General features: G+C 38.2%; 2 protein-coding genes across 4 annotated transcripts; both read right to left on the reverse strand.

The window, feature by feature from the left end:
- Positions 1-1,355: 1,355 nt before the first annotated feature.
- Positions 1,356-68,277, reverse strand: EXOC1 (exocyst complex component 1). 3 transcript variants are annotated; one of them, XM_028100688.2, is made up of 19 exons: positions 68,153-68,277; positions 63,775-63,908; positions 57,590-57,720; positions 47,044-47,203; positions 42,482-42,669; positions 40,183-40,410; positions 39,842-39,974; positions 39,088-39,197; positions 31,182-31,331; positions 25,015-25,120; positions 20,469-20,513; positions 19,050-19,213; positions 18,378-18,485; positions 16,839-16,915; positions 16,062-16,290; positions 9,298-9,481; positions 6,665-6,864; positions 3,225-3,419; positions 1,356-1,583 (listed from the first exon to the last, which is right to left on the reverse strand). In XM_028100688.2, the coding sequence occupies exons 2-19, from the start codon at positions 63,896-63,898 to the stop codon at positions 1,431-1,433; spliced, it is 2,685 nt and encodes an 894-aa protein (XP_027956489.1). In that variant the 5' UTR covers positions 63,899-63,908; positions 68,153-68,277; the 3' UTR covers positions 1,356-1,430. The 3 variants fall into 3 exon arrangements, with proteins under 3 accessions (XP_027956489.1, XP_027956490.1, XP_027956492.1); XM_028100689.2 differs by lacking the exon at positions 68,153-68,277 and adding an exon at positions 67,973-68,088; XM_028100691.2 differs by lacking the exon at positions 20,469-20,513.
- A 21,172-nt stretch (positions 68,278-89,449) lies between these two features.
- On the reverse strand, positions 89,450-104,765 carry EXOC1L (exocyst complex component 1 like). The gene is made up of 3 exons (XM_028100585.1): positions 104,645-104,765; positions 95,870-96,000; positions 89,450-89,716 (listed from the first exon to the last, which is right to left on the reverse strand). Exons 1-3 carry the CDS (start codon positions 104,763-104,765, stop codon positions 89,450-89,452), a joined length of 519 nt encoding a protein of 172 aa, XP_027956386.1.
- Between the last annotated feature and the right edge of the window lie 39,414 nt (positions 104,766-144,179).

Here is a 144,179-nt window from a genome sequence, read left to right on the forward strand (position 1 = left end):
CTAGCTAACAGAAATTTCTCAGTTTTGGAGGCTGGAAGTCCAAGATCAGGGTGCCACATGGTTGGATTCTAGTGAGCTCTCTTTCTGGTTTGCAAATGGCTGCCTTTTTGCTGTGTCCTCACATGGCAGACAAAGAGCTCTGGTGTCTTCTTAGAAGAGCACCAGTTCTGCTGGATCACGGCTCTATCCTTATCACCTCACTTAACCTTAATCACCCCCTTAAAGGCCTTCTCTCTAAAACAGTCACACTGTTGGGGGGGTGGTGGTTAGGGGTTCCAGGTATGAATTTTGAGAAGGCACAATTCAGTCCATAGTACAGTGTTCTGTGAGATTTAGTCCTAAATACTAAATATTCTTGATGCTATTATTTTTCTTATTATACTTTTAAGTGTTTTGTGGTAAATGAACATGTAATTAATTTTTGTATATTGAATTTGTAAGAATTTGCCTTTATAAAAAAATAGCATAGAACAGATCTAAGAATATCAAATTTTAACTTTCCTGAAAAAAATTTTTTTGAAAATTTCTTTATTTCAGATTCACTGCCACACAGAGTCACATAATTCTCAGAATCTAAGTTTACAACTGATCGTCACAAGATCCCTTATCCATATACACATTAGTTAGAGGGGAAAAAAATTTTGTACAATTATTTTAGTAGTTCCATGATTTGTAGGCAATAGTGAATTAGTGGAAACTGAAGAATTCCCAATGCCTTACACACAGGACAACCATTGACAAATACAAGAAAGTAGGCAATAAAAGAAAACTTTCTGTTCAGTCATAGAAAAATGCTAAAGGCATTTTGTGATGAGAGAAATGTTTTAAGTTAGTACACAACCTATTGGGCAAATAAAACTGCTACATAAATTGGTACTTTTGCTCTTGAATATTTGTAGTATGGTATTACCCATTTATCTGACATTTAATAATACATAATGTTCTAAGTCTGGGTTCTCAAAACAGTTACTTGATAATTTTGAATAATGTCTGGTGTACTCAGGGTGCTTTTTTCATTTATCTTTTCTTCTTTCAGAAGTTTTTAAAAAATTTTAAACATTTAATGATACATTTATTGGAGTTGTACCTTTTCTACCACAACGGATTAAATAAACTTGTCAAAAGTATGGTTTTGTCACTTTCTGGGACACTTAATTTGCTGTTCTTCCTTTCACATGCCTCTGTTAGCACATTTGGCCAAGTGACCACCTGCAACAGGTAGGTCTCATGTTATTAATCACACAGATAAGGCAAGTTGTATATAACCATTCCTCCTACCCAGTCTGTTGACTTAAAGCAACAAGGGCTCCCTAGCACCTAAATCTTTGTTTTTCTTTTCATATATATATATATATATATATATATATATATATATACACACATATATATATATATAATAGTAGACACTTCTTTCATTTATCTCTTCTTTTTTAGTGGGACTGTGCAATGCTGGAACAATAATCTAGAATGTCCTGAATAGTGAATTCCATTGTAACACCAGATCCAGGATAACAGCGAGCTATCAAACCTTCAAAGTGCTTGTATTGGCGTATAAATTCATCTTGCATAGAGTGCCACACCACCTATTATAAAAATGAAAATAAAAGTAAATTATGAATGGAAATATAAAATCAAGTACGTAGAAATAATGTCAAGATATAGTCTAAGATTTTAGCAGAGTGTAATGGTTAAGAACATGCATCTTTGCTCCTTCTACTTACAAGATATGTGACCTTGAGTATGTTACATCACTGCTCTGGGCCTCAAGTTCCTCATCTGTAAACCAGGGTAGTAACAATAATACCTTCCTCATAAGTTTCTTGTGAGGATTAAATGAGTGCATGTATATAAAGTGCTTAGAACAGTGTTTGACATGGTATGCACTCACTACATTTTAGCTATTATTATATCTACTACAATATCCAATAGAGATGTGAATATGCACAATTATACATAGAACTAAGACTAGTAATTAGATGAAATGCAACACTTACAGCTTAAATTTCATTCTAGATGAAAGTTTAAACATTTATCTAAAATTGATGATACAAAACACTGCTTGATAACGTAAGGGATACTCAAATGAGACAGATTATATATAATCCAATGATTTATGATTTAGCAGTGGAAACTACTATGTAGATAACTATCAAGGCAGAATCTGATATATACACTGACATATTAGCTAATACTAACAGGTGACATTTATTGATGCTTACTCTGTCTCAGCACAATACAAAGTACTTTATATATGTATTATTCTATTTAAGTCTCATGACTACCTGGTGAGGGTGGGTGCTATGACCGTCATCACTACCCAACAGATAAGGGAATGTATTCTTCCAGGATTTTTCCTTGTAAACCCTTAATCTCATAAATCCTAAATTCCTGTCACCTTAAGTCTACGTACTAAACATTATTACACTTTTTGCTTTACATCTTTTAGCTCATGGTGTTTCTTCTACCTGCGACTCCTCGCACTTTATCTGTAACTATCTGACTTTCAGAGGCAAACACAAATGCAATAAAGGCTTTGATGATGTTGAAGTCAGAATTATTCTCCCTCATCTTTGGGCCTTTCAGTATGGTTCATAAAGAAAAATAGCCCAATTTGGGGTTTAAATCTGGCTCTACCATCCATTCGCTGTGGGATCTTGGTCATGTTTCTCTACCTCTCTAAGCTCTGATTTTCTTACCTATAAAATGGGCAATACAATAATAGTAGTGTCCACTATACGAGAGAGGTATTATTTCCACTTTTCAAATAAGGAAGTTGAGGCTCACAGAGGTTAAGTGACTTGCTCAAAGTCATGCAGCTTAATCTTGAGCCAGATTATGAACCCATTTCTAACTCTGGCTCCCATGTTCAAAATTACTCCACTGTACTATACTCTATTCCATTTAGTTACTCCCCTCAAATCTAAAAAACAAACAAAAAGCCTAAAAAAACCCTGCCCCACCCCCAAACAAAAGAAAACAACTCATGCCTCAAAACAACAAAGCAGAAATATAAAATGAACAGGAATAGCCATATAAACATATTATAAATATTATTCCTTTTTTCCTCACAACTCATTAGTCTGGTCTGTACTTTATGGCACTTTATGGAAATTTCCTCCTGCACTAAAATTAGAAAATCTGTAGCCTTTCTAGAGGACTCATTTGAAGAAAAGCAAAACATTTTAAGATGTGCAATCTAGGATGGTTAACAGAATGAAGCATACCTGAAGTAAGTTTTCCTCTTCACATAAATGTTTATCAACCTTCTTGTAGAGGTTATCTAGACCTTTTTTCACTTCCTTTCCAGGATACTCTTTAATGACTTTACGAAGTTCTTGTTTGTTAAATGCAAGTTGATAGCTTACTTCCTCCTCTCTTATACCTTGTGCTACTCGAGCTTCAACGCCTTCAAAGAAATGCTTCAAGGAAATGAAAAAAGATGTGGAATACATATACAATTATGCAGTCATCAAAAAAAGAAATCTTGCCATTTGCAACAATGTGGATGAAGCTAGAGAGTATTATGCTAAGCGAAATAAGTCAGAGAAAGACAAATACCATATAATTTCACTCATATGTGGAATTTAAGAAATGAACAGAGGGGGCAAAAAGAGAGGCAAACCATAAGATACTTCTTTTTTTAAAGATTTTATTTATTTGACAGAGAGCAAGAGAGAGAGCACACAGTAGGGGGAGTGGCAGGCAGAGGGAGAGCGAGAAGCAGGCTCCCCACTGAGCAGGGGGTACAATGTGGGGCTCGATCCCAGTGTCCCAGGATCGTGACCTGAGCCAAAAGCAGACGCCTAACCGACTGAGCCGTGCAGGTGCCCCACCATAAGAGACTCTTAACTACAGAGAACACACTGAGGGTTGCTGGAAGGGAGGTGGATGGGGGGATGGGCTCAAAGGGTGATGGGTATTAAGGAGGGCATTTGCTGTGATAAACACTGGGTGTTGTATGTAAGTAATGCATCACTAAATTCTATACTTGAAACTAATATTACATTGTATGTTAACTGGAATTTAAACAAAAACTTGAAACTACAAAAAAAAAAGAAACTAAAATAAATAAAAATAAAAATGTAAAAAAAAAAGAAATAATGGCTAAGCACTGCCTTTATTACCAAATTAAAAAAACTCTCCTTATAAAACAGTGAAATTTATTCACTGTGTAAAACTCTAGAAAATATATAAAAGTATGAAGGATAAAATAACAATCAGCTATTATTCCACTACTCAGGATAACCAGTGTTAACATTTTAGATTTCCTTCTAGTCTTTTTTTTTTTTTAAAGATTCTATTTTTTAAGTAGTCTCTACACCCAAAGTGGGGCTTGAACTCACAACCCTGGGATCAAGAGTTATATGCTCTACCGACTGAGCCAGCCAGGTGCCCCTCCTTCTCATCTTTTGATATGAGTACATAAGTGAGATTATAATATTGTATGCTGTATTTTCTATGTAATATTTATATTTTTTTCCAAAGTATAAATTTGAATGGCTGCATAATATTCCATCTAATGACTGAACTATAATTTATACATTCATTCCTCATTGGATATTTTTTTCACTTTTTTTTTAAAGTTGTTAAAATCTACTCAGATTAAAAGAAATTTATTATAAACAAAATTGTCATAAATATCTTTCATACATAACTATTTACCCACATTACTGATTACTTTTCAGCACAAATTTCTATGACTACAATTCCTCAGTTGAGGAGAATAATGGTAAGTATTCTGAAGATTCTTCATACACATAAATTGCTTCCCAGGAAAGTTCAATCAATTTATATTTCTGTCAACAGTACATGAGACTGCTATTTACCATATTATCATCAGCATTACCACAATTTAAAGAAATCATTGCATTTTGATGAGTGAAAAAGATTTATTTGTTTTTTTATTTCACAATTCTTTTGGCTATAAATGAAGTTAACCTGCTTTCATATGTTACACAGTATATTCAGAACCCTTGCCCATTTATACATTGGGATCTTAGTGCTTTTCTTACTGATTTTAAAAAGGTATTTTATATTTTATATTACTGATTACTGGATTTTTATAAATATTCATCTCAAGGAGTCTTTGAAATATATTTGTCTTTTAAATATGTAGTTTTATTGATTGGCATGCCTGTATTTGAGCACTATACAGTATGATCTAATACTGAAAAGCCAATCCCCCTCTCATTTTTCTCTAAAATTTTCTTGGCAGTTACTATTTGTTTGTTCTTCATTAAATTATTATTATTATTATTATTGTTTTTGCTAATAATTGTTTTGACAAGTCTATTCCTGGTGCTTTTAAATTTTTGTTTCTACATAAACTTTTAATTGCTTATTATGACACACAGGAAATAAATTGTTTTTTTATATATTTATTTTGAATCCTGCTACATTATCATAGATCAGTAATTTCAAAGTATTATATTCAGGTAATTATAATCTTGACTCTTTTTCTTTAGAGTGAGAGAGGGAGAGAGTGCATGTGAGCAGGGTGGGGGGGGCAGGGGGAGAGGGAGAGAGAATCTTAAGTAGGCTCTACTCTCAGCATAGAACCTGATGTGGGTGCTTGAGCTCATGACCCTGAGCTCATGACTTGAGCTGAAATCAAGAGTCAGATGCTTAACTGACTGAGCCACTCAGGTGCCCCGTTAACTCTTCTTTTTATATCTTTTATTTATGTTTCAGTTCTTATTGCATTGGCTAGAGCTTCCATAACAATGTTAAATATTAAAGGATCTAGCAATGTTTCTGCTTTAAATTTGATTTCACAGGGAATGACTGATGTTGCAGTTAGGTATCACATAGGATTTAGGTCTGAGACAGACCTTTTACCCTAAAGGAGTATCTGTTCTTAAGTTTTAGAAGGAATTGTTTCTGTATTTGATTAAATATATTTTAAGCATTTGTTGTTGACAGCAGATAGATAAATAAAATCTTTTAAAAAATATATTTATATATTTAGACAGCATGCAAGCAGAGGGAAGGGCAGAGAGAGAGAATCCTCAAGCAGACTCCCGCTGAGTGCAGAGCCTGATGCGAGGCTTGACCTCACCCCTGAGATCATGACCTGAGCTGATACCAAGAATCAGAGGTTCAACCAACTGAGCCACCCAGGTGCTCCAAAACCATCCTCTCTTAATTTTAATGATCAAATATGCTGTGGGGAATGACTCTCAGTTCAGGAAAGGAAGGGAAAGAAAAAGGCAATGAAAAACACAATTTTTGGTTTTCCTTTTATCTTGATAAAAGTTTTCAAAATCTTCATCTGAACTAAGGTTAAAGATCAGCCATTTGTGAGGTATGAAATAAGAGAGTCTGGTATAACGGAAAAGCCTAATCTAGGGTTCATCCCCCAGCTTTGCTACTTGCCAGTTACTGTAACTTCAAGCAAGTTTATTTACTTTCAGTTTCTTCATCTGTAAAATGGGTTAACACTACCTTACCCCACATCATTGTTTACAGCAATTAAAATAAGAACATACAGAGCACCTAGCAGTATCTTAGTACACCGGAACCTTTGATAACTGGGTCCCTCCTTCATTATCCTTTGCATCAATGCATGAGCAAAATTAGGATGAATGTCTTATGTTTTTCATATATAAATATATGTATAGAGATTCAAAATCAGGAAAATAATACTGAATGAATATATACTTACATTTAGTTTTTCAAGAGGTTGCCCTAAAGAGTAAATGACATAAGACTGAAGGTGATCTGTGTATTTTTGTTTGGCTTCTTTTTTTTCAGCTTCTAGACATGAGATTTTCAAACGAGAAAGTGTTGCAAAAATATGGTGAAAATTTTCCATCATAACTACATCCCTGGGGGTCTTCTGGCTTTCGTTTGCTACTTTCTCCACTAAAATAAAAAAAGAAAAAACATAATAACATCCTGACATGAGTATTACCATATTTAGCTATAAAAATATTTATGTGATTTTTTTCATTTGTAAGTTTAAGAAGTAAGCACATTTCTGGACTTAAGATATTCTGAAGGTTCTTCATATCCACCTAGCCCTAATAAAAAAATCACTCTAAAATAGTCATATATACATATATATATATGGAAATGTAGTATATAATAAAGGTGGCTTTTCAAATCAGTGGGGGAAATGATGAATTATTCAAAATGTGTTAGGACAACCAGCTGGTCCTTTTGAATACACTAATAAATCTGGATTCCTATTTCCCATTTTCAGCCAAACAAATTCTAAATCGCTCAAGTACTTAAAAATGTAAAAAGCAAACAGGCAAATATAATCACAAGTACTAAGGAAAATAAAGCTAATTAAAAAAATAATTTTGGGGCGCCCTGGTGGCTTAGTCGGTTAAGCGTCTGCCTTCTGCTCAGGTCATGATCCCAGGGAACTGAAATCAAGTCCCCCATCGGGCTCCCTGCTCAGCGGGGAGCCTGCTTCTCCCTCTGCCTCCAGCTCCCCCTGTTTGTGCTCTCTCTCTCTCTGTGTCAAATAAATAAATAAATAAATAAATAAATAAAATCTTTAAAAAATTAATTTTGTGATAGCATGACTTTTTTACAGATGGTCCAAAAATCATAAAGGGAGATATGGATAAATCTGACATGGAATTTCAAAGCTCTTGCATAGTAAAAAAAAAAATACCATAAACAAAATCAATTTAAGTCTATTAAGTTGACAAAGAATAAAAAGACTGATATTCAGGGGCGCCTGAGTGGCTCAGTTGGTTAAGCGTCTGCCTTCAGCTCAGGTCATGGTCCCAGCGTCCTAGGATTGAGTCCTGCATCGGGCTCCCTGCTCTGCGGGAAGCCTGCTTCTCCCTCTCCCACTCCCCCTGCTTGTGTTCCCTCTCCCGCTGCGTCTCTCTCTCTGTCAAATAAATAAATAAATGAAATCTTTAAAAAAAAAAAAAGACTCATATTCAACATTAATGAGATGTGATGAAAACTTTCACCAACTGCTCAGAACACTAAACTGGTATGACCTTTCTGTGAGGCAGTTTGGCAAAGGCCTTGAGATCTATGTAAACCTTTTGACCTGGTAATTCCATTTCCAGTAATTCACGCCAAGGAAACTATTGGACAAGAATACAAAAATATACGCAAAAAACTGGAAACAAAGTAAATGCCTATTAATAGGAGATTTAATAAATAATGATACATGGAATACTATGCAATCATTAAAAATGACTAGTTACAATATAAATCGACAAAAAGAGGCATTAAAATTTATAGAGTAGCATGTTCCAAAACAGAGTGTAAGATATGATAAAAACTTTTACATTCAAGAACATACACACACATACACACACAATATGCACATATATATGAAGGAGAAATATTGAAAAATTTGGACGGATAAAAATTAAATGTTATCTTTCCTGATGAAATTACAAATTATTTTTATTTTTTTCTCTATTTTTAAAATGTGTTTTTTGATTTTTGGAGGTGTATAATGAGCATATATTACCTTACAGTCAGACAAAGCAAAGCTATTTTGAATTTCAATTTTTTTTTTTTTTTTTTTTTTTACCTAGGCTCCATACCCAGAGTGGAGCCCAACCTGGGGTTTGAGCTCATGACCTTGAGATGAAGACCTGAGCTGAGCTGAGATCAAGTATTGGATGCTTAAACAACTGAGCCACCCAGGCGCCCCAAGGTTACTTGGAATTTTAAAAGAAATATCTACCATACAAACATTCAATCATGTAATTTATCTATCTTTCCCCTAGACATGCTTCCACCAAAAATGTCATATGTAATTGGTAAGATGATTCTACTTCCTGTCAATTGTTTCAGCTTTTAAAATTCCTGAATATATGCAAGCAGATCATTTATTTCAAACTAAATGGCACATCATAAAGTTTCTGTAACTTAATTGTGGGATCTGCCACAGGAAGACAGCAGTTTAGCATTATTCTACCTTATGTGACAGATATGAAAACCGAGGCCTAAGAGGTAAATTGATTTGCTTAATGTTATACTGCCTATCATCTCCCAAGACTCTTGCTAAAATGCAAATGTAAAATCCCATTTTAAAATTTTTTAAAAAGGTTGTTTTTTTTGTGATTAAAAAAGGAATTCCAATTTTGCATAGCGATAATCCCATATGAACTAAAATAGAAGCGGTTCCTGATGAATATGAATGGGTTTTACATACTGCTTATTTTTTCAGGTTTAAGAAATACCTTTCAGAAAACTTAAATAAGACTATAGAATATGGAAAATAATGAACATATCTATCCCCCAACTTAAGTGACCATAAATAGTGAAAACAACGAACCAAAAAATTCTTTAGTACATAACAAAGCTTACCATTAACAAATACTCCTCTGATAAGTTTAGTATATGCTTTATCTAGATCTCCACGACGTTCAGCGTTTTTAAAGATCGATTCTGCGAGTCCAGCAAATTCTTCAAATTCAGCAACAAATGGAAGAATTCCTACTTTACTCTTCTTTGAGATTTTTACTTCTTCCATTTGCCTTATTTGGTTACTCTACAGTTAGGCAGAAAGCAAGGGAGAGAAATAGCCAAGCACGTTAGAAACAACATATAATCATAAGCAAATGTATATATCATAGGGGAAAGACATAATTTAGTATCTAGAACATTTTGGATGTTTACTAATTACAGATTAATACAACAGGGATAACCAAGAAACACTACTTTTATAGTTTAAAAAGTACATATTATTTAAAACAAGATACAATCAAACTTTGTGAAGCTCAAGTTTTTGTTCAAAGTGAAAACAAGCACTAAACAATTCTATCATTCATGAAAGATAAGTATAAGGTGATTGCTCATTTTGGGGCAGAGTAGATACCAGGGCAGGCACAGGATTTCTCTAGGTTATTTCTAGTTGGTGGCCATGTGGCCAAATTTGAGAATCATAGTCATTTCCAATTCTCATTAGCCTAAAATTTGTGTTTGGATAGACCAGTTCTTTTAATTTGTGGATATGAGAACAGAGAGGGAGAACAGGCATTTCTACAATGGATTTACACTACATAAGTTTGCCATGTATCTATTAGTTACTTATCCTATTTTTTCTCTATTTATTTCAGCAAAGTGCTTGTGTATGATGGCGACAAAGTACAAAAGGGATGTCTCATATAGACAAAACCTAGATATTTGGGTTCAAAAAGATCCATGAATTCAATTATGGTTCTGCGTACTTCTCAGAGCATCTAGATAAGAATTACACTGCCAAATACTGTTAGACATTTTTACTTCTACCTAAAATTTTATAAATGCTTTTAGGGGCATAACTTGAAAATCCTAGGACATGTGGCTTAGAAAAGTATTCTTTGTAGGCTATAGGCATTATTATTAGAAAGTCCTGTGGAATACTGTCAACCACTTGATACTGTCTTTAATGCTACAGCATACCCATTTTATTGCACTTTGCTTTATTGCACTTCACAGATACTGCATTTTTTTTTTTTTTTTAACAAATCGAAGGTCTGTGGCAACCCTGTATTGGGAAGTCTGTCAGTACTATTTTTCCAACAGCATTTGCTCATTTCACGCCTGTGTCACACTGTGGTAACTGTTTGGCAATATTTCAAACTTTTTCAGTATTCTTATATTTGTTATGGTGATCTATGATCAGTGATCTTTCATTTGGGGTGCCACAAACCATGCCCATATAAGATGGCAAACTTAATAAATGTATGTGTTCTGACTGTTCCATCAAGCAGCCATTCCCCCATCTCTCTCCCTCTTCTTAAGTCCAGACACAGTTTTATTCTCTGAGACACAATATTGACATGCGGACAATTAAGTGTTCAAGTGAAAGGAAGGGTCTCATGTCTCTCACTTTAAATCAATAGCTAAAAATGATCAAGTTTAGTGAGGAAGGCATGTCAAAAGCTGACAGGCCGAAAGCTAGGCCTCTTGTGCTAAACAGTCACGTTGTGAATGCACAGGAAAAGTTTTTTTTTAAGGAAATTAAAAGTGCCACTCCAGTGAACACACAAGCTGTAAGAAAGCAGAACAGCCTTCTTGCTGATATGGAGAAAGTTTTAGTGGTCAGGATAGAAGATCAAACCAGCCACAACATTCCCTTAAGCCAAAGCCTAATCCAGAGCAAGGCCCTAACTCTTATTCTGTGAAGGCTGAGAGAGGTGAGGAAGGTGTAGAAGTGTGAAGCTACCAACCTCTGTTGGTTCATGAAGTTTAAGGAAAGAAGCCATCTCCAAAACATAAAGTGCAAGGTGAAGCAGCAAGTGCTGACAGAGAAGCTGCAGCAAGTTCCCCAGAAGATCCAGCTAAGATAATTCATAAAGGTGGTCACACTAAACAACAGATTTTCAGTGTAGACAAAACAGCCTTCTATTGGAAGAAGATGCCATCTAGGGCTTTCCTAGCTAGAGAGATAGCAATGCCTGGCTTCAAAGCCTCAGGGGACAGACTGACTCACTTGTTATGGGCTAATGCATCTGGTGACTTTAAGTTGAAGCCAATGTTCATTTACCATCCCAAAAATCCTAGGGCTTTTAAGAATTATGCTAAATTTACTCTGTCTGTGCTCTATAAATAGAACAAAATCTGGATGACAGCTCATCTGTTTACAACACGATTTATTGACTATTTTAAGCCCACGGTTGAGACCTACTATTCTGAAAAAGAAGAGATTCCTTTCAAAATATGACTGCTCATTGACAATGCACCTAGTCACATAAGAGCTCTGATGGAGATGGACAATGAGATCAATGCTGTTTACGTGTTTGCTAACACAACATCCATCCTGTAGCCCATGGGCCGAGGAGTCATTTCAACTTTCAGGTCTTATTATTTAAGAAAAATATTTTGTAAGGCTAAGCTGCCATAAATAGTGATTCCTCTGATGTATCTGGGCAAAAAAAGTGAAAACCTTCTGGAAAGGATTCATTATTCTAGATGCCATTAGGAACACTTGTGCTTCATGGGAAGAGGACAAAAGTAAGCCATGAACAGGATTCTAACCCTCATGGAGGACTTTGAGGCGTTCAAGACTTCAACTGTAGCACATGCGGATATGGTAGAAATGGTGAAAGAACTAGAATTAGGAATGGAGCCTAAAGATGTGACTGAATTGCTACAATCTCATGATAAAACTTTAATAGATGAGGAGTTGCTTCTTATGGATGAGTCAGGAAGGTGGTTTCTTGAGATGGAACTGACGCCTGGTGAAGATGCTGTGAAGACTGTTGAAATGACAACAGATCGAGACTATTACATAAACTCAGTTGACAAAGCAGCAGCAGGGTTTGAGAGGACTGTCTCCAATTTTGTGAAAGAAGTTCCACTTCTTTCACAGTAGTATCAAATAGAGAAACTGTGAAAAGGAGAGTTGATTAATGGGGCAAACTTCACTGTTGTATTATTTTAAGAAACGGCCACAGCCACCCCAACCTTCAGCAACCACCACCCTGATCATCAGCAGCCATAAACATGGAGTCAAGACCCTCCATCAGCAAAAAGATTAGAACTCGCTGAAAGCACAGATGATGGTTAGCATTTCTTAGCAATAGTATTTTTAAATTAAGTTATGGACATTGTTTTTTAAATATAATGCTACTGAACACTAAAAGACTACAGTATAACATAGACATAACTTTTATACGTACTGGGAAACCAAAAAATTCATCTGAATTCACTTTATTTCAATAACTCACTTTATTGTGACACTCGCTTTATTGCAGGAGCCTGGACCAACCGAGCCTGCAGTAACTCGGAGGTATCCTTGTATTTCACTTCATCGGTATTGATCATTGCGAAAAGTAAAAATGGATGCAGTAGAGAGGGGAGCGTAAGGCTGCAGGTGTTGGAACCAGACTATCCGGGTATGAATACTAATTCCGTCACTTTTTACTGTCGACCCGGGCAAAGTAACATAATCTCTCAGAGAGTCTACCTTATGGAGGCAGGAGGAGGTTGTGAAGATTAGATGAGATAATGTGTGCAAGGTGCTTAGACCTGTGTCTGGTACACAGTAAGCACTAATTTATGAATGCTGGTCTACGGTGGTTATTAAGTTGCATGAAGATTTCTGTTCAGTGTGGCACATAAAGGCACAGGATATAATTATAGCCTGAATATACTTAAACATTAACAGGACATATTTTATTTATTTATTTATTTTAAAGATTTTTTTAAAATTTTATTTACTTATTTCAGAGAGAGAGAGAATGAGAGAGAGAAAGCACGAGAGGGAAGAGGGTCAGAGGGAGAAGCAGACTCCCCGCCGAGCAGGGAGCCCGATGTGGGACTAGATCCCGGGACTCCAGGATTATGACCTGAGCCGAAGGCAGTCGCTTAACCAACTGAGCCACCCAGGCGCCCTATTTTAAAGATTTTTTATTTATTTGACAGAGAGAGCACAAGCAGAGGGAGAGAGAGGGAGAAGCAGGCTCCTTGCTGAGCAAGGAGCCCGATGTGGGACTCGATTTCCAGACCCTGGGATCATGACCTGGGCCGAAGGCAGCCGCTTAACCGACTGAGCCACCCAGGCGTCCCAACAGGACATATTTTAAATGACAGTTGTCTTTTCTGGCGTTGTAACTGGTAGAATAGAAACAATGCATTCATTTAAGAAAAGAGCCATTAGGGGGCGCCTGGGTGGCTCAGTCGGTTAAACATCAGATTCTTGGTTTCCGCTCAGGTCATGATCTCAGGGTTGTGAGATTGAGCCCTGCATTGGCTCCGTGCTGGGTGTGGAGCCTAAGATTCTCTTCCTCTCCCTCTGCCCCTTCCCCCGCAGCTCACACGCATGTGTGCATGTGCACTGTCTCTCTCTCAAAAAAAAAAAAAGCCATCAATGAATTAAATCTTATAGAAATAAACTTTTTCTCAAGCTCAATGTATACATTATTTGCAGCTGATTGCTTGACATAGAGGTTATTCAATGACTAAAACTACAACTTTGATGTGAGGCACACACCACTATATTACTTATCCATCCTCTGTCCATGGCATTTTAACCAAATCATATCATTCTCAAAGGTTTAAGAGCGCAAATCTTTATCACTATAGTGTAAAGAGTCCTGAAAAGTAAATTAAGTGCAGATAAGAAATGTATGGGACTGCAGAGCCCAGCGTGGTAGTACCTGGTATGTCACTTACTTTCTAACTTCAGCTCTAGCTCAGGCTAGGCTAGCTTTCTTAGTCCCGTTCTTTGAAGAACAGCAGATACTCTGAGCTTGGCCACCAGCTGAAAGAGCCAAACTCAGGTGCTATCTGTTCCATTTTCTGCAGCCATCTGACATTCATGCTTTTGGCTCAATACAAACAGGCCCATTTATTACCTTTTCAAGGTATGTGTTAGGTCCTAATCTTGTCCCAAATACCAAAACATAACACGTACTGAGTACACACTATCCACCAGACACTGTGAGAAGACATCAGTTAAAATAAGATACAGAGGGATGCCCCTTTAGTGACAAAAGATAGAGCCTTCAGAAATATATGCAATTTTATGAGAAAATACTGAGTTTATACCTTTGTCTAAGTTCATTTTACTTTCTTTTTCCACTGTTCTGTCTTGAGAATAACATGAACATTGTTTAATGAACTATTATTAATTACTACCACCATTATGAGCCATCAGTTAGTAAGGCTTTTTTCTGTGCAAGGCAGTGTGCTAAGCACTCCATCTGAACCCACATCTTTATTTATCTGACACTACATCCTATGCTTTTAACAATTATGCTCTGTTGGATTGACAGGTGTTACATAGAGTTATATTTTACTGATAAAAGCAACAAAGCCTTCATAGTCTAGAAATGTAGTGTCCTCATGATTTAGTGTTCCTGCTATGTCATACAGGACTCATTATCTTAGCTGGTGGCAGCTCTTACTTTTCTCTTTGGCTCTCAGCTTGCAGTCAGACCCTCTAGGTTTAGCGTCACTGCAGGAGAAGGTGGGAAGGGAGGAGGGTAAGCCTTAAGCGGTCAAATTTCATAGTATTTCAAATACCAAGTGAAGTTATGTGGCAAGGAAAGAGGATTAACAAGCCTGTTGAGGCGACATTTAAGTTTCTATAGTGAACGTAGATTACCTTTATACTTTAAAAACTCAATAAATATTATTTTTCACAAGTACAAAAATGATGTGGATTTTAATTGCCCTTAATATTTTTATCTCCTATTATTTTATGGATATTCAAGAGCTGGTTATAACTTAGAAGTTACATAGTAGAAATATTCAAATGGTAGACATGCTAACTACATTAATAAAATGAAGCTTTTGTTTTAGAACCTGGCCCAGCCCAATTCATACCGACAAGCTTACCAAAACCTAGCAGACAAAAATAAAATTGTTAATGATTTTTCTTTCCTCTTAGAAGGAAGAACATAATGACTGCTGGAAGTTAACATAAGAATAATATATTCTCTATTTTTTTTTAAAGAATTTTTTAACAGGACACATTTTATTTATTCATTTATTTATTCAATTATTTATTCATTTATTTATTTGGGGGGCACACCGGGGGAGGGAGAGGGACAAACAGGCTCTCACTGAACACAGAGCCCGATGTGGGGCTCCATCTCAGGATCCTGAGATCATAACCTGAGCGGAAACCAAGAGTCAGACACTTAACCAACTGTGTCACCCAGGCGCCCCAAAGAATTAATTAAAGCTGTTAAACTAGTAAACTAATAAACCTAATTAAGTAATTTAAAGAATCAATTAAACTAATCCAATTATTAATTTTCTTATCGGAACATATTTTAAAAAGAACAACAATAAATCCAAATGACAGTTTCAATTGTTTTATGCGATCTATGGTCACTCATCAGTTAACTGAGATTTCAGTTACCTAGTGGATCTCTCAAGCAGCTGCCGCCTGTATGGCATTTACTCCAGAACTTGCCAAGATTCACACGCAGTATAGAAGGGAAACTAGCTGGCATAGTAGCATCCAGCGAACTCTGTGCCTATAAATTGAAGCCAACACTGCTTCGGGGCTTTGAGGGATGTGAATAGTAGATCACTCAAGGGAAAACTGGAAACCTCTTGATTTAAATACATTTACCTATTTTTTGCAATGATTAGAATTCTAAGTTATTAAAAAAAAAAAACCAACAACTTACAATGCATTTGTCAAAGTTCCTTTTGACAGTCACCAAAACATTTCCTAATGTAGTACTCAGAAAAGAAGCAGGGTCCACATTCTGGGCGGTCCACACATGATGACTCATTTTGACAAGCATGTAGAGGGAGTTAAAACTATCAATTTTGTCCCCTAATGCAATTAGGTTGTTCAGTTCTGGCTCAATGCAGCGAAATATTTTAATCATCATCTGACGAATCATATCTTTCCTGTTCAGAAAACATAAAAAATATAGGAATTTATTACAAGTTTCCTGTCTTGATCTTTAACTTTAATCCACTGCAAATATACAAAATGACTAAAATTTTACATTTCAATGAAAAATGTCCAAATATGATGACCTAATTATTCTACAGGAGTTTTCAACATAAAAATATTTTTTTCCAACATAAAAATATTTTCTGAAGTTAAGTTTTATTACTCAAAATACAACTTCATGTCATTTGTAAAGCTGGATCCTGAAATGTGCTTTTGTAATTTCTGAGAAATACCCTGCAATTCAAATGCTACTTCTTACCAGCAAACATTAAAACTGATTGCACCTTTCTGTGATTACTAGAGCCAAAAAGAGCAGAAGGGTCAGACAACAGGACCAATTTTAACTCAGTAAGATGTTTGAGAAGACACTGGGCACACAGGTCAGTGCTCTGAGTGCTGTCACATTACCAGAATCATCTGGCTCCTCACTGAACAACACTCCTTCAGGCTCAATTTTAAGTCCCCCCACCCCTGATAAATGACAGTAACAAACACATACTCAGAAGAGACAGGTGGTGGCACGCCAGCATTATGTTGCCGGGATAATGTTCCTCCATCTAGGTCCTCTGCTTCAGTCTGCAAAAATTATTCAGGTACTTTACATAATAAAAGACCAACAATTTGACTAGTTTATACAGCAAAAGCCTACTCAGTCTTAAAATTCCTAGCAGAGAATACATTATGAAGAATAATGATTTTTAAAGGTAGTACTATTGATAAAACTACATAATTTAGTATATTGTTTAAGAATGGTTATGAAATGTTTTGTTCTTAGATTTTATCTGAGAATTATTGTGGGCTGAGAAGATGTGCTTGTGTGTATGCACATGAGGGGAAAGCAGGGACAGAGAAGGTACAGGAGGCTCAGAGGGGGTGTGAGAATGGGGGAGGGCAGCTCAAAAAACCAGAAACGACTTTTAAGAGAGAATTTTAAAAATTAAAGAAATTTCATCAATGTTTAAATAAAACTCTGGCATTTAAAAAACGCTATTAAAAATTCTTAGAAAGGCTAACAAATAAGCAAATTTACTATCACCATCACTTATAACAACAAATTCATTTTATGATTGCTTTTTATATGTTGGTTCTGTTTTTTAAGATGACCTTATTTTTTTTTCAAGTAAGCTTTACGCCCAACATGGGGTTCAAACTCATGGTCCTGAGATCAAGAGACGCATACTCTACCAACTGAGCCAGCCAGGCGCCCAAGATGACCTTAATTTAAAAATCATTTTATTTGGGGGCGCCTGGGTGGCTCAGTTGTTAAGCATCTACCTTTGGCTTGGGTCCCAAGGTCCTGGGATCGAACCCCACATCGGGCTCTCTGCTCAGCAGGAAGCCTGCTTCTCCCTCTCCCATTCCCCCTGCTTGTGTTCCCCTCTCTCGCTGTATCTCTCTCTGTCAAATAAATGAATAAAATCTTAAAAAAAAAATCATTTTTATTTGCATTGTGCTTTTAACTTTTTCAAAATATTGCAGCAGCCTCTCATTTTATTTTCTTACATTTATGTCACCTGAGAGGCATGCTGAACAGGTATTAATATATTCAATGTACAGATAAGGAAAACTGGGGATTAAATACTTGGTTTAAGGTCTCAGAGCTAGTTAGTAACAAAGGCATAGGCAAGGTTCAGATTCGGGGCTTGTTTCTTTCTTTCTTCTTTTTTTTTTTTTTTGCTAGACCATGGTATACACACTCAAATATTTTTTTCTTTTGAAAATTGTATTTTTTCTTGGTGATTACTAAAATGCTAAAATTTATTTTTTAATAATATTTTTTACAAAGTAAATTCAGACATTTCCCCCTCACTAAGTTAGAGGATATTTAGGTCAAAGACAATCTGGAATATTAAATAAGATGCTCCAACTCCAACTATCACTGTTTTTATTATCTTGTGGTATGACAAAAATTACTGAAAAAAATCCTTACATCATAAATTTTTTCTTTTTCTATTCTGATACTGAAAGTGTGACAATTAATTAGGCTAATTATCCTACAGATTATCAATGTTAGCCAATAAATAAATATGAGCCATACCATGGTTCCAGGCATACTTTGATGTTGCTGCAGTTTGAAAAATTTACTTATGAAGTCCTGTTCTGCCAGACACAAGGGCTCTAGTTCACTTAGTACCTGTTCAAAGATCTGAAGAAAACAAAAATGAACTGCACCAAATGCTAAAAAAATCTTCTACATTTAATTCACTTTTCTGTAGGGATCATAGATGCTTTATGTATAATCTCAACAGAATCCCAAAAGAAACTATTCCAAGATTGATAGGACGATGCAGAACTATCAAGGCTTAACAGGGCCAGACATACCTAAAATAAAACTCACAATAATTATTCACTTGAAATCTGGAAAGAGGAACACAGAGACAAACTTTTTAAACTTAATGCATCGCAGACAACAGTTTAGCTTCATAAAAGCTGTTATTTCCTCTTTACTTTGTAATTGGCTCAAAGAACTTAGAGATACAAGCTCTTAATGATTTATAATAAATTTTAATTAAGCTGTTATGTCAATGAATTGATAATACACATTTCAGTTGCCATTTGGCTAGTATTTTTTACAAATTCAGAATTCAAAAGATATGGTTAATTTAGAGAGCCAACATAGCCCAAATCCTTGAACACACTTAAAGCAGTAATAAACTGCTATTAGAAAACTAATGTTAATGTTTAAGACATACTTGTTATATTATTTTACCTTATCAAATTTGGTCCTGTCGGCAACATCGAGATCAGAGGCAGACATGTTTCCCATATCCAACAAAGAAGATGACTGAGATCTGCGATTCCCTGAACTCTGAACGCTGAGTTTATTTAGACTAGAAGTAGATCCAGTTAATTTCCCAGAACTTCCATGAAGACCTAAGAAATAATAAAACTTTGACAGTTGTGACCTTCATGAATAAAAGACCCATAGCGTAAACGAGGGCTGTCTTCTACTGTCTTTGTCTTCAGTGCTCTTATCACCCAAGTCTACCGCATGGGGCGGGCTGTAGAGTGTCCTGCTCTCATTAACATTTGTGTCCTATTCTTGAGCATATTACAAAGAGTAGTGAAACTACAATCTACAGAATAGGACTGAAAGGGGTCTTAAAGATCACATAATCTATACCCTGCCCAGTACCACCAACGTTGCCATATTTCTAGACTAAAGTAGATGAAGATTTCCTTCCTACTCAAAAGACATAAGTATGGATGAAGGCCAATGACTCCTTAATGTACTAGCTAACATGACTTATTTATTTTTATTTTTTAATGACTTTTTTTGTTTCTGAAGAAAACGGCCATATCCCAATATTACTAGCCTCCACATTAAATGAAAATATTGGGGTGAACCATACGAATCTGCCAATACTCGATCATTCTTGCCTACAAAAAGTCAATTACATATGATTCAACTTAAAACATTCCTGAACCCAGAAACTCTGCTTTTACAATAAGTGATTAACTACAGCTCTTTAAAAACTATACAAAATGAAGAGGAAAAAACCACCCTGAAAACTTGTTATACTTAAAATACAACTAAAATATAATATATACATCATGAACTACATAATATGGGACATCTTTGAGGAGAAATGAGAACAATGTGGCTGGACAATATTCTACATCTATCAAGGAATTAAAGGCTTTCATTTTTACAAGAAAATGTAACATTTTTATTCAGAATTAAATATAAACAATAAATATTTTTTTAATCTTCTAAAATATTTCGGAATTAACCTATATTATTTGCTGATGGTCAGAAGGGACAGATGAAGACATAATAAGGACAATTAAAGATAAACTTTGGTTTCATTATGCAAAATCTGACCATATCTATAAGAATTTTCATAATTTCTTTTTTTTAAAGAATTTTTATAATTTCTAAACACAGCCTGAAAAGAAGTTTAATGGTTAAGCCTTTTCATAAATTTCTGACTACCCACCATAGATTTTGAATTACATTTCTTGAATGTAGTCATACCACAACCATGATGTTGGTTTTCTTTCATCGAACCTGGCAACTCAGAGCAATCAATATTTTTGGTGTAACTTTTTTCAAGACAAAAACTAATTTCTAGACATTAAACAAACATGCATTGAGAATACCTACTAATACACTAAGCATACTCACTCTCTGTTTCCTGTTTGACAGCACTTTCTTTTCGAGGCAGTGTAGCTGTGATGGATTAGGTTGCAAGCATCAAAGACAAAGACAAGTTAATAAACTGCAATTTGCACAAACCATGCACAAGAGGAAGTTAAAGCTCTAGTTTAAAAGACACATGCAAAGAACCATGAGCATCAAGTAACAAGAGGTGCAACATATGTTTAGTTGGTCAGCTACTGTTTGACAAATTCTGAGAGAAAAAACTTTACTAGTCTAATGTTTTGTTTTTAATCAAATATTCAGGTAAAAATATCTATATTTGTCAACCCCTTCCCCAATACTTTTAAACGATTTTTTTTTTTAAGTTTATGGAGCTAGCGTGCTTAAAATTTAAAAGACTACATTTGTAAGTTTTGGTTTCTGAAAAAAAAAAACAGTTCAAGTAAAAGTGTTTTTTACATTTTTTAAGTCATTTTATTTTATTTTATTTCGATCATAATAAGTGTACTCTTTAATCCCCATCCCCTCTTTAACCCATCCCTCCCTGCTCTCTGGTGACCCTCAGTTTGTTCTCTATAGTTTTAAAGTGTCTGTTTCTTGATTAGTCTCTCTCTCTCTCTTTTTGCCTTTGCTTGTTCATTTTGTTTCTTAAATTCCACATATGAATGAGATTATATGGTCAAGTAAAAATATAATAAAGTGGAAATTTATTAGAATGAAGTTGTAGACTTAGACATTAAGCGCATCAACATTCTCACTCCCTGAAAACTCCTGAGAGGAGTCTCCATTGTACTGAACAATGTTATACCATATCTGATAAAAAATTACATGAGTGGGGCTTTAAATTCATTTCAAAATATCAAGCTGAACTACTTAGTAACTGGCTTTATGAACACCTAGAATGGCAAGTATATATCAAAACACTAATTATCAGGAGATGGGTGGATGGGAGGCTAAAGCCAAAGGAATAGGCTTAATACAGGAATTTGAGCTCTTTTAGGGCCATTTGGCATTTCTTTTATTCTAAAACTTCTCTCTAATATTTATTAGATCAATTATAGAGATCATCTTGTGAAACATTCTGAACTCAAATTAGAAGTTAATGTGAAAGGCAAAGAAAGAAATTATAGAATTAAAGAGAAAAATAAAGAATATAACTATAACCCGGGAATATTTTAAAAACAGAACAATGTATCAATTTGTCACTATTCCTACCAAACTTTAAGGCAAAACCCAAGTAAAAGCTACTAACTTGTCATACCAGGGATATATCTATCTGTGCAGCCCTAGCTACATGAAGCTTAAGGGAGTATGAAACACCAAGGCTAGACATTAAAGTGGTAAGCAGGGATCATGCTGGAGCTACTAGCTGTCCAATCTGAACAGTACCTTCTGGAGGCCTTAAGGTGTCACTATACTAAATTCACCAGTTTCAGAGCAAAGCCTGACACTTCATACTTTTTTTTTTGTACCCAATGAAGAATACAGTTACTAGTAGTGCCAATTAATTATAATTTGGGGCTCATCAAAGCCTATATTATTTATCAGCAACAAGCAGTATTCAGATAACTTTTTTTTTTTTTTTAAAGTAGGGGCTTGAACTCACGACCCTGAGATCAAGACCTGAACTGAGATCAAGAGTTGAATGCCTAACCTACTGAGCCACCCAGGTGCCCCTTCAGGTAACCTTTTCCATATCTTTAAATAATCCCCATTAGACTGTATACTTCATGAGGTAGGGTCTTTGCTTATTGCTGCATTCTCAGTACCTAGCAGTGCTTATTATATAATAGGTAATTAATATTTATTAAATGAATTTTCTAGGAACCAACAAGATTCTTAGTTTAGTAGAGAAACATAGAATGCTTTTTTGTAACATTGTTACAAAATTACAAAATGTAATTTTGACATACCACTTTTAAGATTTGGAATATTAAATACAAGGGAAGCAGTAATTATATAAATGCATATGTTAAGGGACTAAAATAATTGTGTGTGTGTGTTATTTCAGCTGTAGAAAGAAAAAATTGGTGATTTTAAAAATAATTTCTAAATTTCGTTTGCCTGCTATTTCATTAAGTATATTTGTAGAACACAAGGGGAAGAAACCTCACCAAAATATCATTCTTGAGTGGAAAATTTCATGCCTCTGAGTTTATCAAAGTAAACCTATTAATTAAAAAAGGCAATTACCTATGTAAAGACCTTAACACAAAGAAAAGATATTTGCTGGTATTTTAACATTATTCTGAATTACGTGAATTAAAGTGATGTTAAAGTTGAGTCAAAAGTGGTTCAAAAAGGGGCACCTGGGTGGCTCAGTCGTTAAGAGTCGGCCTTAGGCTCAGGTCACGATCCCAGGGTCCTGGGATCAAGCCCGGTATCGGGCTCCCTGCTCCGCGGGAAGCCTGCTTCTCCCCTTCCCACTCCCCCTGCTTGTGTTCCCTCTCTCGCTGTGTCTCTCTCTGTCAAATAAATAAATAAAATCTTAAAAAAAAAAGTGGTTCAAAAAGAGAGTATTCCCCCGTATCTCTATGACTATATTGACTATACATTTCCTTTTGTAAAGTACATTCAATCTGACTTTCTATTCTTATTAGTATCTATGACCCAGAATTTTCAGAGCAAGTAAAAAACAAAAAAATTAAATTTTATTTATAATTACTTCATTTTGATTCATGGACAAGTTATCTTTCCAAAATTTCAGGTTTCTATTTTAATTATAATTACTATTAAAAGCTGATTTAAACACATTTTGAATCACTGAAAAGATATTTAAAAAAATTTCCATTCTACCTTATTTAGAATTTAAGTCATTTGTATTTAACTTTTCCTCTGAATTCTGTTTATTATTTAGTTTTTCTTCTCTTGTAGCTGATATCAAAATAACTGAAACTATGACTTTCTGGTGCCATCAACCACTACAAATTACTCTCCTGTTATTATTTGATACATAAGAAGAAATGTGATTTTAATGCTATTTTAAAACTAAAAAAGTGCCTTCTAAACTTCTAATTTAAAAATATTTTAAACAAAATAATTTAAGAACTTCCCAAGAGGAAGAAAAAGAAAAAATTTAATTTTCAGGTTAATGCAATGATACCATTAAGATACTATTGTACTTGTTTCAAATTACATTTTTGTTATGTCATTTATCTCAATGTGAACCTTAGGCCTGATAAATTATTATGATAATGGGATTAATGACCTCCTAAGGAGATAATTTTAGAAAGATTTCCCTTTTGCCTCCAGTTTTCATATACTGTAGAAGAGTTCTCTCAAAATACAATGGTTCACTAACAAGTGGTGACAAATATACTAAATGGAAACATTAAACATGTAACTGAATTAATATGCTGCTTACTTAAAAAAAAAAAAAGCATAACATACCCACAGTGAAACATTAACAAGGATATAAACACATTGCTGTTTAAGAACAATAACCTTTAGGATGAGTTAGCATTTCTGTTTCCAAAAGCCTATGGTCCCAAGATTCTTATCAGTATCTTTACCTAAGTGTAACATATTTGTACACAGATTCAAAACATTTCAAAAGTCCGGACTAGTATAATCAATATATTAGTGTTGAATTAAAAAACAACAACAACAGCAAATTACTAAATAATTACCCACTAAAGACAGTCTTCTCTGTCCTAAAGGATAAGAATGGAAAGATGTGCTATCAATTTCAATCCTGTTTCCTGATTACCAGAAGTTGCTTAGGGCATAGGCTCCTTTCAACAAGCAAATGCTAAACTCATTATTCTAAAGGGGAACTATGCAGACACACTGAGGAGTACACATTGTAGCCATTTAAGGCCAGGTTTTGACTTGAATAGGCACAGAACTCCATCCAAAAAGGAACTCCAGAGATGGGTACATGCAAGAGCAGAAAGTGGCCTCCGCAAATCACCTTCCTCGCAACTTGATACTTTCACTGGTTACCTTTTCAAATCATGTTTCCGTCTGTCCACTTAACATACTTAAAAGCAACAATTTTAGCATGCTTGAAAAATATCTCTTAGGAAAAATAACTATAATCACAGGAGAAATTTGGGTGACATTTTTACAGCTTGACCCGGGAGGAAACACAAACTTTCTTTTTGATTCAAAATAGCCAGTGAGAAGTAAGAAGCCAGGAATTACTTTCATTTCCCTATAAAGAGCAATGACTTAAGAGATCAATGACTTGCCACCAACTGCTAAAAAAGGCCTTTTAAGGAAGTTGGAAACTGAACTCTCAACATGTCTCTTAGCCTTGTACTTTCTCGACCAGACTGCAATTCATTTTCTGGTCAACTACTTTTCCCATGAATAGATGCTTTCAATTATGGCATGAATACACAATTGCTGTCAGATTCATCTACTACAGAATTTTAGTAAAAGCCATATTTACAGATACAAATATTTGTTCTGTGAAGTAACTATAAATCAAACCAACGCATCAGACTTACTTTTTCATCAATTCTACTGTATCTTCTTCCACCTTGCTCTGAAAAGTCTTAGAATTATCATAAATAAAACCACTTTTAATAGAATAAAAACAATGAACTGAGGTGTCTAAGCTTACCAAACTTCTTGCTTTCTTTAGTTGTGCCAGTCATCTTGATCTTTGCAACTTCAAAGAAATCTTTAATTTCTCTCTCATATAGTCGTGATAAATAATCCATGTAATTCTTAAAATAAAAGTAACAGGTACTTCTTATTAATAAAACAAATACAACAATTCAGTCCCCCCAAATCCTTTGTGCTTGCTTTAAACTTTCTGGTCTAAAATCCTGATGTATTTCATAGGATTTAAAAAGTTGGCTATTTTCTGTCTTAAAAAAAAACTGAACAGGCATCAAAACAGCAATTCACAAAAATATGAAGTTGAACATAATCTCACACTTATATTTTCATTTTTATGCATTATCTTTCATATATTTTAAATAGAGGTGCACTCATACTATATAAGATATTTGGGTCAGAGCAATCATGTTTCTCCAGTCTCACACTTTAATGACTATACAGTGTTATGCTTTGTTGATGTACCGCAATTCAGCAAATAATCCCCTAGCAGAGGCCACTTAAGTGGTTTCAATGTTTTGCTATGATAGACGATGTTACAACAACCTTTTCATCTTTAATGAATTGTTTTCTTGGAATCATATCCTAAGGGTGGAAATACAGGGCTAAAGAATATGGGAATTTTTATAGCCATTCCTCCATCCTGCCATGTTGCTTTTAAAAACAATCATACCGACGGACAGTCAACAGCAACAAAGGAGCACATTCAGTCAGTGTTGCCTGTCAACTTAAAGTATTAAGGTATATCAAAAACAGGCTATTTTCAGGGTACCTGGGTGGCTCAGTCATTAAGCGACTGCCTTCAGCTCAGGTCATGGTCCCAGGGTCCTGGGATCGAGCCCCACATCCGGCTCCCCGCTCAGCGGGAGGTCTGCTTCCCACTCCCCCTGCTTGTGTTTCCCTCTCTCGCTGTGTCTCTCTCTGTCAAATAAATAAAAATCTTTAAAAAAAATAGGCTATTTTCAATAAGCTTAGGGTATTTAGGTATACCAAAATAAGTTATTTTCAACAAGAATTTAATTATAATTAGCACATCTTACAGTTTTCACAATCATTTTTTAAAAACAAATTGGATTTATTCTAGCTCAAATGGAAACATCTATAATTTTGTTTGTATGCTTACAAACTTACTTCTTCATCATATCTGCTTACTATCACATAAAAATATTTTATGCTCTCAGGAAGGATTCTTCACCAGTGGGAGACCCTATATTTTACCAAGTCCCAAGTTAAATGCCATATAGAGACTAAATTTAAATAAATCCACAGGAGAAAAACTGTACTTGGTTATTCTTTTAAATTTATCATGGAATCTAAGCTTCAGCTTCCTTTATAATTTCAAATTAATATATTCAGTTTTTTTTAAGATTTATTTATTTATTTGACAGAGAGAGAGAGAGCACAAGCAGGGGGAGCGGCAGGCAGAGGGAGAGAGAAGCAGGCTCCCTGAGGAACAGGGAGCCCAATGTGGGGCTCAATCTCAGGACCCTGGGATCATGACCTGAGCTGAAGGCAGACACTTAACCAACTGAGCGACCCAGGCTCCCCAATACATTCAGCTCTAGAGCAGGTTTATGTTGCTTTAAACATCAGGTGCGCCTTTCAAAAGGTATATATTATGTGAATATTTGTATCCTGACTCATAGGTTACCACTGATTTTCTTAGTTTATAGATATATCCTTATAAAATAGTATTTGGATGAAACATAGTATATAAATCCTTGGTTTTTCAGTTTGTAGGCCATCCATATATATCTCCCACATTGTCTCTGTAAGGAAAACAGTCAAATGGGCAATTCTTTCCTATGATCTTTGCATAAATTTAAAAGCAAATATAAATTAAAATATACCCTAAAATTAATTCCTATTTCACTGGGCTGTCTCACTTTTTCAAGCTTAAATTCTCATAAAAATACTGATCACTGCAAATCAGTAAATAGTTGACAAACAGAAAATTAGTTTCACGTAATTTATGAAATCTTCATCTGTGGTTTCTACTCAAATCATTCAATGTAACAGATTGCATTCCAATACCCAAATTGTCTAAAGTGCACATTACTCCCCAAGCAATTTAAACAATTTCAAAACAGCTCTTTGGTATCTAGAAAACAGTGACATGAGCAGACTACTGAAAATCACCCCCTTTTCCACTGCAACTTGAATGACTGGATACCTTTTTTCCAGCTACATAACAGAACTCATTGGTGGGAAAGACCACAGACAGGTGTAACCATCAGTTCATTCATTTACCAAATTCTGAAGGATGTCTCTTATGAGGTGCCTCTTAGCACCTTGAATACAGCACCTTACATTTAACTATCATGAGTTAAATACTGTTGTTTCTGGCAGTCTTTTCAACTTTACATTGTGTTGACTGTGCAGTCTTACCAAGATCTCTATATTTTACTTTTTCTTTACACAAATGGGTAAATTCCACAAATGCAGAACTGAGGTTGAGAGAAGAAATCTGGGTAATCTTCAAGACTGACCATCAACCTCGGGAGATTACTAGGAGAGGAAAGCTCATTTCCTCCCCAAGCATGGATGGAACATCTCTATTATTAACTGCCCTACATGAATAACCCAGAGCCACATATAGGGGTTGTAGTCCTGGGGAAGAAGGAATCTGGGCAGTTGAACTATTTCCCTAAGCTCTAATTATGTACACTAAAACTCGATTCAGCCCTAAGCAGAGCTGGGGCAGTGCCTACTGATTCTTATCCCTTAAAGAACGGAAAAAGGCTTTTCTTTTTCCTGCCAGAAAGTATGAGAGCTGTGTACACCCAATCAAGTGCAAACAGTATCTGCATTTAATTATTATTTCTTACTAAAGAAGTACTGGTTTGTCTGTTTCCTTCTTTCTTTCTTTCTTTCTTTCCTTCTTTCATTCCTTTCTTCCTTCTTCCTTTTTAATAAAATTCCTGTTTTTGATAACTTCAGCAACCAAATTAGATTATGAGGTAAAATACATAGTCTGTCAAAAGTTCAAACCACAGGATCAAGTAACATTCCTGGGAAATAAGTTAATTTCATTTAAAAAGCTCATTAATATTGTCAATCAAAACTATACTGTGAGCAGAGAATGATTCCATAAATCATTGCTAGGTTGGCTATCGCCTTATTTCTTCACTTAAATTACATTCATGAATACTGCATTATATATAAAGATAGGGCAATAATACTCACTGAGAACACAATTAGGCAAAAAGCTTATTGATTACTTTACTTATTTGAATATTCACTAGGGGCAAAGCACTTGTTGGCACAAAACTCTTAAGGAGATATAATAATGTTTAATTATTCAAAATATTAATCCTCCTAAAACTTCAAAAGAAGAATTCCAGTACTGTAAATATTTTTCCTTAAGATATCTCCAAATCAGAATTCTGTTGAATGAAAACAAAACAAAACAAAACAAAATATAACACAACAGTAGAGTTGCAGAACACTTAAAAGACTAATTCTGCAAAACAAAAGTAGTCTTATCTAAAACAGCTGACAAGATATATATAAATACCCCAGGATACTTATATTCTTTTTGAAAAGCATTTTTTTAAAATTATACTTTGAAAATATTATTTATTTTACCAAGGTTTATGTCCTCTTTCTTATCTCAGTTTAGAAGTAAAGGGAGCCAGATCTTACTTTAAGGGGGCAAAGGCACTTTGAGGAGAAAACATAAAGACTGATATACAAGAATGTCCTCATGCCAAGTGTGTTCATACTGATACATTGATAGGAATGTACACCCTGCTTTTTTCTTATCATAGTGCTCATAAATTTCTACCTAATCCTCTGCCTTCTCATGAAGCATGAACCTAACACTAGAGGAAGTTGTAATAATTATTTCAGTAAGTATGAAGATAAAATGGGTTCATGTATAAACATTAGTTTCCTGAGAGAGAATAATCTTCATTATAAAACACTCTGAAAGATAACACCATTTTTTGAGTAATACTAGGAAAAACTTTGGCTAGCAAAACTAGCAAAAAATAAGATGATTTTGCTATCTAAATTCTGTTAGGAAATTTTCTGTCACAAGCACATGGGTTGAAGGGAAGAGCTTTTATATTAACAATCTCAATATTTTTGTTTTCACTCCAAGAAAAAAAACACATCACTCTTTCCAATTCGAGAACATTGTTTTCAGGTCATATTGTCCACATAATTAAATTATTACTAATTATTAAAATTAAGTTATGCATTACTTAATTTTTTAATTTTTAAACTCCAAATTTGTAAAAACTTAAAAGAGTTTACATGTTTTTCAGGGTATTTCAGAATTTTAAGCAAACTGCTCTTATGTCTGATATATAAATATAGCTATTTATATACTGGAATTAGGTAGCAATTCTTCAGCTCCCTAAGTGACATGGTCAATTCCAATACTAAAGGTCACAGCAGAAGTGCAAAAGTATTGTACCCATGGCTTCCCGCCACAATGGCCATTTATTAAAGCTAAATCAGATCATGTCATTCTACTGCTCAAAGCCTACCAAAACCCCCTCCCCCAGCTCCTTCACAGTAAAAGCCAAGTCCTTACCATGGCACACAGTCCCTTCCAGATCTGCCCCGCCCCACCCCCACTTTACCTCTCCTACCTTCCTTCTAAGGTCCAGGCCTTGGTGCTCTGGGCTCCAACCCCAGTGCTTCCTTGCTGCTCCCCCCAGGACACCAGGCATACTCTTGCCATAGACCACTTGTACTGTGCCTGGAAAGCTTTCCCCAAGAAACTCGCACTGCTCAGCCCTGTTTTTTTTTTTTTTTAAGATTTTATTTTTAAGTAATCTCTACACCCAACATGAGGCTCGAACTCACAACCCTGAGATCAAGAGTCGAATGTTCTACTGACTGAACCCGCCAGGCACCCCACATCCTTGCTCATTTTAAAAATCTATGCTCAGATGTTATCTTCTCATGATGCCTTATTTCAAACTATAGTCTTCCCCATTCCCAGCATTCCCTGCTTTATTTTCACCAGAGCACTCAGCAGTACCTTCTAACATACTACACAACTGACTTTTTTGTCAAGTCCTTCTCCACCAAAACATGAGCTTTGAGAAGGCAAGCATTTGCCCGTTTCCTTTGGTGCTGTATCTCTAGCACTTACGTAGAACATAACAGGTGCTCAATTCATATATGAACGAATGACTCATCTTCTGCAGTTGCTGGTGTTTCTGGCACTGCTCTTCTAATCTCCAAGCCTAGAAAGTTTGGCATCATCCTGTCCCTTCCTTGGAGTCTCTCTTTTGGTTCCTATTCCCTATTCCTACCACTATCTTCCTGGGTCAGATTTCATTTCATCTGAATTATTATATTAGGTTCTTATGAATTTGCCTCATCTAGTCTTTTCCCATGTATGAGGAATGCTGTTAGGTCTCATGGCTCATCTTTTTCAACATAATTTCTCACTGCTCCAGAATATGAACTTTCTGCTTCATAGGCTTGCATTCTCCATTGTCCTGACAAAAGGGCGTATTTTCCCACCTCTGTCTGCACATCTTGCTCCTCATCCCTGGAATACCCTTTCTCTCTTTGCTAGTTTATCTAATCCCATTGATTATTTAAAACTCAATTCAAGTCCAATTTCTGCCCTGAAGTTTTTAGGACATGGATTTTTCTTTTCTAAACTGCCATGCATTTAAACTCATTTTCAGTTTAGCACTTAATGTTTTGCTGATTGTTTTAAGTGTAATTGTTCTTCCCAGTCAGATGTGAGGCTCTCTAGAAATAGGGCTTGTTAGGCCCCATGTGCCTGGAATAGTGAAATGCTTGCTTAATAAAGAGGCACTCTGTACTTGCTTCATTGAACAGGTTATGAATTCTTAGAGGGCAAACACCTTACTTATATATCTTCTAGTCTCTAGTTTCTATATTGCTTGTAAAGAAACTCAGGAAATAATTATTGCACTTAACGAAACCGAATGATGCTTAAGGCCACAGTACAGCCTATTACTATATTAAACTGAAGTTCGAAATTTAGCTCTTCTTTACCCAACTAAATAAAATAAGTGTTCTCCCTTAATGAGCACTCAGAAATTCAATTCGTTTCTGCTTCACTAAGAAGGTACTACAGTACTTCAAATGTCACTTGGAGAACTGAATACATGACGTCTTGATTCTAGATTATATTCTATACTCAGTGAGTAATTGATATCAAACTCATACCTTTGTTAGTCCCTCATATTTTCCATAATCTGTACTCTTCAGCCACTCCATCAACTTGGCATATCGAAGCAAGTCTCTATGAAATGGATGATGGTTGGGTAAAGCCAGTTCAACAGAGTGCTGAGCAAGAGTTGAACTCTGATCATGACCCTAGAGTGATATTGTAAATAAGTCAATAAATACGTTGGTGATATTGTAAATAAGTCAATAAATATGTTGACAGTAAAAGAAACATGTTGCGATTGAAAAGTCTAAACAATGACCAAATGTAGCCAAAGAAAAGCAAAAGAAGAGAGGGATAAAAACTTGAGTACTTACTTGTTTTCTTTTATCATCCTGTGTAAATCTACCGAACCTCATCACCATAAAATAATCATAAACATGCAAGAATGGCACTTTGGGATAAATCAACTACCCATTTCATCTTCTAAAGGAGTTGACAATGAATGTTTTAATCAAGCCTGTCTCTCCCATACCGTACATTTTACTATTTACTAAGCAAATAAACCTCATGATACAACTGTACCGAGAAACACATCAAACAGGGAAGTCATTCAAAACAAATTGTCTGTATCTATGGTGTTTCTACTATTAGAGTCTACAATATTTAAAACAACAGATTAAGGGCATATAGGATATAAACTTTTAGAACTAGGAAGCACCACAGATGATGATATCCTGGGCTTTCCTGGATAATACTTAATAATAGTGTAATTTTAGTTTTTTTAGAAATTTGTTAAATAACTACACATGATTTTATTTAAAAACCTTGACAAGGCTTTTATGTAAATAAATTAGTAAGTTATCAGTCAGTCTTAGATGATGCATCCTGACTTTTGTTTTGAAAAATATAGGCCTGGAAGATTATCTGTTCCAATGAGCTCATTTTCTAGAAGAAACTGAAACTTAAAGGCTTAAGTGATTTACTCAGGTCACGCTGGAGGGAAGAACTGGAACCTTAGTCATGTGAGTCACACTTCCATTTTCTTTTAAAAACATATCTAACAAACCATGAGAGACTATGGACTCTGAAAAACAAACTGAGGGTTCTAGAGGGGAGGGGATGGGAGGATGGGTTAGCCTGGTGATCGGTATTAAAGAGGGCACATTCTGCATGGAGAACTGGGTGTTATACGCAAACAATGACTCATGGAACAAGAAAAAGACTACCAGCAAAAAAAAAAAAAACAAAAAACATATCTAACAAAATCATTTTAACCAGACTCAAAAACTGCAAATGCCTACCAGTTACTGGTATCTAAAAAACAAACAAACAAACACAATAAAAATCTTCCCAGCCCTCTTTGGAAACAATCTAGCTCTCTCTGCTACTTTGTCAATATTTGTCATGAACTCAAAGCTAGTGTCTAAGGGATGAGGAGTTGAAAGATTAAAGGAGTAAATTCCCCCTTGAAAATATAAGTTCCCAAGAACAAGGAAAAGGAAAAACAATATGGATTTATTTGATGTAATTCTGACTCAATCTAATTTGCTTAGTCAGAACTTATTTGTTAGCATTCTATTAAAATGACACAGTGATTGAGTTTTGGTGCTGGTTAACTCATTTCCTAGTAAAGTTACCTAAACCTAATTGTATATGTATTATACTAGCTGACATAAATTAGCTTATAAATATCCTGAATTTAAATTCTTTTATTTTTATTTTTTAAATATTTTATTTATTTATTTATTTATTTATTTATTTATTTATTTAGAGAGCACAGGGAGAGGGACAGAGGGCGAGGGACAGAGGGAGAGGGAGGGAGAGAGAATCTCAAGCAGGCTCTTGTGTTGAGCACGGAGCCTGATACAGGGCTCGATTTCATGACGCTGAGATCAAGACCTGAGCTGAGATCAAGGGTTGGAGGCAAAACCAACTGAGCCACTCAGTTGCCCCTGAATTTAAATTCTTTTAATTTAAAAGAGATTTCTTTTCTCTATCTAATTTATATGCTTTACTATAGACACAAAATAAGAACTTTGGTTATGGATTTTTTGATTTTTTTTTAAATTTTATTTAATTGACAGAGAGAGAGAGAGAGAGAGAGAGACAGCGAGAGAGGGAACACAAGCAGGGGGAGTGGGAGAGGGAGAAGCAGGCTTCCCGCCGAGCAGGGAGCCCGATGCGGGGCTCGATCCCAGGACCCTGGGATCATGACCCGAGCCGAAGGCAGTCGCTTAACCAACTGAGCCACCCAGGAGCCCCATGGTTATGGATTTTTTAAACCATTTCTTTTAACTACAGACAATCCAGAAAAAAATTCCTGGTCTAAGACAATGAAGAATTCTCTAGCAATTGAGAAGTACCTTTAGAGCAAGAAAGATAGGAGAATAAGACATGCCAAGTACTAAAACCATCGTTGAGTTCCTTCTTCATTAAAGCTTTCAAATCAGCCTGTTGGAGAATTTTTTTCTTGTAAGATTATATCCCCAATTTAAAATGGAGATTAAAAAAAAAATAAGGACCCATTATATAGAAATTCCATATAAAACTATGTAGAATAATCAGTATATTTCTAAGATTAAGGATTATTTGAGATTAAAATTACTGAAAAAAAGATTAAAATTACTGATATTACTTAAGATTAAGATTATTGATACTTAGGAAATTAGACTAGAGAAAGCAGAAGAGTATCAGAAAACTAGGCTGACCAATTTAAAATAAGAAAAAGAAAGGGCAAGGCAACACAAGTGCATAGCTATTATAGATGTTATATACAAGGTATACCGTGTACAATCCCTTTCTGTACTTCTAAAATACAAAAAGCTCTAAAACCTCTGTTTAAATTCAGTGCCAAATCTATTTTAATGGCAAAACTTGACCTGAACTGACATGAGGCTATTTATAGTGTTTGGAATGACTATTCATACTTTTTGCTGTAGGAACATTGTGTGCTTAATCACAGGGCCCTGCTCCAGACCCTCCTGGAGTGGTTATATAATACATAGTATATGTACTATATTACTTTACTAAAATCTGAAAAATTCTAAAAACACAGCTGACCCCAAGAGTTTTAGATAGGGGAGCAAGGACCTATGTGAACATTCTTTTTTGGATGGCTGACTAAATATAAAACAATGACATCTTCCAAAAGAATCATTGTGGACTAAGAGCTAGTGTTGAAAAATGCAACTATTCTATATATTTGGAATGCCTGGGCACCTACATGTTTTCTGTGAGGTAAAGACTAACGATAAATATGAAAAGAATTAATCATTTTAAATAAAACACACAGTTATTACCACTGGACTATACTTCATGTCTCATTATAGGTGCCAAAGGTTAATTTTTAAAATTCTTTATTAATAATAATATTAGACATCTTTCATCATCCCAGTCTTTCTCATTAACTTTTCTCAATGATTTAAGATTCAAAATTATTGTTTATGTTCTTCTGCAACTGTTTACTCAAGCCATTACATGTTAAGTTATATTACTTAATTTAGTGTCAGGAAAGTTCTTCAATTAAAAACCTTCTCCCCTAAAAATGGAAGAACTAATTATTGTTTGTAGAGGATTTTACAATTTATAAAGCTCTTTCACATGTTACTATTCAAAGCTTTCTTTTGCAAACAGCATTTTAAGATCACCATCACCTGAAGAATTGCCTTCTAATATTAAGAACATAATGATCTTCAAACCATTACTATTAAGATGGATTAAATGTGATTAGTGCTAACGGAAGATTTAATTTTAGAGAAACTGTTCTAAAATAACTATAGGAAATAGGAAAATTACATATTTAAACTGTTTAATTCAATCACTAGTGTAAGTTATGGTCACTTCTAGAATTCTCATGTGCACACAACTTTATTCTCTATATAATAAAAAAAATTAAGACATTGCTTAAAGTTTCTAGGAAACAACTGAGGGTGGGGGGATGGGGTAACTGGGTGATAGGCATTAAGGAGGGCACTTGATGGAATGAGCACTGGGTGTTGTATGCAACTGATGAATCACTAAATTCTACCTCTGAAGCTAATAATATACTATATGCTAATTAAATTGAATTTAAATTAAAAAATAAAGTTATTATAAATAATAATAAATTGTTAACAATAACAATTTATTGAACGCCTTTTGTCATGTTGAGTGTGCTCTCTTTCTATATATATATAAATTCTAATGTTCACAATAACTTTGTAAAGTACTTTGCTCCTCATTTAAAAAATAGCAAAACTTGGGTGCCTGCGTGGCCTCAGTCAGTTAAGCATCTGACTCTTGCTTTTAGCTGGGGTCACGACCTTGCAGTCATGCGACTGAGCCCCCTGTCGAGCTCTGTGTTCAGCTAATCTAAGACAGACACATTTTCTACAAACTTAATACATTATAAATTTTCATTAGTGTATATATTACTAGGGTTTGTGGTGCAAGGAGGTTAATTAACTTGCTAAAGGTCACCCAGCTAGGAGGTAGCAGAGTCAGGGTTTTGAATCCAGGAAGTTTGGCTCCACCGTCGTACTCTTAACCACTGTAACTGATTTTCAAACAGAAATGATACACTCATTTGAAATGCTGAAAAAATTCTCAAGATTTGGGAACTCTTTCTTTCTGTGTAATGGCATGTTTATTTTCGTTTTCTTAAAGAAAAAAGAAAGTCTGAGCACAGTTCCAACAAACATCACAAAAGCTGATCTTAAATAATCCTAACTCTTCCTAAGCTTTTAACTACAGATAATTTACCTATGTTTAGGAAATGGTGAAACATGCTTAAGGAAACAATTTTTGTGAAATGAACTGGACATTGGTGGTATATTTTACAGGCTTTATTTTACTATATGATGTTTCTATAAAAATACGTTGAAAGAAAAATTCCCAAGCTCAAGCATATAGCAAAACCCCCACAATTTCAGTTTTTCCCAGGTGTACTTTTAGTTCGGTGGATAATAAGTTCTCATCATATTGCAAAAGAAAATGTACAGAATTATGAGGTCTCTGAAGAACCCAAGGGGGACAAAAAAGGCAGAGAAGAGTTATCCTTTCAAGCCGAATCTTTCAAAAGACAACCAAAAGAGTTTTTTAAATACATACATTTTATGCAAGTATTTCCTCAATTTCGTTAGCCTTAATCTGACTGCGTGTTTTCAGTATTGGAATCCTAATTAGTGTAACTGACCTGATTCTCTAGTTGAATATCTTCTTAGATATATAAATCCCTCGTAAATGTAAAAATTATAGGTAAGAGTCTATAAATTCAATGGAAGCTGAGTGTGTAAGATCTAGAAGAGTCAAAAGAATCTAGTCAATTGTTAAAAATATTACTCTATTATATGTATATATAGTAAGAAGTGAATATTAAAAAAATGCATTTCAAGTTTCATTAAAGGAATATAGCTATGTGGAAGGACTAATATGAAAGCTGTATCATAGCACGCTCTGGATCAGTGATTCCCAAAGGTGAAGATGTTTTTTACTGGCCTATGGCACTGAGAAACAAATAAAATGATGGCAGAGAGTTTCTCATAAAGGGAAATGTATTTAATCTGGAAATCTGAAGTTATATTCTTTTTGTTTAGTGCCAAGATAAAAAGATAGTGAAAGTAGATGGCAAGATTTCTTTTTTAAAGTTTTTATTTGGTAAAATAAAAAACTGGTGACTTAGTAAGTCTCCAAATGTTATTTCTTTTAATTTTACTGATGTGTGAATTTTAAAAAGACTGGGAATCAGTGCTCTTAAATTACTGTTATGTTGTGATCAACAGATTATTTCCACTGTATTCTTCTATACAGTAGTTACATATGTTGAATATATATACATTTGCCAAAAACTGCATTGCAGACTCTGTTCAAGTCTTATCTTATCCATGATGCCATACTTGACTACCTAAATTCTCAGTAAACTTACTTTTGATTAAAACTTTTTAGCACTTGTACATGCATATATAAACTATGTATACGTACTCATACAATTAATAGTTTCATATATGCATTGCTGTAGAGCTTTAAGCACATTAGTCTTAAAGCCTTCTTAGAAGTATCTGGAGTGTAGAAGCCATTTCTTATTCTTACATATTGAAACAAGTATTTAAGAGGCACACAATGAAAATCTGCTGATTGACAAAGAGATATACTATAATATGGTAATCAACTTTTCCCACGCTCATTTGTTCCACAACCAGGAATAGAAAATACCCATGTTTCCCAACTCTTTCGCTAGGTAGCCTGATGCACTGAATTCAACACACAGAAAAATCTCTTTTCTGTACTTGGGACACCCTCCTCCACTTTCTTCAGCATATCCTAGGTTGTTGCAACATTCTAGTTTTTCAACATGCATCACTCACATGTAACAATACATATTAGATTTTCAGAACTGGAAGCATTCATAGTAAACAAAGCCATTAGTTTACAAGGCAAGGAAGCAAAATCATAAATTAATTACATGTTACAACAAACAATGAAGGGTGCAGAAAGGACTACTGTTTACCTACAGTAACATTCCAACATTCCAACGTTTCCAATGCCCTCTACAAATGTGGATAACATCACTATCAACAATGTCATTTTTAAAAACTACGGAATTGGGCAGAAATAAATATTAAAATACTAATGCAAAAAAGTGTGATTAGTATTTCCTGTGTGACTTCTAGATTTACCTTTTTATTGATATTTTTCAGGTCAAGTGAAACATTAAGAGAGTCTTCCCCAATGTCTCCCTTGCACCCTTAGCTAGATGGGTTTCCTTTATGCTCCCAGGTGTGACCACTACAATAACATTGACCCTTCCTAAGTGTATCTACCTCCCTCCTCTAGACTGTGAGCCACTTGAGGACAGGATCAGCCTCTCACCTATCCCAAGTAAATGTCTGGTATGCATCCCAATCACCTGGTAAAAGGTTTCTAAATAAATGAAGGAGTGAGTGAGTGAAAGAATAACAGGAAAAGAGGCAAGCAGAAGGAGATGAAATGCCTTTCTGGCCAAAATAAACATTTTGCTATGGGACATTAAAAAACTGCTATAAATATGGTTAACAGGCAGCTTAAGTCAGTAAAGTTATAATCTTTTAAGATTCTGCTGCTGTTAAGTTTAGCAAACTTTACAGGAAAAAAAAAAAAAAGGAATCAGAAAAGCTTGAGCCAAATCTGATGTACTCACAGGCACCGAAAGAAAGTAGGACCTGTTATAGAGTTGAAGGAGGGCCTGAGTAAACTAATCAGAAACAAAATATAGTAAATACAATTGTTTTAGAATACTGCAAAGTGAAAACAAGAATCCAATGTTTCAGACAGCATTTCTTGAACAAAATTTCTCTCAATTTTTTTTTTGTCCAATAACAATAAGAGATGAAAAACATAAGAAACCTAATCTCTTATGCCAGATTAAAATGCCTTCTATTCAAATCCCTGTAAGGTACTCTTAATATTATTAATATTAATATAATTGCCACAACATTAATTATAACCTCCTTTTCCGTATAAAAATGTAGACAAAGGGTTTATATAAAATTAAATCAAATGGAATTTACAAATCAGCCATAGTTATTTTTCTCATATATAAAAATACACACAGCCAATGAAACATTTAAAACACCTGAGTCAAGTCCTGGTTCTCACCTCAAAATACTGAAAAATAAAATAGGCTAAGCAGCAAACATGTAACAAGTTTGGACTTTTCTAAATAAGAACATATAAATGGTATCTGTAATAAGTAAGCATAGTTATTTATTTGATTTCTAGAATCAGAGTTTTAGCTAAAAGGAACTAGACTGTCTACCTAAGGAGACAGTTGAGGTCCAACATACACCTATGAGCAAATACTTAAAAATCTTATTTAAAGATCTCAAAATTGAATAAATATGTGAAAGAATATACTGTGATCCCAACTAAACACATTACAATTTTTGTGGAAACATATATATCAAAAAGCTACAGAAACATGCCAGTTTTATTATGAAATAAAATTACCTGTTGAACAAAAACGTTGTTGAGGTGACTGGCCAGTCTGCGGGCAAACTGCTCTCGTAAATCACTGAAACGCTGCTGTTGCTGTCTGACTGCCAGGAGCATGTCATGGCCTGAAACCAGAACAGTTCCTGACTGATTTAACAGGTAAAGAGATTTCTCTGATCTTCAATGAATACATTTATATCAGTATCCACATTTATGTTTTGAAGACCCCAAAGTTTTATTGGTTTATTCATCTGCTTTATAAAAGGTAAGCAAGAGAAGAAAACAGTATAGTACAGTGGTTCTCCAAGTGTGGTCCTCCATCAGCATGATCTGGGAATTGCTGGAAATGTGGATACTGGAGCTTTGGTCCACACCTACTCAATCTGGGGCTGGGCCCTAGCAATATGTGTTTTAACAAACCCTCTCCATGATTCTGAGCAAACTCAAGTTTTGGAACCACTTGCCTAACAAAACCTCATGCTCTCTGGTCTAATCAAAGCATCGACTCTGTGCTAGGTTCTGTAGACTGTACCAGAGAAAAATCATGGTGTTAACTAGAGTCACTGGTGATCAAACACAGGAACTAAAATGAAAAAGTTCTTAGTGCCAACAGAAACACGTCTGGAAAGAAGTGAAACTGGTTTGAGGAGCTAATACTACAGTCACCCTAAACCACTTGCCCCATGTATTTCTTGTTAAAAGCTTTATACCAAGTTACAGGCTTAGTCTCAGATTCTTGGTCAGATTTTATCATTTCTAATGAACATACCTGGACGGAGAGCTACGTTCATGCACTGCAGAAGGGCATCAGCGGCATTGGTACAGGCCTCGATGCCTCTAGAAGAAGCAAGATCTCCCTCCTGAAGGGCCTTTATGTGACCTTTGGCCAGGTCCATGTGGTTCTGGAATATATATAAATACACCATTTGCACATGTAATTTTGGGAAATTTACAGGTAAGATGCTACTCAATAGTATCATAAGGTCTTTGGAATTATTTTAAATCTTACTCTCAGAAGGAATTTAGAAAATGTTTACAACTGGGTTTTATATACTATATATTTTTTTTGTTTTTTTTTTGTTGGTGGTAGCAATTTACCACCATACTTACCACAAGAAACTCTATTTCAGACAGGAGTTTTACATTATTAGTGTTACTAAGATGAATTAGGTGGTTGCTTTCAGAGATCTGATCCATTTGTTCTTTTACACTTTGGAGCATTTCCTCATAACTGCTCAGTTTCAACTCAATCTGATCTACCTCCTTTAGAGCCTCATCCAGCAACTTCATCAGGATGTTCACTTGCTTTTCAGAGGCCATGATTGATTGGATGTTGGCCTACAAAGTGAAAAACAAAAGTAACTCTTCATATTATTTAAATGTATAAAAGAAGCGTAAGATGAAATATTGCTAAATCCCTTTGACACCTGAGTAACAAAGATTGGTATACATCTAAACGTTTATTTCAGTTTATCACTTTATGTTTATGTTCCATTTTTACACAGTATTTCAAGAAGATACACTTGCCTCCCTATCAGGGTTACAGACCATGCCTCAGTGTTTTATATTTTCCCAGACTGTACAAGTAGGGTTCTGTCCCACAATGTATCATTAGTGTTGATATACTCCCATTTCTTTTTTTTTTTTTAAAGATTTTATTTATTTATTTGACAGAGAGAGCAAGAGAGCACAAGCAGGGGTAACAGTAAAGGAATAGGGAGAAGCAGGCTCCCCGCCAAGCAGGGAGCCCAATGTGGGGCTCGATCCCAGGACCCTGGGACCATGACCCGAGCCGAAAGGCAGATGCTTAACCATCTGAGCCACCCAGGCACCCCGATATACTCCCATTTCTGACACTTCCAATTCTACCAGCTACAAAAATTTTCTGTACTTCTTAACATTGTTGTAAAATGCTAAAAAAAGTATAACCACCTGTGTAATACCTTAGTCAAGAGGGTAGCAGTGGTATATCAGTGTTTGAAAGATACACTGAACTAATTTATAACTGTAGTACAATTGGTACTTACATGATGTGGAAGAGCCACGACCATAAGACCACAGGGCCACAGACTATATATCCATAAGATAGCTCCTTCTATTGTCTTCTTTCTTTTCTTTTTTTGCAACTACTGTATGTTTTTTTCCAGGCAAAGCAGGAACAAACCACCATCCCCTTATCATTGTTTTCTAAGTGATTCTGACTATTGATTCTAAATTTCCTGAAATATGGAAGCTGTCAAATCCAACATAAAACTGGGAAGCAAGGTGATAACTTGTAACATACATGCAATACTCATTAGAAAAGAAAATATAAACCACTAAGCCACACTAAGAAGGCAGGTAACAGAGTATGAGGAAAAAACCTGGGCCAGACCAGGAATGAAAAGAATTTCATTGGACAGTTGATGCTATAATTTCACATATTATTTTATATGCTATTCATAATAAGTCAACTGTAAGTGCAGCCCAACTGTAAGAGTCAGCAGGCCCCTGGGCCACTGAATAGATCTCTCAAGTAGCAGACCTGGGGCTCAACCTTGTCCAGGACAAATTCCACTTTAACAACTTGAAGTTTCTTCTAAGCTTAGCTTCCAGTGAGTTTTATAGACCTGTAAACTGGGCCTGAGTTCAACCTCATACATTCTACACCTTTCATGTATAAAATTTCAAAATTCTTTGTCTTTAAAATATTCCTCATTCTCTGAGGGTTTTTCTTAAATGCTTACTTTGTTTAACCAAAACAAAAAAAACACCACATGTTCTTGTTCTAGATTCTTGTCCTAGATTCTCACTAGATCTCACACTAGTGGTGTTATTTTTAGTTATGTTTTTTAGCTTTTTACTTTCTAAAGATGTGCATTTAGTTTATAGACTCAGAAACTGTGCATACAAATTAAAAAGAGCCTATCCCAAAACATCTGAGCAGGGGAGCCAAACATCCTTTTCCCCCAGCTCCTTGTTTTCAGTATACTTACTCTGCTCCATTTGGGTAAATGATTCACTTATTTCAAACTAATTTTTCTATTTCTGATTTGTACCTATTTTTTTTTCTTCAAACCACAAAAATGCTATTCTTTTGCACTGAATTATTCTGTGATGTTTCAGAGGCTGGGGGAAAGCAACCCCAAGATGGTTTCTGGTCGGCTACTTTTACTTCCATTGCTTTGTGTCAAGAACCTCCCCAAATCCCCAACCTCAGCCAACTGCCTTCACTGGCCTGATTAACAGGAATGGTTCTGTCTTTTAAACAAGAGCAGTGAAAGATAAGGCATCTGGTAATGTGCTTACAGAGAGAGGCGGCAATAATCACACTATAAAGGCTTAGGTGCTGAGGCAGTAAAATCTGAACATCACCGGTCTTCTCAATCCACTACACATCATTCATTTACAGATTATAAAAAGGTCTTACCCCATCCAGCACCTGCAGCTCTCTGGACAACCTTTCTGCAAAGGCCTCAGCATTAGAGATTGCACATTCACAGCCTTCCATCATAATTTCAATATCCTGCTCTTCTCTTGCATTTAACTCTTGGTATACATCTACTACTTCTTCATCACCTCCTGTCACACTCTGATTTTCTCCACTTGGAACAGACTCTTAAAGAGGGTAAAAATTAAAAATAAAGTAGTAAAAAAGTAGGAGGACAATAACACAGTACTTATAGTCAGTTATAAGCACAGGTCACATTTAGTGGCTGAAAAATAGGAAAGAATGGTTCAGAATATTAAAAAAAAACCCTTATTTTTATGAAAAAAATGCATGTTAATGTTTACTGTAACATTTATTATAACAAATACAAAGCATGCAGTCTAATTTGCTCACTTTTAAGTGTTAAAATAGGCTTTAGAACAATTTCCCAAACATAATTAAACTACAAAAACAAATGCAAAACCAGAAACAAAACATGTGGAAACAAGTCTAATCTTTTTTTTCCTATCTGAGGTGGTTTTTGCTCTAACAAAACAATGACTATGAATTTAGGGCACATAAAAAATAATTTGCTTTCCTTTTTTTCCCCAGGTAACATTTTTCTTCTGTTCTTTTTTTGTCCTTGTTATGTTTTTTTTTTCCAAATAACTTTTAGTTGAAATGAAAAATGTATTCACAATTTATTTTGGGTATTAAAAATATTAAATGAATTTTCCATTTCTTTGTTTAAAACAATTTCACATGCATTAATAAAATTTCTAAAGATCAGGTATAAAAGTTTTCTCAACAAGTCTATAGTAACAAGAGCAACAATAACATGGCTGTTTGAAATTACAAAAATTTAACTAGTCTTCATGCTTAACAAAAGACCAAGAGGTCAAATGTAAGGTGTCTTCTGGATAAACATTTCAGTTCAATTTTTTGAGAAAGTACACTTAGCTTGTGGGATTTTATATAAAGCTTGAGGTTAGGAGAGGTAAAGTGAAAAAAAAAATTTTTTTTACCCCCTAACTAAAACTCTAAATAAAGTTATTGATTTTCATAAACTTAATGGGACACGATTTAAATCACCACCTCTGGACACTTTAAATATTCATTATTTTGTATGCAAATGAAATACTTACATTCAGCATGACTGGACATATGTTAATTTGTTCTAGGAAAAAAACAACTAACTCAAAGTAATAAATGATTTACTCTTAAGAATGATAATTAGACAGATTTAGATAATGTCCCAGAAAAAAAAAAGGGGGAACAAAACTTTTGATACAGGCAATTATGAACTACAGTATATAAATAGTTTATAGACAGGTATCACCTAGCTCCCTGGCCTTTGAACGAGTCCATTTTAGCTCACATCTTTAGCCACTAGGGGGCAGGGACTGCCCAAATCATTCTGTACAGCTCCTTACACAAGCAGATTATTTAAAATAAATAAATATTTTAAACGACCATACTGCTTCAGAAGTATTTTCTCTTCCATGAAACAGTCCTTTGGAAGTCAATAATGAATCCTATCATTAATTTTATTACTATATGGATTTTGTGGTAATAAACTTGTCCCTATGCACAATTTCATAAAATATGCAACCAACAATACATAACAATGGTAAGTAATAAAAAATATATGGAATAGAATAAAAAGAAAAGGTGTTACGCACCTTCTGTAACTTTAGGCAGTTCTGGAGAGTAAAAAGGTATGAAAAAAGCAGAGGAAAGTAAGCAAAGAATATTAGCTGGGTAGAAAAGTATACAGGTTTAAAATTTTAAAATACTACCCATATCTCATTTGAACTTCTGGTACATCAAAGTTTAAAAGACAATGTCCAAATCAAGTACAAAGTGGAAAGATCCACAGAAACTAAATTTCCAGAGTTAATTCTCTTATTCTTTTTCTAACAATAACTAAAAACACATTTATCTTTCTATTTTTTCTTTCTTTTAAGAAACAGCACTGTCTAGTCCTTGGAGAAAACTGGGAAATAGATCACTTCCTAAGAATTATTTTTAGGTCAGCTGTGACTCATGCATTTAGTCTAGTTATTTTCACTCAAGGCCCCAAAACTTTACCCAGACATTCCCTCACAATAGATTAGTCATAAAACACTGTTAGAAACGAAGAGATTGAAACAATTTAAAAAGAACACACGAGTTATCCGTTCAAGTTGACTTTTAAGGATTTAAGTCAAAGATTTCTTTTTTAAAATCTGGTTAAAAGAATGAAAAAGAAAAAGCCAAACAAAAACCTGACTCTACTTCAACTGCTAACAAAATCCTCCTTTAAAAACCTTAAAAGCCTTCTGCTGAGAAACCCCACTTACTAGCGTAAATATTCAGTTGTCACCAATAAAAACCACTAAAGTTGCCACTGTTAGCATTCACAGTGAAGTCTTACTGGGACAATTACTTATCTCTTAAAAGGATAATTTCTTATTTGTTTTCTAACATCACCCAAAGCTTAGACACATTTATTGTTTTTTTAAATGGGAATCAATGACTATGATTTCAAAATCCATTAAAACATTAAAACAAACTTGCAGATATTGAGAAAACTATTCTCTGGACTCCACTAAACCAAAGCACCAGTTATTGATTTATGGAAAATGATTTTCATAGTGAGATCCCTAAGGATCTTCACAGTGTTCCTAAAATTGATCTGAATTAGGGGTAACTTTTATAAACATGAAAATGTCTACACATTGCTTTAGGCCTTATAAAATTAAATGTCCTTTTTTTTTTGAAGCTAGGCATTCTAAAAACAGCAATATTCTTCTCATTGATTAGGGTAATATTTCCTAATGAGGGAAACCAGGTAGGGTACGTATTTTCCCATACTGTTGGCTCAATGAAATATATTGGTTTAAAACACGTCACAGGCAACGAGTAACATCTGGAGATACACAATATTTAAAAACAGAATAGCAATCATTCCCTCATCAAAATGTTCAACCCTGAAATGGTAAAAAAAGTAAGTAAGTAAAATAAAATAAGAGCCGTTCAAAACAAATTAAACCACTATTCAAGGCATGAAAAATTACCATCAATTTCTTGAAGGTCATTCCCTCAACATACTCAATTGCCAAGACACTGGGGTCTAACACTGGTGAGATGTCAACCCTGAGGGCTACTCAAGAACTCCACTGGGGGGAGTAGCACAGGGCCTGACAGATGTGACTTGCCTCTGCCAGTTTCAAGCATCAAACCTGAAACCAATAAAGGGCTTACTGATTACTAAGTGTTAGGAAGGAATACTATATTTCAAGGAAATATCCACAAGCAAACAGAAAAGGAATAAGTAAAACAGAATAGAAAAAGGACAGAGGCAAGTGGCTAAGTAAATGAATAGTTTGAAGCACCTGAAATGGCCATTTTTATAGGTCAAAATGGTTGAATATTGGCTATTTCCATTTTAACAGAATAGAATGAAGCTCCTATTTTAAAATGCTAATATACAACTTAGGACAAATCTCAGTTTTCTTTCTAATATATATTATTTGGAATAAATCTGTTTTTTAATTAATAAGAGGAGCAACAACTCTTCATTTGCATACTAGCTATTATTTCAACTGCTTTCTTTGAGATAGAGAATGCAACACAAATTGTATCCACAAGACATACAGAACCATTTTCTTACAATGTTTATGTCTTTATGAAAGAAATTTTTAAAGAATAAAATATTGTACATTTTTAATAAATAACAGTTTTCGTCTTATAACACAAAATAATCCATAGTAACATCCCTGAAGATATACGGATCAAAAATACCCTATTTAACTTTTATCTAAGGATTTTATCCTGATTATATAATAAGAGCTAATATTTATTATTTACTATATACCTGGCATTGATCTCATCACTTTCATATATTAAGTAATTTAATCCTCACAACAACCCTATGGAGTGGATACTACTAATTATCTCTATTTCTGAGATAAAGAAAACTGAACCATAGAATAATCCAAGGTCACATAAATGGTAAGTGACAAAGCCAGGATTTGAACCCAAGCAGTCTGACTTATGTTTTTAACCACTATACCTACACTCTGCAAAAAAATACAACTACAAGGATATTCATGTCAAAATTATTTAAAATAAGCAAAGATTCGAAATTTTAAAATAAATGATTAGTTAAATAAATTAAGGTATATTCATTTAATGAAATATTATGGTACCACTAAAAAAATGTTGGGGTAAGTAATAACATGAAAAAATGTTCATTATAAGAAAAAGTATGTTAGAAAACAGAATGTGAATTTATTTTAAGAAAGTATTTAAATATGCATAGAAAAAAGATTGGAAGACTAACAAAATATTAACAGCAGTTATCTCTGAGGATTAAGTTTATAAGTGATTTTTATTTATTTAGTTTAATGTATCAACTTCTACAATGAACAAGTATCACTTCACAATAAGAAAAATTATTTTTCAACTCCTTTGCAATATAAGGTAAATCAGTGTGCTAATCATTTTGAGTAATGTCAAATTATATATTCACTTGTAGATATACTTGATTTTACATAAGCATTTCTATTTAACTTTACCTTCCAAGAGCTGTGAGCTAACATTGACAAAATCAATTTTCTTCCGGAGATATCGCTGATTCAATTTCCAAATGCATGAAATAAATGCATTCTTTTCAGCGGTGCTGCTGGCAACCCATTTATATATTTTTTCAAAATGTAAATCAAATTCAGGATTTTCCTGAAATAAAAATATACAAAAGATATTGTTTTAGATCATATCCCTTTTTCAGTACTATAAAGTCTATATTTCAATAAAATGAAAAGAAGTTGAAGCTGTTCTTTAAAAAAAAATCTCCATTAAAAATCAGCTAAGTGACTTACAGAGAATGGTTCAGAGAATTCAATTTATAGGAAAAACGTTGTTTACCTCCCAAAGGAAGCTGGATAAAAAAACAACACAGTGTTTTGGTAATTTCTTTCCTATGCCCCTTAAGTATATGAGTAGAAGTGTAGGATGTCTAGGTAAAAGGTTTGTGTCCTGTCTTCCTAGTCTATAAGATGACAATGGTTTCCAGTTTTGACGTGGACCTAATTTTTCTTTTTAAATTGCATATGGGATTTTAGAATTATACCTATTCTTTGATGATAATGCACTGTTATTTGTAACTGTGATCTGACACTAACTCCTTAGTAAAGAATATGTCTTCTAATTATAACATATGAGAAAAAATACAACCTACATCCTGCTGTGGTTTCCAGGAACAAATGAGGTGAAAGCAGGGACTGATTCTGTTTTCAATTCTGAAAAGAGAATGATCGAAGGTGCCTCAAAAATAAAAAATGCCGGCTAGCCTTGAAGTTCTTTCGAATGACAAAGAGGCTCAACCTGTGGGAGAAGTGCAGTACGCTCTCTGTTTCTTAAGCCACCTTGCAGCCATGATTTCATACCAGGCTAATATTTCCCATGTGAATGTAGAATCACTGGACTGCTATCTAAAACATGAAAACATATGGATGTATTGTATGCTTTTCTTCACATCCAAGGAATTAAAAATAGATTAAAATGTTCTTAATGTCCAATGGAAGGCTAATAATATATCTGATTCATTCAAAGTATCATTTGGGGGAAAAATGTAAATAAATGCCTTAAAGGCAAGGGAGATGATATCAAACTTTTACTGTGAACAGTTGGGATAATTTAGGGATCATGATTTGACCTGGTATAATAATCACGTTACGGTAGCATGAAACTAAGCTTATTAGCTCAATAAGCAGAACTGAAACATCAAAAGATTAAAAATCTGTATTTCCAACAGAGGTAATTGCATTATCACTTATAAAAAAAATCTAAGAGTATTGGCAACTAATCTAAAACTTGATGGGAAATGATCTCTTCCCTGGGAATATTTCCCATAATGCCATAAAAGAAGCTGAGTGCTCCAGTGGCAACACTCACACAAATCAATGTGTGACACTAAATGGCTAATGTTAGGCTATGTATAAAAATTTTATGTTTTATATCCATATATAGTGTGCACATGCCAAGGTGCCTACGTAAAATGAAAAATGAAAAAAACAACAACATTCATTAAGAAAGCCAGCAATGAAGCATCAGCTGTGAGAAAGCATTCAAATAAATATCAGCAATGTTAGTGAATTATGCAAGTCAATGGGGTTATAAAGTGCAAAACTATTGAAGGAAAAAGGCTCTTTAATAAAGACGCATTTCTAAAAAGCCCTTACAGTATTTTCTCTTAAACAGAAACCTACTGAGGGAGGAGAAGCAAGATGGCAGAGGAGTAGGAGACCTAAATTTTGTCTGGTCCCAGGAATTCAGCTGGATAGAGATCAAACCATTCTGAACACCTACGAACTCAACAGGAGATGGAAGAAAAGAATAGCAGCAACTCTCTGAACAGAAAAGCGACCACTTTCTGGAAGGTAGGACGTGCGGAGAAGTGAATCTGAGGTGCTATTCAGGAAGATAGACGGTGGGGGAGGGGGCCTCCATCAGCCGCTACTCGCAAGTGATAGAGCCACCAATGGAGCACAAAATTGGAACTTTTAGAAGTCGGCTCCGCTGAGGGACGTCGCTCCAGTGGCTGAGCGGGGGGTGGCACCGTTGCTGGGACAGTGTGGTCTCAGGACCCTCAGGGTCACAGGAAGACCGGGGGTGCCTGAGTGCGGCAGGGCTCCCAGGTATCGAAGCGGGGAAGCTGGCTGCAGAGATGGAGCCGAGGCGTGGGCTCTCAGCTCGGGGTTGCCATAAACTGTGATCTGCGGCCCAGCTGGGCCACTGCTCCTCCAGCAGGGACCCAACAAGCGGCAGATCCGGGGAGACTCCCCTTCTTCCCCCGGGAGGAGCGGCGCGGGAACGCACCGCAGGGATCTGCTGGGTTTGGAGACTCCACACGGGGTTGGGTGCCAGAGAGAGAAACGCTCGGTCACAGGCCGGGTGAGCACGGAGTGTGGCGGAGACCGGGGAGACGGGAGTGATTGACTGCTTTTCTCTGGGGGCGCACTGAGGAGTGGGGCCCCGAGTTCTCGGCTCCTCCGGGCAGAGATTGGGAGGCCGCCATTTCACTCTAGTCCTCCAAAGCTGTAGGGAAAGCTTGCAGGTAACAAAAGCTCCTGAGAGCAAAATGGAGCAGATGATTTAGCCGGAGGGCCAGGGCAGGGCAATTCCGCCTCCCACAAAGACATTTGGGAACCATGGCAACAGGCCCCTCCCCCAAAAGATCAGCAAGAACAACCGGCCAAGACCAAGTTTACCGATCAATGAGAACAGCAGAACGCCAGCACTAGAGGAATACAGCATATAGAATTCATGGCTTTTTTCCCATGATTCTTTAGTCTTTCAAAGTTCATTTTTTCTTTTTCTATTTTTTTTTGAATTCTTCTTTTTCCCTTTTTCAACCAACATCTTATCAATCCGTTTTTCAAAAATCTTTTTTATTTTTCAATTTTAGAGTCATATTCTATCCCTTCATTGTAGTTAATCTTATTTTTGGTGTGCGTGCGTGTGTGTGTATTGTTCTCTTTAAAATTTTGGGATACAGTTTCTTCTAACAGACCAAAATATACCCTAAATCTCTAGTGTATGCCTTTGTTCTAGTCTCCTGCCTGATCACATTCTCTCCCTTTTTTTCTTTTTTTTTAATTTTTCTTCTTTCTTTTTTCAACCAACTTATCAATTCCTTTTATAAAATCTTTTATAATTTTCATCTTTACAGTCATATGCCATCCCTTCATTGTATTTACCCTTATTTTTGTACATATATAAGTTTTTCTTTAAAATTTTGGGAGGCAGTTTCTTCTAACAGACCAAAATACACCCAAAATCTAGTGTGCGGCACTGATCTATTCACCAGCCTGATCATATTTGATCATATTCTCTCTTTTTTTTCTTTCCCTTTCTTTGCCCCCAGTTTCAGATCTCTTCTGATTTGTTTAGCGTATATTTTTCCCGGGTCGTTGTTACCCCGTTAGCATTTTGTTCTCTCATTTATCTATTCTCCTCTGGACAAAATGACAAGACAGAAAAACTCACCTCAAAAAAAAGAACAAGAGGCAGTACTGACTGCCAGGGACCTAATCAATACGGACCTTAGTAAGATGCTGGAACTAGAGTTCAGAATGACGATTATAAAGATACTAGCTGGTCTTGAAAAAAGCATGGAAGATACTAGAGAAACCCTTTCTGGAGAAATAAAAGAACTAAAATCTAACCAAGTCGAAATCAAAAAGGCTATTAATGAGGTACAATAAAAAATGGAGGCTCTAACTATTAGGATAAATGAGGCAGAAGAGACAATTAGTGATATAGAAGATCAAATGATGGAAAATAAAGAAGCAGAGAAAAAGATAACTAATGGATCACGAGGGTAGAATTCGAGAGATAAGTGATACCATAAAGACGAAACAATATTAGAATAATTGGGATCCCAGAAGAAGAAGAGAGAGAGGGGCAGAAGGTATAGTGGAGCAAATTATAGCAGAGAACTGCCCTAATTTGGGGAAGGAAACAGGCATCAAAATCCAGGAGGCACAGAGAACCCCCTCAAAATCAATAAAAACAGGTCAACACCCCGACATCTAATAGTAAAACTTACAAGTCTCAGAGACAAAGAGAAAATCCTGAAAGCTGCTCGGGACAAGAGGTCTGTAACCTACAATGGTAGAACATTAGATTGGCAACAGACCTATCCACAGAGACCTGGCAGGCCAGAAAGGACTGGCATGATATATTCAGAGCACTAAATGAGAAAAATATGCAGCCAAGAATATTATATCAAGCTAGGCTGTCACTGAAAATAGGAGAGATAAAAAGCTTCCAGGACAAACAAAAACTAAAGGAATTTGCAAACACAAAACCAGCCCTACAAGAAATATTGAAAGAGGTCCTCTAAGCAAAGAGAGAGCCTAAAAGTAACATAGACCAGAAAGGAACAGAGACAATATACAGTAACAGTCACCTTACAGGCAATACAATGGCACTAAATTCATATCTTTCAATAGTTACCCTGAATGTAAATGGGCTAAATGCCCCAATCAAAAGACACAGGGTATCAGATTGGATAAAAAAACAAGACCCACTGATATGCTGTCTGCAAGAGACTCATTTTAGACCCAAAAAAACCTCCATATTGAAAGTGAAGGGGTGGAAAACCATTTACCATGCTAATGGACATCAAAAGAAAGCTGGGGTGGCAATCCTTATATCAGACAAATTAGATTTTAAAACAAAGAATGTAATAAGAGATGAAGAAGGACACTATATCCTACTTAAAGGGTCTATCCAACAAGAAGATCTAACAATTGTAAATATCTATGCCCCTAACATGGGAGCAGCCAATTATATAAGCCAATTCATAACAAAATCAAAGAAACAAGTCGACAACAATACAATAATAGTAGGGGATTTGGGGTGCCTGGGTGGCTCGGTTGTTAAGTGTCTGCCTTTGGCTCAGATCATGATCCAGGGTCCTGGGATCGAGCCCCGCATCAGGCTCCCTGCTCTGCGGGAAGCCCGCTTCTCCCTCTCCCACTTCCCCTGCTTGTGTTCCCTCTCTTGCTGTGTCTCTCTCTGTCAAATAAATAAAATCTTTAAAAATAAATAAATAAAATTAAAAAAAATAATAGTAGGGGACTTTAACACCCCCCTCACTGAAATGAACAGATTATCTAAGCAAAAGATGAACAAGGAAATACAGACTTTAAATGACACACTGGACCAAATGGCCTTCACAGATATATTCAGAACATTCCATCCCAAAGCAACAGAATAAACATTCTTCTCTAGTCCCATGGAACATGCTCCAGAATAGATCACATCCTAGGTCACAAATCAGGTCTCAACTGGTACCAAAAGATTGGGATCATTCCCTGCATATTTTCGGACCACAATGCTTTGAAACTAGAGCTCAATCACAGGAGGAAAATTGGAAAGAGCTCAAATAAGAATGAGTGGGTCAACCAGGAAATTAAAGAAGAATTAAAAAAATTCATGGACGGGCACCTGGGTGGCTCAGATGGTTAAGCGTCTGCCTTCGGCTCGGGTCATGATCCCAGGATCGAGCCCTGCTTCAGGCTCCCTGCTCCTTGGGAGCCTGCTTCTCCCTCTGCCTCTCTCTCTCTCTCGCTGTCTTTCATGAATAAATAAATAAAATCTTTAAAAAAAAATTCATGGAAACAAATGAAAATGAAAATACAACTGTTCAAATTCTTTGGGATGCAGCAAAGGCGGTCCTAAAAGGAAAGTATACAGCAATACAAGCCTTTCTCAAGAAAAAAGAAAGGTCTCAAATACACAACCTAACCCTACACCTAAAGGAGCTGGAGAAAGAACAACAAATAAAGCCTAAACCCAGCAGGAGAAGAGAAATAGTAAAGATCAGAGCAGAAATCAATGAAATAGAAACCGAAAAAACAGAACAGATCAATGAAACTAGGAGCTGGTTCTTTGAAAGAATTAACAAGATTGATAAACCCCTGGCCAGTACTTATCAAAAAGAAAAAAGAAAGGACCCAAATAAATAAAATCACGAATGAAAGAGGAGCGATCACAACCAATAACAAAGAAATACAAACAATTATAAGAACATATTATGAGGAACTATAGGCCAGCAAATTAGATAATCTGGAAGAAATGCATGCATTCCTAGAGATTTATCAACTACCAAAACTGAACCAGGAAGAAACAGGAAACCTGAACAGACCCATAACCACTAAGGAAACTGAAGCAGTAATCAAAAATCTCCCAACAGACAAGAGCCCAGGGCCAGATGGCTTCCCAGAGGAATTCTACCAAACACTTAAAGAAGAATTAATACCTATTCTTCTGAAGCTGTTTCAAAGAATAGAATTGGAAGGAAAACTTCCAAACTCATTTAATGAAGCCAGCATTACCTTGATCCCAAAACCAGACAAAGACCCCATCAAAAAGGAGAACTACAGACCAATATCCCCAACATGGATGCAAAAATTCTCACCAAAATACTAGCCAATAGGATCCAACAGTACATTAAAACAATTATTCCCCACAACCAAGTGGGATTTATTCCTGGGCTGCAAGGTTGGTTCAACATCCACAAATCAATCAATGTGATACAATACATTAATAAAAGAAAGAACAAGAACCAAATGATCCTCTCAATAGATGCAGAAAAAGCATTTGACAAAGTACAGCATCCCTTCTTGATTAAAACTCTTCAGAGTGTAGGGATAGAGGGTACATACCTCAATATCATAAAAGCCATTTGTGAAAAGCTCACAGCGAATATCATCCTCAGTGGGGAAACACTGAGAGCTTTTCCCCCTAAGGTCAGGAACATAGCAGGAGTGTCCACTATCACCACTGCTATTCAACATAGTACTAGAAGTCCTAGCCACAGCAATCAGACAACAAAAAGAAATAAAAGGCATCCAAATCGGCAAAGAAGTGAAACCCTCACTTTTTGCATACGATATGATACTTTACATACAAAAGACTCCACCCCAAAACTGCTAGAACTCATACAGGAATTCAGTAAAGTGGCAGGATAGAAATCAATGCACAGAAATCAGTTGCATTTCTATACACCAACAACAAGGCAGAAGAAAGAGAAATTAAGGAGTCGATCCCATTTACAAATGCATCCAAAACATTAAGATACCTAGGAATAAATCAACCAAAGAGGCAAAGGATCTGTACTCAGAAAACTATAGAATACTCACGACAGAAATTGAGGAAGACACAAAGAAATGGAAAAACGTTCCATGGTCATGGACTGGAAGAACAAATATTGTGAAGATGTCAATGCTACCTAGAGCAATCTACGCATTTAATGCAATCTCTATCAAAATACCAACAACTATTTTCAAAGAAATGGAACAAATAATCCTAAAATTTGTATGAAACCAAAAAAGACCCTGAATAGCCAGAGGAATGTTGAAAAAGAAAAGCAAAGCTGGTGGCATCACAATTCTGGACTTCCAGATCTATTACAAAGCTGTCATCATCAAGACAGTATAGTACTGGCACAAAAACAGACACATAGATCAATGGAACAGAATAGAGAACCCAGAAATGGACCCTCAACTCTATGGTCAAGTAATCTTCGACAAAGCAGGAAAGAATGTCCAATGGAAAAAAGACAGTCTCCTCAACAAATGGTGTTGGGAAAACTGGACAGCCATATGCAGAAAAATGAAACTGGACCATTTCCTTACGTCACACACAAAAATAGACTCAAAATGGTTGAAAGACCTCAATGTCAGACAGGAGTCCATCAAAATCCTAGAGAACACAGGCAGCAACCTCTTCGACCTCAGCTGCAGGAACTTCTTCCTAGAAACATCGCCAAAGGCAAAGGAAGCAAGGGCAAAAATGAACTATTGGGGCTTCATCAAGATAAAAAGCTTTTGCACAGCAAAGGAAACAGTCCACAAAACCAAAAGACAACCGACAGAATGGGAGAAGATATTTGTAAATATATATTAGATAAAGGGTTAGTATCCAAAATCTATGAAGAACTTATCAAACTCAACACCCAAAGAACAAATAATCCAGTCAAGAAATGGGCAGAAGATATGAACAGACATTTTTCCAAAGAAGACATCCAAATGGCCAACAGACACATGAAAAAGTGCTCAACATCGCTCGGCATCAGGGAATCCAAAATCAAAATCTCAATGAGTTACCACCTCACACCAGTCAGAATGGCTAAAATTAACAAGTCAGGAAATGACAGATGTTGGCGGGGATGCAGAGAAAGTGGAATCCTACTACACTGTTGGTGGGAATGCAAGCTGGTGCAGCCACTCTGGAAAACAGTAGGGAGGTTCCTCAAAAAGTTGAAAATAGAGCTACCATACAACCCAGCAATTGCACTACTGGGTATTTATCCCAAAGATACAAATGAAGGAATACAAAGGGGTACATGCACCCTAATGTTTATAGCAGCAATGTCCATAATAGCCAAACTATGGAAAGAGCCAAGATGTTCATCAACAGATGAAATCGATAAAGAAGATGTGGTATATATACACAACGGAATATTATGCAGCCATAGAAAAAAATCTTGCCATTTCCAACAACCTGGATGGAACTAGAGGGTATTATGCTAAGCGAAATAAGTCAATCAGAGAAAGACTTGTATCATATGATCTCACTGATAGGAGGAATTCTTAATCTCAGGAAACACACTGAGGGTTGCTGGAGTGGTGGGGGGTGGGAGGGATGGGGTGGCTGGGTGACAGACATTGGGGAGGGTATGTGCTATGGTGAGCGCTGTGAATTCTGTAAGACTGATGAATCACAGACCCGTACCTCTGAAACAAATAATACATTATATGTTAAAAAAAAAAAAGTAGGAAGGGAAAAATGAAGAGGGGAAGTCGCAGGGGGAGACGAACCATGAGAGACTATGGACTCTGAGAAACACACTGAGGGTTCCAGAGGGGAGGGGGGTGCGGGGATGGGTTAGCCTGGTGATGGGTATTAAAGAGGGCATGTATTGAATGGAGCACTGGGTGTTATATGCAAACAATGCAAACAAGGAACCCTACATCAAAAACTAATGATGTAATGTTGGTGATTAACATAATAAAATAAAATTAAAAAACAAAACAAAACAAAAAACCCAAACAGAAACCTACCAAAAAAGTCTCTACTCTTGATCTTTTCCCATGGTAACAGAATTTATTAAATAATTTATTAAAGTGTTTTGGGTGCCCCTTAGGGATAAAGCAGCGGCAGCCCAGTGTGACTAAAATACTTAAAGAAAGGGGCGCCTGGGTGGCTCAGTCGTTAAGCGTCTGCCTTCGGCTCAGGTCATGATCTCAGGGTCCTGGGATTGAGCCCTGCATCGGGCTCCCTACTGGCTGGGAAGCCTGCTTCTCCCTCTCCCGCTCCCCCTGCTTATGTTCCCTCTCTCGCTGTGTCTTTCTCTGTCAAATAAATAAATAAATAAACAAATAAAATCTTTAAAAAAATATATAGAAAGGCATTCGCCACATTTGTTAGAAATCTGAGTCCTGAACTGCATATTCTAGACAAGCAAAGCTCTCCTAAAGTTGTTTTTGCTTCATTTAAAAAATATTTTACACTCCAGTCAACTGCCTGTCAATTTGTCTAGACTTTAGTTCCCCAGAGGTCTGTACCATGGTAAAGTCAGAATTTTATTTTATTGGATTGCTCTACAAAGGTAGCTTCTATTTCTTTGTGCCTTTTAAGTAAATGTGTGAGACTTGAAGGGTTAAGTCAAAGGGCACCTGCAGTTACATTAATGTAAGCCTTGCTATCAGCCCCATCACAAGTGGGTGTGATGCAAAACATTCCTGAGGAAGGAAGATGCAGGGCAGGGTTAGAGAGGCTGAGGGGGAAGGAGGACTTAATTTCACCAGAGGAGCTCTACTTAATTTTTTTGAAAAAAGGGCATTGCTGTGACAAGCTTTGACTTGTCAGAAATAAACGTGGTCCTTTAACATGATTATTACATTATTCAATTTTCTTAATGTTTGAATGTGGCTTCGGTGAAAAGTGTAGTATTTACATTCTTTTATCTTATTCTTTAAGTTCCTGAAAATAAGGTGTGTAACTCACCATCACTTCCTTTACTTGAGCCACAAATATGAAACCATGGCCTCAAAAGGGTAGCCTGGTTGCCTCAGCTGATGATTCTACATTAATTCATGAAGACGAAATAAGGAAGACTCCCTTTGGTTATAGTGTCACACATGATGTTGAACTAGGTTTTACCAAAACAATGAAGGCTTTTAAAAAACTACTCACAACACTTTAAAATGTGTACTAATACGTGGATTTTATACTAAATATACCTAACCTAAATACCAAAATATATAGTTATTTTGCTCCAGTGTACATAACTTGTCCACAAACATAACTATAGCTCAAAAAAAGCAAAAACAATGAACCAACATGCATACAGATTTATTTAGTAGCTTGAGACTGAAGAGTGGGAGAATGGAAGGTTTAATAATACACTCTAGACTAATTCTTGGTGAGTTGGTAGAGGAGACGGTTACAAAACAAGAAGTTTAGATCATCTTAGAAGACATACTACTACATTAGAAAATGAAAGACACTTTCTGAACATAGGTCAAAGAACTAAGAAAAACATACTTTAATAGCATCCTTGGCATCTACCACAGCAAGGTCTCGAAGGGCCCAGGCAATCTGCCTTTTGTAGAAATCTCCTTTATCAGATTTCTTGACTTTGACCATCTTCACCTGCACAGGGCGTTCAGTTGTCACTGTTGAGTAAAACACACTTTCATCAGAAATATTCACTCACTTATTCTTCATCCATTCATCCACTCATTGCAAATACAGCTGTCAGGTGTGTGTACATGACACTAAAACAGGAGTAGTATTTCCTAATATCTGCCATGACTGAGGAATGCTCAGAGCATCAAAGGGAACATCTAAGTCAGACAACAGGGTCAGAGGCAGGTTCCTTGTTAAGTAAAGCTGCAGACCAGTTTTGAAAGAACAGTATGAGCTCTAAAGAATGACTGACATATGTGAAGCCAAAGGGGCTTGAAAGAGCCTAACACCATTTCAGAACCACACTAAGTGGTTCAGTATGGATTGTTCTTGCAATAAAGTGGATGGAAATGAAGTCACAAAAAAAGATGAAGTTCAGATCACAAAGGGCCTTTGAGGTTGTGGAGGTGCTCTTAGAGGATTTTAATTAGGGAAATGACATGCTCTAATTTGTTTCAAAAATCACTCTGTCAGCAGAATAGTGGATGGATTGGAGTGAACATCAGTACATTTAAAAATTTAGATGAAGTGGTTGAATCTCTAAAAAATGTAACTTACCAAAACTGACTTAAGAACAGAAAATACGGAAAATTCTATAAGCATTAAAGAAATCGCATTAGTGGGGCGCCTGGGTGGCTCAGTTGGTTAAGCGACTGCCTTCAGCTCAGGTCATGATCCTGGAGTCCCAGGATCAAGTCCCACGTCGGGCTCCCTGCTCAGCGGGGAGTCTGCTTCTCCCTCTGACCCTACCCCCTCTCATGCTCTCTCTCTCTCATTCTCTCTCTCAAATAAAGTCTTTAAAAAAAAAAGAAGAAGAAATTGCATTAGTAAGTGAAAAATCTCTTCTCCAAAACCTAGTCCAACACAGTTTTACTGGTATCTTTTGCCAAGTTTTCAAGGAAACATTCCAAACATACATAACTATTCCACTGTACAGAAAACAAGGGAACACTCCCAACTTACTTTATTGCTTTGGTTGTAAGGACAAAGATAGTGTACAAAAGAAAATTATAGGACCATGTCATTAATGAACATGAGTGAAAAATCTTATAACTACAAATATACAAATAACTACAAACAAATACTGCAATGGCAAACTTAATCCAAGGCCATATACAAAAGATAGTATTTCATTTCACCAATTCTGAGATGTACATTTTTTTCCCACATTTTAACATCTCTGAAATCAGAATATGTCTTAACAATTGATGCAGTATCATAGCATTTTTTTAAGTGGTACATAAAATAATATATAATTGATGGCATATGGTACATCATGATTGAGTTAGGTTATCCCAAGAACTCAATTTATCATTTGAAAAGTCAAGTACAATTACTCACCACGCTAATAAATTAAGGAAATATATGATAATCTCAATGATTTGAAAAAGCATTTGATAAAACTGAACATCCATTCAGTGATAAAAAACCAAAAAGAAAAAAAAAGTAAAAAGTCAGGAACAGGGCGCCTGGGTGGCTCAGTCGTTAAGCGTCTGCCTTCGGCTCAGGTCATGATCCCAGGGTCCTGGGATCCAGTCCCACATCGGGCTCCCTGCTCTGCGGGAAGTCGGCTTCTCCCTCTCCCACTCCCCCTGCTTTTTTTTTTTTTTTAAGATTTTATTTATTTATTTGACAGAGAGAGACACAGCGAGAGAGGCAACACAAGCAGGGGGAGTAGAAGAGGGAGAAGCAGGCTTCCCGCAGAGCAGGGAGCCTGATGCGGGGCTCTATCCCAGGACCCTGGGATCATGACCTGAGCCGAAGGCAGACGCTTAACGACTAAGCCACCCAGGCGCCCCTCCCACTCCCCCTCCTTGTGTTCCTGCTCTATCTCTTTCTCTGTCAAATAAATAAATAAAATCGTAAAAAAAAAAAAAGTCAGGAACAGAAGAGAGCTTCCTTTACATTGTAAACAAAAAAACAATAGCAATTATCATACTAAAAAGCCATTCCCTTTGAGATCAACACTGTACTGATGGTCCTAACCAGCAGACTAAAGCAACAAAAATAAATAAAAAATATAAAGATTATAAAGGAAGGAAGAAAATGTCACTATTTAGAAAGAGCTTATGGACAAATTATTAGAATAAGAAAGTCTAGCAAGATTGACACAGAAATCCACATAAAAACAAACTGTATTTCTAGATTCTAACAATAAATGATTTTTAAAATGTATTAATGTTCAATAAAATTAAAAAGCTCCTGCTCTGCAAAAGACAACATCAAGAGAATGAGAAGATATGCCAGACTGCAAGAAAATACTTGCCAAAGACATATCTAATGAAGGAATGTTATGCAAAATATACAAAGGACTCTTTTTTTTTTTTTTAAGATTCATTTATTTGCAAGAGAGCCCCTGTGCACATGGTAGGGGAGGGGCAGAAGAAGAGAGAGTCTTCAGCAGACTCTGCTGAGTGCGAGCTGAGCTGACATGGGCTCCATCTCACAACCCTAAGATCGCAACCTGAGCTAAAACCGAGTTGGACGCTTAACTGACTGCGTCACCCAGGTGCCCCTATACAAAGGACTCTTAAAACTCAACAAGAAAACAAAAAACCTGATTAAAAAATGGCCAAAGACATTAACAGATGCTTCCCCAAAGAAGATACATAGATAACAAATAAGCATATGAACAGATACTCAACACCCTATTTCATCAAGGCAATGCAAATTAAAACAACAATGGGATACCACTATACACCTATTAGTTTGGCCAAATTCCAGAACATGACACCACCAAATGCTGGCAGAAATGTGTAGCAACAGGAACTCTCAAACATTGCTGGTGGGACTGCAAAATGATACAGCCACTTTGGTAGAAAGTTTGGTGGTTTCTTACAAAACCAAAGACACTCTTACACTCTTGGTATTTACCCAAAGGAGGTGCAAACTTATGTCCATGCAAAAATTCAAACATGGGTGTTTATAGTACCTTTATTCATAATTTTCAAATTGATAACTGACATGTCCTTCACTAGGTGAGTGGATAAACTGTGGTACATCTAGGCATGGAATATTATTCAGTGCTAAAAAGAAATGAGCTATCAAGCCATGAAAAGGCACGGAGGACACGTAAATGTATATTACTAAGTGAAAGAAGCCAAGCTGAGCAGGCTACGTACTTTATGATTTCAACTATACGACATCCTGGAAAAGGCTAAACCATGCAAACAGTAAAAAAAACTGTGGTTGTAAAGGGCAGGGGTTGGGGGAGAGATGAATAGGCAGAACATGCAGGATTTTTAAGGCAGTGAAAATACTCTGTATTTTCCTACAGAGTATTTTCCTACTACAATGGTAGATATATTTCATTATACATTTGTCGAAACCCATACAAATGTACAACACCAAGAGTAAACCCTAAGGTAAACTATGGACTTTGGATGATTGCAGTGTGTCAATGTAGGTTCATTCTTGGTAACAAACTGTTGCCACTGTTGCCAGTGGTACTGATAAAAGGGAAGACTACACATATGTGGGGGCAGGGGATATATGGGAAATCTGTGTACCGCCTTCCTCAATTTTGTTGTAAACCTTAAACTGCTCTAAAAAATTAAAGTCTTGGACACCTAGGTGGCTCGGTTGGTTAAGCATCTGCCTTTGGCTTAGGTCATGATTCCAGGGTCCCGGGATTGAGGCCCACATCAGGCTCCTTGCTCAGCTGGGAGCCTGCTTCTCCCTCTGCCTGTCACTCCCCCTGCTTGTGCGCTCTCTCTCTCTCTCTGACAAATAAATAAATAAATCTTAAAAAAATTAAAGTCTTAAAAATGTATTAGTGCTAATAAGTTATTATTTATGATAGTATCAAAAATCTAGGAATAAATACAACATATGGGCAAAACCTTTAAAACTATATAACTTATGAAAGCCTTTAAAACTGTAAAACTTACTGAAAGGCATTAAAGAAGACCTAGGTAAATGGAGAACTACACCATGTCCGTGGACAAGAAGACTCAGTATCATGAAAATGCAAGTTCTCTTTGAACTGAACTACATATTCAAAACAATTCCAATTAAAATCCCAACAAAATCTGGCACTTGCAAAGTGGATTCTAAAATTTAGGTAGAAGAAAAAAGAACCAAAACAAGACAAAATAAAAACCAGATATAGGAGAGACCAGAAATAGGTACATTCACATTCATCACTACAAACATGGAAACAGGTAAATTAAATACTAGAATGTGAATGGCAAAATTATAAAACTTTTAGAACATAGTATAGGAGAATACTTTTGTTACTTCAGGAAAGTATATCTTTTTTTTTTTTTTTTTTTAAGTAGGCTCCACACCCAGCATCGAGCCCAGTGTGGGGCTTGAACTCACAACCCTGAGATCAAGACCTGAGCTGAGATCAAGAGTTGAACGCTCAACCAACCGAGAGGTGCCCTTCTAGGGAAATGTATCTTAAATAAGATAAAAAAGTGGAAGCCATAAAGGATCAGATTGATTAATGTGATTTCATTAGAATTAGAAATTTCATTAAAAAGTATCAAAAGCTGGGGTGCCTGGGTGACTTAATCGTTAAGCATCTGCCTTCAGCTCAGGTCATGATGCCGGGGTCCTGGGATTGAGCCCACATCGGGCTCCCTGCTCAGCGGGAAGCCTGCTTCTCCCTCTCCCACTCCCCCTGCTTATGTTCCCTCTCTCTCTGTGTCTCTCTCTGTCAGATAAATAAATAAAATCTTTAAAAAAAAAAGTATCAAAAAGCTACTACACAAGCCACAAACTGGGATGCATATAACCAACACAGGATTAGTAAATATATAGACCTTGTCAAATCAGTAAAAGGACAACCAACACAACAGAGAAATGAGCAAAAGGTTTTAAGGCAAATTTCTAAGACAAGGAAACTCAATGGCCAATAAACTCATGAAAAGATGCTTAATTTCATCAACAGGGAAGTGAAATTTAAAACCACATAGAGATACTATTTTACGTACCATTTCCACCACGTAGGAATCAATTAAGTCTGTCAAAACCAAGTGTCAAAACCAAGTTTTAAGTAGGATGTAGAGAAAGAACTCCAAACACACACTGCTTGTGGAATTGAAAACCAGTGTAACTACTTTTGAAAATAATTTGGTATTAGTGTTAAGCATTTACATGCCTATGACCCAGATACTAAATTTACATTTAGTATCTACCCTAGAAAATTCTTGCCTGTATACACGAGGACACAAGGACAAACATGTTCACAGAACTGCTGTCTGAACATTAAAAGTGGAAAACAAACCTAATGTTCACCACTGGTAAGATGCGTAAGTAAATTGGTACTCTCATAGAGTAGAACACTCCATAGGAGTGAAAACGAAAGAATTATGGTTATATGAAAAAAGAGAAAACTCATGAACATGAACATAATGTTGAATGGAAAAAGTCACAAAAGGATATATGCACTATGATTCAATTTGTGTAAATTTCAAAGACATGCAAAACTACATAATAAGTTATTTGAGATTACAAACATATATAGCAAAATGATAAAGAAAAGCAAGGAAAGACCGAACCAAAATTCAGGATACTAGTTACCTCTTAATGAATGAGGGAAGGGAATGGGATTAGGGAAGGATACACAGGACACTTCAAAGGTAATGGTAATATTCTTACACTGGGTGGTAAGCACATGAGTGTTCCTGTTTGGTCAGTCTTTGAACCTTATATATACTATAGATTCTGTTGTATCTACTCAATATATAATTAAAGACAACTTTAAAAATGAATTTGTTGGCGCAAGAGTTTTTCCAATTATAAAGACAATGAGAATATATAAAGATTTTATTTATATATTTTGTCAGAGAGAGAGAGAGAGCGCACAAGCAGGGGGAGTGACAGGCAGAGGGAGAAGCAGGCTCCCTGCTGAGCAAGGAGCCCGGTCCCACGACCCTGGGATCACGACCTAAGCAGAAGGCAGATGCTTAACTGACTGAGCCACTCAGGCATCCCAAGACAATGAGAGTATTAAAAACAAGGGGGAAAAGTCCCCTGGGGAATAAAACAATAAAAGAATGCCAAACAAGAGCTTTTTCTTACTAAATACCCACCTGTGGCACACAAAAAACAGTTCTTTTTCTTTTTTCCTGCTTTGCAGACGTTGACAATACTCAGCAGGCGTTCATCATTTGGTGTAAAAATGTCTCTTTGTAACGCATGCTTGATTGCTGTCATTTTTAATCAGCTGAAAAAAATGGAGAGTATAGATATTAAGCTCATTCTTGAAATCATTCTATCTCATATTGTTCCATTTATGATTTAAAAAATTATCTAATAAGTATAGGAAGAATGGCTGATAAGTATAGGAAGAATGATTTCATATATCAACATACCAACATCATAAAAATAAAAAGTCATATGATTGGAAAAGAAATTAGAGAACGAACGTTATTAAACTCTAAAATATCTGGAAGTGCTTACCAAATATTATGATACGAAAAAAATTTTAAGAAAAAAAATAAAAACCCATGCTCAATCTTTAAATATAAATTTCCTATATAAGGAGCGCTTACAACTCAACAATAAAAAAACAAATAACACAATTAAAAACTGAGCAAAGGATTTGAATAGACATTTCTCCAAAGAAAATATACAAATGGCCAATAAGCACACGAAAAGATGCTCAACATCATTAACCACTAGGGAAATGCAAACCAAAACCAAATGTGCTATCACTTTACACTCACTAGAATGGCTAACATTAAAAAGACAAGCGTTGGTAAAGATGTGGAGAAAAAGAACTCTTTCATACATTGTTGGTGATTGTAAAATGGTGCGGCTACTTTGGAAAAAGCTTGACAGTTCCTCAAAAAGTTAAATATGAAATTACCATACGACCCACCAATTCCATTCCTGGATATATACTCAAGAGAACTGAAAATATATGTCCACACAAAAACTTGGTACATAAATGTTCATAGCAGTATTATTGATAGCCAAAAAAAACAGAAACAACTCAAATATCCACCAATTAATGAACTGATACAACGAAACGAAGTACATCTATACTGTGGAATATTATTTGGCCATAAAAAAAGGAACGAACTACTGATATATGCTACAACATTGATGAAACTTGAAAACATTATGTTAAGTGAAAGAAGCCAGTTAAAAGATCACATATTTTATGATTCTGCTTACATGAAAGGTCCAGAGTAGACAAATGCATAAAGACAAAATGATTTGTGGCTGCCAGGGGCTAGGGGCAAGAAGGACTGTTAATGGGTATGGGGTTTCTTTTGGGGTGATGAAAATGCCCTTGAATTAGATAGTAGTGATGGCTGTATAACCTTGTGAATATACTAAAGACTACTGAATTATACACTTGAGAGGGTAAATTTTATAGCATATGAATTATATCTCAATAAAGCTATTATAAAGAGGTTTCCACTTATTTCATTTTTCTCACTAAATTCAATGTCTTTTTTCAAATACCAACTTAAGTTAAATACTTTTTAAAATCTCTTTTCAACTTTATTTTCAAATATATATATTTGTATGTATGTATATTACTATTTTCCAATGCAAATGTGTGGTATTTCATACATGTGACCTTGCTTAGGAAATTAACTTCTAACACTCTTCCTATGGGAAAATTAAGAGATTATGAATTTTAAATAAATGACATAGAATAAATTTTTATAATACAATGACACTTTTGGAAACCAGGGATCTCCTATATTTTACTCAATCTGTGAAATTTTGATCTCTGCTCCAAATCAAAAAATTGCTTTTCTCACAAAAAAATCACATCTTCCCACTTCTATTCCTTTTCCACCTCATCTTAGCCTCTAGTCTTCTGACCTCCCCCTCCTTCCTGTTCTCATCATCTATCTGGCTTCTCCAAGCTTAATTTCTTTTCCAACCTAGCCTGGAGGCAGTGTTCACCTACACTCTCCTTCAATTATCTTTCGGTTTGTAGACTTGTTCACCATGTTTTATCAATCTCCATGAACTGTATTTTTCTCCACTTCTTATGGGCTACCATATACCACTTAAGAAGGCCATGTATCTATGTTCACTGCATTCATTACAAATAGCTAAATCTGTTCAAAGCTAGACTTTCACTGTTGCTCAGCAACCCTTTAACATTTCCTTTGATGACTCCTCTTCCTATTCCCCATCAGTGTGTTGCAAATCTTATTTATCTTCTTCAATCCCCAACGCTAGTGTCAGCAAATGATGTCACCATCTATGCGGCAGAAGATTTAGAAGCCATGGAGTACAATTTTCCCCAACTGCTTTCTTCTCCATCTCTTTACATCTTCACCCATCCTAATGTCCATTCCACCTATCGCAAAATTTTGTGCCCATGTTACTAATCACTTAGTATGTCCTAGGGCCTAGACACTGATTTAAAAGCTCTACTCCACCCTATGATCAAGCTACACTGGATAATGGCCACTTTACTTCTCTATCTCTGGGCTTTGTTCATGCAATTTCCTTTTCCTGTAATTCTTTTCCCCCCAGGAAATTCCAACTCATTCTTCAGGATCCTGCTAAAATGTCACCTCTTCTGTGAAGTAGTCACACACATAAAGAATAATTCTTTTATACTTCTCAAACATTCCCTCTACTCTGCTAACATAGCACTTACAAATCCTATTTTCTAGCTAGTTGTAGTCTCTCTCCCATTAAAAGTAGCTCTTTGTAGGAAAGAACCATACCTTCTTCATCTTTGTATTCCTAGAACTCGGCAAAGACATATCAGGCATTTCAAAATTAAGCAAAATGATAGCACCAAATGACATGACAACTATAGTTTCCCTGACTCCCCTTTCCAACTCTCACATCTGTAAGCAAATGTCTGGGTTCAAAATCTGTCATATTTGATTCTCCTCCTCCATTGTCAACATGAAATCTGCTGCCACATTCTTCTGATTTCCCCTCATCTACATATAATTTACCCTTCCTTTCTGTCCCCACTGCTAACACACTAATCCAGGTTCACATCAACTATATCCATTTAACACTTCAGTATCTGGTTATCTCTTTTCAAGTTTCCACAATCCCCAAACCCTGGGTAAACAAATAATATTAAAACATAGCTTTCATCACCACATGCCCCTGCTCAACATTTTCCTAAGTTTCCCAAATACAGATCTTCCAGTCCAAGCCCTCTTCTAGGTGCAGTCTTTGCATCTTTGCTTAGTTGCTTTTCCATGCAGGGAATATCATCTTTCCAAACCCTAATTACACTTCACTGTTTATGAGAATTGATTCAATAATGATCTTAATCCAAACTGATCTCTCCTCTCAATTGCTAGAGCACTTTTTGTATTTCCCACATAATCAAGCACTTGCTGTCCAATTGGTTATCATAAGCTTGTAGACCTCAAGAACTCCCTTGAGAGAGAGAGAGAGAGAGAGAGGAGAAGATGCTCCAGCATAGTTCTGTGTTCTTTCTTAGCAGGTACTGAGCAAATACCTCTTGAGATAACCTGAACTGAATAGTAAAAACTGGTCAAATGAAGAACAGTGGCCAACCTTTACCACACAGTCCCTCTTCGGTCGAAAGCAACAGTGAGTGTATGGGAAGTGTAAAGCAAGAGAGGACTGGTTATACCTCATAAAGGAGTTAGGCATAATGGAAAGCACTATGTGACCCTTATTCATTCAGCAAATACTGATGCCTACTAAGTGCCATGCACTATTCTACGTTAGAGGTGAATATGACAGGCATGTTCAGGAAGACAAGAACATCGTGCCTCAGTGGCATTTACATTCTAAGAGTTGAGTCTTTACTTTTGTGTAAGTCAGTGAATAAATCAGAGATAAATAGAGATCCTTTAAAACTATTTTCCAGGTTTAAGAATCCATGTCTGACCACGTTCCAGAAGTAGTCAGCCACTGTTTTCTGTACTGGTTCTTGTTACCTTAAACTCAGTTGGACCATTACCCTGCGTGACAAAGAGCTTGTCATTGTGAGAGTCCGCGTGGGTTGGGCCCTATATGCTATCGAGGCAACTCAGCAAGTGGAGCATTGTCATCCACAAGAGAAAACTGTGCACAGAGACAGGGGAATGCGCTTCAGAGATCTAGAAGAAAATGTGGATTTAGACAAAGAAGAAGGCACTGTCACGCCCTCCTCTCCTGGTCCACGCCAAAGAGCAAATGACCAGGGCCGTTTTGCACAAATGAAATCTGGTTCTTATGGGTGAAACGGGGAAGGGACGCGTCAGAATTGGTCTCCCAGCCCCTAGAACAACGAGGAATTGGTGGACGCTCCCAGCGTCCTCTGCGCCTTACCCAGACAGGCGGGGAAAGGAAGGGAGGCCAGGCGGCGGAGAGACAGGTACCCGACCCCGGACGCGGAGCCAGCAGCCAAGCTGGGAAGCTGGGAAGATGCCCCTTCACCTTGGCGCCCGCCTGTCTGCTAATCTGTCCACCGCCGCCGGAACTACTGGGCAGCCACGACCCAAGGCTTACCGCAAGGCCGGACCGAGCCCGGCTGTGCCGAGGCGGGTACTCCAAGACAGAGACCGGACAAGGCCGGAACGGCCACCGCTAGTAGGATGAGCTCAATTGAGCCGTTCAGCCACCACTTCCCATTTCCGGGCACGTGACAGACTCCACGCCGGAAGTCGACCCCGTAGAAAAGGAAGGAGAGGAGGTGATGGGCGTGGCGAAGCGGGCTAGGTCTCGCTGGAGGGGCGTGTCAAGGACAGGCAGGGGCGGGGCCTCTGTCGCTCGAAGACTGACTTGGCACCCGGGAATTTGGTGTTGCGTGCTATTACTTTCTTTAGAAGAGTCATTTATTGAGATATTTTCCGCAATTTCATTTAAGAAGCTATCCGATTTCGGCACCAGGGCGGCTCAGAAGGTTAAACATCTGCCTTCCGCTCAGGTCATGATCCTAGGTTCTGGGATCGAGCCCCACTTTGGGCTCTTGGCTCAGCGGGGAGCCTGCTTCTCCCTCTCCTGCCTCTCCCCCTTGCTCATGTTATGTCTCTCTGTATATCTCTCTCTCTCAAAAAAAGAAGCTATCCGATTAAGTGTTTTCTTTTTTTGTATATGTAAAGGTCTGTTAGCCCTAGGTCCTTGCTACTCTAGCATGGGGAGTTTAAATGACTTAAATCAGAATTTCTGAGGGGCGGGACTCAGACTTCAGTACTCTCAATATCTTCCGAGAAGATCCTAAAATGCAGCTCAGGTTGAGAACCATTGATGTAGTGACCTTGACAGCCAAAGTGTGGTCCTCAGACCAGATGCTGGGCATCAGGGGGTGCTTTTTAGATACTGCAGACTCGCTGGCTCACTTCAGATCTATTGAATCCGAACCGGCATCTTAACAAAATGACGCCTATGCACATTTAAGTTTGAGAAGCACAGATGATGCCGAGGTTGCTGGTTGCAAAACAGATAATTCATATTCCATATTCTTGTCGCTGGTTTTATGCCATGTACCTTCACCCAAGTGCAGAGGTGATTCAGACACAAATCTTACCCTGACAAGTTCACAGGTTGGTAGGTACAAATACATATAAAATAAGATACAAAATAAGGGACCAAAGAGATGTACAGGTCAGATAAGTGTGCTGGGAATTCAAAGGTGTGCTCAACTTGCTCCTGCTCAACAGAGCCCTTTGCAGACGTTCTGCAGGGATCCATTCAAGTGTGCATTCATTTATTTGACAAACGGTGCCACTTCTATACTAGGCATTGTGTCAGGTGCTGGAGATACAAAGGCAGGGATCCCATTCAGAAGAGGGCACACTCTCATTGGGGAAAGAGAATGAAATACAGGGATAAATTATAGTTTGGTGAGGTGTATCCCAACAACAAAGGTAGACAAAAGAGACTACCACGGGACTGCAAAAGAAGAAGTGACTCATTTTGTCAGGGATGGAAGAGAAAAATAAGCTCTGTAAAGTATTTCAGTGTTTATCTGAATATATAATTTGTTGGAAAAAATCAGAATTAATAAGGACCTATTTGCTACTGAGATTAATATGCTCTAGTTAATGCTATTCGGAATGCTTTTCAATTTCATTAAATGATCTTCCTTTTAAGAGCAGGATCTGTACCTAGTCCTATCTTTAAAAAGACCCATTTGGCCCTTTGTGCTCAGTACTAGAACTCTTACTGTCGACACATTTATGTGACAATTGCATGTGCTATTTTGTCCTATTATGCTCTTTTTTTCTTTTTAGCAACTGTATGTTTGTGGCCCTCTTCAAAGCTGTGAAGTGAACAGCATTTCAGAAGTCTGGACTTCTTCCTTAAACTCCAGATTTGTGTATAGACCGCCTCCCCAACATTTCCACTTGCATGTCTCGTCAGGCATCTCAACCTTATAGGTCCAAAATTAAATTCTTCTCTCACCTCTCCCCTCTTGGGTTTCCCCAGAGTAGAGGCTGAAACAAAGTCTTATGTGCAGTAGTTTATTTGGGACTTTGACCCCAGGGAGCAAGAGTAAGAGAAGGGGGAGGAAAAGTAAAATAAGGAAGTGGGAGAGGCAATATAATGATGTTTTATTTCGTTGGTCATCACCACATTTGAATGCTTTCTTGATCTCTTAAGACCTTCTGAGAAGTTTCATGAGATGTCTCAAAACTGCCCACTAAAGGCAAGAACGAAGCCCAAGGTGACCAAGTAATAGAGTTTCAAGTTCACTGAATTCCATGCTGTGTATTCTGGTGGAAATATCCCTCCACCCAACCCCTGGAGAACTAATTATTATTATCTAGCAAACCCCAAATTTGAGAGTCAGGAAACATAAATCTATAAGTGAGTCACAGATAAGATGGGCCAATCCTTCTCCAGTTCCTAGGTTTCTGGAGCCATGTCTTTAACCGTTCAGGGATACTCTTTATTGGTTGGTTTTGAGCATTTACCACATCTTGTAGGACAACACCTCAATCCCAAGCAGGCACATTAACTGGGTTTGTAGCAAGCTACTCTGTTAACTGGGTTTGTAGCAAGCCACTCCACTATTTTTATGAGCCTGGCTGCTTCTACATGATGAGGAATATTTCAATATCAGTGGATTCCATGGTGATGTGTATAATTGTCACTTTGTGGTTGGTTTGGTTTTTGGCTGTGAAATGGATTCCTTGGTTGAGATAATGTTGGTCACAAATGTTATACTTCCGGTGATCATGGATGTTCGCAGAGTCACTCCAGGCAAGACAGAAAAACCTAGACATCTGTAAAGATTTCTTTTCAGGCCACTTCTCTCTCCTTATAAAGCAATCTAGGAAGAATACTCCTCCAAGCTCTGCCAGCTGGGAAGATTCCCCTTCACCTTTGTTCTTTAGATCCAACCCTGTGGGGAGCTATAGCGCAACAGCGGTCCAGTTTTGCCTGCCTACCAACCTAATATGTCAACTCATCTGTGAACCAGGTTTAAATTTTTCACTCTGTGTTAGGTGGTCATGGGGACCTCACAAAAGGCCGTAGGAATGAGTTGATGAACAGATGTCTGTGCTGTAGAAGTAAGTGCCAGGAATTGGATCCACCCACAAGTTTACTTGTGTCTGCTGGATGTGCTCAGCCTCAATCCTATACCATTTCCATACTTCATACATTCCTGCTGTATCTGTGTGCTTATGACTTGATGGATCTGATCCTATGCAGCCCATGATAAATAGCTCTAGTTTTCCCAGTGACTAGTTCTCTGCCTCAGAAGGCATGGCCTTGCAGAACATGAGGGACCTGTACTGCAACTCTCTTACTGGGAGCTTTCCAGAAATGTCAAAGTGATTTTTATCTATCATAGATCCCTCTAGCACCATTAGATCTGCTCAAACAAATGACCTGAGCGTTAAGTAACTTGCATTAGAACCCTTGTGGGAGCATATCCAAGTGATGGGTACTTGGTTTCACAAGTTCATTCCAACATCCTGACTTCTGAGAAACACATTGTAGTGGTGGTTCTTTAGTCTCATGTGATAAATTCATTCTTTTTTTTTTAAAGATTTTATTTATTTATTTATTTATTTATTTATTTATTTATTTGAGAGAAAGAGAGCACACAAGCAGCTGGAGGCACAGAGGGAGAGGGAGAAACAGACTCACTGCTGAGCAGGGAGCCCGATGAGGGGCTTGATCCCAGGACCCTGGCCTCATGACCTGAGCCGAAGGCAGACGCTTAATTGACTGAGCCACCTAGGCACCTCGATAAATTCATTCTAACATTCCTGTTTCTGTCTTCTGATTCCTTTTTCAATACTCATTCAGAATTATTCTAACATCTCATTTAGCACAGGCCATCATCATATCCAAACTTTAAGTAGATATCAAGGTTTTGTATTAGAACTGACTCTAGATGTCATTGCCAAAACATTAAATCCAGAATCACAGGCGAATGGCCCCAGGATATAAATTCTCCCCCGGACAGCCTTATAACCTGATCCCTCTGGTTTAACACTCTAAATGTTCACTCTCACAGATATTCCCCTGGTTCATATTGGTATGTTGTAGCAGTCTTGAAATTCCTTATCAGTTAGTCTCGTTCAGTAGCCCATACCAGGGGTGATTTTGACACGTAAGGGACATTTAGTAATGGCTGGAAACACTTTTGGTCATCATTGTCAGAGGGGTTCTACTAGAATGTAGTGGTAGATGCCAGGGATGCTATAAACAACCTACAATACATAGGACAGCCCTCCACAACAAAGAATTATCCAGCCCAAATATCACAAGTGCTGAGTTTGAGAAATCCTGGTCTAATTAACCTTAGGGCAAGGATTGCAATCCCCCACATAGGTTGTGCTGAGATCTGACTGTGGTTATAGGCTTGAGGTAATGAGAGTAATAGGGGTGGGTATTGAGGGAAATAAGATTAAATTAGGAGGCGCTTGCCTCAGATATATTTTTTTGCAGAATTTCTGGACAAGGAGAGGTTGCTTTCCTTTATCAGGAGGAAAGAGACTGTTGGCACAGAGGATAACAAAAAATCTGAAGGCATAGGAGTATAAGGCATGTCTACACAAATGTCCCCATTCTGGATCTCAAGATCCCATTATTTTCCTATTAGGGACCTGGCTTTGACATGGGTGATGTTTCAAGGCTGTGGATTCAGACTTCTTTGTAGCTCTGCCACCCTTATGATTATATGTTGGAGCTGATTTTTAGCAGTCTGCTCTGTGGCTACACAGCCCTAGAGGCCTTATAGCTTTCACAATGTGCCATGATTGATTGAACACAGCCTGTCATTTTCTTTTGTTAAGACCTCCAAAGCAGTTAACAGACATCAGCCCATCTTATAATTATTATTGCTGCCATAATGCTGAAGTACCATACGTACCATGTAATGCAATGGTTCATCTTCTGTCTGCCCCTCATTCTAATCTATTAGAGTTGAGAGTCTTGGTAATTGTGACGTTACTATATGCCAGGGGTTATCACCACTTGTGATTTACCGCCAACCACTTACTACCAGCAGGGGTCCTTTCTGTCTTGTGATCAGTGTTGTAGGATCCAAAATCCCATATTGAAGGTTTCCTTTCTAGAGCCAGTTTTAGTGCCCAGGGTTCCCCTGAAAGCAGAGCCCAAGATGAAGGCTTACATGCTTGTAGTTTATTTGAGAATATGAATTCAGGGAACAGAATGAGGGCACAAGGGAAATAAAATAGGGGAGAAAAACCAATACAAGAGTACTTTATTGAGGTGACCTATGCCATGGGCCACTTTGATTGATCTTATGGTACTGGTTGATGCCTGCACAGAATTGGTCACTGCCCAACACTTAGAATAGGAGGTGAAGCTGGAAGCATTTAAAGTGATGCATGAAAGTCTTCCTGCAATCCTTCTTGAAGGATTTAAAGTGATTCATGAAAGACACAGCTTCTCCCTCAGTTTTGTCTATTTGGGTTAATGGTATCTCTCTCTTCTCTCTCTCTCTCTCTCTCTCATTCCACATCCAATCTTTCAAGAAATCTTATCCTTCAAAGTGTTACGGAACCTGGACTGGATCGCCCAATGGAAGAACCAAGCGGCATTTGGAGATCTTGGAGGATAGGAGGCTTATTTAATGCTGGTGGGGTCAGAGGAGAGTGATCTCCAAAGGTCTGAGCCCAGAGTACACACAAAGGGGGTAATTTAAACACTTTTACTTCCATATCTGTGGCACTTTTGCGCGCAGGTGGGGCTGGAGGGAAAACCCGGAACGGCTCTAGGGCCGGGACTGGGATTCCCTTGCTGGCTCGGTAGGCCACCTTAGAACACAAATTTCCCTTATCATTCCCCCCTTTGATGGCCCTTAAAACACCTAGTTTAGAGGGCATCATTTTCATTCTCTAAGGGGCGATAGTGAGTAAGGAGCAACTGGAGTCTGATCTTAGCAATTTGAGCAGTGATAAACCTAGTAAGGGCATTAAGAATACAAGGACCAAATGCTACTATGAGAGGGGCATTAGGAGGGGGCCAATAGAGGGCGTGAACCAAGGGAACCACTGTGAGAGGGAATCCCACCAAGTTGTCTGCTGGTGTGCTTCCCACTGGCAATGTACTCGTTCCTGTAATTGGTCAGAGTTTCTTGGACCACCCCCGACACATTAGCTTAGAAACAACATTCCTCCTGTAAGAAGAGGCAGAGCCCCTCTTGCAAGGCCCCGCGCCTGTTTTGGAGGACCACTGAGGCCAGTGAATCAAGTTGGCGCTGCAGGGCCAGGGCCGACTGAGTGAGGGTGGAAAAATTGTCTGTGAGTTGTTGAGTTAACCCCTGGTACTGAACCTGTGACATCCCCACGCTGGTGGTGCTGAGGGCAGCACCTGAAGCAGCCAGTAGGGTCACGAGAAGAGGGATGGCCTTGGGGGAGCGCCGGGGGCAGCTAGGAGGTCTCCATATAAGTGGGGCGTCTCTCCCAGGGAGGACTGAAAGATCGAGTAAGAGACTGACAAGCGTGCATGATTGATTGTGCGGGGTGATGCAGATGTATAGACCTTGATCACAAGCCAGAAAAGTGTTGTTAGGCGCACAGACCTGACTGTGGCCCATGACGGGAGAGGAAGAGTTTCCATACAGCGGTACTGGAGCCAGAAAGGGATAATCTGAGGTCCCCGGTGCCGAGGTGGGAGGTGACACGGTCGATTGGTTGAGGATGATACCTAGGCAATGGACGGGACTGGGGTTCATACAGATCCAGCAGTCAGACGTTAGGGGTGGATTTGAGTGGTTAAGCGCTTGGTGGTAGGCGTTAATCACACCTAACAGTTGCGCTATAGATACTTGCAGCATGTGGATGGGGGACCCAGGGATATGCCAAGGCGAGTTAGTTTCTGTCTGACTCTGGGGGTTTGACTGCAAGGCTTGGGGTGAACACGGACTTAATCATAAACTTGGCCATGGGGTCGGTCCCTATAGGGTGATACTGGCCCAACAGGAGGAAAGAACCCGGTCCCCCTCAGTCTGAGTTTATTCCCTCAAGGCCTATGAGGTCCTCCTCTTGGGGTTCTTCCTTGTAGTGGCCGGGCTTCTGAGCCTTTCCCCAGTTGGGACATTCGTTTTTCCAATGCCCTTTCTCCTTACAGTAGGCACATTGATCCCTTGCCAAGGGGGTTCTGGGTCTCCCTCCTTTCAGTGGCTGGGGTCTCCCAGCCTTTGTGTCATCCTTTTCTTTCAGGGCGGTGGCGAGGAGGCTTTTTTTTTTTTTTTTTTCATCTTTTTGCCAAGGGTCCCGTTCGGCTGTGACCTCTCTGTTCATGTATACCTTATTGGTAATCTCTATTAGCTGGGTGATGTTTATCCTGGTGAAACCCTCTAGTTTCTGAAGTTTTTTCTGATGTCTAGGGTGGCCTGAGCCACAAAGGAGGTGTTTACCATCTGTTGTCTTTCCTGTGCCTCAGGGTCAAATGGAGTGTATGTCCTGTAGACTTTACATAATCTCTCCGTAGTAGTCCCCAGGGGAGTCCCCCGGTGGTTGAGTGACCGAGGATACCTTAGTCATGTTCATGGGTTTCTTAGCTCCTGCCCGGATTCCCTGGAGGAGGGCCTCCTGGTACCTGCAGATGTGGGCCTTTCCCTCAGTTGTGGTGAAGTCCCATGCTGGGCGCTCTTCTGGTGCGGCCGTATTAGCCCAGGCAGCAGAGTCAATGACTCCCACTGGTGCATGCTCTTCCAGGTACTGCCGTGCACCTTCCATTATTCTCCCCCTTTTCTTTCTGTTAAACAGGGTGCGGAGTAACTGTTGGCAGTCTTCCCAGGTTGACCGATGAGTCTGGAAGAGGGATTCCATGAGGTCTACCATAGCCTGTGGTTTCTTAGAGTAGGATGGAGTGTTATGTTTCCAGTTGAGGAGGTCGGTGTTGGAGAAGGGCTGATAATACATCATGGAACGGCTGGGTTGGACCGTCCAGTCTTCTTCGTGTCTCTCGGGTTCCCACGTCTCTCCTACTGGCATTTGGAGGGTGCTTGCACCCAGCCTGGGATGCAGCCTGGCTTCTGGTCCTGGAAAAGTGGATCCTTTGGGCCTGGGGGTGCTGGTGAAACTGTTGGCGGTGGAGTGTCTGGAGCTGAAGGGCCAGGTGTAGACAGTCTTGGGGGTGCATACGATGGGGGCAGGATCGGTTCATCCTTGGGATCTCCGGCTAGGATTTGTGGAGATTGGGGCTTTTGCCAATCTTCTTTAGGTCACTTGGATGAGGCGATTAAGACCCTGGACTGTCCCTGCCTATTGCAAGCAAATCGCACCCAGGGGGTAAGAGTCTGGGCAATTCCTAGCCAGGAGTCAATGAACGGAAACTGGTCATTGTCTCTAGAACCGTAGGTTTACTCTGCCCTGACCCCATGGTGTTGTTCCTGTGTGTGGTGATGCAGAGACAGACAAGAGGGGGTGGGTACCTCCTGTGGTGAGGAGACCAATCAGATGCCCATCTGGCTGTGTCCTGAAGGAGCCTGGGTGAGATTTAGCCGTAGGGGTCTCAGCGTTGTGACTTACAATCAAAAACTATTCCGATGCTGCCATAGACCGTATGGTTTTCACCACGGAATTGCAGATGGGCCCACTCAGACTCCGTAGGCTTTTGGGGACCTTACGGGTGCCCGCCTGTGGAGTCACAGAATCAGTCCGCTTGAGCAAGCCAGGTCGGACTGCACATTCACTCACACATTCACTCCAGAAGTTATTACATTCCCTCCCTGTGAGATCTCTAAGATGTCTCTGGGAGGAGATCAGGCTCCCCTTCCACCCCGACAGTGGGCCTGTCTGGGTCCTGGGGCCCCAGGCCTTACCGGAATCCAACGTCAGGACCGGGTCCTCACCTGCCAAGTCTCCTCCAGTCGGGCAGGAACAGTAGAGCGGGGCAGGCCCGAGGTGACCCGGACGGGAGACTGCCAAAAATTAGGCAGGGTGCACCTTCTCTGATACGATCCCGATCCCTCGTTCTGTCACTGCCCCGCCATTGCCCCCAAACCGGTGGCAACGATGGGCCAGCGCGGTTGGGTTTCCCAGTCAGGGAACCAAATGTTAGGGAACCTGGACTGGATCACCCAACGGAAGAACCAAGCAGCACTCAGAGATCTTGGAAGATAAGAGCTTTATTTAATGCCGGTGGGCTCAGAGGAGAGTGATCTCCAAAGGTCTGAGCCCTGGCACAAACAAAGGGGGTAATTTATACTTTTTTTTTTTTTTTTTTACCATATATATGTATATATATACTTTCACGCAGGTGTGGCAGGCAGGGCAGGAGGGAAAACCTGGAACGGCCCTGGGGCTGGGACTGGGAGTCCCTTGCTGGGTTGGTTGGCCACCTTAGAACACAGATTTCCCTCAACAAAAGTACATCCAGAATCTGACCACTTTTCACCATCTCCATGGTTACCCTTTCCTTGATTATTGCCAGTATCATGTCTCTCCTGAATTACTGCTGCCCAAACTGTCTCTTACAGCCCCCTATGCTCTGCTTTTCTACCCTTGTCTCCTCACAGTCCATTCTTAACACAGCCTCCAGAGTGATCCTTTTAAAAAAGATAAGTCAAATTATGTTACCATTTGCTCGGAATCATCCAGTAGCTCTAAAAGTCATACAATGGGGCGCCTGGGTGGCTCAGTCGTTAGGCGTCTGCCTTCGGCTTAGGTCATGATCCCAGGGTCCTGGGATCGAGCCCCACATCGGGCTCCCTGCTCCATGGGAAGCCTGCTTCTCCCTCTCCCACTCCCCCTGCTTGTGTTCCCTCTCTCGCTGTGTCTCTCTCTGTCAAATAAATAAATAAAATCTTTAAAAATAAAATAAAATAAAATAAAATAAAATAAAAGTCATACAATGACCTACAAGGCTCTACACAATTTGCTCCTTTCTCTACCCACCAAGACTTCATCTTCCACTACTCTGCTTGATCACTCTAGTCTAGTTCATTAGACCTCCTTGTTGTTCCATGAAAAATCCAGACAAACTCCATTCAAAATCCAGGCAAATTGGACCTTGGCACTTGCCTTTCCTTCTGCTTGGAATGATTTTCCATTAAATATCTGCATGGCTCACAACTGCATCTTTTTCAAGTGTTTGCTCAAATGTTATCTCGGTGAGGGGTCCCATGATAGCCCTATTTAAAGTAGTATCCCAGGGGTGCCTGGCTGGCTCAGTCAGTAGAGCACGTGACACCTAATCTTAGGGTTGTGAGTTCAAACCCCACATTGGGTATAGAGATTACTTAAAAAAATAAAAATAAAAATAATGAAAAATAAAATAAATGTCCCAACTTAGCATTCTTTATCTTCCATTTTTGCTTTGTTTTTCTCTTCATGGTTCTTATTACATTCTGGAATACTATGACATTACATCCCAACGTATATGGTATTTGTCTACTTGCTCTTTCTCTTTCTCTAGAATGAAGCTTTATGAGGGCAAGGACTTTTATCTGTTTTGTTCACAGATGTATTCTCAGTTCCTGGAACTCATACCAATGCACTTATCATGTTCTATATACTATTCTCGCTCTCTCTCTCTTTTTTTTAAGATTTTATTTATTTATTTGAGAGAGAGAGACACGCGAGAGAGGGAACACAAGCAGGCAGAGTGGGAGAGGGAGAAGCAGGCCTCCTGCTGAGCAAGGAGCCCAATGTGGGGCTCGATCCCAGGACCCTGGGATCATGACCTGAGGTGAAGGCAGATGCTAAACAGCTGAGCCACCCAGGCGCCCCTGTTCTATATACTATTCTAAGCACTTTACATGTATTAACTAATTTAGTTTTCACTACAATCCTGTGAGGTAAGAATCTTTATGATCCTCACTTTAAAGACTAGAAAATGGAGGCACAGATTAATTATTTAGCCCGAGAATGCATAGTAAGCACATAGTAGTATTTTAATGACTATCTCTTTATGTTACTATAGTCCTCTGCAACACAAAATGGTGGATATATATCATCACTGGGTCATGCGGAACTGGGTTTAAGTCTGGTCTTTACACTTAACAACTGGGCCACCCAGGTGCCCTCGATGTTTTCTAATAAGTTTTTTTTTTTAAAGATTTTATTTATTTATTTGACAGAGGGAGACAGCGAGAGAGGGAACACAAGCAGGGGGAGTGGGAGAGAGAGAAGCAGGCTTCCCGCTGAGCAGGGAGCCCGATGCGGGGCTCGGTCATGACCTGAGCCGAAGGCAGATGCTTAACGACTGAGCCACCCAGGTGCCCTCTAATAAGTTTTTTAAAATAGGGGAATCTGGGAAGGTAGATGCTTAACCGATTGAGCCACCAAGATGCCCCAATCGTCATTATTCTTACTGATGTTTTCTTTTAATAAGATTTTTTAAAATAGGGGCACCTGCTCAGTGGGGAGCCTGCTTCTCCCTCTCCCACTCTTTCTGAGTTCCCTCTCTCACTGTCTCTCTCACTGTCAAATAAATAAATAAAATCTTTAAAAAAATTTATCTTTTTTTAAAGATTATTTATTTGAGAGAAAGAATGAGAGATAGAGAGCACGAGAGGGAAGAGGGTCAGAGGGAGAGGCAGACTCCCCACTGAGCAGGGAGCCCGATGTGGGACTCGATCCCGGGACTCCAGGATCATGACCTGAGCCAAAGGCAGTCGCTCAACCAACTGAGCCACCCAGGCGCCCCTAAAAAAAGATAAATTTAAAAAAGATTTTTTAAAATAGAGAATTAGATGATTAAAAATATTACATAAGATTAAAAAATGTATCTCTTTGAGCACCCATACATATAATATCTGGGAAACAATTATGTTAATAAATAATTTCCTGGCTCAGACTTTCCCAAGAAGGGAAAAGTGGCTGCTGTTATATCATGAATAAGCTACTCTCAGAGGCTGTGGAAACAAGTGGCTGAAGTGTCCATAACTTCTCTTTTATCAGGACTTGGCTCCGCTTACTCAGGAACTGAGAGTTTCCAAGTTTCTTTCACAATCAGCCTTCAGTGGTAACATGTTAATGGACTTCCAAGATCATAGGCTTATTTGCCATTTGCTTAAGGATAAAAAAAATGTGTATCATTTGCAAATGGGAAGTATGACAACAATCAATCATGTAAATATCTTTAAATTTTAGGTCTCTTTATTATAAAAATAAATCTGGTTGTCAGAATAAAATCTCACTTTTATATTTATAAAATGTCCTTGGGGGCAGGCACTGTATTATGTACCATGAGGAACCCAAAGATGAACAGTTTTTATCATGTCTCCAAAGACTTTGGAATGAAAACTGATGACCATTGGGCATATCTACCCTGTGAGGTTATTACTTTCTCACCGATGCAATGCCTTGATATGAACTTAATTAAATTTATTTTACTTTACTTAATTTAAAATAAAAAAATAAATTTTAATTAGTAGTATATGGGGTGCCTGGATGGCTCAGTTGGTTAAGTGTCTGACTCTTGATTTTGGCTCAGGTCATGATCTCATGGTCATGGGATCGAGCCCTGTGTCAGGCTCCACAATGAGCATGGAGCCTGCTTGAGATTCTCTCTCTGCCTCTCCCTCTGCCCACCCCACTCCCTGCTTTTGCGCATTCTCTCTCTCTCTCAAAAAAAAAATTTTTTTTAGGTAGTATATTATTGTACGACCTGAATAACTCCCCCTGAGAGAGATTTCCAGAGCCCAGGCAGGCAGAATGCATACTGTGCTACCATTCATCCTTCCAATATCCATCTAGATGAGGAAACAAAGCCAGAATGGCTCAGTCTTCTGAGAGAAGAAGGTGAGCAAGAGAAGTAACATGAGGGGTTTGTTAGATTATGGAATTGGTCTCTATTACTCCCCTGTATTCCTATTACACATTTACATTCCTGACGATCTCATGGTGAGTGGAGTATACTTCACTGTACTTTGACTTTGGGCTTGGTCTGGTGACTTGCTTTGACCAGTGGTTTGCTAGTGGACATTATATAAGGAGAACTTTGAAATGTGCTTGCACAATTGGACTTGCCCTTTTTAAAAAAATTTCAAAAATTTCTTGTCTTTGACCATAAGAAAAAAAAGTTTGGGTAGTCATTGGTCCAAGGAGGAAGAGACATGTGGAGCAAATCTGAACTCAGTCTGAAGCTTGGAGGCCACCTCAGCCCAGTTCAGACAGGCCTAGCCTAGATCAGCCATATTTCAGTAAATCCTAAAGATACATGAGCAAAAGCTGAATACTTGTTGTTTTTAAGGCATTCCAATTTGTAGTTGTTTGTTATATGGCATTATTGTGAAAATAGCTATTACCAACTGCTGCTCAGAACGTTGTCAAGAGTAGAGTGTGTGCTAGGTAATCTCCATGCGTGCAGATGAGGGTTTACGGAGGAGGGAGCTCTCCCCCACTGCTGCAGAAATCAGCTGGGTGATCCAAAATTCCCCTTTAGATGTGGTGCTCTTGTGTAGTGTGCAACCTGAATGCCTATATGGGTGATTCTGCTGGTCTTGGTAACTAGGTTCTGGGAATTTCAAACTGCTTACAGTGGCTAGGGTAAAAAGGAGTACAAGAAAACATATTTAAGAACAGAATATAGAGAAATAGGACATTTTGGCTTGCAGAGGAATTAAACTAAAAACAAGTTGGAAAAAACACAGAAAAGGCAAAGGGAAGAGAGAAAAAACACAAAATAATGTAATATGATGAGGTTTTCAATGAGTACTTAAAGAGTCAGACTTCCTTTATAAGGATTACATGTCAAGAAAATAAATACATATATCTTGAGTGCCTCCTGTGTATAGTCCAAAAGTGATAAGATACTATCTTTATTCTCTCTATAAAGACATCACTCCAATGCAGGAAGTGGTCACTTTGCTAACCACAGTCTGAACTCCTTACCTGAGAAGAAAACATGTGAGCTATATGGATTGGTTTTTATTAGTTGGAAAGGGCAACGTAAGACTTGGCATGGAATATATGAGATTTTTCTAGCATACCGTCATTTGAACTGCCTGTTTTGATTAAAAGGTGTACTCAAGGTTGTACTCAACTAGAGGGCATTTCCATTTTCAATGCAACTAGATAACTAGGTAACTTGGTTTCAGGGAGTGAGACACCACTAACTCATTTTTCCACATTTTGATGCTGTTTGTATATGACGGCCTTGTTCATCTTTTAGCTACTTCATAGAAATCAACTCACATACAGTTGATCAAAAATCAACTCTCTGATATAAAAAAATTTATTTTGGAAAAAATTTAGCCTTCCTGAGCAAATGTAAAGATAGTACAGGGAGCTCCACACTTCTTGTCCAGCTTCTCCCAATGCTAACATCTCACACAACCATAGTACAATTACCAAAACTAAGAAATTAACCTTAGGATAATATCACTAACTAAAATTTTAGATCTTATTCAGATTTTGCCAGTTTTTCCACCAATATCCCTTTTCTGTTTCAGGATACATTCTAAGATCCTATAATGCATTGGGTTGTCATATCCCCTTAAGCCTCCTCCATATGTTTATCAGTGTTATTATGGGTTGAATTTGTGTCCCCCCCTTGTACCCTAAATTCATTTGTTGAAGCCCTAAACCCCAGCACCTCAGAATGTGACTTTATTTGGAGATAGGGTCCTTTTAGAGGTAATCAAGTTAAAATGAGTTCATTAGGAAGGGACTTAATCTAATATGACTATTGTTCTCATGAAAAGAGGAAATGTGGACCCAGATGTGTACAGAGGGAAGATGATATGGAGACAGGAGAAGGTGGCCATCCACAACCCAAGGAGAGAAGCCTGGAACAGATCCTTCCCTCACAGCTCTCAGAAGTAACCCATCCTGCTAACTTCCAACTTCTAGCTTGATCTCCAGAACTGTGAGATAATACATTTCTGCTGCTTCTCCCATTTTGTAGTACTCTGTTATGGCAACCCTAGCAAATACACTCAGTCTTTCCTTATCTTTCAGGACCTTGACACTTTGGAAGAGTGTTGTGTAGAATGACTCTTAATTTGGATTTGTCTGATGTTTTCTCATGGTTAGAAGAAGGTTATGGATTTTGGGGAAGAATACTACAAAAGTGATGTGCCTTTCTCTGTGCATCATGTCATGGGGCACACAACATTGATACGTCCCCTTACTGCTGGTGATATTAACCTTGATCCCCTGGTTAAGGGGGTGTCTATCAGGTATCTGCCACTGTAAAGTTACTATTTCCCCCCTTTTTAGTCAACAAATATTTTAAGGGAAACACTCTGAGGCTATGAAAACATCCTATTTCTCTTTACACTTTCACTCGCTAATTTTAGCATTCATCTGTTGATCTTGCCTGTAACAGTTATTACTGTGTGGTGTTTTACTGGTGATTTTCTATTTCTCTCATTTTTCTGCGTTTATTAATTTCCTTCATTCCTTCTGCTTTTATTATTTGGAATTGTACTGTAAGGAAGAGTTTTCCCTTCTCCCCTCACTCACTCATTTCCATCAGTATGTGCTCATCTTTACTTTATTCTTTTTTTTTATATTTATTCTTTGGGTTGTGTTCCAATACTTCCATTATTAGTTTTGCTCAAATTGTTCCAGCCCTGGCCATTGGGAGTTATTTCAAGTTGTCTCCTGAGTCTTTTCTCCTCATCCATTTTTTTTTTTTTTTTTGAGTACTTCCTCATCCTCTGGCACAAGATGTTCTGGACTTATCTAGTATTTTCCCTGCCTGGCCCCTTCTCAAGGAATTCTGGTTCCTTTTATAGGACAATGGTATTTCGAAATGATCTTCAATCTTTGTTTCAGGACAATAGATGAAGGTACTTTTAAATGTTTTATTATGAAAATTTTAAATGTACAAAAAAGTAGAGAGACTGGTATAATAAACTCCCATGGATTCATCATTCAGTTTCGATAATGACTATGCCAATCCTATTTTTTATTGTCTTCCATTTTTTCCTCCCTGGAGTATTTGAAAATAAATCCCTGCTTCATGACATATTACCAATAAATATCCCAGTATCTAACTATCTTATCTAGTGTATAAGGATTTTTTAATAAAACGAACACACCACATTCTTATCATACTTAACAAAATTAACAACCCATTCCTCGATATCTAATACTCTATAAGTTCATATTTCCCTATTTCAAAACTATCTTTTTATACTTGGTGTATTCAAATCAGGGTCCAAACCAGGTCCACATGTAGTATTTGGACACTATATTTCTTTTTTTTTAAATTTTTTTAAAGATTTTATTTATTTATTTGAGAGAGAGAATGAGAGAGAGAGCACATGAGAGGGGGGAGGGTCAGAGGGAGAAGCAGACTCTCTGCCGAGCAGGGAGCCCAATGCGGGACTCGATCCAGGGACTCCAGGATCATGACCTGAGCCGAAGGCAGTCGCTTAACCAACTGAGCCACCCAGGTGCCCTGGACACTATATTTCTTAAGTCTCTTTTATGAAATAAGATAATAGTAAACAGTGCTCCTACCCACCCTCCATGCTTTAAAAAATTGATTTGTTAGGGAAACTGAGTCACTGGTGCTGTAGAATTTCACATTCTGTATTTGGGTGTCATTTAGCTCATTCCTTCATTCTCCATATTTCCTGTGGCTAGAACCTAGAAGATGGATTAGATTCAGGTGAGACTCCTTCATTGGTGATGCCATGTACTTACTTCATCGCCTCATGAGTACTTTAGGTTGGCTGACCCACTTCTAGTGATACTAAGATGGCTCATTGGGTTCAAGTGGTGTCAGCCTGGATCCCTTCATTATAAAGTTCCCCGTAAACTTTCCCCTAATAGTTTTAGCATTCACTGATAATTGTTGCCTAAATCCATTATTTCATTAGAGATTGCAAAACGGCAACTTTCTAGTTCTATCATTCCTCCTGTACTTATTATTTGGAATTCTTCTTTAAATCTTCCCTGGAATACAGTTCTTACAGAAAAGGCAAGATACATGCTTGAATCTTTCTTTTATCTACCAATCTTCAGATATTCCAATGATGATAAATGAGATTTTTAATATTATGAAATTCATGGACTTATATATATATTTGCTGTGTTTCATTCTATTATAGTCATTTTCTTTGTTACGCTTAGATTTCTCCATCCTAGGCCGGTGGGAGCTACTTCAAATTGGCTCCTTTGTCCTTTGACTGATCCCAATAGACTTTGATAGCTTCCTTTCTTCCTGGTGTATGAGGATGTCCCATGTTCATCTTGTACATTTTCTGCCCCAGACGTAGAATCAGTAATTTTTTTAAGCAATCTGCATCCTTTTCAGTAAAGAATAGCATTTATAGACAACTCTTGAAAGCTAAGATGCTCATTGCTCATGATGTCTTTGCTTCAAGGTCTTGGTGGACAAATCTAGAAAATACATGCTTATTTTTTAAAAGACGAGTTTCTATTAATATTTTCAGTTAAATTCCTCCTTCAGGATTTTAATTTCTTTGATTTCATTCTTATGTATTCTCTCTCTTAAGCTTGAAATCTGTTTCTAATGACATTAACATGATAACATATGCTTTATCTTACAATACTCAATACTCTCATAATTGTTTCAAAATAACATTACCAATATTACGAGTAACAAACTTCAGAATATGGTTTAGAGTCAGTGGATTTTGACAAGCATACAGTCATGTGACTACCACCATAATTAAGATATTTCTGAATATGCAAATGGGCCATGGCCAGACTACATGCAGGAATAGAACTCTGACCCACAACCTGCAGCAATCAGCTTAGGAAGCAACCTAGTAGGTGCAATAACCAGTCCAGGAAGTCAAACTACTATCTGTAACAATCAGCCTAGAAAGTCAAATAGCCTGGTCCAAGTGGCCTGGACTTGATTAATAATTGACAACTTCCTTAATTTTGGTCCCCACTTCTAACTTAGGACCTACAGGAGAAAGCCAAATATGTGTCTTTAACGAATCACCTAGGATAACCTGCTTCTAGTGAGCCCACCTGCAGCTTTCCATGCTAACAGCCTCCACTCAGGGCATACCTGGCGCCTTCACTATTTCCCACTTTGTACTGCTGCACAGTACTGTATTGTGTGTGTGTGCACCACGGTTTATTCCATTCAACCTCTAACGATGATTAGTTGAGCTATTTGAAATATTTTGCTCTTGTAAACAGTGTCACATGCCTGTGCATGTGTCATTCTGTATCTTTGCTAAAATATCTTTGGGATAGAGTCCTAGGAAAAAATTAAATTGCTCGGCCAAAGAGTAAATGTATATGTAGTTTTGCAAGACATTGTCAAATTCCTCTCCTATAGGATTTGTACCCTTTTGCATTTCCAACAGCAATGAATGAGAGAGCCTGTTTTCCCAGTGAAATATTGTTAAAGTTTTGGATTTTTGCCCACCTAATAGGTGAGAAACAGGATCATACTGTAGATTTAATTTAAATTTCTCTTATTATGGGCAAGGTCAATCATCTTTTCATATGTTTAAGTGTCATTTGCAATTCTTAATGAAATGTCTGTTCATATTATTTTCTAATTTTTTAGCAAATTGCACTGTTGGTCTTTTTTAAAAAGATTTCTTTATTTTAGGGGGCGCCTGGGTGGCTCAGTCATTGGGCGTCTGCCTTCGGCTCAGGTCATGGTCCCAGGGTCCTGGATTGAGCCCCACATCGGGCTCCCTGCTCAGCGGGAAGCCTGCTTCTCCCTCTCTCACTCCCCCTGCTTGTGTTCCTTCTCTCGCTGTGTCTGTCAAATAAATAAACAAAATCTTTAAGAAAAAAAGATTTATTTATTTTAGAGAGAGAGAGAGTAGGGGGCGCAGAGGGAGAGAAACTTAAGCAGACTCAGCACTGAGCATGAAGCTGGATGTGGGGCTCAATCCCATGACCCTGAGATCATGACCTGAGCTGATACCAAGTCAGATGCTGAACCAACTGAGTCACCCAAGTGCCCTTGCATTGTTGGTCTTTTTAACCCTTCGAGTGTAGGAGAATTTCATTTATGAAAAATATTAGTATATTATTATAATTTGCATTTTTCCCAACTTTGTCATTTGTTAGTTGATTATTAATAGCAGTTTTTCATGCAAAGCCTTCTTATATTTATGTAGTTAATCACTTTTTTCTTTATTATTTCTGGATTTGAGTGATAGCTAGCAGTTTTTCTCAGTCTCGGTTTATAAAATAAAAATTCACTCATGTTTTCTTCTAGTAGACTTTTAATAGACTAAACATAGTCCTTTTTTTAAACAGCTTTATTGAGATTTAATTTACATACCATACAATTCACTCATTTAAACTATATAATTCAGGGGCACCTGGGTGGCTCAGTTGGTTAAGCGACTGCCTTCGGCTCAGGTCATAATCCCGGAGTCCCGGGATTGAGTCCCACATTGGGCTCCCTGCTCGGCAGGGAGTCTGCTTCTCCCTCTGACCCTACCCCCTCTTGGGCTCTCTCTCTCTCTCTCACTCTCTTTCTCTCTCAAATAAATAAAATATTTAAAAAAATAAAAATAAAGTATACAATTCAGTGACTTTTAGCATATTACATTATTACTTTTTTATTCATGGTAAAATATAAATAACATTAAATTTACCTTTCTGACCATCTTGTAAATGTACAATTTAGCAGTATTAATTACATGCTCAGTGTTGTACAGCCATGACCATCATCTATTTCAAACCTTTTTCTTCATCCCAAACAGAAACTCTGTAACCATTTAGCAGCAAACTCCCCATTTTTGCCTCCTTCCAGTCCCTGATAACCTCTTACCTACTTTCTGTTTCTGAATTTGCCTATTCTAGATATTTCATGTAAGTAGAATCATACAATATTTGTTCTTTTGTGTCTGATATTTCACTTAGCATATTTTCAACATTCATCCATATTGTAGTATGTATCAGAACATCATTGCTTTTTACAGCAGGAAAATATTCCACTGTATGGATAACTGCATTTAGTGTCTCCATTCATCTGTTTATGGATACCTGGGGTGTTTCCATCTTTTGACTTTTGTGAATAATGCTGCAAAGAACATTGCTGTGCAAACATCTATTCAAACCCCTGCTTTCAATTCCTTTGAGTATATACGTAGGAGTGGAATTTCTGGGTCATTTGGTGTTTAGCTTTTTGAAGAAACGTGAAACTGTTTTCTACAGTGACTGTGCCATTTTCCATTCCCACCAACAACATATAAGGGTTCCAATCCTCCACGTCTTGGATAATACTTGTTATTTTCTGGTTTTGTTTTTGTTTTTAAAGCCATCCTAGGAGGTGTGAAGTAGTATCTCATTGTGGCTTTAACTTGTATTTCCTTGTGACTAAAGATGTTGAGTATCTTTTCTTGTGCTTATTGTATATCTTTTTTGGAAAAATGTCTATTTGAGTCATTTTTTAATTGGGTTGTCTTTTTTGATACTGAGTTGTAGGAGTTATTTATATATTCTGGGTATTAAACTCTTAACAGGTATATGACTTGCAAATATTTTCTCCCACTCTGTAGGTTTGTTTTTCACTTTCTTGATAATGTCCTTTGATACAAAAGCAGTGTTGATGAAGTCCAATCTATTTTTTCTTTTGTTGCTCATACTTTTGACTTCATAAGAATCCATTGCCAAATCCAAGGTCCTGATGATTTACCACTATATTTTCTTGTAGTAATTTTATGGTGTCAGGTCTTATATTTAAGTCTTTAACCCATTTTAAGTTGATTTTTGTATATGGTGTAAGACAGGGGCTTCATTCCTTTGCTTGGGGATATCCAGCTGTTGCAGCACCATTTGGTGAAGAGATTATTCTTTCCTCTTTGAATGTATTTGGCACCCTTGTCAAAAACCTGCTGATCATAGATGTTTGGATTTATTTCTGAACTCTCAATTCTATCCCACCGGTCTATATGGCTATCCTTATGCCAGTACCACACTGTTTTGATTACTGTAGTTTTGTAGTAAGTTTTGAAATTGGGAGATGTGAGTCCTTCAGCTTTGGACTTCTGTTTCAAGATTGTTTGGCTATTCAGGCCCCTTTGCAAATCCATATGATTTTGAGGATCGACTTTTCCATTTCTGCTAAAAATGTTGTTGAAATTTTAATAGAGATTGCATTGAATCTGTAGATTGCTTTGGGTAGTACAGACATCTTGACAAAATTAATTCTTATCCATGAACATGGTTGTCTTTCCATTTACTTAGGCCTTTCAAGATACTTCTTGATACTTTTTAGTAGAATACAAATGAGGCAAAACCATCCAGGTCCTTCAAAGTTACCAAGCAGTGCACAAGCAAAAGTCCCAAATGTTGAATGATTGCATTAGAACACATTTCACGGCAAATCACAAAGCATCACTTCATTTTCATATAAATCATAGTCACTGATGAAGGGGAAAGACAAAATCATGATTATCGGTATTTACCTAGGGAACCATCTTCATAGAACACTGGTGGAGGAACATGGTATACATCCTCAGAGTGGCAGAGGACACAGGGATAAGCACACTAGATTGAAAGCATAAAAGCATATTCTCATAAGAACCAAGCAATCCTTGTTGTTGGAGGACCAAATGGAATCATCATTAATGTAAGTAGAATCAAAGTTCACAATCCGTAAGTCCTTTTTAAGGTATGCATGATTCAGCTTATTTACAGTTCGAGCAAAGGCATATTTAGAAGCACAACTGTATGCTTCCAAACTGTACACTTTCTTGAAATGCAGATCAAAAAATGGATTGTCCTAGAAGAAAAAGAGAGACATGATTTTGCTTGTAGCCAGGAAAGTAGCTAGATTTCCTGGGGATTCTCTCATAGTCTCTTACATATGCTTATTGATTGTAAAGTATCAGTATCAAACATATTTCTAAAACCTACAAATGAGCTTTCCAAAGCTATCTGCTTTAAATATATTGCTTCTAAAGAGAACAATAATACAGAAGATTATTTTGGAAGCCTCTGTGGTTTTTCAATTATTCAAACAAAACATGTCTCAGGATGCACAGTTATCAAGTTTTCCCACAGTAGTGAGTTTGAGAGGATAAGTTGGGGTGGAAAAAGAGAAATAAACCCCTGTTCTGGAGGGGAGAAAAGATTTCTCCTTTTCTTTATTAGGAGGTTGGTCCCTTGTGCTACTCCAATGGTAGAAGGGGGAAATACAAGATGGCGAGATTAGCATTTAGCATGCTACAAATCACCAGCTTGCTGACTTTGAAGTTAATAGCAAGGAATTACCTTTGAAGTTAACAGCTGGGATCATTAAATCATTTGACTGAAATTGTCAAATTACTTAAGACTGCCTCTATTGATTGCTCTAGGCTGTTGCTATATTTCTAGCAGAGGTGTTTTGAGGAAAAGTGGACATCAAACCTCATCTAGGTCCTATATGTTAAAATAATAATAATTGCTGTTACTAGGAGCAGTAACAACAATGCTTTGCATTTATAAAATGCTTTTCAGTTCACAAAATGCTTCCACATTCATTAACTGTCTAACCCCTAAGTCTTTTTGAGGGCAGAGGTTTTGAATTATTTATCTCTGTGTTCCCAGTGCTTATCCCTTGCAACTACTAAGTTCTCAACAAATGTGTGTTGACTGATCAGAAGTAGTCCTATAAAAAGAGAGGTGGAGGTAAACGTTGCTCTAAATGACAAGGAGGTGGAGAGAGACCAAACCAGACTATTAATAATTTGTTACCAGGTAGTGTGTAAACATTATAAAGAAACAGCTATACATTTGCAATTTCTCTTTTAAATAGGAAAATTCTTGCAGGATGCAGGAAAAAGAACATGAGTTTTGAAGTTAGATAACCATTTTGAATCTCTGATGTAACCATGGGCAAGGTACTTATCTGATCTGACCTTCACTCTTCTCCTCATTTTAGATATGGTTGCTATGAAATTTACATGAGATTCATTTAAAAAACTGCAAGGGTAGAGTTTAATGAATAATAGCTCTTTTTCCCAAATCTGCCCCCAAAGATTGTGATCTTGGTGTGAATACTGCCTTGCTTCATGCCAGTAAATTAAAAAAAACCAACAACAATGCTTTCAAACAAGAATGTACAAAAGTGATGTGATTTATTTTATTTATTTTTATTTTATTTTATTATGTTATGTTAATCACCATACATTACATCATTAGTTTTTGATGTAGTGTTCCATGATTCAAAAGTGATGTGATTTTAAATGCAGTGTTCCCTTGAGCCACACCTTGCAAAATTTTTGCTGGCTGTCATAATTGCAGCTTGAAAGACACTTCTGTAGGAAATCTCTCACACCCTTCTATCACCATATGCTAATCATGCTCTTTATATAGTTTTCTCACTAAAACATTGGCTCCTTATCCTGTAGATAATATCCGTTATGCCTTTGAGATACTCACAGAGGATTACTTTTCTACTTTAGCCTAATAATTGAAGCCTGAGCAGGCATGCACATAGAATACAAGTGCCTCCTTCCTCTTCTTTCTCTCCCTCTCCCTTCTCTCGTTCTTTCTTTCCAGAGAATCCTAGAGCTAGAAGGGGGTCTCACGGATCACTCAGTGACCTCTTGTTTATGTCTGGGATAATAGTTTCCAGAAAGGTAGAGCCCTGGTCACACACGTAGTTGTTGGCAGAGCCAGGATAAGAACAAAGATCTCAATCAACCCAGCCTAATGTTTTGCTACACCGTCTGCCCTCCTGATATACAAACCACATCACTCTCCAAAACCCCAGTCCTTTTGATTTCTGCTTTATAGATTGACTTCAATTTCAATTCCATTCCATTTTAAAGTTGACAACTCTCTGGCTCAGAATTGTTCTTTTTAAAACCATATTGTTTTTATTGAGAAAAATATAATAGATGCTGACTTCTGAGGATTCAATTCCAAGAGAGAGGAGACATAGAAACTCCCAGAACAACTGGGATATTTTCGTTTCATCCACAGGAAATAAATCTTTAAAAAGAACTGCTCTTTGGATATTATAGGTTTTTTTTTTCTGGCAGTTTAGTATTTTTGGGTCCTAAAGTGATGAGAAAATTAGAAATACTCAATTTCTCTTTTGTATCTAGATCACTATAAAAGATGATGCTCTTCAACAGGAAAGGGAAGAAGCAACAAGGTTGGGGTGGAATTAAGGCCATGAAAGTGAGGAGAAAATAGAGCATGGTGAGCTGCTTCAGGGGAATCTAAGCTGACAGGCTTGCTGAATACAGCCCCAGCCACTGACCAAGCTTGTGGGAAATCATTATGGACATCAGTAATATTTGAGAACCTGAGAGAAAAATAAGAAAAGAAAAATGGGCCAAAAAAGAGGCAGACATGGTTAATTCCTGAAACTAGATTAGTGAACTTGACACTGATTTTTTTAAAAATATTTCTTTTATTTATTAAATAGCACAGTAAGATTCTTTTTTCTTTTTAGAGAGAGAGAGTGGAGAGAGTGAAAGAGAGTGCACAAGTGGGGGGTGGAGAGGGGCAGAGGGAGAGGGAGAGAATCTTAAGCAGGTCCACACTCAGTGCAGAGCCTGACACAGGGCTCGATCTCACACCCCGAGATCATGACCTGAGCTGAAATCAAGAGTCAGAGGCTTAACCGACTGAGCCACCCAGGAGCACCTTGAGATTGATTTCTGATAAAATTCAATGCAGTATAGAAATTTTGACAATTACATAGAAGTATAAGGAAGAAATAATAGTTTAAAAATATGTAATCCTATCACACAGAGATAATTGTTGTTAAAATACTGCTTTCTTTCATACATAGATGTACATGCATAAATATGTATACCTATATGTATTTTTTGTATTTGAATTTAAGGTTCAGATTTCAGTTTTCAATAATATGAAATATTCTAAGTATGCAAAATGAGATAACAGTAGAAAAATTTTGTATTTGGCTGACTTTTAAAAAACTTGTTAAGTAGTGAACAATTGAGTTCTGAGTCATTCTTGTGGAAACATGATTTTTAATGACATGTAACATTCCACCGTATTGATATGCAATAATAACTATTTCCTAAGTGTTGAACTTTTAGGTTGAATATATTATCAGAAAAATGCTATGTGAGTACTCAGGGAAAAAAAGCAATGAAATCCAGCATGCTTTCACCAAGAAGTCATGCCAAACGTACCAAATTTTTAAAATAGGATTGATTCCTAGGTAATGTCAAGATAATAGCAGATAGCATATATTGATTTCAGTAAAGATCATAAGGGCAAAATGCAGGTATTCAGACTAGGTAATTAAGTAAATAAGTAAGTCAGGTAGGATTAAGTGCTTACGTCTGTCTATTCCACCACCGTATCTTAAGAGCCTAGTAGAACCTGGTATACCACAAATTCTGAATGAATGAATGAATATATGAATTTGTAGAGATGTTAAGCAAGCAGTACAAAGAAGGCAAATTAATAGGTTTCTGGGCAAAGTCTAGTTCCACTACTGAATAGCTTTCTAACCTTGGGGAAGTCAATTAATCTCTTTGAGTTTCGTTTTCCTCATTTGTGAATTGGAAGTAATAACAGAATCTAATTCTATAAGGTTTGTGATGATTATGTGAAATATATATGAAAAGAGCTTCATGTGGTTCCTGGCGTCTGATAAGAGTTTACTGAGTGTGAGATGGTAGCAGGGATCGGTATTACAAGTGGTGGTAATAGTAACCAATCAATTACCTAGAGGTTACCCAGATGGCGCTTAGCTCTGCTTGCTTCATCATTTTTATTATTGACTTGAATCAAGTCCTATATGTTGTGCTCATTAAATCTGCATCATAACACAATGAATATTAAAAAATCAAGTATTAAATGATTTGATAGGGATGCCTGGGTGGCTTAGTCATTAAGCGTCTGCCTTCGGCTCAGGCCATGATCCCAAGGACCCGCATCAGGCTCCCTGCTCCACGGGAAGCCTGCTTCTCCCCATCCCACTCCCCCTGCTTGTGTTCCATCTCTCGCTGTGTCTCTCTCTGTCAAATAAATAAATAAAATCTTTAAAAAAAAGATTTGATAGGTGGGAATAATAGGCTAAACTAAGAATATGGTATTCACTAAGATTAAGAACAAATGCATCGACATGGATGGGAACTGGAGGGGATTATGCTAAGTGAAATAAGTCAAACAGAGAAAGACAATTATCATATGGTTTCACTCGTATGTGGAACATAAGGAATAGAGCAGAGGACCACAGAGGAAGGGAGGGAAAACTGAATGAGAAGACATCAGAGGGAGACAAACATGAGAGACTTTGGACTCCGGGAACCAAACTGAGGGTTACAGAAGGGAGGGGGTGGGGATGGGGTAACCGGGTGATGGACATTAAGGAGGGCATGTGTGGTGATGAGCACTGGATGTTATCTGCAACTAATGAATCGTTGAACACTACATCGAAAACTAATGATGCACTATATGTTGGCTAATCGAACATAATAATAAAAAAAGAATAAATAAGCTTAAATTCTAATTGATCCAACAAAAACACAAATACTTATTGAATGCTTAATATCTATAAGGCAGAAGGCTACCATAAAAGATCAAAAGTCATGGTCTCAGTTTTTTAAGAGGTTTCCATCCAGAGGAGAGAGAGAGTAAGCCAACAATTGCAGTTTCTGGAATTATGTCTGTAACTTACATCCACAATGCAATGGGGGTTTCGGGAAAGGGAAACATGAGTAAGACTTTACCCAATAGGGAATCTGGGAGGGGGGTGAGAGATGGAGGTGACTGGGCATTTTAAACCTCAAGAGTCAGTAGTTCAGCACTGTGGATGTATACTGTTTAAGGGGGAATGACCAGAAATAAAGGAGCCAGATCACCAAGAGCCCTAATTTAAATTTTATGCTATGTAAGTAGAGGCTATGGCAGATCAGGTTAAATGGTAATTCAGGGACAAAAGACCTGAGGTTTCAGGTAAGTGTTTAATGGCAATAAAGAATTCAGATCAAAGGAAATACAAACTAGTCACACTAATTCTAAATTATTGTATTTAATTCTGGAAAAGCTGGAGCATTCCAGGGGAGAGAAAACAGGGTAGTAAGGGTGTTGAAGCAATGTCATGGGAAAGAAATCACAACAATGCTACTGTCTCTTAACATTTGTATTGTCCCAACACATTATCTTATTTGATCTTCATGTGAAAGTTATTTAAAGAATGAAATGGTTACATTTAACCTAGAAAAGAGAGAACTTGAGGGAACATTATAATCATCTTCAAATATTGGAAAGGCTGCTATGTGAAAGGATTGGAGTTTTTCTAAGTTGCTCCAAATGGCAAAACCAGGACTGATGGGTGGATGTTAGAGTGAAGCAGATTTTTGGTTAAACATAGCAGGAAATTTAAAAATAAAGTATGGCAATTCAGAAATTGAATGGACTTCCTCACATGACAATGAGTTCCCCATGAGTGGACAAGTTCAAGGGAAGACTGAGAAAACCACTTGTCAAGAGGTTATGTGGAGAGATTGGCATATACACCCTCTCCCCACCTTTCAACTCTAAGGTTGTAGGATTTCCAAGAGTTATTGGTTTTTCTGGAGGATAAAGTGGCTAACTAACAGTAGTTTCAAGAAGATGAGGAAGGAATCCCCCAAATTTAATGGAGGAACTTGGGGTGGGGAGAGGGCGGTGGTGGAAGCATCATATAAAGTTTTAGGATTGACTGGCAGATTGTGTTTAACCTGTTAAGAATCCCTTGGGAAAGATGCTTTTAAATTTAATGGACAAAAATTCAAACTCCAACTCAGAAAAACGGACAAAAAACCCCGTGGATTAACCCAGCAGGAAAACCCATAGCACTTAAGAACAATATGTCATCTTAACACTTAGTATATGCCAAGAATAATATGAAGTAGGATATTGAACACAAAGATTTCTAGCATATTGATCCCAAATCTCCCTTGCAAAACATAACACTTACGGTATCTGCTTCTTTTCCATCAATCATCTGCAGATCGTTCAAAGACCACTTTTTGGTCACTTCGTATTTTTCATCTAAACCTATTCTGTAGTGTTTCACCATGATTATTTTTACTTCTTCATTTTTGGTCACTGGAGGGCAGAAAAACATTTAGTTTTCATAAACTCTTAGAAGGTAATAATTATTCATCAAGTTATACTTTTTATACTTTTCGGTATTTATGTATCTCCTTTTCATAGAACGAATTTGAGCCTTCATTGTATCTGTACCTCAATGATGAACCCTGATATATCTGAACCTTCATGACAATGCCCCCTAATTTTCTCCATACGTTAACTACTTTTTGCTACAACAGTGGTTACATACTGCCCTGGTAATGTCTGTCGGATGGTGCACTGAGCTATGGGCTTTCAGCTATGAGCTTTGTGGTGGAGAATGGGGTTCGACTCATGGCAGGAAATAAGAGGCTTAGCGTTGGCATGTAGTCAGTGCCAAAGTATTTACCAGAACAAATTGGAATTTTAATTTATGACAATATAGAAAGTGAGGTCAGGAAAGCAAACGGTTCTGCTCACACAGCAACACAGTGTTGAAGAGTGACCGTATGAATACTACTCTGCATGCTTTCTTTTAAAGTCGCCGTGAGATTTTTGATGTAGAAGTGCTTGCATCGCAGCTACTGTTGACTTGTTTGGTATTGTTTGAGATTTTTAAACTTCTTGAGCATGTTTCCAAATTTTAGCATTCAAAATGTGCCATCAAGACAAAAAGCTTTAGTACTATACCTTGAAAGGCATGGGAAAAATCATTGCTTATTTGATGTGAACAAAATGAGGGAAATAATTTCCTGGACTTAAAATCTTTGGTCTCATATGAACACAACAGAGGAATCAACATTTGATATTGGAGCTCTTGGATTGAAAATTATTAATGAATTAATAAAGGTATATTTACTGAATATCTGCTATTTACCTGATGGAGCTATTACAGATGCCAGAGGGGATACAAGTATGAGACATAGTCCATGCCCTCTAGAATCTATGGTTTTGTTGCTAACACACATGAGTCACACAAAATATATAGTGATGGTACATAATGGTATATAGGTGTATTATACAATGGTATGTAGGTATATCCTAAAGAGGTTGCAGTAGGAATTTAATTTCTGAAAGCTTCTTTCAAGATGGATGATGTCACTTAGAGAGTTGCAAACTGGTTCTGTCCTCTAAGAGTGAAACTGGAATTTGTCTTTGAGGAACTTTCTTTTGGTTCTGGAAAGTGCCCTTTGGCATGTCCTCTCGGTTAAGAAGATATAAAGCAATGCATTAAGATATAATCATAATGCTAGATAAGCAATGTACAGCAGATTATATGTTCAACAGGATTTCTGAGGATGGAGAGGATTGGAATAGTTAAGGAAGGAATTATGGGAGAAATAGAATTTGAGATAGATATATAATAGTCCTGTTTGGGAAGGCAGGGATGATACTGAAAGCATCTCTAGGTGAAGGACAGCATGAGGAAATGGATGACAATAGAAGCTGAACTTCACCAATAGAATTAGAACAAGTGGGCTGTGTAGATTGGTTGGTGATAGGATACGGTGGGCAATAGGATTAACTAGGTTGAGAAGATTGTGAAAATGTTTTGAAAACCTCTGGATTTGAAAAGGGACAGAGACCACTGAGGACCTGTGATACCCGAATCCTCCCTCTGGTGAAAGGGATGGGATTCTGGCCTGGGCAGTGAGGGCTCCAGAATTGGGGCTGGTGAAGGGAGTAACTACCCTCCGAAGGTACAAGTGAGACTGAAATTAAGGCAACCAGTCGAACTTGAGAGTTGCTCAGTGACTTCAATCCTCTCTAGAGGAGGGAGTCTGAGCAGGTTCACAAATCTAAGAGGAGGGCTCTCTGTCAGGTGTTCAGTGAAAGCTCATAGAATTATACATATTCAATAAGTCTCTTTCCTCCTTGAACTGGAGGCTAGTACAGTGGTGCCCTGTTAAAGGAGTATTTTTCTGGGAACAGTGATGCACAAGATACATTGGAGAAGAAAAGAAAGAAAGACTGGAGATCCCTGGAAAAGGCAGTGAGGCTTAGTGGGCTCTGGCTTTAGACAGTTTGGATTCAAATCATGATACCACTTCTTACAGTGTGGTCTGAGTAAACTACTTCATGTCCAGAGAGATTAAATCTCCATTTGCTCAAGTTGTAAAGTGCACATCAGAGTTGTACAAATTCATAGGGTGTAAAGATTAAAGATAAAATATATAGATGAGGTAGGATAGTGGTAAAGGGTAAAGTAGTTTATTTTGTTTGTTTTAAGAGGCTGTTGTTGTAATCTAGGCACAGGATGTGGGCAATGGAACAGATGTGGCAAATCTAAGTAGGATTTCAAACGAGGCATTGACAACACTGGATGGAAACCCAAACAGGAAAGTCGGGATGGTGAGCTGGTTGGGCAGAATAAGAGTTTAGTTTTTGACATTTAGACAAGGTGTCCATAAAGAAAAGAAGGAGACGGAAGCTTATAGTTTAGGAGTGGAAATATGGGCTTGGGATTTTTCTGTGTGGACAGGTTTCCAAGACCAGGTTTATAGGGAAAAGAGCAGAGGAAAGAGGTGAGACAGAGCAGAGAAGATAAAGGTGCCAACAGAGAAGTCTGAGAAGGTGCTGCAGGAAGAGATAAGCCCAACAAGACGATGCTATGGAAATCAAGAGGACGGAGGATTTTAAAAAATTGGAGACCATCCCGTGAAGTCACTTTGTTGGGTAAAGCAGGTTCAGACCTGGCACTGAATCTGACTTGGGGAATATCATTGATTTCTCTGCAGAGGACAGTTTCTCTGGAATGGTGAGGGCAGAAGACAACTTGCAGAGGACTCCTCCACGCACTAGCTAATACTGAGTGCATAGTGTGCTCCAGTTCCCGAGTTAGGTAGGATTAGAAAAAGAAACAGGAGGAGATCAAAGGCTATGATTTAGATCGCACATTCCACGAGTTTGGAAGAGGAGGGATCGTGTATTCTGGGGGATGAAGGGAGTGATTGAAGAGCATGTCCTTGAGAAGACCCAGAACAAAAGATCTTTACTCAGTATCAACAAACTGGCTCAGAGTCTGTGAGCCTCCAAAAATTGGTGGGTTTTTGCCTATGTATACTTCTCCATTTCTACTGGTCTAGATGTTAGCTTTGGGAAGAGGAAAGGATTAGAATGGAAGCCATTAGGATGCCGTGTTGACATGGAGGCCGAGTTGATTCTGTCAGACTTAATAAGGACAAGATCTTGGAGGCAGTTCCTTCCATCAGGAGGCAGCTGTGTCTGTTCAAAGGCTCTACCTCAGAACCAAAGAACAATGTTCTTGTTCTGGCTCGCTGTCTCACTCACTACTTAGGGTGTGGGAGAGGATGGATATGGGGAGAAATAACTGGATACTATATGAAAATGTAATCTGAAGCAAATTCCACTGCCTCATCTCCATGTTATGATAGTTAGCTGATTGCTTATAGGCCCACCGATTCATTTCATTAATTTGATAAATATTTGAGTTCCCCTTTTGTACAAAGCCCTATGCTAGGCATGAAAACAATGAATTCCCATAAGGCACCATTCCTGCTCTCCCTGAGATTATGGGGAGTAGGGGATCAGAAAGAACACACATGATCACAGTGCCGGGAATGAGGGAGGCACAGACAGAGTAATATAGGAAAATGGAGAAGGTGGGGTCAGGGAGAGCTTCTTGAAGAGGGTAATCTGAGTTGTAAAGGGCAGTGAGAGTTAGCAGAATAAAGAAAGGAGAAGAAGGAGTTCTGGAACAGCGTGTGTACAAAAGCATGAAGTACTTGACCCTTTTGAGTCATGATAGGTATTAGGTATTATTAGCATGAAATGTGAGGGTGGATAGGTGGTAGGAACCAGGTAAGGCAGGAGGTAGTTCCTGATGGGTCTAGAATGCTAGGCTAAGGAGTTCAAATGCGATCCTAAAAGCTATGTGTGTGTAGAGGGGTCCCTTGGGAGGAGGGTTGTCGCTGAAGAATTTTAACTAATAGGCTGAGCTTTAAATTCTAGAAAGTTTTCTTGAGCAGTTCTATAAAGGATGGAAGGAGATGTTAAGAAGGTAGGACCTACCAGTTATCAAGTTTTCTTACATTAATGGCTACTGTCCCATGAACACCAAACTAAGGAAACAAGCACACTTTAAAAGCCAACCTTTTGATACAATGATGCAGCACAGAGACAGTGCAGACTCTAATTTGGCAGAAGGAGCCTCCTCTGGAGTCAAGGAGGCTCCAAGAATTGTCTTTAGCCAAGAGTCAAAGAAGTCTACTCACGCTGGAGTGGACCCAATCCCTAATTTCCACGCTTGCCCTCTGCTGCCAGCTGAAATTAAATGGCCATATCCACATTAATGCAGCAGCGAAGTGGAAACTTATCACACTGTCTTAAAACAGAACTGTGTTTATATAGTCAAAGTGTTAGAGAGTTGGTTTCAGTAACATCAGAGGCGCCGTAATATAATGCTGATTCAGTGAATAATATCTATAGACTCAGGGAATTTCAAAGTAACCTGCTCCAGTATTAATGGTTTCGTTAGCATTTTCAGAATTACAATCTTAACTTCACACCAACCATTTATTTTCACTTTGAATTTCAAAAGAAACACTCATTAATAACTGCCTCTGTTATCATGGTAAAATAGTCACTATAATTCATAAGACTAAATGGAAAAAAGATTGGCTAATTGAACCAATATAATTTTGCAGAGTAGAGGAAAAACAATAGCTCACAAATAAGCTACACAGAAATGCTTTAAATAAACAAATGACTGCTATCTTACAATCCTAGTATTACATAATTGTTTTCATCATTGAAATGAAATAATATGAAAAAATCACCATAAGATATCAAAGATAGGAAGCCTCAGTGAAAATGTTTCAATGTATCGGTGATGTCTTGGGGTCATTGAGAATGCTGGTATTGATTTCATTAAAAAAACAATTTTCAAATCATATTTTTTTCTAGAAATATTTTTATAAAATCAATTTTGGGGCTATACTGAGCACCATAGATTGAATGTTTGTGTTCCCCCCCAAAAATTCATTTTTGAAATCCTAACCCCCATGGTGATGGTATTAGGAGGTGGGGACCCTGGGAGGTGATGTGGCATTAGTCCCCTTATGTAACGACTCCAGAGAAATCCCTTGCCCTTTCCACCATGTAAGGTTACAGGAAGATGGTGGTCTCTGAGGAAGTGGTCCTCACCAGACACTGAATCTACTGGTGCCATGATCTGGGACTTCCCAGTTTCCAAAACTGTGAGAAATAAATATTTGTTGTTTATAAGGCACCCAGTCTCTAATATTTTGTTTCTTTTTCTTGTTAATTTATTCTTATTCTTATTTAACTCTTATTATTACTAATCTTACTGTAAATGGTTTGACAAAATGGTTAGATTCCCTGGTTCACAGAGAAGTTCTGTTCTGACATTAAAATGTAATATGTATGGATAATTTATACACACAGTTTTCATAATTCTAGACAATTCCTTTTATTTTAAAATTAATATTTATGATGAAGAATGTTTTTCTAAATATGAGAATACTCTGTATCTGAATATGCATACAATTTATATTTGTAAAATATATAATATCTCAATTTTCATTATATATTAAATATAATATATATCTAGTGTCTATTTTATTTTTATTATAAATATTTAAGGTCTATACGATTTATACAAAAATATTTCAGCATATTTTCACAGTAAATATATTTTTCTATACATTTAAAAAATATAACCCTATCTTTTATTTTATTTCTTTGGAACATAATTTATCATGTTTGTTTTTTTTTTTCCTAGTTAGGATTTAATAGGAGAGCACTATGTGCATATGTAGGTGTTATTATTTCCATTTCAGAGATGCCAACACTGAGGCCAGAGAGGTTAATTATCTTGCCCCAAATTTCACAGCCGGCAGGTGGACAAAGTAGAGTCACGTTTTATACCAGACCTGATTGCGAGCATCCCAGGGTCCATTCTTCCATGCCCTGCTACTTTCCATTCAATTACGGCGAATGCTGGATATACTGTTTCAAGTCCTTCAGAATTTCTTTAATTCATTTGCACTCATCATTGCACAGTGACTTATCCCTTTCTAGTGCCTGCATAAAATAGGGCTCCTCTATCCTCTATAAGAAGATGCTGCTTTTAACTGACAGAGATAATGATGTTCTAGGCTAGGGGAAGCTAATCCCAAGGAGAAATGACCATGCAAACTCTGACTTGGGAGGAGACTGAGGTGGCAGGAAATCCTCAATGTAAATCCTAGCAAAATACAGAGAGGGAGATTGGGTTTATGACATCTGATTTTTGACATCAATCAGGTAAAATATTAAGATAACAGTAAATCAGAATCATCTGGTTGTGAGACCCCTACAAAAGACAGATTCTGATCAGATAAGTAGAAAATTTAACTTATCTGAACATATCTTCTTTAGTTTGAAAAGTGCCTGATGGAATTCAGCTAGTCTAGCCTTTCAATTCTTACAAATTTAGAACTGCTAGATTATAGGATATAAAGAGAAAATTATAATCATGAGTCTCTATTCTGTGAAGGTGGCCAACATTCAAAATTTAGAGTTACCTGCCTCAATAATTGTGATATGACCTGTTTGATTCATATCAATAGAAATCTTCTGAGTAAAGCACAATCATCAAAGATTAAAGATTATCAATCATCACACTGACTTTATTTTAAATTACCACTCTGCCTAAATGTATTTGAAAGGGTCATAAAGAGATGTTACATTTAGGGAAAGTGCTCTCCAACTGATGGATGTGATATAGAGAAGAGTTATGAAAAATTAGGAATAAATATGACTTATAACGTTAACTTTTATCTGAAATAACACAATCTCGCTTTCTCTTCACATCTGAGAGGACCTTGTTTTTTTTTTTTCTTCCTTACTTCTTACAGAAGAGAATCATTGAATTTTACTAATGAAAGTGATCACCTACTCTTGTCATTTTCCAGATGAGAAAATTGAACCCTAAAGAGGCTGCCTTCACACATATTATAAATGTTAACCCCTTGACCTTCTGATCATTGTTAAAAGGATTCAGGTCATTTATGAAAAAAGACAGCAGGTAACCCCAGCCCACAGTATCTTTCTTAGATACTCAAGGACAGCAGAAAAAAAGACATTATCCATTTCCAAAAGTTTAATTCTAGGGGACCTTTTTTTTTTCATACCAGATAGGACAAGTTTAGTTATTTATGTGATTGGAGAAAGGAATTAAAATATATGTGGTAAGTTAGATATATACATTGTTTGGATTATTTTATTTTTATAAGTTTTCCTTAAAAATACTTGTATACTAATGTTACATGATGAGTAATTAACTTTATAAAGAGGATCATGATACAAATAAAATGATTAAATATTAATGTTGGAATAAACATCTTCTTTAATATATTAAGTCAAAATACTTAAACATACAGTGATTTCGCAGTTAAGATACAATACAGTTTCTAAAATTATTTCATTTGACATTTTCCCATAATTTGATTTCTTTCTTTTTCCTGGCCAATTAAGTTTTTTACCTTGCTGATATGCCAAGTCCTCATACTTTGTATTTATATACAGCAACATATGCTAGGTAAAGTGTTAGATAAATATTAGTATGCTTATTATTGAGTAAACATTGTTCTTATTAGGAATGATAGAATTTTTAAAAATTCTTAGCACTTTATTTAAGGCTGTTCTACTTCCATTATAGTACTCCAACTTGACAAGTTTAGAGATTTCTTCTGAGGCAATTATCAGGAAGAAAATTATAATAAGTTGTTTTCTGAAAATGTTGAGGTGTGTGCCTTAAAAAGAAAGTCCACAATGAACACTTAGAGTTTCTGAGCTCTTTCCTCCTAAGCCCCTGAGAAGTAGCAAAAGGCATGGATTGGGAAAAGGGAATGTTATATATTAAATTCAATAATGGCACAAACATTTCTGTCTAAATTCACAAAAATGGCAGGTTAGGCAAATCATAATTAAGCTCAAAAGCTTATTCCCATGTATGGACAATTTTTGTGAATTTTAAGAACATGAGGGAAAAAGCTGTATTTTAGTTAAGTAGTTTGTAGAGCAGCCCCTTATCCTTAAAGTTCCATCTTCATGAACTAATTTCTGTGATTAAAGTATTGTTTCTGTGAACATACTTCCTAGAAGAGAGAGAATTTTTAGAAGATCATTTCTTTTTTCAAAATAAACCACCAGGAAGCCTAAATAAGCCCTGAGAAGAAAACCTAAGGTCTTTTTTTCCTTCCTAGCATGAAAAAGGAGAATCTCCTAGTTGTCCAGACTGGTTGGAAATAGAGCTGTATAACTCAGTTCTCCAATGTATTTAAAAATATAAAGAAAGCTCTCTGTTCAATTTTTTAAAAATAAGCTCTTACACATAAAGATTGTATACCATGCAAGTGAATTAAAGAAAAGATGGGAGACAAAATAATCAAAGCAGGAAAATACATACCCGGTTTCATTCTGAACGGTCAACCAAGATATTCTTACTATGATATTATTTTTCTGTCTTCCATTTTAGCACTGAAAATAAAATCCTGTGGAATCCAAATTCCTAAACTTGGCATAGTTAAGCTCTATCACCAGAAGATACATGTGCTGTTATTATTTCGGAAAATACATACAAACATGTCCTTCCACTACCCATGCCTCTTGGAGTTATTTACATTTTGAAGTGATAACAGAAAGAACAGATTACCTGACACACAGAGGTAATACCTGTCCTGGACCGAGAACTCGATCTCAATAAACTCGTACAGATTCTGCGAGAGCGGCTTAAACAGTTTCTTCTCCAAGTCCTCCTTTACCAACGATGACATTTCCTCCAGGTCCACTTGGCCTGATGTCTTGGCTCAAGATCACCGTCGCTCTCCTTTCGCTCCCTAGATTTCTTGTTGGGGTTTGCGCCTCCCAGCCCTGGCTCTCTTTAACTTCTCATTCCCAGCCAGACCCAGGCTCCTGAGAGCCGAGAGCCGAGAACCGAGAGCTGAGAGCCGAGAGCTGTCGGTGCGCGGACAGACCCCTCACTGCGCAGCGTGCCCAGTGGCAGCTGCTGCAGCGGCCAAAATCCAGCAGCGACACTCGCCCCACCGTCACTCAGCAACCAGGCTCAAGGAGGCTGCTCTCGGGAGCTCTCCTGTGGTTTGCTGATGGGGAACACATTTCTGAACACCGGCAGCTCTACTTGTGGAGTCCCTTGGTTATTCTAGCCTAGTAGCCTTTTCCCTTTCCGTCACTCTGCAGGGGAAGACCACTGCTTCTGCTTGACTCCATTATATAAATCAGCTGTCTGGTTCTATTGATTGGGATCATCTTCCATTAAGAACTTTGCTATCATCGGCAGGAGACAAAGCATCAGTGTTAGCTCCTGACACTTCCAACAAGTCTCTTGCCCTCCTTCTTTCCCCTCCTGCAATTCATCAGACCTCTGCTTCCGTGAAAGTCAGCACCAATTCCTGGGTCCGAATTATTGTTTACATGGGCTCACTTTGATGTTGTTTATGCTCCTACTCACAAAGAAAAATGTACTAGGTATCCACTGGGGCAAAGCTTTTTATTTGTTTCTTGGGAGGGTGAATTTTCTATCCCTGGGGAGTTTATAATCTGATAGAGATGAGTACACCATAATAATTAGCATGAATGTTTAAAAGTGATAAATGGCACAGAAGAAAAGGGAACATAGAAAAGATATTTGTACCCGAAAAGTATCAGAGGAAGTGCTATAGAAGATCTATCTGGAGCTTGAAGAACGAGTGAAAAGTATCAAAGTGGAAGAGGGGAAGGAGCCTATTCCACAGACAGACTCTGTGAGCCAAAGCCCTGCATCAGAAAGCTCAGTGGGTGTTTGGGAGGACAGGAAGTATTCAGTTTTCCTGAGTGGTAGCATGTGTGAAAGTAAAAGATAAGGCTGGAAAGATGGATTGGGGCCAGATCAGGAAGGGCGTTGAATGCCAGATTAATCCTTTGGACTTTATTCTGTAGAATTAGAGAGCCAGTGAAGATTTTTGGGCATTCATTCACTCAACAAATATTTCTAAGGGCTGATTTTGTGCCAGGCTCTGTTCTAGGGATTGGGAACACGCAATGAAAAAAAAAAGGTCATTTCCTTGCTCCTGTAGAGCTTAGAGGGGTAGAGGGAAAATAAAGAAATAAACCAGTGACCATTCAGGGTGCACTCAGCTGCAAGTAACGGAACACATGACATAAAGTTGTAGGTAGGAAAGACTTCAAACAATCTCTCATTATAAAAGGTCTGCAAGTAGGCAGTTTCAAGATTAGCTCAGGGCTCATAGATGAGGGTCCCAAGTGCTTTGATTCTTCCAATCCTCAGCTGTTGGCTTTTTGTCCTTAGGCTGTTGTTGTTCAGCTCCAAGGACAGGAAGACAGGGGGTCAGAGGGTTGGTAGCTCTAGTTGATTTCACTTTATGTCAGAAGCAAACTCTTTCTCAGAAACCAGCCAGAGACTTCCCTTTATATCTTGGTGGCCAAAACTGGGTTGCAGGGCCATCCCTAGGAAACAAGTATATGTCATTTTTGGTACCTACCATGGGAAAGCGGATTTTCTAACAAGGAAGAAGAGGCTGGGAATGACTGGAAGCAGGCAATGAGTAGTGTTCCATGACTTCCATATTAGCTGCTCTAGAGAAAAATTACTAGCATGGTTGTGGCTAGGCTGAATTGTGGGGTCCTGGGTGAGACATTTGTCTTTCTGAGCCTCAGTTTCCCCATCTGAAGAATGATCTCTAGGGTCCTTTCCTACTTTAATATCTCCTATTCTGGGAGTCAAGATAAAACAATTTGGGTAGAGTACCAGAGAACTAGTACTATGCTTTTGGATATGGAAATGGAGAAGAAGGTGGGGTGCCAGGGTGCTCTGTTGATTAAGCATCCAACTCTTGGTTTTAGCTTAGGTCATGATCTCAGGGTCGTGAGATTGAGCCCCACATCAGGCTCCACGCTGGGTGTGGAGCCTGCTTAAGATTCTTTCTCTCCTTCTTCTTCTGACCCCCCACCCCTCTCTCCCCCTTCTCTAAAAAGAAATGGAGAAGAGGGCATGAATATAAGATATATTTAGATGATAAAATCAATAAGCCATGGTACCTAATTGGATATGAAAGGTGGAAGGTAGAGTCAATGTGACACAAAGACTTTCCACTTCCACGGAGGGAATGAGATAATGGACCCGTATCACAGGAGGGAGATTTTCATAGAAGATGTTATTTCCAGCTTTTACACTTGTAAAATTATTTCCTGGGTGTTTTAGTCCTCTTATGGAGAACAAAAAAACTGGTATGACAGTCAGAACTCTCATCAACAGCATTGTCATTGAAATTTAGTGGCGCCTGGGTGGCTCAGTCCTTAAGCGTCTGCCTTAGGCTCAGGTCATGGTCCCAGGGTCCTGGGATAGAGCCCCGCATTGGGCTCCTTGCTCGGCAGGAAAGCCTGCTTCTCCCTCTCCCACTCCCCCTGCTTGTGTTCCCTCTCTCGCTGTGCCTCTCTCTGTCAAATAAATAAAATCTTAAAAAAAAAAGAAATTTAATGAGATACTTATTTATGTGATTTTTTAAAATGTTTTTCTCTCCTGCTAGACTGTAAGTTTTATGAGGGCAAGAACCATGTTTTTCCTGCTCACCATATAACCAGGATATGTGATATGCAGTGTCTAGCATATCCTCAACATTCTTGCATTCATTTATTCACTCACTTTGTTTGTAAATATTTACAAAAGAACAAATAAGTGAATCAGTCTTATAATGACTTTTTCTTTCTTTGAATAGCTGATTTTGCAGCTTATATTTCCTCATAACTGTTATATATCCTTATAGATGGACTTGACAGTTATTAGTCTTACCAGTGACTTATCCTGTATCAATATCCATTTGCTCTTGTTGCCATGAATGCATGCACTTCAGTTGTGAGAGTCTCAACTGCACTTCTGAAGGGAATTACTATAATTTTGTCTGAAAGTTCTTAAGAGTGGCTATGTATTCTGGTATGGTCTTAAGTAATGTTGAAATTAGAGGTTCAGGAACTGACATAGTGACCTTTTAGTTCCAAATTGAAACGTTTGCTATCAACAAATGTGTTCAGGAATGATTTGCCAATTGGTTTGAATATTCTTATTGTATTAATTTGTCTGACAGTCCTAGGGGAAAAGTCATATTAAAGTGCTAATAAATGTCTTTTTTAAGATCCTAAATCATTCTATAAGACCAATCTATCAAAACATTATCTAAGTTATAAAGAATCAAAGGATTCAAACTTAAAAGAATTACAAATGGCAATTCATCAAAAAATGGAAACAAGGAAAATCTCTAGATACCCTAATTTCTTTATTAATTAAGAGGAATACAGTACTAAACCTTTAGAAACTAACATCAATGGAAGAGGTTATAGAAAAATAACAAATAGACCCCCAAAAGTGTTCACTAAGATATTTAAGAGAACTATAATGGGTTCCTGGCTGGCTCAGTTGGTAGAGCATGTGGCTCTTGATCTCGGGGTCATGAGTTCAAACCCCATGCTGGGCGTAGGTATTAGTTAAAATTTTCTTTAAAAAAGTTGTTTAATGGAGCTATAAAAACATTCTTTCCTCATGGCCAAAGATTATTCTAGTCTGTAAATTTATTTTCTAAAATGCTATGGAATTGTCAATGGGGATGATGATGAGGAAACCACTGGGAAAAAATGGTGTTTTTCTGGAAACCCTTATATTTAAAACTCCAACATCCCCTAAATGTATTTCCCACAGAGAAGCAACGTTTTTTAAAGATTTATTTATTTATTTTAGAGAGAAAGAGAGTGGGGTGGGGAGGGGCAGAGGGAGAGGGAGAGAGAATCCCAAGCAGACTCGATGCCAAACGTGGAGCCTGATGCAGAGCTCGATTCCATGACCCTGAGATCATGACCCAGGCTGAAATCAAGAGTCACTGAGCACCCAGGTGCCCCTAGAGAAGGAATTTTTAATACCTACTGCTTCATTATGAGGTCCAGCCAGTCTACCATCCTGGGTAAAATAATGAAGATTTTGTCTATGTAGATATAGCCCAGCTGGTGTATAGGGAGGCAAATTACTCAGAAGAAAAGGCCTCCTTGTGAGTCCTGTAAACTCACAGATTAACTTTTGTGTTAACTGAGGAACTGAAGCCTGGATTCTACATGACCCACAACTAGAAGAGTGTACTGTAATTTCTAAGTCTGTGAAAGGTCCAGATCTATTTTATTCTTACAATTTTTTTTTTAGAGACCAAAGAACTATTTTTCTTTCAATTTTCAGTTTTGGAATTTTGTTTTAATCACTTCCCCAACCTAGTCTGTAAAAATTTTACACTCTTTTGCAACCATAGAATTTATTTGCTTAAGGTATCTAGGAGTAAGTGTTCTACCTGTCCATAAGTAACAAGATAATAATGTGTACAAGTGATAATATTATTCTCCCTTTTGCACATTCACAAATTATAGGAGTGTAGGCTTGCACAGAGCTCGGGGCTAAGGTAATTGTTTCCTTGGAATTACAGAGTTGGCCTAATTGGGAGTTTGTAGACCAGAGTTCTACTCTTCTCAATGCTGCTCTGCAGGTGCATGATGAGAGGGTGGTAAACACTGTGGATATAGGCTTGGCCCCAACTCTGTGCCTTCTTTCTAGACCCACATCCTTTTGCTTAAGCAAAAGGCCATGGTTATGTATGCCCTCATATCACTAAGTCCTAGAATGGCCTCCAGGAGAGAAGAGAAAATACTGTTTATCAGCACTAATCCATTGCAATAAGCCATTGCAATATACATTGTTTAATTTAGTCTTCCAATAAAGCTAAGAGGTAGATATATGATTGTCTCCATTTTCCCTAGGAGGAAACGGTATTCTGTGGAAACACGGTAGCCCTCCTTAATGCTTGACAAGGAGGGTAATGCATCTCTGTCCCATATTTATTGCTTCTACCTTTGGTAAGAATGTCTTTAGTAATAATATGTTATTGCAACTAAACCTTTTTCATTATGAGAGTCCTGAACATGATACCTTTTTATGTTAGTTTACATGCAGATTGAAAATTGTCAGTTCTGTGTTATATTTCTTAGTCTTTTATTTGTAGGAATCAGGACAATGTTGGTATCAAAATAATCTTTTTTACACATAAAAAATTCTATTACTGTATCATATCATATTTTACTTAATCCAAGAAATATTTGTTCTTTAATCAAAGTAGTTCTTGGTAATTCTAGTCTAGAAATATTGTGTGTGTATGTCTGTGTGTGTGTGTCTGTGTATGTATGTGAGTGTGCAATGGTCTAGAATGTATGTCCTTCCCCCGCAAATTCATATGTTGAAATCCTAACGCCCAATGTGATAGAATTAGGAAGTACAGCCTTTGAGAGTTGATTAGGTCATGAGGGTAGAGTCCTCAAGAATGGATTATCTTTATAAAAGAGAGGCTAGAGAACGCCCTTGTTCCTTCCATGAGGAGGACACAGGGAAAAGAACCAGGAACCAGGCTCTCACCAGACGCCAAGTCTGCTAGTGCCTTGATCTTGGACTTCCCAAGCCTCCAGAACCGTGAGAAACAAATGTTTTGTTTTTGAGCCACCCAACCTACGGTATTCTGTTACAGTGGCCCAGATGGACTAAGATAGTATGTGTGTGTGTGTGTGTGTGTGCGCACACACACACACACATACACTTTGGTGATTTATGATAAATTCCAAATAGATGTACTTTGTCCAGTGTTTTCTCTGGTTTCCATTTTTTTTCCAGTTATGGTTGCTCCACATAGTCCCATAGCTCTGTTGTAAGAGTTATTAGAGAATACAGCCCTATCCCTGAAAGGAAAAGAAATGCAATTCCTTCTTTTGGTGCCCGCCATTCCCCGACATTCTAACACTCACTGATGAGGACTTGCTGAGATACTTGATATCTCGGACTTCAGTTTATCACTAATATTGCAGAATATGTCACAATAGGAAGGCTTCAGTGGTTCACAGTCAGTGCCAGAGTCCTCATTAAGAAAGGGTTTCTCTGACTCAGCCAGAGATGGAGTACATTTCTTGCTCGGACTGTTCTAGTGTCATTTTAAAACATTGGATTTATAAAAGCAGTTTCCTATTAAAAGGGAAAAAGAAAAAGAAATTCTAAAAGTACTCTTATAAAAAATATTCTTTTGACAAGATATATATATACAAATTTATTTTCAGGGAAGATTTCATCTTTTCATAGACTTTTACAAACATTTAAAGAAAGATTATAAAGAAAAGTTTTCTATCTTCTTTGTATGCTGCAGAATAACACCAAGAACAAGTTTTTTTTTGGCTTTATTTGGTTCCCAGGAATATATGACTTACGTTCATAAGGAGAATACCTCCATGTTGTAAGGTAGTGAAAATAATAAAATTATTTCTATAGAATGGGTGCTAATATATATGTATATATATATGTAGCAGTTGGATGTTTTTAAGCAAGTTTTTTTTTTTTTTGTATTTTGGAGAGAAGAGGATTTCCAATTAGTTAATAGAGAGAAACTCACATTAAACTCACATTACTTGGGGCACCTGGGTGGCTCAGTCGTTAAGTGTCTGCCTTCAGCTCAGTTCATGATCCCAGGGTCCTGGGATCAAGCACTGCATCCGGCTCTCTGCTCAATGGGAAGCCTGCTTCTCCCTCTCCCACTCCCCCTGCTTGTGTTCCCTCTCTCGCTGTCTCTCTCTGTCAAATAAATAAAAAAATCTTTTTAAAAAAACCTCACATTACTTTATATCCAACTAATAATAGTCAATTCATAATAAGTGCATAATAGTTGTATAGTGCTTCCTAGGTGCCAGGTGCTGTTCTAAAAACTTTATAGATGTTGGCTTTTTAAAAATCTTTCCCATAGTCCTAGGAGGTGTGCATTATTGTTATTCCAGTTTTATGTATGAGAAAACTTTCCTACCAGTGGCCAGTTACTTGCCCAGTCTCACACTGTAGTGGAGCTGGATTTGGATGCAGGCAGTCTTGCTGTATAATTTGTGCTCTGAACCACTAGACCATACCGCCTTGGTCCAACTTGACCATGAGTAGATAAACTTCGCTACGAAGTTGTAGATCTACTTCTTAGGACATTTTAATCTGTAAATAAAGGTACTATTTTCTTGTCTCACCCTGGTTTTTAACTGCCTTTTCATTTTAAGGCCTTTCAATTCAGCCTGTGTCCACAAAGATGCCAGTAGTTTGGGACTAGGAAGGATGACTCCTCTCATAGTAGGTGCTTAATAAATGTCTCTTAAATGAATTTAAATGCAGTTATCAGTCTTAGGGAAAGGCCATGGTTTCCTCTTGCCTATACCAACAACTCCAAATGGAACTGGACATATACAGGTCAACATATAACATACAAAGGATACCTACTTGTTTCCTCTTTGCCTCACACTCTCCTTTCTTCTGGTAGCAGAATCCATCTTTTCCATGGAGATGCCATTCCATGTGTGGCCGTGGGGCTGCTCCCCCTGACATTTGCTTGACCACTGCACAGGCACATGACCCCGGCCTCGTCTTAGCTAATAAGAACACTCCTTGCCCTGGTCACAGTGATTGGCGCAGGGCTGTGCATATGCTCCAAGCACGATAGAGCCTCACTGATTGTCTCTCAGCTTCAAATCCACCACCCTTCTTTGCCTTGCTTTGTGATCTTGCAGGTGGGCCCTGTAAACATATCTCTTTCACCCGCTAGCTAGTGGAATGTTAAAGTGCATTAGCAGAGGGCAATGGAGTGACCCTGCGAGGCAATAGCAGCTGGAAGGCAAGTCCCTTCCAGGTTCTGGTCCTCCATTATTACTGATATTCAAGGTGGAAGCCTAGTGGCTACACAGGGGAGTTCTAGCTAAACCTTCAGGCCATGCTCTTCCCATCAGCAGCCGCCCATACCCTCTGGCAGCAGTGGATTGCTTGTACAGACCAGTTGCAGTCTGTCCACACCCTCCAACGACAGAGGTGCTTCCAGAGACCGGCCTCCGGCACTCTGTGGCAAGTCTCTTGTACCACCAGTAAGTTTCTGGTTCCTGTGTTAGCCACGCCCCCTTCAAAAGGCCTGAATCTCATTCTTGATGGGGAGGGGACTGCTTTAGTCCTTAGTATTTTATTGTTTACCCGTCCTTACTCTAAAGTTAGTAACTGCTGTTTTGTACCTGTTCCCTGTTTAAGGAACCTGTGTGGTTTCCATCTCCAGACTAGATTCAACAGTTTCCTCTGAAATTTATATAGAGATTCTGAAAAGAAAAAAAAAAAGATGGTTTCTCTCTCCTCTTATTGGATCAAGCGCTATAAGCATAAAGTAAGCTGGAGCTGTTTGAGGCCATTGTCCCCAAATACAGAGAGGCTATTTTCAGTTAAAAAAAAAAAAAGATGAGGTCATACATAGAGATAAATAGATACGAGAGACAAGGGAAAGTGGAGAACAGCCATGACTGAAGACGGTTTTCTAGTCATATTACCACTAAATTCCCTTTTTTTTCTTAAGCAAGTTCAAGTTGGATTTCTGTCTTTTTGAAATTGAAAGAGCACTAACCAGAATATAAAGTAGCTTTGCCACAAAAGAAATATTATTCACTTTTCATTTTTGATTTTAATAGTATCTTTAATTTTTAAAAGGATCATTTATTTATTTAACTTTTATTCACAATCTCCTGAGGGCAATCTCTAGTGGCCCTCCTTCGCTGGAGGGGGATTGGGGCAATGCATTGTAGTACCCACTGCAGGGGTGCCCAGCTGAGTCCGAGGAATCTAAAGAGGACCTCCGGGACAAAGTGATCACAAAGCTGATGCCCAAGGATGTGTTACAGTTGTCCAACTTCAATAAAGTTAAAGAGTCAAAGAAGGGCTATATGAACCTCATCATTCAACAAACACTTATGGAGTCTCCTTATTATATACCAAGTACTGTGGTGGATGCAGGGACACAAAACTAAATAAACTTCCCTACTTTTAAGGAGATTATATGAACAGTGTGTTTTATTTTCTGTATTCTGACACATTGTTATCCGGAGCCTTGCTGACCCTGGAGGGGTCATAACCCCATCACCTTCCTTATCAGGCCACCTGTCGTAATCCACCCAGGGCCAAGTGCCAGGCATCTGGGGACAGCTCCTCAGCCCCAGAGCCCACTGTAATTAATCAAACTAGCCAATCCCCAACCCGCTTACCCTGCCTCACCCATTTCTCCCCATGCAAACCGCAGTCAAGACTCTTGCCCATGCATCTTCCTTCTTCCGCTGCCTCCTGACAGACCCCGGGGCTTCTCTGTGCATCTCCCTGGGGTGTGGCACGCATGGCCCCTCCTCTTGGCATCTGTGAATATAACAATTGTTTCCTGATCTGTCAGCCTTACTGAACTTCCAATGTTCCATTTCTAAACTCTATTTTAAAACAAAGACGGTATTAGGGGAACTTTAAAATTTTTTTTATATTCCCAACCAATCTAAAGTTCCTTGAAAACAGAGCCCACACCCACCTTATTCATGGTTGTATCCTCATCCATAACTCTCAGTTACTACTATAATTGTCCTATGTGGATTGCCAAGCATTGTTCAACAAGTGTCACTCATATTCATTGTTTCTCTCTGATTTCTACCACCTCCACTCCACTTCAGGCTCTTATAACAGCTAACTAGGCACTCCGCTGGTCCCTGCCTTCATCTTTTCTTCTTTCAGGTTTTTGTTCATGGTCAGTGCAAATGGCACCAGAGCCACCAAGCCTCTCCTGACCTTCTCAACTAGGTGTAAGCTTCGATTCCTTTAACTGCCATGCTGATTTGTTTCAACCTTTCATTGCCCACTCTACCTCTTGTTCTAGTTATCTGTCCTTTTATTTTATCTCTCTATCAGATTTTAAGCCCCTTGAAGGAAAGAACCATATTTTACACAGCTTTATATTCTTAGCTCCAGTACAGTGCCTGGTAGGAGGTATTTCACAACTGTTTGTTGAATGATAGAAAAATACTGGATTATAAACTCCTTGAGGACAGGGAACATTTTTACTTCTCTGTATGTCATGGAATGCCTAGAATAAGATCTTATCTATAGATGATCTATAAATATTTAGTGAATTGAGTAAGCTTATAATGTAGGTGCAATAATTAGTGTTAATAATCCCATTTGACAGATAAAGAAACTGAAGCTCAGAGAAATTCATGCTTTTCCCAAGGTTACAAGTCAGTACGCAGTAGTATAGCTGGATTAGAATCCAGGTATTTGCCACCTGCTCCAGAGTATACCTTTCCCCCACCTGAAAGTAGAACATTCCTATGAAAACTTTTATAAGCCAAAATGGTGAGAAGCAATGAGACAGTTTTTAATTCATATGGAAAAAGTTTTGAGCATTCTCAGACCCCAAAAATAACCTCTCTTAGGAATTCTCATACTTTAGGACACATGTTGCTGGCAGATACACAAAACAAATCGAGATAAAGCACAGATGCTCCCAGGCACAGTCCAAAACCATCGCAGCTTGAAGCTGAGATGTTGAGTGTACTTCCTGGGGAAGGAGCTTGGTGGTTCCGCTTTTGCTGCTTGGGATGTGAGTTGCCCCTGTAATGGCTTGCTGCAAAAAATGCTGAATGCTATTTTTCTTTTGCCCCCTTTGCATAAAAGGTCTTTCACCCCCTTTGCATAAAAGTGAAAATGGTCTTTGGCTTTCTCTCAGTTAACAAAAACAGGCAATAATGTAGGTCTTTCATAAAAAGCAAAGTGGCTTAATACAAACTTTTGATAAGCAGGGGATACTTGAATTTCCCATTACCCACCATCACAATAATAGGTGGCATAACTGAGTGATTCTCACTGGCTAGGAACATAAGGATGTCATTGAGAAGTTTGTCACAGGGCAAGATCTTGTTCTCTATTATACACATGGTTGTAGACTGAATGCTTATGTCCCAAATTCATATGTTAAATACTCACTCCCAATCTGATGGTATTTGGAGGTGGGGTGTTTGGGGGTATTTAGGTCATGAGGGTAGAGCCCTCATGATGGGAATAATGCCCGTATAAGAGGAGGCTATAGAGATAGTTTACTCTCTTTCGTCCATGTGAGGATACAAAGAGAAGTCTATAGTCTGCAACCCAGCAGAGGGCTCTCACCAGAACCTGACCACACTGGCATTCTGAGCTCACACTTCCGGCCTCCAGAACTGCGCAGAATAAGTGATTGTTGATAGACCACCCAGTTTATAGTAATTTGTTACAGTGGCCCAATGACAAAGACATATGTTTTTGAGACCCTCTTGATTTTCAGAATAGAAATGTATCATGATCTTTGTTGACAACAGAGACTTGTATATGTCTCCTGTATTGATTTAATAAAAGGTGAAGATTTAGAATATCATTGCTGCCTAAGATGAGGAATTGACAAGTATGAGGAATTTAGCATTCTTTTCTTGAGAATGACACATCATAAGTTGATTTGAATCTCTTTGATTTCCCAGAATTTTCACTGATTAATAATTTCCATGATTAATACAGCTAGGCTGGCTTATTCCACACACACCTCCCCCCTACCTTGGCAATATCTCATGAGCTATTGATAAATTATTAAGCTCTGATGCAAACCCAAGTGCCAGGATTAACCATAAAATTGTGTATTCATCAGGGTCTAGTCAAGAGGCTGAAAAACACAACAGTAATTTTGACAGAGAAGATTTAATATGAAGAACTGTTGACTAGGTAAGAAGAATCTTTAACTGAAAAGCTAAAAGAAGCTCTGTGTCCTGGATGTAGCAGCTGCAGAAAGCAAACACCACCCTCTGGGACTGGGGAAGCAAAGGAAGGAGGTTGAAATTATTAAAACCTAGAAACTTATAGAAGAGGCCCCATGCAACTGATAATCACGTCTCTGAGGAGGAGCGCTGTTTGGCTGGTGTCTTGAAAAATGTACTCGGGATTGTTTTTAATCATGTAAGGTAAAGCACACAGACACAGACATGACTTTCGTGAAGGAAGAAGTTCATATTCACAGACCTCTGGAAAAAGGAGACATAGCATTTCATGCAGGACAACATGGGAAGCACCAGGGTGGGTCAGGAGGTGGAAGGAGGAGGAGAAAGCATGGGTACAAGCCTTTGCTGTGGTATCTTCAGGAAAGGCAAGGCAGGGCATGTTATTAGGATCAGACAGTTTGAATCGTTTCTATGGGCTCTGGGCTGTGGGAAGTGGTTTCTAGCTATCAAGTACCTGGTCCTGGAGTGATTTAGGGCAGGGGGAGTATTGGCTTGGTGAATGAAAGTTTAATAAAGAAAGTGATTGGGGTGTGGGCTTTGAGTTGGTTGGTTTGCATATAAGGGCATGCTCAGGGATGAGTTGTTTGCTATCTTTAAAAAATTAGCTAACCTGGGGGAACCTGGCTGGCTCAGTTGGTGGAACATGTGATTGTTCATCTCAGGGTTGTGAGTTTGAGCCCCATGTTGGATGTAGAGATTCCTTAAAAATAAAATCTTTAAAAAAAAATTGAAAAGAGTCCTTAGAAATCAGCTAACCCTAGGAGGGAAGTCTGCAAGGTCCCCACAATGTCAAAACATTATAAAATAGAGAAAAGAGAAACCATGATTAATACAGCTAGGCTGGTGCTTTTGAGTTCTGAGGGTTACCAGCTTTTTCCCCAGGCCTTTCTTCCCATAGATTAAACTTCTTTCCTCCTCCAAGCTCAGACGGGGTAACGAACATCTAGCTTTCAAAGGGAAGGGAGTTTCTGGCCCTTGTCACTGAACTTAACAACAATCCAAAGAGCTTACCCTAGCCTAGATATTCTAGATATTTTAGAGGAATGTACACATTCATTTCCTCACTTCACTTGAAGACCTTAAAGGCTCTAGGTTCATTAATAAGTATCAAATATCTGCTGATAGCAGAGAAGTTTAACTGCTTTTAAAGTGGAGAGAAAAGTGAGGCCTGAAATGAGCATTACCACCACCTTCTACTTCTTCTGTTTCCTCCTGTATGTCTCCTCTCCCTGTTGCCAGGACTTAGGAGACCTCAGTAAAAAAGTGTTCATCTAAATAATTGCCAGCTGCATTTGTGAAAGGATATTTTTAGTTTGTAAGAGTTTTATTCCTCCAAAAATTAAGCTTTTATGATATGAGTGGGATAGAAAACAGAACCCTAGACAAAGTGTGCATGAGAATGTTTTATTTGGGAAATGCAATCCCAGGGCACCCAGAGTGAGGGGGAAAGGAGTGTGAGGCAGAGATGGAGGGTGGAACATTACTGCACTGGACAAAGCTTCAAAAGAAAACACAGCTTCTGCTTGGTCAAATAGGATGTCTCCAGATAGGATTTAGGGAACCACTGTACACTGAGGCAATTCATTGTAGGAAAGAAAGAAAATGAATTTATCACTTGGTTCCTTCCTGCCTTATGACTCTCATTGGTAAAAAGTTTGCCCCATTTTTGTTGTGTTAATTGACCCCTTTGGACAGCTGATGGGAACTCATATTCCATGCTTTGCAGCACAGAGTTTCTCTTTGGATCTGCTAAGACTGGATTTGGAATTGGAGCCGCCATGGCTGCTGCCATTCTCAGCATGATGGAGGCCATGCCAGCTCCAGTCTCCCCCTTGGAAGAAGGAGAACTTCAGCAGTGTGAGGAAGAGAGGCAGTGGGGGAGGTAGCCAGAACTTTCCACTGAGTAAGTGGCAAGTGGCAAAGAACTAATGTGAGGATGAGCATAAATTAGATCTGGTACAGAGAGTATTGGGTAAAGAGTAAATCGGAGATTGGAAATATTTGTAAGTACAAATGAATATCATTGGAGAAATGGAAAGTTCCAGAAGGATATGTCTGGAATATGGATTTATAGATCATGGGAGTCAGAGATCTCTGTCAACACATGGAACCAGAGTGTGTATGAGGTGCAGCCCTGTGTTAGGAGAAAGGAGACCTGGTCCCACTTCCCTGTCTCTCCTTAGCTGTGGCATTTTGACATGGTTTTGGATTAGTTTCTTCATCTCTCTGAGCTCTGTTCCTTTATTTAAGAAATGGAAAAGAATGAAAGCTGATGTTTTTCCATGCTAAGATATACGTTTCAAAGAAACAATTTTCAGGAGTAATATACATGTACAGTCTTCTCAGATTTCACTATATAAAAACGAAGAATTATAGTCAAGAACATCAGCAGACAGAAACTCATTTTCAACTTAATATATACACTAGTGGATCTGACAATGAGCTACTGTACTGGGCAGTCAGCCAATCTGAAGTCTAGGCCTGACTGTCAGCAGCCAGCCATATGATTCCATGTAAGTCAGTCAATGTCTGTCTCTGCCCTTCATCAAAGCAGAAACTCTGGTCTCCTGTCACCTTGGTTAGAATCCCAGTGTGAGCACTGACCAAGTGTGTGATCCTGGTCACATAACTTGAAGTCTCTAATTCTCTTTCCTTATCTGTCTAGAGGGGTTTCTGTGAGCAAATGCACATGAAATGTCTGACCCAAGTGCGCACTCAAGTGATTAGTATTGCCTCAGTTGTAAAAAGGGGTAGTCAGACCTATAGATCCCTGGGACCCATTCCAGCTTTAACATTCCATGATCCCATGCTCTGATTCATTACTTAGTTATTACCATGCTTAATGAGCATGTATTATGTATGTAGTCCTGTGCTGCTTTGACCTCAGGAAGCACACAACCTGGTTGAGACTGTCACATAGATTAGAATCCATACATAGTAATCTGCACTATTGTACTAGAGAGTGCTATCTTAAAAGCATAATAAATCTCATTTAGAGTTCTAAGATTGATGACTTGTCAAGCACATTATTCTGGGAAAAAGCACTTTGTCAGTGTTGAAGAATATGCTTATGACAGGTCCTTACAGTTCTTTAAAAAATTATTTTATAGATGCCCAGTGTATGTTCAACTGATAACTAATGGAGTATTATTGGAAGAAGTATCCACACAGGGTTTTATTCTAAAGTCTGAAGCATGGTAAATTATATATCATTGCTTAGTCTAACTGCTCTTTATAACGATATCATATTTCTAAAGGAAAAAAATAACATTAAAATTAATATTAAATTGGTGACTTGCATTGAATTGAAATGGAAATGCTTTCTGTTGCCATAAAGGTTACCATGGTTAGGCTTTTAGACTCAATACGAAATACTGCACACAAGAAATAAAGGACAGTGTCTTCTTCATCAATAGCAAAGACTCTCCAATTATTCAAGGAATGACATTATGTGCATGCCTCAAAAATTCCTTTCATTTTGAATTATGAAGATAGAGAAGAAAATTGGGAAAAGTATGGTTACTTCAGAAGTGTGTTTGGACTAGAAAAAAGTTCATTTTTAACAAATAGTGCTAGGCAAAATGGAAAAATCTGTAGTATTATTAGGCATTTAATAAAACATGAAGAAAAGTAATTTAAGAAGGCTTAAGGCAGGACTCCCAGAAGTTTATTTTAGGACATTCAGGAAGATGCTATTATGGGGTGCAATATGTTGTGGTAAGATGCTGAACTTTGATTTAGAACACGTTCGTTCAACTTCTTAATCTGCTACTTACTGTTTTAGATTACCTTGGCCAATGGTCCTACCCACTTTATGATTCGGTTATCTATAAAATTGAGAGACTTAAATAAAATTATTTCAAACTTATTTTGATTGTTATTTGTTTATAGTGTTATCAAAATTTCACATGCACATAATTTAATGAGATAAGTTTAACAAAGCTTGTTTGACAACCAGCGTCCCATTCCCTACCATTTTCCTATGATCAGAGGAAAACACTTCCAACTCTCAGAGTTGTTACTTTTAATATTTGTCTCTGTATCTCTAAGTTATATGCTTGAATTGCCAGTTTTAAAAATTGTGGTAAAATATACATAACATGAAATTTGCCACTTTAACCATTTTAAGTATTCAGTGAAGTGGAATTAAAGATATTCATATTGGGAGCCTGGGTGGCTCAGTAGGTTAAGCGTCTGCCTTCGGCTCAGGTCATGATCCTGGGGTCCTGGGATCAAGCCCTGCGATGGGCTCTCTGCTTGGCGGGGAGCCTGCTTCTCCCTCTCCCTCTGCTGCTGCCCCCCCTGCTTGTGCACTGTCTCTCTGTCAAATAAATAAATAAAATCTTTTATTCATATTGATATTCATATTGTTGTGGAATTGTCATCACAACCCATCTCCAGAATTTTTTCATCATCCCAAACTGAAACTCTGTGGCTCATTAACAATAACTCCTTATTACCACCTATCCCCAGGTCTTGGTAACCTCCCTTCCACTTTCTGTCTTTAGGTATTTGACTACTCTAGGTGCGTCATGTAAGTGGAATCATACAATATATTTGTCCTTTTTGTCTGGCTTACTTCACTTAGTAACATGTCCTCAAGGTTCATCCATGGTGGAGCATGTGTCGGAATTTCCTTCCTTTTTAAGGCTGAATAATACTCCATTGCATGCACATACAACATTTTTTTTGTCATTTATCCATCAACAGGCATTCGGGTTGCTTTTATATTTTGGCTATTGTAAATAAAGTTGCTATGAACATGGGTGTACAAATATCTGTTGGAGTCCTTGCTTTCAATTCTTTTGGATATATACCCAGAGGTAGAATTCCTGGATCATATAGTAACTCTGTGTCTACCTTTTTTTTTTTAAGATTTTATTCATTTATTTGAGAAAGAGAGAGAACACAAGCGGGAGGAGGAGCAGAGGGAGAGGGAGAAGCAAACTCTGTGCTAAGCATGGAGCCTGATGTGGGGCTTGATCCCACGATCCTGAGATTATGACCTGAGCCCAAATCAGGAGTCGGATGCTTAACTGACTGAGCCCCCAGGTGCCCCTTGGTAACTCTGTGTCTACTTTTTTGAGGAACTGTGAGACTATTTTCCATAGTGACTGCACCATTTAAAATTTCTGCCAGGAATGCACAAGGGTTCTGATTTCTCTACCTCCTCACTAGTACTTGTTGCCATTATTATTATTATTATTATTATTATTATTATTTGGAATACTTTGTGAATTTGTGTATTGTCATGTTTGGAGGGGCCGTGCTGATCTTCCCTATATTTAAATTTAAACACTTTTAACATATGTGTTGCTGAAATGAGCACTCTATGTGTTTTTGCTTTTTATACTTTGTGGAAGATTTCTTTAATTTTATCTTCCAATTCTTCTATTGAGTTTTAATTTCTGCTCTTACACATGTAGTTTCCAAGAACTTTTGGTTTTCTGAATGTTCTTTTTTAAAAACACCTTATTCTTTTTTTTTAAGGACTGCTTTTTTTCAAAGATTTTATTTTTTAAGGCAATTTTAGGTCTATGACAAAATGGAGAGGGAGGTACAGAGATTTCCCATATAACTCCTGCTCCCACACCTGCACAGTTTTTCTCATTATCAACACCACTCACCACAATGGTGCCCTTTTTTTTTTAAATTTTTTTACCAAGGATGAACCTACATTGACACATCATAATCACCAAAAGTCCATAGTTTACCTTAGAATTCAGTCTTGGTGCTGTGCATTCTATGGGTCTGAACAAATATATAACATGTATCCATCACTGTAATATCATACACAGTATTTTCACTATCCTAAAAATTCTCTGTAGTCTGCCTATTCCTCTCCCCACCCACCCCAACCTCCACCCACCCCAAACCAGTGATTTTTTAATTGTCTCCTTATTTTTACCTTTTCCAGAATGTCAAGTCATTGGAATCATACAGTACGTAGCCTTCTTAGATTGGCTTCTTTCACTTAGTAATGTGCATTTAATATTCCTCCATGTCTTTTCATGGTTTGATAGCTCATTTCTTTTTAGCATTGAATAATATTCCATTGTCTGGATGTACCAGAGTTTATTTACCCACTCACCTACTGAAAGACATCTTGGTTGCTTCCAGGTTTTAGCAGTATGAATAAAACTGCTATACTCACCATGTGCAGGTTTTTGTGTGGACATAAGTTTTCAACCCCTTTGCTTAAATACTAAGGAGCACAATTGCTGGATTATATAGTGAAAGTATGTTTAGTTTTGTTAGAAACTGCTGAACTGTCTTCAAAAGTGACCGTACCATTGAGAATTCCCACCTGCAATGTATGAGGGTTCCTGTTGCTCCACATTCTTGTCAGCATTTGGTGTTGTCAGTGTTCTGGATTTTGGCCATTGTCATAGGTTTGCAGTAGTATCTTGTTTTAATTTACATTTCCCTGATGACATATGATGTGGAGCATCTTTTCATGTGCTTATTTGTGATCTACATATCTTCTTTGGTGAAGTGTCTGTTATGGTCTTTGGCCTATTTTATAATTGAGGTTTTTTTCCTAAAGATTTTATTTATTTATTTACTTACTTACTTACTTACTTATTTATCTATCTATCTGAGAGAGAGAGAGAGAATACGGGCAGGGGGAGAGGGACAGAGGTAGGAGAAGGGTGAGAAGCAAACTCCCCACTGAGCAGGGAGCCCAACAGAGGGCTTGATCCCAGGACCCTGGGATCATGACCTGAGCCAGAGGCAGACACTTAACCAACTGAGCCACCCAGGTGCCCCAAGTTTTTGTTTTCTTATTGTTGAGTTTTAAGAGTGTTTTTAAAAAAGTGTTTTGTATAACAGTTCCTTATAAGATGTGTCTTTTGCAGATTATCTTCTCCCAGTCTGTGTCTTGTCTTTTTGTTCTCTTGATATGTCTTTCACAGAGCAGAAGTTTTTAATTTTAATGAAGCCTAGCTTATCAATTATTTCTTTCATGGATTGTGTCTTTGGTGTTGTACCTAAAAAGGCCTCTACTTGCCCAAGGTCATCTGGATTTTCTGCTATGTTATCTTCTAGGACTTTCATAGTTTTGTCTTTTACATTTAGACCTATGATCCACTTTGAATTAATTTTTGTGAAGGGTATATATAAGTCTCCATCTAGATTCATTTTTTTTTGCCTGTGAGTGTCCAGTTGTTCTAGCACTATTTGTTGAAGGGACTATCTTTGCTTCTTTGTCAAAAATCGGTTGACTACATTTATGGAGGTCTATTTCTGAGTTGTCTATTTTGTTCCATTGATATATCTGTTTATTCTTTTGCCAATACCCATTATCTTGATTACTATAACTTTATACTAAGTTTTGAAGTGGAATAGTGTCTTGTTCTTTCTGTATGGGTAAAATAACTTTCTTATTTGAGCACATTAACAATAATTATTTAAGGCATTATTTTGCCTACATGGACTCTGCTTCTCCAAGTTGTCTCCTTTTTGTTTTCATCTGACTTTTATGATACAGGGCTTTCTTTCAGGTATCTGGTGGTCCTTGACCATCTGCTCATATTTGAGAGCCCTGAACTGATTGGAATCTCTGGGCTTTTGACAATGGAATTCACTGAAGGGTGATTTGGCAGGGAAATTTTGTCGGTATCTTTAGATATATTGATCTGGATTACTCATGTTCCCTAAAGAAGTATTTTCTAATTCCCTGCTTGAAAGATATAGCCCTGGTTCTGTTCATTCCAGAGCTCACTAAAAAAAGAGATTGGACAGGGTTTTTTTTTTTTTTAACAATATTCAGTATATAAATATCCTGTTAATATTTCTAGTTTTGGTACAATACTTCTGTCCTTATCTGTGCCTAATCTCACCTCATTCAGAAACTCTGCTTTCTATCTTCAGAGAGTAAACTTCCAGTATTTGGATGGAGTGGTGGAGAAACATTTGATCTGCTGCACAGAGTGGGAGAAAGTGATCTGAGGATCTAACTGCTTCTGAAACAGGCAATACTCAGTCCTTCGATAGCCCAATGTTTGCCCCCACTTTCAGAGGCAGCTGGTGTCGCCAATTCTAGATCTTTCTGGGATTCTGTAGTGGAACTGGGATGTTGCTTCTGTGCTTTTCCTTTGCAGGCTTAGTAGTTAGGTCTAGATCAGCTCTTGGAATCAATTATCACTCATTCACTGTTCTCCAGCTCCTTATGTCTTGTTGTGGTGTTTCCTCTCTTATTCTTTTTATCTGTGTATCTTAAAACAACCTTTTTACCATGATTTTTATAGAAATTCCAAGAAGCAAAATTAGATATGTGTGTGATTAATCTTCTCTTTTCTTTTAGAATGCTAATGCATTTTCCACTTCTAATAGTTTGTCTAAGATGGATGATAAATTATAAAAAAAAATCTAATCTCAATGATCTAAGGCTGTGTTGTGCAAGATACGCATTTTCCTGACCATTGAGGCTTTTTATATGAGCTGCTCATTTGCTTGGCTCAACTCACTACTGTCTTGGTAGGTGGGGGCAGAAAATGTGATGAAATTCCCAACAAATTGTTTTACAACTTTTCTTGTCTTTTCTGGTAAAAAGGATGCAGGAAGGAAAATGTTAAGAGTCATGGCTAAAAGTGGGGGTTTGTTGTTTTACATTATTTATGGTCTCTTAGCCCCCAACTGGTTTCACTATTTTAATGTTCTAAAATCACATTGTTTTCCGGGCACCTGGGTGGCTTAGTCGTTAAGCGTCTGCCTTCAGCTCAGGTCATGATCTCAGGGTCCTGGGATTGAGCCCCGCGTTGGGCTCCCTGCTCGGCGGGAAGCCTGCTTCTCCCTCTCCCACTCCCCCTGCTTGTGTTCCCTCTCTCACTGTCTCTGTCAAATAAATAAATAAAACCTTTAAAAAAATAATAAAATCACATTGTTTTCAATAAAAAAATAGGGAAAGGTGTTGTTTCAAAATGCTCAAAATACTTTCATGTCTATCCTATGATGTATTAATTATGCATGTTCAGATAAAGAAACTGAGGAATGAAAGACCAAATAATCTCCATTAAGTATATATAGCTAATGAGGATTTTGGGGGGGGTCAGGAAAATCATAGTTTTCTTCTCCTTTCTCCACTTGGTGGTGATGAGAAGGTGTCCACTCTTTTGAGATGAGTTCAGTCTAGGATGGATACTTTAGGGCAGAACTGTTACCATTTATAACCACTATTATGAGCACCTACTAATTGCCTGGCTACATGCAAATGCTTCACATGCATTATTTCAGTAATCTTTATAGTGATTCTCCTTCTCTATGGATAGGAAACTGACACCCAAACAGGTTAAGAAACTTGCTAAAGTGCACACAACTTAGGAATGCAGGAACTGGGGTTGGAACCAGGTTCTTGAACCTGAAAGCTCAGGCTCTTTACAGGGGCAGCCTCCTTTTGGGCACAGGTTAGTAGTTTAGTCTGGTGGTGAAATAGGGGGAAATAGGCAGTTACAATACTGTGTTAGGTGCTGTGGTGGAGGTCCGGTGTGGTTATAAGAACCTCTGGAGTGGAGCCCAGGAAACTACCTGGAGAAAATCACCTAATCAGAGACACAATAGAACAGTAGGAGCCAGCCAGGGGAAAAAAAGGGCCAGAGAGCATTTCAGGCTGAGCGACCACAGAAGCATTCCTATACCTAGAGGAAATCAGTATTTTAACAAGAGCCATTGGGAAGGAGATGCGGCAGGAGACGGAGAAGCAGGGAGGGTAAAAAGAGGAGAGGCTAAAGAAGAAAGTGGAAGGAGTGAGGCCAACTAGAAAAAGCCTTTAAAATCTAATGAGAGGTTAGGAGTTTATCCTAGGCCAATGAAGAACAATTCCTGACACAGGGCTCATAAAAACCTGTCCATTCTTAGGTGTTTAGAGCACTAGAAGCATCTTTTGTTTTTTTGAGGTGACCCTGAGTAGGCTCTTAGATGGCTCCTGGATGGGGGCTGGTCCCCAGAAAAACCAAGCCATAATTAGAAGCTTGGAATTTTCAGGTCTTACCCCCATGTCTCCAGAGAGGGGAGAGGGATAGAAATGGGAGTTGATAATCGATTGTGCCTACATGAGGAAGCTTCCATAAAAATGCCAATAGCATGGGGTTTGGACAGCTTCCAGAGAAGGTGATGCACCCCAACTCCAAGGGAACAGAATCTGCTGTGGTCAGCACCCTTCCAGACCTCCCCCCCCACCCCCGTACTTCTTCATCTGGCTGTTTATCTGTATCCTTTATCATATCCTTTAGTAAATGTAAAAATAAATAAGTTTCCCCCTGAATTCTGTGAGTTGTTCTAGCAAATAATCAAATCCAAGGGCAAGAATATCATGGGAAACTCCAGTTTGCAGCCAGATTGGACAGATGTTGTTGATAACCTACTATTTGCAATTGGCATCTGAAGTAGGGTGGGAGTAGTCTTGTAGAACCAAGCCCTTCACCTGTGGGATCTGACACCGTGTCCACATAGTGTTCAAATCCAGTTAAATTGTAGGTCTCTCAGCTGGCGTCACAGAGAATTGTTTGATGTGGAGAGAAACTTCCGTACATTTGGTGACCAGAAATGAAGTGTTTTGTGTGAGTCCCAAAGGAGAAGCACAGGAGAAAGACACGGGAAGAGAACTGATAGGTTTTTCCAATTGACTGTGTTTCTCTCCTAGGGCCCTTCACATTTGGAGGGTTTTCCAAAAGATAACTTACCTCTTCATGAAGCTTTAAACTTGCTACACTTTTCTGCCAAGAGAACATACAAAGGCAACCTCCTTCTACATTTATATTTCCTCCCAGTCACGCACATTGCCGTCGCGATTCCCTACAGTTCTGGCATGATTCCATTTAGAGGCCTCTCTAATGGAACACCCCGTGAACACTGCGGAGGACCAGCTCATTATGCGACCCTTGCTAGATGGCATTGTAAGTACTTAAAAATAATCAAAGTGTATTTAGCTTCGTTTCCCATGAAATGGAAAGCAAATGGGTTTATTTTGTTGTTAAGTTGCCCCCATCAAAACTATAAGCAATAGCTTATAAATCAGCCTAGGACAAGAACTTCCAGGCCCCTTTGAGCCATCAGTACCATTCATCCTGGAGCCAAAGTAGAGACGCTGGCTTGCACCGCCCACTTCCCTAAAGTTCTGCTTGTGGTTTTTTATCCCCCATTATTTCAGCGTTTTCCATAAGGGCCCAGATGCGAGATTCAGACTTCTCCAGTAAAGGAGGTTGACGTGGGGCGGGTCCGCGGTGCTCTCCAGACGTCGGCTTGTGAGGCGGGGCGGGGGCGGGGCTCCACGAGGAGCGTAGGCCGGGGGCGTGTCCTAGAGCCCGACCCTGTGCGCAGCCGGCCAGGCGAGCCACTCGTGCTTAAGAGAAGCACCCGCGTACACAACGGCGCTTCTTAAACTTGCACCTAAGGGCACCTCCCCGCTGGTCGCCACCCTGAGGATCTCCCTCACTCCCGCTAAATTTATTTTAGAGTCACATTATTTTAAGAACGAATGTAAATATTAGATCTACCTCCACAGCTTATCCTTAGTAGTTTCCAAATAAAAATAAAGGTTCAAATACCCCCACCTCCATGCACGCTACATTGCCACGCTGGCACCTCCCTCACCATCCCCGGCTAACTGGTGGGCTTCCTAAGCTGAGGAGCCTAGAAGGGAGGAAACCCAAAGCGTTGCTCAGTCCGAGGGGCGGGGCCGAAGGCAGGTCGTCCCGGCGCCCCGCCCCCGTCCCGCCTTCCCCCAGGGCCTCGTGGGAGGTAGCGGAGCCCCCTGCATCCTTGGGGAGGGCGAGCCTGGAGGCTCCCGGGTGGCAATGGCCGGGTCCCAAACCTGCGGGGGCGAGGGGAAGGCTCCGGCGGGCGGGCCGGCGGGACCCTAGCACTCTTCTGCGGACTGATCCGGCACACGAAAAGGTAACAGCGGCCCAGGCGCCCGCCCGCCCCGGCCAGGGCCACCTCTCCCGTGGGGGCTCCTCTTGGTGTGCGGGTTCCGAAAGCCAGCGGGACCGCGGGGCTCCTTCGCCAGGACCGGGAGTGAAGCAGCCATCGCGGGAAAGCCAGCCCCCTCCTCGAATTTGCTGGCATTCCTAGACCGGAAAATCGCTGCCATCTCTCTGCTGGAACCGTGTCTGCTCGCCACTGACCCCATCCCACCCTCTTTAGTCAGCTATGACTAAGAGGTCAATTTGGTTTCCAAAACTAGGAGATAGAAGAGGAGGAAGAGTCTAAATTTTCTATATTTGCCTCTGGAGAATGCAGGAATCAGAGATTTGGCCCCTGGGGCTGATTTTAAGTGTCCCTCTAAGTATGGGCTGTAGCTTTGTGGGAACTCTTGAGGAAGACTCTGGTCTTGTGATTGGGGTCACACAGCATAGGTGAGAGAGGGGTTTTATTTTTGGTTTTGGTTTTTCTGTCAGGAGCTAGGTGAAGAATCCATCTAGTGAGGGTCTGCCGCAGAAGCAAATCTCAGCCAATGTGGAGATAGTACCCACTCTTGTTTTATTCAGCTACCCTTTCCTTTAAAAAAAAAAATGAAGTATAATTAACATATAGTGTTATATTACTTTCAGGTGCACAGTATACTAATTCAACTATTCTGTACATCACTCAGTGCTCATCCAGGTAAGTGTACTCTTAACCCCCTTTATCTATTTCACCCATACCCACTCCTACCCTCCCCTCTGGCAACCCCAAGTTTTTCTCTGTATTTAAGATCCTGTTTTTTTTTTTTTTTGTCTTCTTTGTTTTATTTCTTAAATTCCACATATGAGTGAAATCATATGGTATTTGTCTTTCTCTGTCTCACTTATTTCATTTAGCATTATATGCTCTAGGTCCATCCATGTTGTTGCAAAAGGCAAGATCTCATTTTTTGTGGCTGAGTATTATTCCTTTGTATAGATATACCACTTCTTTATTCATCCATGGATGAACACTTGGTTTGCTTCCATATCTTAGCTATTGTAAATAATGCTGCAATAAACATAGAGGTGCATATAACTTTTGGAATTAGTGGTTTTTTCCTTTGGGTAAATACCCAGTAGTGGGATTACTGGATTGTATGGTAATTCTATTTTTAAGTGTTTGGTTTTTGAGGAACTTCTATACTGTTTTCTACAATGGCTGCACCAACTTGCATTCCCACCAATAGTGCACAAGCGTTGCTTTTCCTCCACATTCTTGCTGACACTTGTTTTTTCTTGTCTTTTTGATTCTAGCCATTGTGACAGGTGTAAGGTGATAGCTTAGTGTGGTTTTATTTTCATTTCCCTGATGATGTTGACCATCTTTTCATGTGTCTGTTGACCATCTGTATATCTTCTTTGGAAAAATATCTATTCAGCTCCTCTGCCCATTCTTAAAATCAGATTTTTTTTTTTTTTTTGGTGTTGAGTTGTGTAAGTTCTTTATGTATTTTTGATATTGACTGCTTATCAGGCATATCATTTGCAAATATCTTCTCCCATTCAGTAGATTGCCTTTTTGATGGTTGATGGTTTACTTTTCTATGTGAAAGCTTTCTATTTTGATGTAACCCAATAGTTTATGTTTGCTTTTGTTTCCCTTGCCTGAGATGATATACCTAGAAAAATGTTTCTATAGCTGACATCAAAGAAATGACTGCCTATGCCTTTTTCTAGGAGTTTTATGGATTCAGGCCTCACATTTAGGTCTCTAATCCATTTTGAGTTCATTTTTGTATATGGTGTAAGAAAGTGGTCCAGTTTTATTCTTTTACATATAACCGTCCAGTTATCCCAACACCATTTGTTGAACAGACTGTCTTTTTCCTATTGTATATTCTTGCCTCCTTTGTCATGGATTAATAGGCCATATAAGTGTGGGTTTAATTCTGGGCTCTCTATTGTGTTCCATTGTTCTGTGTGTCTAGTTTTGTGCCAGGACCATACTGTTTTGATTACTACAGCTTTGTAGTATAGTTTGAAATCTGGGATTGTGATACCTTCAGCTTTGCTCTTTCTCAAATTGCTTTGGCTATTCAAGATCTTTTGTGGTTCCATACAAATTTTAGGATTATTTGCTCTGATCCTGTGAAAATGCTGTTGGCATTTTGATAGGGGTTTCATTAAATCTCTAGATTGCTTTGAGTAGTATGAACAATATTTGTTCTCTCAGTCCATTTGTTTGTGTCATCTTCAAGTTCTTTCATCGGCATTTTATAGTTTTTGGAGTATAAGTCTTTCACCTCATTTGATTAAGGTTTTTCCTAGATATTTTGTTCTTTTGGGGGAAACTGTAAATGGGATTGTTTTCTAAATTTCTTTTTCTGCTACTTTCTGCTATATTAGTGTATGGAAATGCAACAGATTTCTGTATATTAGTTTTGTGTCCTGTAACTTTACTGAGTTTATCAGTTCTAATAGTTTTTTGGTGCAGTCTTTAGGGTTTTCTCATATAGCATCATGTTATCTGCAAATAGTGAATTTTACTTATTTCTTACCAACTTATTACCATTTATTTCTTTTTCTTGTCTGATTGCTACAGGTAGGCTTTCCAGTGTGATGTTGAATAAAAGTGGTGAAAGTAGACCTCCTTGTCTTTTTCCTGATCTTAGAGGAAAAGCTCTCTCTTTTTCACACCCATCCCTATTCTTTAATGACAAACACAGAAAAGGTTACCCTTAGTTGATTTTGAACTTGGAGAAAATGTCAGATAAAAATAATGTACACATTTATCTAGGCGTGGAATCTTTTGGTTGCCCTTAATTAATGTTTGAATAGAAATCTCACTCGTGGACACCTGAATAGCACTTGGGCAATGAGACACCTGGTACGGGTACTTCTGAGGACACAATAACAGCAACAACAGTAACATAACATTTATTGAGCATTTACAATGTGCCGTGCATGATTATAAGTGAATTACATATAATATGTAATATAAAGTGCTATTCTGAATGCTTTCATCCATTATTACTTAGTTTTGACAAGCATATGAAAGAGCTGCTATCATTAGTCCCACTTTATGGAGGAAAACTGAAACAGTTTTTCAGGTAGGTAGGTGCCCTCTCCCAGTGCTGTAAATATAGGCTGCCAACAGCTCACAGCTATACCTTCTCTCAAGAATTGCCTGTTAGGGGCGCCTGAGTGGCTCAGTTGTTAAGCGTCTGCCTTCGGCTCAGGTCATGATTCCAGGGTCCTTGGATCGAGCCCCGCATCAGGCTCCCTGCTTTGTAGGAAGCCTGCTTCTCCCTCTCCCATTCCCCCTGCTTGTGTTCCCTCTCTTGCTGTGTCTCTCTGTCAAATAAATAAATAAAATCTAAAAAAAAAAAAAAAAAGAATTGCCTGTTGATTGAAGCTGCCCTGCCAAGAAATGCCCAGGAGGTTATACCCCAAGACTCTCAGGTGTGGCCTATAGCTAAAGGATGACAGATATTGGAGTACCTCCTGCCTTAAAGAGGAATCCTTTTGCCATGTCATTTCTGCTCTGCAGCTCCCTGTGGGGTGGACTGCTGCTGGACCCACATCTTTCCCTTGCTTCTTCCCTTTTCCTTGTTCTGCTTACCCAACTTAAGAGTTTTCACCTGAGAACCTCAAATCACTTGCTCTCAGGCTGTTTCTGTGAAACCCAGCCTAACACAACTACTTTGCTACACTGGGTTGTGAAATTTTCAGAGTTTTATTCTTTATTCACTAGAGAAATGTTTTTCTCTAGAAAGATGGACAATCCACTGGTTTCAAACATGTATCAGATGACCTTCTCTTTTGATTAATGTAAAGAAATATATTATGGAAGCTTTGCTGCTAAAATAGTGCTTCATTTGTGTAAAGGAAATGATAGAATGATTTCCCTGAGATGCTGTTTGGCCAAGAATACTTTATTCCTATCAGGGATGCAGATAGCCAGAGTAGGTGATTAGATAAGTGTTTGTTCATTGGTTTCATGATTGAGGAAAAGGATTATGAGAAGGAAACATGTTAATTTTGTTTTTAACAGCTTTGTAGAAGTATAGTTGACATAATGAAAGTGTACATTTGGTAAGTTGATCCATTATATACCCATAAACCATCATCACAGTCAAAATAATGAAAATATCCATTACTCCTCAAAGTTTCCTCAGCCCCTTTGTAATACCTCCTATCCCGCCCCTACGCAATCACTGATCTGCTTCAGTTATAGCAATATAAGGTTGACAAAGACCTTAGAAGCCATGCATTTCAGTCACTGAGTCGTTGAGCTTGCCCGGGCGTGAGGCATATGAGGATTTCCATGGGATAAGACCACGAGGGAGGTTGAAATAACTGGGTCCAGGCTGCCCTCTGCTCTTGGGAAAGGGAACAGATACAAAGTACAAAGCTGGACTCTGATGACAACTTTGGCATCATACTCCAAAGTGTGAGGTGAATGCAGATGAGATTCAAGTAAACTTCGGGATTGGGGCAATCTGGGGTTTTGTTTCAGGTTAAAGGAGGCCTTGGGATAGTGATGATCCTCTTGGTTCTCTTCTTGGTCACTCCTGACTGTCGGAGACACACCTTCCCATCGTAACTCTTCAGCCTAAGTTTGCTACCTTGTGGTGTAGTTAGACGTGGTTAGAATATTTGGAGGCACGGCTGAAGGCTCTGGCAAAAGCAACCCAGAGAGAACACAATGAGAGCAATAGTTTTAGATGATCTGGCATTCAAAACATAGTTTTGTCATCTTTGCTTTATGCTCCTGCTCAGCTTCTACACTGTCTCCCATGCCTAGAAATCTCCTTCATCAATTCCTTGAGATCCAAGCCAGACCCAATTCACAGGTATCTTTCTCCTCTCACTTCTTTGCTACTGTCTGGAGGATTCTTAGGGTTCCACACTTGATGCTTAGCTTCATCTGGCCCCTGATCTCAATGGTCTAGACCCTTTCTGCCCAATAGAAATATAACACAAGCCGCAAATGGGCGCCACTTATATATTTCAAATTTTCTAGTAGACACACTTAAAAAGGGGAGGAAAGAAATAGGTGAAATTATTTTTAATAACGTATTTTCAACCCTGTATCTCTAAAATGTGATCATTTCAACAGGTAATCTATATACAAATTATTGATGATATATTTTATTTTTATTATTTCTTAAAGATTTTATTTATTTGACAGAGAGATAGCAAGAGCAGGAACACAAGCAGGGGGAGTGGGAGAGGGAGAAGCAGGCTTCCCACTGAGCAGGGAGCCTAATGCGGGGCTCGATCCCAGGACCCTAGGATCATGACCTGAGCTGAAGGCAGACGCTTAAGGATGGAACTACCCAGGCGCCCCTGATGATGTATTTTACATTCTGTTTTATACTAAGTCTTTGAATTCCAGTGGGTATTTTACACTTATAGCACACCTCAATTTGGACTAGCCCTATTTACATTTTAGACCGTGCCAGTCTGGATATAGCATCATGGCCTGCATCCAAAATTAACTAAGTGTTCTGGGGAATAGAGGAGGAATATGAGTTTTATTCTGGACACACTGACTTGGGGGTAAGCATTCCTGTGAACAGTGACAATAGGCTTTTGGAAATGCAGTTCTAGAGCAGCAAGACAGGGCATGTTCCAACTTCCTTTGTCAGAGCAACATGTACCCCCTTCACAGTAAGTTACCCATTTTATGTTATTTTTTTTATTATGTTGTTAATCACCATACATTACATCATTAGTTTTCGATGTAGTGTTCCATGATTCATCGTTTGCGTAAAACACCCAGTGCTCCATCCAATACGTGCCCTCGTTAATACCCATCACCAGGCTAACCCATCCCCTCACCCCCCTCCCTCTAGAACCCTCAGTTTGTTTCTCAGAGTCCATCGTCTCTCATGGTTCGTCTCCCCCTCTGATTTCCCCCCTTTCATTTTTCCCTTCCTGCTATCTTCTTTTTTTTTTTTTAACATATAATGTATTATTTGTTTCAAAGGTACAGGTCTGTGATTCAACAGTCTTACAGATTTCACAGCGTTCACCATAGCACATGCCCTAAACCCAATGTCTATCACCCAGCCACCCCATCCCTCCCACCCCCCACCACTCCAGCAACCCTCAGTTTGTTTCCTGAGATTAAGAATTCGTCATATCAGTGAGGTCATATGATACATGTCTTTCTCTGATTGACTTATTTCGCTCAGCATAATACCCTCCAGTTCCATCCACGTTGTTGCAAATGGCAAGATTTCATTCCCTTTGATGGCTGCATAATATTCCACTATGTATATATACCACATCTTCTTTATCCACTCATCTGTTGATGAACATCTTGGCTCTTTCCATAGTTTGACTATTGTGGACATTGCTGCTATAAACATCGGGGTGCACATACCCCTTCAGATCCTTACATTTGTATCTTTGGGGTAAATACCCAGTAGTGCAATTGCTGGGTCATATGGTAGCTCTAGTTCCAACTTTTTGAGGAACCTCCCTACTGTTTTCCAGAGTGGTTGCACCAGCTTGCATTCCCACCCACAGTGTAGGAGGGTTCCCCTTTTTCCACATCCCCGCCAACATCTGTCATTTCCTGACTTGTTAATTTTAGCCATTCTGACTGGTGTGAGGTGGTATCTCATTGAGGTTTTGATATGGATTTCCCTGATGCCGTGCAATGTTGAGCACTTTTTCATGTGTCTGTTGGCCATTTGGATGTCTTCTTTGGAAAAATGTCTGTTCATGTCTTCTGCTCATTTCTTGATTGGATCATTTCTTCTTTGGGTGTTGAGTTTGATAAGTTCTTTATAGATTTTGGAGACTAGTCCTTTATCTGATATGTCATTTGCAAATATCTTCTCCCATTCTGTCAGTGTCTTTTGGTTTTGTTGACTGTTTCTTTTGCTGTAGAAATGCTTTTTATCTTGATGAAGTCCCAATAGTTCATTTTCGCCCTTGCTTCCCTTGCCTTTGGCAATGTTTCTAGGAAGAAGTTGCTGTGGCTGAGGTGGAAGAGGTTGCTGCCTGTGTTCCCCTCTAAGATTTTGATGGACTCCTGTCTGACATTGAGGTCTTTCAACCATTTTGAGTCTATTTTTGTATGTGGTGTAAGGAAATGGTCCAGTTTCATTCTTCTGCATGTGGCTGTCCAATTTTCCCAACACCATATGTTGAAGAGACTGTCTTTTTTCCATTGGACATTCTTTCCTGCTTTGTCGAAGATTACTTGACCATGGAGTTGAGGGTCCATTTCTGGGCTCTCTATTCTGTTCCATTGATCTATGTGTCTGTTTTTGTGCCAGTACCATACTGTCTTGATGATGACAGCTTTGTAATAGAGCTGGAAGTTTGGAATTGTGATGCTGCCAGCTTTGCTTTTCTTTTTCAAGATTCCTCTGGCTATTCGGGGTCTTTTCTGGTTCCATACAAATTTTAGGATTATTTGTTCCATTTCTTTGAAAAAAGTGGATGGTATTTTGATAGGGATTGCATTAAATGTGTAGATTGCTCTAGATAGCATTGACATCTTCACAATATTTGTTCTTCCAATCCATGAGCATGGAATGTTTTTCCATTTCTTTGTGCCTTCTTCAATTTCTTTCATGAGTATTTTATAGTTTTCTGAGTACAGATTCTTTGCCTCTTTGGTTAAATTTATTCCTAGGTATCTTATGGTTTTGGGTGCAATTGTAAATGGAATCGACTCCTTAATTTCTCTTTCTTCTGTCTTGTTGTTGGTGTATAGGAATGCCACTGATTTCTGTGCATTGATTTTCTATCCTGCCACTTTACTGAATTCCTGTATGAGTTCTAGCAGTTTTGGGGTGGAGTCTTTTGGATTTTCCACATACAGTATCATATCATCTGCAAAGAGTGAGAGTTTGACTTCTTCTTTGCCGATTCGGATGCCTTTGATTTCCTTTCGTTGTCTGATTGCTGTGGCTAGGGCTTCTAGTGCTATGTTGAATAGCAGTGGTGATAGTGGACATCCCTGCCTCATTCCTGACCTTAGGGGGAAAGCTCTCAGCTTTTCCCCATTGAGAATGATATTCGCTGTGGGCTTTTCGCATATGGCTTTTATGATATTGAAGTATGTACCCTCTATCCCTACACTCTGAAGAGTTTTGATCAAGAAAGGATGCTGTACTTTGTCAAATGCTTTTTCTGCATCTATTGAGAGGATCATATGTTTCTTGTTCTTTCTTTTGTTAATGTATTGTATCATGTTAATTGATTTGCGGATGTTGAACCACCCTTGCGGCCCAGGAATAAATCCCACTTGGTTGTGGGGAATAATTGTTTTAATGTACTGTTAGATCCTATTGGCTAGTATCTTAGTGAGAATTTTTGCAACCGTGTTCATCAGGGATATTGGTCTGTAATTCTCCTTTTTGATGGAGTCTTTGTCTGATTTTGGGATCAAGGTAATGCTGGACTCATAGAAAGGGTTTGGAAGTGTTGGAAGTTTTCCTTCCATTTCTATTTTTTGGAACAGTTTCAGAAGAATAGGTATTAATTCTTTAAATGTTTGGTAGAATTCCCCTGGGAAGCCATCTGGCCCTGGGCTCTTGTTTATTGGGAGATTTTTGATGACTGCTTCAATTTCCTTAGTGGTTATAGGTCTGTTCAAGTTTTCTAGTTCTTCCTGGTTCAGTTTTGGTAGTTGATACATCTCTAGGAATGCATTCATTTCTTCCAGATTATCTAATTTGCTGACATATAGTTGCTCATGATATGTTCTTATAATTGTTTGTATTTCTTTGGTGTTGGTTGTAATCTCTCCTCTTTCATTCATGATTTTATTTATTTGGGTACTTTTTCTTTTTGATAAGTCTGGCCAGGGGTTTATCAATCTTGTTAATTCTTTCAAAGAACCAGCTCTTAGTTTTGTTGATCTGTTCAACTGTTCTTTTGGTGTCTATTTCATTGATTACTGCTCTGATCTTTATTATTCCTCTTCTCCTGCTGGGTTTAGGCTTTATTTGCTGTTTTTTTTCTAGCTCCTTTAGGTGTAGGGTTAGGTTGTGTATTTGAGACCTTTCTTATTTCTTGAGAAAGGCTTGTATTGCTATATACTTTCCTCTTAGGACTGCCTTTGCTGCATCCCAAAGATTTTGAACAGTTGTGTTTTCATTTTCATTTGTTTCCATGAATTTTTTTAATTCTCTAATTTCCTGGTTGACCCATTCATTCTTTAGTAGGATGCTCTTTAGCCTCCATGTATTTGAGTTCTTTCTGACTTTCCTCTTGTGATTGAGTTCTAGTTTCAAAGCATTGTGGTCTGAAAATATGTGGGGAATGATCCCAATATTTTGGTACCAGTTGAGACCTGATTTGTGACTAGGATGTGATCTACCCTGGAGAATGTTCCATGGGCACTAGAGAAGAATGTGTATTCTGTTGCTTCGGGATAGAATGTTCTGAATATATCTGTGAAGGCCATTTGGTCCAGTGTGTCATTTAAAGTCTTTATTTCCTTGTTCATCTTTTGCTTAGATGATCTGTCCGTTTCAGTGAGGCGGGGTGTTAAAGTCCCCTACTATTATTGTATTGTTGTTGATGTGTTTCTTTGTTTTTGTGATTAATTGGCTATATAATTGGCTGCTCCCATGTTAGGGGCATAGATATTTACAATTGTTGGATCTTCTTGTTGGATAGACCCTTTAAGTAGGATATAATGTCCTTCCTCACCTCTTATTATAGTCTTTGTTTTAAAATCTAATTTGTCTGATATGAGGATTGCCACCTCAGCTTTCTTTTGGTGTCCATTAGCATGGTAAATGGTTTTCCACCCCCTCACTTTCAATGTGGGGGTGTCTTTGGGTCTAAAATGAGTCTCTTGCAGACAGCATATAAGTGGGTCTTGTTTTTTTATCCAATCTGATACCCTGTGTCTTTTGATTGGGGCATTTAGCCCATTTACATTCAGGGTAACTATTGAAAGATATGAATTTAGTGCCATTGTATTGCCTGTAAGGTGACTGTTCCTGTTTATTGTCTGTGTTCCTTTCTGGTCTATGTTACTTTTAGGCTCTCTCTTTGCTTAGAGGACCCCTTTCAATATTTCTTGTAGGACTGGTTTCATGTTTGCAAATTCCTTTAGTTTTTGTTTGTCCTGGAAGCTTTTTATCTCTCCTTCTATTTTCAATGACAGCCTAGCTGGAGATAGTATTCTTGGCTGCACATTTTTCTCATTTAGTGCTCTGAATATATCATGCCAGTCCTTTCTGGCCTGCCAGGTCTCTGTGGATAGGTCTGTTGCCAGTCTAATGTTTCTACCATTGTAGGTTACAGATCTCTTGTCCCGAGCTGCTTTCAAGATTTTCTCTTTGTCTCCGAGACTTGTAAATTTTACTATTAGATGTCGGGGTGTTGACCTGTTTTTATTGATTTTGAGGGGGGTTCTCTGTGCCTCCTGGATTTTGATGCCTGTTTCCTTCCCCAAATTAGGGCAGTTCTCTGCTATAATTTGCTCCAATATACCTTCTGCTCCTCTTCCTCTTTCTTCTTCTTCTGGGATCCCAATTATTCTAATATTGTTTTGTCTTATGGTATCACTTATCTCTCGAATTCTGTCCTCATGATCCATTAGTTGTTTATCTCTCTTTTTCTCAGCTTCTTTATTTTCCATGATTTGTTCTTCTATATCACTGTCTCTTCTGCCTCATTTATCCTAGCAGTTAGAGCCTCCATTTTTGATTGCACCTCTTTAATAGCCTTTTTGATTTCGACTTGGTTAGATTTTAGTTCTTTTATTTCTCCAGAAAGGGTTTCTCTATTATCTTCCATGGTTTTTTTAAGCCCAGCTAGTGTCTTTATAATCATCATTCTGAACTCTAGTTCCGACATCTTACTTATGTCTTTATTGATTAAGTCCCTGGCAGTCGGTACTCCCTCTTGTTCTTTTTTTTTAGGGGATTTTTTTCCATCTTGTCATTTTTTCCAGAGGAGAATAGATGAATGAGAGAACAAAATGCTAACAGGGTAACAATGACCCCAGAAAAATATAGACTAAACAAATCAGAAGAGACTTGAAACCGCGGGAAAAGAAAGGGAAAGAAAGAAAAAAGAAAAGGAAAGGAAAAGAAAGATAAAAAAAAAAGAATATGATCAAATATGATCAGGCTGGTGAATAGATCAGTGCCACACACTACATTTTGGGCATATTTTGGTCTGTTAGAAGAAACTGCCTCCCAAAATTTTAAAAAAAGACAAGCTTATATATGTACAAAAATAAGGGTTAATACGATGAAGGGATGGAATATGAGTGTAAAGATGAAAATTATAAAAGATTTTATAAAAGGAATTGATAAGTTGGTTGAAAAAGGAAAGAAGAGAAATTAAAAAAAAAAGGGGGAGAGAATGTGATCAGGCAGGAGACTAGAACAAAGCCATACACTAGAGATTTAGGGTATATTTTGGTCTGTTAGAAGAAACTGTATCCCAAAATTTTAAAGAGATAACAACATATATATAGCAAAAATAAGGGTAACTACTATGAAGGGATAGAATATGACTCTAAAAAGGAAAAATAAAAAAGATTTTTAAAAAAGGGATTGATAAGATGTTGGTTGAAAAAGGGAAAAAGAGAAATTCAAAAAAAAAAGAAAAAGAAAAAAGAAAATTAAAAAAATTAACTTTGAAAGACTGAAGAATCATGGGAAAAAAGCCATGAATTCTATGTGCTGTATTCCCCTAATGCTGGAGTTCTGCCGTCCTCATTGATTGGTAAACTTGGTCTTGGCTGGCTGTTCTTGCTGATCTTCTGGGGTAGCGGCCTGTTGCCGAGGTTCCCAAATGTCTTTGCCGGAGGCGGAATTGCCCCCCTGTCGGGCGCCTGGGCTAAGTAATCTGCTCGGGTTTGCCTTTGGGAGCTTTTGTTCCCTGCAAGCTTTACATGCTTTGGAGGAGGAGAATGAAAACCATGGCCTCCCAATCTCCGCCTGGAGGAGCCAAGAACTCGGGGTCCCACTCCTCAGTGAGCCCCCAGAGAAAAGCAGTCAGTCACTCCCGTCTCCCCGATCTCTGGCCGCACTCCATGCTCACCCGGCCTGTGACCAAGCGTTTCTATCTCTGGCACACGACGCCGTGTGGAGTCTCCAAACCCAGCAGATCCCTGTGGTGCACTCCCACGCCGCTCCTCCTGGGGGAGTAAGGGGAGTCTCCCCGGATCTGCTGCTTGTTGGGTCCCTGCTTCCAGAAAGTGGTCGCTTTTCTGTTCAGAGAGTTGCTGCTATTCTTTTCTTCGATCTCCTGTTGAGTTTGTAGGTGTTCAGAATGGTTTGATCCCTATCTAGCTGAATTCCTGGGACCAGAGGAAACTTAGGTCTCCTATTCCTCCACCATCTTGCCCGTCCCCCTCAACTTATCTTTTGAATCCATACCTTAAGAGTTGGTTCCCAGATCCTAACATGCACGTAAACCTGTATATGAACTACCCCAGTCAGTTTATCTCCATGTTAGATTGTTTTCTTATACATTTACTCTATATTTATTTATTTTTTTCTACATATTTGTGTTGTCTCCCCTTTGGGTACATTGAAAAGAGTTGAGCAGAAGAATGGGCACTGTTTTATTGAACATAAAGAATCATTCAGCTAATGAACTAGTATTCAGCATGAGCAATCGTTCTAAATATAATTTGGTTAGTATTTTTTTCTTTTTTTTAGTTGTTATGTTAATCACCATACATTACATCATTAGTTTTTGATGTAGTGTTCCATGATTCATTGTTTGTGCATAACACCCAGTGCTCCACGCAGAATGTGCCCTCCCTAATACCCATCACCAGGCCAACCCATCCCCCCGCCCCCCTCCCCTCTAGAACCCTCAGTTTGTTTTTCAGAGTCCATTGTCTCTCATGGTTGGTCTCCCCCTCTGACTTACTCCCCTTCATTCTTCCCCTCCTGGTATCTTCTTCCTTTTTTTTTCTTAACATATATTGCATTATTTGTTTCAGAGGTACAGATCTGTGATTCAACAGTCTTGCACAATTCACAGCACTCACCATAGCACATACCCTCCCCAATGTCTATCACCCAGCCACCCCATCCCTCCCACCCCCCACCACTCCAGGAACCCTCAGTTTGTTTCCTGAGATTAAGAATTCCTCATATCAGTGAGGTCATATGATACCTGTCTTTCTCTGATTGACTTATTTCACTCAGCATAACACCCTCCAGTTCCATCCACGTCCTTGCAAATGGCAAGATCTCATTCCTTTTGATGGCTGCATAATATTCCATTGTGTATATATACCACATCTTCTTTATCCATTCATCTGTCGATGGACATCTTGGCTCTTTCCACCGTTTGGGTATTGTGGACATTGCTGCTATAAACATTGGGGTGCATGTACCCCTTCGGATCCCTACATTTGTATCTTTGGGGTAAATACCCAATAGTACAATTGCTGGATCGTATGGTAGCTCTATTTTCAACTGTTTGAGAAACCTCCATACTGTTTTCCAGAGTGGTTGCACCAGCTTGCATTCCCACCCACAGTGTAGGAGGGTTCCCCTTTCTCCGCATCCCTGCCAACATCTGTTGTTTCCTGACTTGTTCATTTTAGCCATTGTGACTGGTGTGAGGTGGTATCTCATTGAGGTTTTGATTTGGATTTCCCTGATGCCGAGTGATGTTGAGCACTTTTTCATGTGTCTGTTTGCCATTTGGATGTCTTCTTTGGAAAAATGTCTGTTCATGTCTTCTGCCCATTTCTTGATTGGATCATTTGTTCTTTGGGTGTTGAGTTTGATAAGTTCTTTAGAGATTTTGGATACTAGCCCTTTATCTGATATGTCATTTGCAAATATTTTCTCCCATTCTGTCGGTTGTCTTTTGGTTTTGTGGACTGTTTCTTTTGCTGTGCAAAAGCTTTTTATCTTGATGAAATCCCAATAGTTCATTTTTGCCCTTGCTTCCCTTGCCTTTGGCGATGTTTCTAGGAAGAAGTTGCTGCGGCTGAGGTCGAAGAGGTTGCTGCCTGTGTTCTCCTTTAGGATTTTGATAGACTCCTGTCTGACATTGAGGTCTTTCAACCATTTGGAGTCTATTTTTGTATGTGGTGTAAGGAAATGGTCCAGTTTCATTCTTCCGCATGTGGCTGTCCAATTTTCCCAACACCATTTGTTGAAGAGACTGTCTTTTTTCCATTGGACATTCTTTCCTGCTTTGTCGAAGATTACTTGACCATAGAGTTGAGGGTCCATTTCTGAGCTCTCTATTTTGTTCCATTGATCTATGTGTCTGTTTTTGTGCCAGTACCATACTGTCTTGATGATGACAGCTTTGTAATAGAGCTGGAAGTCCGGCATTGTGATGCCGCCAGGTTTGCTTTTCTTTTTCAAGATTCCTCTGGCTATTCGGGGTCTTTTCTGGTTCCATACAAATTTTAGGATTATTTGTTCCATTTCTTTGAAAAAAGTGGATGGTATTTTGATGGGGATTGCATTAAATGTGTAGATTGCTCTAGGTAGCATTGATATCTTCACAATGTTTGTCTTCCAATCCATGAGCATGGAACGTTTTTCCATTTCTTTGTGCCTTCTTCAATTTCTTTCATGAGTATTTTATAGTTTTCTGAGTACAGATTCTTTGCCTCTTTGGTTAAATTTATTCCTAGGTATCTTATGGTTTTGGGTGCAATTGTAAATGAGATCAACTCCTTGATTTGTCTCTCTTCTGTCTTGTTGTTGGTGTATAGGAATGCCACTGATTTCTGTGCATTGATTTTCTATCCTGCCACTTTACTGAATTCCTGTATGAGTTCTAGCAGTTTTGGGGTGGAGTCTTTCGGGTTTTCCACATACAGTATCATATCATCTGCAAAGAGTGAGAATTTGACTTCCTCCTTGCCGATTTGGATGCCTTTGATTTCTTTTTGTTGTGTGATTGCTCTGCCTAGGACTTCTAATACTATGTTGAATAGCAGTGGTGATAGTGGACATCCCTGCCGCGTTCCTGACCTTAGGGGAAAAGCTCTCAGCTTTTCCCCATTGAGAATGATATTCGCTGTAGGTTTTTCATAGATGGCTTTTATGATATTGAGGTATGTACCCTCTATCTCTATACTCTGAAGAGTTTTGATCAAGAAAGGATGCTGTACTTTGTCAAATGCTTTTTCTGCATCTATTGAGAGGATCATATGTTTCTTGTTCTTTCTTTTGTTAATGTATTGTATCATGTTGATTGATTTGCGGATGTTGAACCACCCTTGCGGCCCAGGGATAAATCTCACTTGGTTGTGGTGAATAATCCTTTTATTGTACTGTTGGATCCTATTGGCTAGTATTTTGGTGAGAATTTTTGCATCCATGTTCATCAAGGATATTGGTCTGTAATCCTCCTTTTTGATGGGGTCTTTGTCTGGTTTTGGGATCAAGGTAATGGTGGCCTCATAAAATGAGTTTGGAAGTTTTCCTTCCATTTCTATTTTTTGGAACAGTTTCAGGAAAATAGGTATCAATTCTTCTTGAAATTTTTGGTAGAATTCCCCTGGGAAGCCATCTGGCCCTGGGCTTTTGTTTTTTGGGAGATTTTTGATGACTGCTTCAATTTCTTTAGTGGTTATAGGTCTGTTCAGGTTTTCTATTTCTTCCTGGTTCAATTTGGTAG

This window comes from Eumetopias jubatus, unplaced genomic scaffold (genome assembly GCF_037043125.1).
Source record: "Eumetopias jubatus isolate StellerSeaLion01/CBP00866 unplaced genomic scaffold, mEumJub1_p1.0 scaffold_2, whole genome shotgun sequence".
NCBI classification, from domain to species: domain Eukaryota; kingdom Metazoa; phylum Chordata; class Mammalia; order Carnivora; family Otariidae; genus Eumetopias; species Eumetopias jubatus.

Excerpts from the sequence above, each read along its gene's own strand:
- EXOC1 (XM_028100688.2), bottom strand. The coding sequence starts at position 63,898 with ATGACAGCAATCAAGCATGCGTTACAAAGAGACATTTTTACACCAAAT. Across the intron at positions 39,975-40,182 it reads CTGAAATAGAGTTTCTTGTG|AACCACATGGACCTGGCCAA; the intron begins GTAAGTATGGTG and ends TATATATTCCAG. Across the intron at positions 39,198-39,841 it reads GAACGTAGCTCTCCGTCCAG|GCCATGACATGCTCCTGGCA; the intron begins GTATGTTCATTA and ends TTCTGGTTTCAG.
- EXOC1L (XM_028100585.1), bottom strand. The coding sequence starts at position 104,765 with ATGTCATCGTTGGTAAAGGAGGACTTGGAGAAGAAACTGTTTAAGCCG. Across the intron at positions 96,001-104,644 it reads GTATTACCTCTGTGTGTCAG|TGACCAAAAATGAAGAAGTA; the intron begins GTAATCTGTTCT and ends TCTGCCCTCCAG. Across the intron at positions 89,717-95,869 it reads ATGGAAAAGAAGCAGATACC|GACAATCCATTTTTTGATCT; the intron begins GTAAGTGTTATG and ends TTTTTCTTCTAG.